Source organism: Cydia strobilella, chromosome 19, assembly GCF_947568885.1.
Source record: "Cydia strobilella chromosome 19, ilCydStro3.1, whole genome shotgun sequence".
In the NCBI taxonomy this organism is placed as follows: Eukaryota; Metazoa; Arthropoda; class Insecta; order Lepidoptera; family Tortricidae; genus Cydia; species Cydia strobilella.
The window spans coordinates 964,347-1,078,231 of NC_086059.1; the positions used below are offsets into that span (position 1 = coordinate 964,347).

General features: G+C 40.8%; 3 protein-coding genes across 3 annotated transcripts; 1 reads left to right on the top strand and 2 right to left on the bottom strand.

Annotated features, from left to right (window-relative positions):
• Positions 1-8,047: 8,047 nt before the first annotated feature.
• Positions 8,048-27,862, bottom strand: LOC134750024 (microprocessor complex subunit DGCR8). Its single transcript, XM_063685100.1, has 13 exons — positions 27,714-27,862; positions 23,547-23,758; positions 22,533-22,661; positions 20,768-20,910; positions 18,597-19,474; positions 18,046-18,164; positions 17,045-17,167; positions 15,438-15,613; positions 12,889-13,026; positions 11,863-11,982; positions 9,968-10,087; positions 8,162-8,317; positions 8,048-8,065 (listed from the first exon to the last, which is right to left on the bottom strand). The coding sequence occupies exons 2-13, from the start codon at positions 23,755-23,757 to the stop codon at positions 8,060-8,062; spliced, it is 2,319 nt and encodes a 772-aa protein (XP_063541170.1). The 5' UTR covers position 23,758; positions 27,714-27,862; the 3' UTR covers positions 8,048-8,059.
• A 1,126-nt stretch (positions 27,863-28,988) lies between these two features.
• LOC134750067 (BRCA1-associated protein) lies at positions 28,989-45,619 on the bottom strand. The gene is made up of 12 exons (XM_063685155.1): positions 45,357-45,619; positions 43,889-43,993; positions 42,844-42,979; positions 42,148-42,312; positions 41,503-41,678; positions 35,479-35,661; positions 35,107-35,218; positions 34,383-34,474; positions 34,124-34,298; positions 32,154-32,303; positions 30,386-30,503; positions 28,989-29,697 (listed from the first exon to the last, which is right to left on the bottom strand). The coding sequence occupies exons 1-12, from the start codon at positions 45,433-45,435 to the stop codon at positions 29,545-29,547; spliced, it is 1,644 nt and encodes a 547-aa protein (XP_063541225.1). The 5' UTR covers positions 45,436-45,619; the 3' UTR covers positions 28,989-29,544.
• Positions 45,620-45,880: 261 nt separating this feature from the next.
• LOC134750322 (ubiquitin carboxyl-terminal hydrolase 32) lies at positions 45,881-113,593 on the top strand. Its single transcript, XM_063685486.1, has 40 exons — positions 45,881-46,110; positions 46,185-46,419; positions 47,715-48,033; positions 53,046-53,274; positions 64,358-64,524; positions 65,761-65,874; positions 66,445-66,637; positions 69,898-70,074; positions 73,326-73,501; positions 74,043-74,183; positions 75,637-75,721; positions 75,802-75,943; positions 76,070-76,160; positions 76,292-77,936; positions 78,058-78,158; positions 79,017-79,210; positions 80,107-80,227; positions 82,704-82,829; positions 84,914-85,114; positions 85,982-86,164; positions 87,452-87,593; positions 88,118-88,232; positions 89,531-89,679; positions 91,650-91,750; positions 95,496-95,761; positions 96,237-96,425; positions 101,653-101,803; positions 102,130-102,215; positions 102,553-102,638; positions 102,694-102,779; positions 102,835-102,920; positions 103,222-103,343; positions 108,153-108,277; positions 109,782-109,916; positions 110,595-110,780; positions 111,321-111,478; positions 111,612-111,740; positions 112,262-112,436; positions 112,837-113,009; positions 113,334-113,593. The coding sequence occupies exons 1-40, from the start codon at positions 46,053-46,055 to the stop codon at positions 113,431-113,433; spliced, it is 7,458 nt and encodes a 2,485-aa protein (XP_063541556.1). The 5' UTR covers positions 45,881-46,052; the 3' UTR covers positions 113,434-113,593.
• The last annotated feature ends 292 nt before the right edge of the window (positions 113,594-113,885 follow it).

The following is a 113,885-nucleotide window of genomic DNA, read 5'->3' on the forward strand; positions in this document are numbered from 1 at the left end:
CAGAGACGCCATTATTATCTCCATGGAACAATCCTAATAAACTAATAAACAGATGCATGACTTGTATTTTTTAATTATTTAAAACAATAAGTGTATTTACTGCTTATTAATAACAAATTATGATTCAATAACCCCTAATAAAAATCATCAAACAGCTTTTCTTATATTACCTAAAAGAACACATTTAAGTTAACTTTCAAACTAAAACTAAATCAAAATAAGTCATAAACAAACACATACAATAGGTACACATCCATAAATCAAACAACCTTTCCGAGGACGTGTCAAACATGAAAGCTGTCATTGAGACTGAATTAGCCCCATGCATGGTTTATATTTGAACGAAATATGTTTTATTCGGATGTTTGTTACCGTTATATCATGTTACAAATGCATTTCCGTTTTTAAATTACCATTTCATTACTTAAAATTATAAATAAAAAGTACAAAAATTTGCCCGCGAAAAGCTAGTGACCGAAACGCTCGAAACGCCACATGACGTCACGCGTTCGACAGATTAGTGTCATTAGTAGCAAACGTCAGTTGGGTCGCCCAACGTGTGACGTCATCACGCTCTGTCGAATACGCGCCAAAAATTATGAGCGTTTCAACCGCTCAAAAATTTTCAACATTTTAAATATTTTTTAATTAAATAATGTTAAGGTTTACAAAAGTATTTTTATCATTTCCGGTGTTCCAACGATATAAATTATGAGTCCAAAAATAAAAATAAATTCATGCATGGAGCTAATTGTATACAAAATATACTTATTCATATCAAGCTATAGCAAGTAATGTAGAATTGTAGACAAAGAAAGACATTCAGAATGCAATTGAATTTCTTTGTTTTAAGTAGATTCCTAAATGTCCACCACCTTACAGAAAACCGCAGCCAAATAACACTAGACCCTATTCCTGCCGGTGAGTAAGGTTGCCAGAGCTCGAGGGAGAGGAGTGTTAGGGTCGGCAACGCGCATGTAACTCCTTTGGAGTTGCAGGCGTACATAGGCTACGGAGACTGCTTAACATCAGGCGGGCCGTATGCTTGTTTGCCACCGAACGAAAAAAAAATGTGTATTTGCTTAAAATATGGCAAATTTCACATAAAGTTAACCCTTAAATGCATATTGTTGAAAAATGTATACAAAGCATTGGACAGCTCACAGATTCAATAGAAAAAAGCTAAACTAAATTAAAACATTTTTTCCAACCAAAAATAAAAAATCATGCATTTAAGGGTAAAATGCTTATTTAAACTTACACGATTTTTACTCATTATTATTTACAACGACGGGACTTAATCGCGTAAAATAAGCATAAAATTCACCTTCGACGTTTCGAGGACGGCGTTGTCCCCGTGGTCTCGGAGAAGACTGGCTAAAGTTGACATCAACATCTTCTAGGCGCGCGAGTTTTACGAACTACCCGCACTTGGTCTTGTTTATTAACTTGAACGTTTTGCGCACTAGGGATGTTACCGGGTCGACACACAACACTCACAATATTCGATTTTTCAACTTTCGATATTTGGTTTCGCTTAAACTTACTAATGACTGGGTTCCATGTGGATGAGATCTTAAAACCTTCGTCTCGATTGAAATTTCTATGTTTCTTGATTTCAATGGCTTCACGGATTTTTCTACTATAAAACCCACGATCTGTAGAAAGTATTCTAGGGTTGTGAAGCTCAATCCAGTGGTTTGGCCCTGACTCTAGTAAACATGGAACCCAGTCATTAGTAAGTGTAAGCGAAACCAAATATCGAAAGTTGAAAAATCGAATATTGTGAGTGTTGTGTGTCGACCCGGTAGCATCCCTAGTGCGCAAAACGTTCAAGTTAATAAACAAGACCAAGTGCGGGTAGTTCGAAAAACTCGCGCACCTAGAAGATGTTGATGTCAACTTTAGCCAGTCTTCTCCGAGACCACGGGGACAACGCCGTCCTCGAAACGTCGGAGGTGAATTTAATACTTATTTTACGCGATTAAGTCCCGTTGTAAATAATAATAAATGCTTATTATTATCTATACTATTGCACAAATATGAGAAGAATTAAAAACCTGAATTCCTCGCTTCGCTCGACCTCGCGTACTGCCTTTCACCTATCTAACTATATTACATTTAAGAAATTTATGATGCTTATATAATAACAAATAAGCCAATTTACAAGTATTAGATACAACCATTATTCTAGTAAAAGTTTTAATATTTTGACCCAAGCGACATTTGAACCCGTGACCGTCAACTCACCGCTAACGCTGTACAAACTAAGCTATTGAGCTACCACTAAATCAATCGAATTAAAAAATATACATATCCCGCTTTATTTAAGGGGATCCCATGCCCCAATGACCTTCGATTTGAATCCCTTAGTTTTCTAATGTTTTTTGTAGCTTATCATATTAACAGCAACGGATTTTAGCAATATTTACTTCAAAGTTCATTGTTTTCGAAATATTTGGCATCAAAGTTGAACAATTTTAGGTCAAAAAACTGGTTTTCTGGCCATAACTTTTGTGTTAATTAGTTTAAAATTAAAACCTTAGACAAATTTTTAGAGACGTCTAAGACGAACCCAAATATGTAGATTTCGTATAAGTAAGATCAATAAGATCTTTCACAGCAATCAAGATACGAAAAAAGTGTTTTTTTAGACAATGTTTAAAACAATCATAAATAAATAAGTATTCATTTTTTTCACAGTCCGGTAGACAAAAGTGGAGATAAAAGATTGAAGAACCGATAGCCGCTTGTCTTATAATTCTATATGTAGTGCAAAAGTAGGAGATACGATTCAAAACTTGTCAAAAATCGGTGAAAACCTCAGGTAGCCCCTTAAGCGCGATACTTGCTGCAAGAAACCTCATACTACCTACAAGAGTCCTGCTTTTTACCATCTAATATAAATTACATGTTGTATAAGGGGGTTTTAGAAAAAAACCCATGGTACCCATTTACTGTTTTTCGTAAAACCATGAACTATTGAATGAGACAAAAAAAAGGGTCCCCAGTTTTTCATAAACATTTTGGGTGTCAGTTTTGCAACGGTCCATACAAAATGTATGTGAAAATGCGTTACAAAACTATCATTTTTTTTTTGGGCATATTTTTTTTTCTTTTTAAATCGATAGTCCTCGTGATTCCGAGTAGAAAAAACCCTGGAGTAGATGGATTATCGAAAAAAAGTGAATGGTACACTTTTAAGTGAAAATGCCCATAATATTAACCTATTGCAAATATTCCTATGTATATGCATAACACCATTTTTCCGTCTCTATGATTAGATTGATTATTCACATATTGTTTGGATTAGTTACAGGTTACAGGGTATTACCGCTATAATAAGGCTTAATAAACACCATTTTTCCGTCTCTATGATGTCACATATTCTGCATTAGTTACAAGTTTTGTTACTTAATCCCGTCATAATCTCATAAGGCATAATTATTTATGACAATTAATGTTACAAGGTGACCATGAAATACGTTGACAATTTTGCTACGGCATATCCCATACTAATATTATAAATGCGAAAGTCTGTCTGTCTGTCTGTGTGTTCCCTCTTCACGCTTAAACTGCTGAATCGATTTAGATGAAATTTGGCATAGAGATAGGTTGAGTCCCTGAGGACATAGGATAGTTTTCATCCCGAAAATCATCCCTTAAGAAAGTAAAAAGCGGGGTGGAATTGAGATAATTAATGAAGTGTCTGCTAATTTGTGTGCATAATATGCTCAAATTTAATAATTGCTATAAGACTTTCTCCAGGCGCTATTCTTACTCTATTTGGGGTTACTAAGTCCACGCAGACGAAGTCGCGGGCAAAAGCTAGTTGTTGATAATTTTAATTAACTTTTACGTTTTCGTGTAAAGATAAAGGAGAATATAGTGTTGTTGTAGTTAAATGACTACTTTAAATTTTTAATAACATTTTGTAAAATACGTGTATGTAAGAAAAATATTTCAAAAAAAAATATTTGGCAACGTACTTTTGGCCACCTGTATATAATCGTACATAACCTTAATATATAGGTACATTATAATAATATATCTCCATTTCACAAATTCGTTTAAAACATTATGATTAGCGTTGCAAAATATTTGAACTACCTATATTAAGAACTTACATAATACGCGTACAATATATCCATTTCTTCACTCATTTTTTTTTAAATTAATTTATCTTAGTTGTTAGTTACACTCATAATTAAGGCATTCACAAGTTATGGTGGAATAAAGAAACTCACATACAAACATGAACGCTGAAAACAATACACTCCTTTTTTTCACAGTCATGTAAAAATAGTTAGAAACGGGGCACTTGTTAAATTATAGGTAATTTTTTTGTGAGGAAGTAATATAATGTTTAATTGAATTTAGTATTTATAATAAGAGCAATAAGTAACTTAATGTTCTTCTTTTAAAAAAATGACTTTCATCTATAAAATTTCGCGAATGTCAAAAGTGTCTACGAGCACACTTTTGACATTGGCGAAATTTTATTGGCATTGTAGAGAATGACCTTATTCGGTATATAGTGATAGCTGGACTTTACAAATAGCCACGATGGATTGCCGGGTGTTGACTAAACTAAACCTGACATATATAATTATCTTATACCTAATATTATATTCATACTGATGTGTTTTGCTATGTAATTTCGATGTAAATAGTTGTATATATGAAATACTGTATTTGACATGTAAAACTATGTTTTATAAAGGAATAAATGAATGAATGAATGAATAAAGAATTCTGAATGAGGGTTACTGCGTTTAATTTCGCCGCTAGGGGCGCTAGTGTAGATGGAGGTCTTTCAAAATGTCAAATGCATAGAAGTTTGGGGGGTTTCAAGCTTTTTTACCGGGAATTTTCACTCGTTATTCATTGTGGTAAATCTTTGTCCATCTTTGAGTGATCATGGTAAACAATAGATATAGCTCAATAAATGTTAGTGGTTTAAAAAAAGTGCCAATTAGAATATATGCAAAATTAAACAGGTTAAAAAATGGCACATTTAGACGTTAAAATATCTTTGTGTATATTAGAACGTATTGATTTTATAAAAATAAGCATAGAAGAATTTTGAAATATGTGTTCCTGGACCTACATCTACAGTGGCGCCAACTGGTGAGCACAAAAACGGTAGTCCTCATTGTTAAACGCATTTTAAGACTAATTCTTCATTAGCTGCTCAGTTCTAATTTAGTTCACTACATTTACAAATACAAAAAGAAAACTTCGCCATTTTGAATTTTAACCGGAAATCTTAAAATAAGTTCCACTTGCTGTTGTCATATTTCAAATTTAAGAGGCCTTTTTTGATGCTGATTATTTTGTATTTATGCTAAAACTACTATAACATAAATATCGATACAATATGAACCTTATAATATAGTAATTATGATTGCTATTCGAAGTAACACTAACAACTACATTTTTATTATTTAAATTGCAGACCAATCGAATAGGTAGAAGCTTTCGTTTACATTATCACAATATTATCGGTTTCAATAAATGAGTAGCATATTTATTTAATTATAATTATTCATTGCTTAGGACATAAATACGGTAGACACGCACGCTATTATCACAAATCATAGACAATATGTGCCATTTTCAACCAAAAGAGTACTTATTCTCGCTTGTCAGTAAGGCGCTATTTCCATATAGCTTCAATTAGAAATCAACCTTATCAACAGACAACAGACTTTGACAGTTAAAAAAATAGCGCCAGTATGTGTTGTGGTAACTCAATTGTCAAACGTCAACTTTGACAGAGTTACCGCAAAATGCACGGAGCCAAATAGGTGTCAAATTCGAAGCATGAATTTGTCTCACCCTACCCGTCTTATACAATCAGTGCATCTTTGGTTTCAATAAACTTTACGATGCAATACTTAGATTTTTTTTAGGGGCATTTATACTTCCCTTAGCCCATAATATAATCTTAAAAATATAAGATTAGTGCTAAGCAAATTGTAATTTTGTTCTTTATGAAAAATAAACAGTTTAATTATTTTTTTAGGTTTATTATCACAACTCTTATCTCCAATTTAATCACCAATTTTAGATTTATTATATTTGAGCGCTCTAAATTTAACAAAAATGCACCCAAACGCGGGTACTTGCGTCCGCGCCTCCATTTTATCGGTAATATCGGTCATAATCGGCGGTCGAAATCAGCGAGCCAAATAGGGAATATTACGCGAAACTCTGCGCAGGGGGCGCCACTAGCACAATCTGAGGGTCTATCGCACAACAAGAAATCTGTCACTTTTGCATATTCGAGCGATAGAGGCAGATAGCGAAATTTCGGATTCGCGTTTCCTGATAGGTTCTCTATAAACAAACCGTCTTGGTGCATCAATGTCATATTTTACTATCTCAGAAAACTTGTCAAAAACCTGTTAAAGGTACAGTATGTATAAGTTACTCTATGGTTTACTAAACGGGCTAGTGCTGCACTCTGATGGCAGAACATTGCAGTAATACCTCCTATTGGCATTTGCGTCCGCACCACCTGATTTGATCAGACAATTTAATCAGATTGGCGAAAAATTGTTCCCGTCTGGACTGCCCTTCAAGAGTGAGAAAATTTTAAAAGTAGGTGCGTAGTAAGGAGCGCAGTTTAAAGCGTAATATCAGTTATTTTGTTACAAAATTATAAATATTTTAATACTTAATGGTATAATAGTTATACTTACCTACTAATGTTTTTTAGTTTCTTTAAATCTAATTATATTTGTCTGGTTTCAATTGCTTTTATATACTATTGCTAGGGTCTATTTTTTTAATCTAATGTATTTAGAGTTGAGATTCAAGGTCCCACACACAAGTTGTTTGCAGAAGTTGTGAAGCGTCTGGTTTATGTAACGAGTGACCGAAGAGCTGGCGGCTTCCTCGCACAACGTATTATTGCGATACAGCGAGGAAATGCAGCCAGCATCCTTGGTACAATGCCTCAAAGGCCTATTTTAGATTTAAGCTAGTTATTCATTTCGTTTACTTTATATATCTTGTATGTAAATAAATGACTTCCTATATTTTATTGAACACTATTTTAAATATAAAATATTAGATTTTTCAAAGGCATATTGATACCGATTGATGCTTGAATACTTACTACCAATATTTAAACTTCAAGGGTTGTATTTAAGTCAAAAGCAGCTAGAAGGTTCACTTTAGCCAATATTTTTCCGAGACCAAAAGATAATATCGTGCTATTTAGAATACATATTTACGTAAACAATATTATATATTATCACAAAAACGCGTCTTCAATTTACCCGTTCCAAGAGTAAATTCAGCTTTTGGCAAACGTTTTGGGGAACGCATCAGGGCGTCTACATACAATGCTATAAATAAACTATGTAACCTCAGTGATTGCACACAAATGGAAGCGAAAAAACTGCCTTTCAAACTGCTGCACTCACAAAATTATGCCGAGACAGAAGCCATATTTAACAAAATTTAGTTTCAATATTGTGTCTAGATTAAGCCTTCGTTTGTAGTTAGTAGTTTGTTACTAAATGATAGTTTTTAATTGTAACAAAGTGTGATATTTAAATTATAATTGGTTCCCTGCGATACAGGCACTGCCTAGTGCGGAATGTCTGTAACCTTTAGCTGAAAATAAATGATCTTTACAGTACATATGGTGCTACTTTCTCGCACTAGTGCGTCAAATAGCACTTTTCGTGCATACGTCGAAAGTTTAAAGGGCCATATGTACTGTAAAACGTTGTACGATACACGTGCGAATAGGTATTTCACAACTCGTGTCGATTTAAAACACTCCCTGCGGTCGTGTTTTAATTTATCGCCACTCGTTTCGAATTTCCTCTTTTCCGCACTTGTATCGTAAATAACTATTATTCTTATTCTTTATTCTACCGTAAGAATTTAAATCTTGTAATACGAGTTTATATTTTAACAATTTTAAACAACACGCCTATCGTGATATATTGACATTTTCGACTTCCAAATTGTTTATATACTAAATAGATTTTTATATTGTGGGTACCTCGAATCTGGGTTGTGTGCTTCTAGTTTCTTCTTAGAGGTCTTAGAGTGGGCAGGTCATCCTTGACAGGTGGAGTACCGATTGGGACCAGTTATATACCTACAGGTCCAGATAGTGTGTACCTCGCGTCTAGAGATCTACGTTGTTGAGATTGGACCCGGAATGTGTGGGCAGGTCGTCCTTGACGAGCAGAGTGCCGATGGGGACGACGGCCTCGTCCCTTTCCTTTAGTTTTCTCATCTCGTTGCGAAGTTTCTCCAGTACGGCGTAGTTCGGTTCGTTGTGACGAGCCTAAACAACATAGTGTTTCATTATTAAATAAATAAATAAATAAATAAATATTATAGGACATTCTTACACAGATTGACTAAGTCCCACGGTAAGCCCAAGGAGGCTTGTGTTATGGGTATTCAGACAACGATATATATAATATATAAATACTTAAATACATAGAAAACACCCATGACTCAGGAACAAATATCTGTGCTCATCACACAAATAAATGCCCTTACCGGGATTCGAACCCAGGACCATCGGCTTCACAGGCAGGGTCACTATCCACTAGGCCAGACCGGTCGTCATTATTAGAGCGGTAATAATATTAAAAACTAATTTTACAATGCATGTGCTCGAAAAGTACGTTTCCTACGGAGCCATATCATGCGGAAAGTACTACTTTTCCGGACTAGTGCTTTTTGTTTTCAATTATTTTTTTACAGTACATATGGAGCTACTTTCTCGCACTAGTGCGAAAAAGTAGCATTTTTCCGCACTAGTGCTTTTTGTTTTAATTTTTTTAATAATTAAACTTATTTGCCATGATATGTTTTTTTATTTACTCGCACAATGCATGGTAAAACATTGTATGATACACGTGCGTAAAAATGATTTCCGCACTTGTTGCACAAATAGCTATTTTACTTGAGAATGAGTACCTGGGTCATTCTACTTTTTTATGACCATTAATTTTGCCTGAAATAAACATTTTAATTGATCGATTGATTAATAAAAAAAAATGACGAGGCCTGTTGCGGATATCAATCATTGGTATTTTTGGGACGTAGCATATTGCTGATTTGCATTTGTAGCCACCAGACGAAGTCTGCGTTGCGGATTTTTTACATGTAACTAGATTATTTTTTAAGACTTTCTCAATTTCTGTATTTTTTTTTAATGTAGTGTGCACATTTTGGATATAATTCTCTAGAGGTAAGGCGCAACAACATCTTGCTGACTACGGCTTGTCGCATATTGCGCGGTGACTCGGACTGCCCGGAACTGGTGGCTGGAGTGTTGAGGTTGTACGTCCCGGATATTCCTCGAGTCTGCTTGAGGCCGCGAACGCGTCCACTATTGTCTGTGCCGGCGGCGCGCACAGTATCGCACAGAAACTCGCCACTCCTCCGCGCCTCAATGCACTCCTGACATCAGCACCAGAGTGCGACTTGTTTGCGTGGAGATGGGCGAATGTGTGCCAGGAGTGTCTGAGGTTTTGTGAGATGAAAGATGATAGGCTTTCCAGCACTTGCATTTGACTTGACTATTTGTATTTTACTTTATATATATTTTGTATTTGTAATTTGTATACCTGTAACTAGTTTAATTATTCGGTGTATTGGCCTATGCTGTGATGCCGTGTAAATAATTTAAATAAATAATAATAATAATAATTTTTATTGTATTGATTGATTAATCTATTGCCAGAAAAAATTAATGATGAATTACCAAATTGTACCGGAAATTAATGACCAAAATTCTTATATTTTTTACTCATTAACAATATTGCAATTGTGTCTAAATATTGACTATATCTTATACTTAACCCAACATGCGTCAATTCTACTAGAGTAAAAATTTAGCCCACATTACAGCGGACTTCCGATAGATGGCACTGGAAGAAAATTAAACTGATAAATGTAGTTTAGTTAGTTAGTTAGTTACCTTGTCTTGCAGTAAGGTGATTTGCTGCTCCTCTATCTTCTTCTCCTTGCAACTCTTGACGGAGCGCGACCCGTACAGACGGAGCAGCGAGCCCCAAGAACGAACATGTGGGTGTAGCGCCTGCAAGCATGATTAAGAGGCCGGTGACGATTTTAGTCGCAAAAATGTAAAATTGATAGATTTAGTCGATGAAATTGTACACCTTTTGTTACCTAATTGAAATAACAAGTACGGGTTTCTATTAGCACGTCTTCTTATCTTACCTTTTATCAGATAAATTTTTTGAAAACAGACTCACTAAATTAGTAATGTTTGCTTTTCTGATGGACGTTTAGGTAAACGCGCGTAAAGCACTGATTTTGTCGCTCTTATTTGTAAATTTCGTAAAGTTTGGACGGTTAAACATGGTAACTTTGTATTACACATATCCTGTACTTGACGTTTATCAGACTACATTTTTATAATTATGACTTTGAACTAGTGTAAATGAAAGTTAGACGAAATCAATTTTCTCCAGAAATTACTTAAAAACAAGTGACAATTTCTCTGAAAATCGACTTAATTTCAACGTAATTTTGATACTTAAACAATCTACAACATTTGCTGAAACTATTCTTATACATCAATTTGTATAATTTACCACCATAAATTTTTGATGAATTTTTAAAAACTGCCCCTTATTTTCATATATTACCGGTGACGCACGCTCGCGACCTCATTATTAAAAGGCAAGATGAGAAGACGTGCTAATAGAAACCAATACCTGTTATTTAGATATTACGTAACAAAACGTGTATTATTTCAACGACTAAATCTATCAATTTAAAATTTTTGCTCCAAAATCAACTACGGCCTCTTAATATTCACAACGACGGGACTTAGGGTCAGTTGCACCATTCGCACTTGACAGACTGATCAACGTCAAGCGCGCCGCGGCGGTTTACTATGAAACTTTCCATACAATAAAATTTAGCTCATTCCACAGCCGAAGCGTACGCGGGAGGAAATTCCTCTTAAACCGCACAGTACGCGACCATTTAGGTGCTAGGGTGTGAGGATGAACCCTGCCGATGGCGAGCGGTGCGGTGATAGAAAGCGGTCGTTGGCATCATGTCAAACAGTTCTTCGGAGCACAGCCCATTGTACAAGCGATAGAATCAGAGTTGGGCGTTATCTAGATAATTATTTCAAATAAATCTAATCACTTCCCTGTCTAGTCTTAGAATGAAACTTAGACCTAAATTGTTTTAATATTTCAAGTATTGAATATGAATAAGTAAATATATAAATTGATCTTCTTTTTATCTCTGCTGTTTAGTGATTAGTGTGTATGTTAACATTATGCACTTAATAATGAACCTCCAGGCCTGTCTCTTAAGTATGTAAAAAAAAAAAAAAGATAATAGGAGATAAATTCAATCACAAATAGTGCGTTGATAACTTTTTTTGAAGATAACTGGCCTCGTTTGTTATTGCTGTAAGCTTATAATAATAAATCTATAGAATGTCACGTCGGGTCAAATCGTCACACTGACACTGTACTACCGACATTCATCTTTTATTTAAAATCCCAACTAATTTATCTAGATAAAAGTGAAACTGATCTAGATAAAATAAAACTATGAAAACGGATTATATCGGATTATAATCCGTTTTCATAGTTTTATTTCATGAGTAACTATCGCGGTAACCGAAGACAATATGATCTAGATAAATTCAAAATAACAAATGACGGATTATTTAGTTATTTCGAATAAAAGATGATTTAGTTATCTTCCCGGTTGTAAATAGATAAATTTTGCCCAACTCTGGGTAGAACACACACAAGGAGGCGAAGTCTCTCCTTAGACTTGAAGGTTCAATACCGCTTGTGAGTTTGTCTAGAATCTAGATACCTGCAGTATGGCCTGGCTGGCTCGCTGTTTGGCCGCCTTCTTGTTTTTACAGACGACGGTGGCGGAGTGTCGGCCGACGCGCATAGTCAACTCGATCTTCTGGTATTCCAATTTTTTCATCTGAAATAAAACAGTTGGGTTAATAATATAAAACAACTAGCTTTTGCCCGCGACTTCGTCTGCGCGGACTTAGTAACTCCAGCTAGAGTAAAAATAGCGCCTCGAGAAAGTCTTAAAATAATCATTCAATTTGAGCATAATATGCACACAAATTATTAGGCAACTCTAGGATAATTAATGATAATTATCTCAATTCCACCATGGTTCCACCCCGCTTTTCACCATCTTAAGGGATTATTTTCGGGATAAAAACAATCATATGTCCTTCCCCGGGACTCAAACTATCTCTATGCCAAATTTCAACTAAATCGGTTCGTCTAATCGGTTCAGCGATTTAAGCGTGAAGAGGTAACACACAGACAGACAGACTTTCGCATTTATCGCGGGTCCTCGATACCTAATTAAATTAAAACAAGACAAGGAAAACACTAGAACACAATATAGAAATAAACTTCAATTACCAAAGACTAACCTAGAGATGTGTAAAAACAGTCCCCAATATAAATGTATTTTAATCACAAATAAAATTCCCAATTATATTTAGCTAGAAACTCGCAACGCAGTGTTTAAAAACAAATTAGAAAATTTATTAGTAGATAAATGTTATTATTCGGTCAAGGATTTTCTTAATAATAATAACTGCATCAATAAATTGCTCTGATATTTAGATTAAGGTAATATTTAAAACTTGACAATTTAAAAGTGCTTGTTGCTAGGCCTATTTGAATAAAGATTATATTGACTTTGACTTTGACTTTGAATGACGATAGTTTATATATTTTTTTTTGTAATATATTATTAATTGTTATTTATAAATGGAAAGACTTGTATAAAATAAATGAAATGAAATAATACATAGTGGATGAACTGGGCTGGGGAGACTCGCCGCCATCTTGGAATGCATACCTCGGTGTGTATATGCCGGTCCTGTGCGCCGAAGTTGCGCAGGAGACACGTGCGAAGTATAGCGTGCGGTGACGGCTCACAAGTCGCCGCGCAGAACTCCGAGATACGCGGGTCCTCGATACCTACGTAGTCGAAAAACTGCACAAAATAACAAAACGTTATAAAACCAAGGTAACACGAATACGAAACGTAATAAACCAAGATTTAAAGATAACGAAAGTTAAGGACGAAACCAATGTAGAGCTAAATCAAGAAAAGTCTGCAGAGATTTTGACAGCACACGCAGGTGTTAAGAGGCCGGTGTCGATTTTAGTCGCAAAAATGAAAAATTGATAGATTTAGTCCGTGAAATTTTACACCTTTTGTTACCTAATTGAAATAACAAGTACTGGTTTCTATTAGCACGTCTTCTTATCTTACCTTTTATCAGATCAATTTTTTGAGAACAGACTCACTAAATTAGTAATGTTTGCTTTTCTGATGGACGTTTAGGTAAACGCGCGTAAAGCACTGATTTTGTCGCTCTTATTTGTAAATTTCTTAAAGTTTGGACGGCTAAACATGGTAATTTTGTATTACACATATCCTGTACTTGACGTTTATCAGACTACATTTTTATTATTATGACTTTGAAGTAGTGTAAATGAAAGTTAGACGAAATCAATTTTCTCCAGAAATTACTTCAAAACAAGTGACAATTTCTCTGAAAATCGACTTAATTTCAACGTAATTTTGATACTTAAACAATCTACAGCATTTGCTGAAACTATTCATATACATCAATTTGTATAATTTACCACCATGATTTTTTTAAGAATTTTTAAAAACTGGCCCTTCTCTTCATGCATTACCGGTGACGCACGCTCGCGACCTCATTATTAAAAGGCAAGATGAGGAGACGTGCTAATAGAAATCAATACTTGTTATTTAGATATTACGTAACAAAACGTGTATAATTTCAACGACTAAATCTATCAATTTTAAATTTTTGCTCCAAAATCGACTACGGCCTCTTAAGGGGCCCACTGAATATCAGTCCGCCGGACGATATCGGCCTGTCAGTTGTTCGGAACTGTCAAATTTTTGTTCTAACTGACAGGCCGATATCGTCCGGCAGACTGATAGTCAGTGGGCCCCTTTAGAATCTAAGTTTGAATTATAGGTACACTAGCTTTTGCCCGCGACTTCGTCTGCGTGGACTTAGTAACCCCAGCAAGAATAAGAATAGCGCCTGGAGAAAGTCTTATAGCAATTATTCAATTTGAGCATATTATGCACACAAATTAGCAGACACTTCATTAATTATCTAGATCAATTCCACCCCGCTTTTTACTTTCTTAAGGGATGATTTTCGGGATAAAAACTATCCTATGTCCTCAGGGACTCGACCTATCTCTATGCCAAATTTCATCTAAATCGATTCAGCGGTTTAAGCGTGAAGAGGGAACACACAGACAGACAGACTTTCGCATTTATAATATTAGTATGGATTAGAATGTATTTATTACTTACATTTATTATTAAGATTTTTTATAAATCATTTAATGTACTAACGAAAAAGTGGATCAATTTTGTAGTTATCTGATAATAACGAAATTTCTATTTGTTATTTTAAACGTCAAACTTTTATGAAATTATGACGTATAAATAACATTGGCATTGCGTGTGCTGTCAAAATCCCTGCAGACTTTTCTTGGTCTAACTCTAAATAACCGCAATTTTACACGTGAACGAAATTGTGTGAAATTTCTCCCTGGTGATATTAACAGCAAGCTGACTGACATTCGAATTTAATTTATGAACTGTCAGCCCGGATATGGGTTGCATTCAAAGCTTGGTAAATTCTTGAAATTTCAGAATTGAAATGGAACTAATAAAAGTAGCGAAAAATGGGGTTAGTAGGGACAAATCACAAAACTGACATTCAAACCTCGATAACATTTTATTTTTACATATGCAAACTGAATGGTGTATATAATAAGTGTTCCGAACGTTTGTATTTTAGTTTTTATTTTATTTTGTGTAGCTCCGTTTCATAACTTTGACGAAAAACAGGAAATCCCACCTCGCCCGTATACCCTCATAATTGGGGTGAGATGGGATTTCATACAAAGGTGATTTTGGAAGATTGTTGGATCGATTTTTTTTTATTATGAGTATTAATCTGATTATTGACATGTTTTTATGATTGTGATAATAGTCAAATTTTAAATTTTAATGTAATAGTAAATGTTTTATGTAATGTAAATGTGTACGGCTCACCCGGTATTGTATTGTCCTAGTCCTAGCTCTAAGTATATTGATTTGCATGGTAGGTTTCAATTAATTGTACTGTTTAACATTAGTATTAAAGTTTTTTGTTACTAACACTTCTACGGGCCATGCCTGAAAATAAATGATAATTTAATTTAATTTAATTACATTATTTTTGTAGCAGGAGCCTTAAAATTCCATCTCACCCCCCTTTCATCCCTTCTCTCCCCATTAATAACCCAACTCTCCCCGCGAACCCTACTCACCCCGTTTTACGGTATTGCAAAAGTTCTCACAGTGAAATCCGGGTCAGCTTGCGGCGCGTCGAGCTCGGCCCTCATCTCCGGGATGAGGATGTGTATGGAGGCGCGCGCGGCCGCGGACTTGGCCTGCCGCTTGCTGGAGCCGCGCCCCGACCCGTACTGCATGCCGCCGATGTGCACCGTGGCTTGGTAAGGGGAGGAAGCATTTTCTACGACAAAATCAGGTCAAATATTCATTGCTGACCAAAATATAACCAAAGATAGATATAACTCACAATGGACTCCCGGAGGACATAAAGGTGCTCGAGGGCAATTTTTTTAAGCGTCGCCTGACGAACTGGCTTCTAGACCAGTGCTACTATAGCGTAAAGGAGTACCTCGACCGCGGTTCAGTTCTAGGATAAGAATTGATTTTCGTGCCTCTAGGTTAGAATTAGTTTTGAATGTATTATTATTTGTACAAAATGGACATTTTAATTATTAATTTGTATTAAGCTTCATTGATGTTATTTATTTTTATTATTTTTAAGATTGATTTGATTTGCACGCTTGCATGCAGGCAAGATACACAGTACATTTATAAATATGTAACATCCCATTACTGTATCTAAGCAAATAAATATTTCTGATTTCTGATTTCTGAACTCCGTAATAGATAGATACAGTCTAAGGAAAAAACGTGCCTCGAAAATCAAGAAAATTTGATTCTCGTCGAGAGGGCGCTACTAGTTTTGGCCTACAGTCGAATAGATGGCGTTGACGGTTTCGTTTGTTATTTAACAATTTTAACGCATATCGGTGAAAGAACATGGGTCAAAATCATAAAAATAATTAATGCAAATAAATAAAATCATTTATCTATATTTAAATACATTCTATCGTATTTTTATAAATCTTCATTTTTAGTTTTAAAGTGTGTCGACAGATGGCAGTGAATTTACTGGGGTTACAAAATTTACTATGACAGTACCGCTCTAGTATAAGTTACTCTATGATATAACATACCTATACTCACCCTAGCTTACCTTTAGTTCGTTTTTTTAGCATTAGAGAAAAGGTAACAATTTTGACATATCTTTTTATTGAAAAATATTAAAAAACGTTTTTAAAAAATTAGTCCGAGACGAGAATGTTCCTTCCCATACAAACGTAGTTCCGCTCTCATTTTAAAACGACTAGCTAGATTGCTCTGAAACTTTTTACTTACAATAGGATAAGGTATATCTATGTCTGTAATTAGTTTATGTAGCTTAAGATGTAGCTTGTAGTTAAAAAAATACAGCAAATTCAATATTTCATACAAAACTTTTTTTTTCCCTTTTTTTATTTGTTTTATAAACTAGAGCTATATAGACTAATTTTAGACCTAGATATACCTCATGTCATTGTATGTGCAAAGTTTCATTACAATCCATCACGTAGTTTTAAAATGACAGTGGAACTACGTTTGTATGGGAAGGTGCAATTCGGCCGAGCTTGCCGGGAACTCTTAAACAACCGAACATTCTCGTCTCACAAGTCAAAACCTCGACATTGGCAGAATCCGCCTTGCTGAACTTAGCGAGGAGTAAAAACCATGAATGAAAAAAAAAAAACAACCCATCCAAAACCCATAATGTTTAAAATTGCCAAAAACTTACCTAGCTGTTTGAACTCGTAAACGGGCTGTTTCTGTAGAGCGCGACGCACGTATTCATGGAACACGGAGAGGTAACTGCGGCCATTCATGTTCATCACCCAGTCGCGCTTGCTCGCCTTACCGCCTACAACATAAAGTTTTAACAGAACCTCCGAGTGATTTACCTTAATCTTATAAAAAAAACCGGCCAAGTGCGAGTCGGACTCGCGCACGAAGGGTTCCGTACCATTACGCAAAAAACAGCAAAAAAAATCACCCTAAAAAACGAAAGAATCTTCTCTATGTAAAGCCTGACCAGTAATATATGATCATTGTCAAGAGGGCGCTGTTATTCTCATGTATAGGGTGACAGTTCAGTATAGTATGAAAAAATTAGTTCCAGTGAAATTCCGCAACATGGCGCGTGACGCGTGATCATATATTCTTGGTCAGGCTTTAGTATAAAAATGCAAAAAATTAAATATAAGTGAAAAATGTTTAAGAACGAATTTCTTATACAGACTGAGATTTCTTTAAACAATCGGTGGTACACTGATTTATTATTAAACAAAAAATATTACAATAAATAGAACAAGACTTAAATCAGTAGTTTTCCGGAACCACGAACCAGGCGCAAATTTCGTCAGTCATCGCCTCCCGGGCGAAAACTCGTATAGGGGTTAACGGCTATGTATGATGTACCCTAGTGAACGTCAGCTGCCGTTCCGTTGGTGGGTTGAGGAATGGCAGCCACCGAAACGCGTAACACGGTCTTTCCACCGCGATACAACAGGCTGACGATTTGTTTTATTAACAATAGCATCTAAACTATCATCTGACAAAGTATCAAACAGAAGGCGATGACGCCGATGACTGAAATGATTTTTCATTTCGTTCATGAGATACAGCCTGGTGACAAACAGACGGACAGACAAGTCTTAGTAATAGGGTCCCGTTTTTACCCTTTGGGTACGGAACCCTAACAACTTAGTTTGATAGTTATGTTTGCTTGTGATTCCTTACCATTATCTTGCCCGTTGGCAGGCTGAGCTGGTATGGTGATAAGTTTGGTGCCTTCCGGTAACGTTGGATACTGAAGCGTCTTCCGAGCCTTAGCGTATTTGCGTCTGTCTGCCCACCGCCTAAACATACATTTGTGGAGTTATTAATACAATATATTTGGAGGTTTGATGTTTCTACTTACTAAAATAAGCAGAGTAATAATATTTTCATCACACTTGCTCGATAAAGATCTTATTTCATGCAGGTGTACTGAAGAACAAATGCCTATACTAATCCCGCGTGAGATGGATTTTGAAAAAAAAAGCTATAACTCACTCGTGAGTTTTTTTTTATTATGCGACTAATTCATACGAACCAAGTAGGTATAAATGAGTTTTACTTTGAAAATACTGACGTTTACAAATTATAATTTTTTTTGTTTATGCTTTAAAATATTTAATTTGATTAATTTAATAGCCGTTTCAAATATTTTTACACATTTTTTAATTGTGGCTGAATGCCGATGGGTCTATGCCTCCGATGCCTAAACTATTCATAACCACGCAACTTACCTGAAATGCATAATATTAACAGTTTTAAACTTAAACAGCTTCTTGCAATAATCATTAATTTGCTCATGTGTCAACTGTTGCGTCTTCCAACTAGTATTCACAGTCTCCACCCTCGGCGGGGGCATAACGATACCCCCGGGCAATATCACGGGCTGCTGATTAAGCGGTGTTTCATCTCTTTCATTCTCATTTTCTATCTCATTATTTTCTTCATCAGGTATTTTATTTACTTCATCAGGTATTTTATTTACTTCATCAGGTATTTTATTAACTTCATCAGGTATTTTATTTACTTCATCAGGTATTTTATTTACTTCATCAGGTATTTTATTAACTTCGTCAGGTATTTTATTTACTTCACGGGGTATTATAATTTCTTCATCAGGCATTTCAATCTCTACATTTTTATCATCATTCTCATTTATTTTGTTATTATGTTTATAAGGACACTCCCTTTTTATTTCTTTGCTTATATCTTCGAGCTCAATAATTATTTCTTCATTGATTACAATTTCCTGTTTTATTTCTTGTATTTCTTTTGATAGGTGTTCTGTAGAATTTAATATGTTTTCGCGTATTTCTTTTGGTTGTGTATTTTCTAAATTTTCGCTAGGTTTTAGATTAACATTTAATTGAATATCCTGGCTAGTGGTGTCTCTACTACTATCATCATTTCCACTAATACTTTTATTTTCCTGCGTACTATTACTAGTATTGTTGGTTACATTTTTATTATGATCGTTCTGTCCCATTCTAGCCCAGGCGCCGCTTTCGATCTGTTCTTTGATCTTTTCGTCTATCTCTTTCTGTTTTTCCTCCTCTTCTAAAGCGCGCCGGTACGCGAGGCACGGTATAGCGCTGATTGGGATGTCGTGCCGCTAAAAATAGGAAAAATAAGATTTTTTTAGTTGTTAAAAAGCATGTTAAACTTAAATATAACAGAAAATTTACATATAAAGAAAAATAATTATTGAATATACAACAGGGATGTTGCGGATGCCGAATTTGCGGATATTTAAAGGCTCACATCCGCGGATGCGTATGTCAAGATTACGTACATAAAAAACGTCAATATTACATTTTAGTAATTTTTTATTAAAAAAAACGAATTAGTATTTGAACAAGAATATAGGTGCGTTAGTTTTAATAAACAGTAACTTGGGCGACTTTTCTGGATCTAAACGATTTCGTTATAGGTAGAATTACTATTTACTGAACTATTCTAGTTCTACACTATTCAATTAAAAAATAAATATAGGTATCAAAATAAAAATAAAATGACTGTGATCTCTTTTTCTATGTACTGCCACTTCACCGCCGGACAAGTTGAACTGATCCGGGTGGATAGATTAATGGTGTTTTTTTTTTTTGATAAAGTGGTTGTAAGTTCCTTCCGATATTATGATAATACATTGAACTTTTTCAAGATCATATTATCATATTTATTACATTAACAACACTACTCATAATAACACCCTTCGCCCTACAATCGCATTACTACTAAAGTCCAAATAAAACAAACTCGTCACTTCTTATCGCTGTCCGTCAATGGCCGCCCTTGCCGAGAGCATGGTTTCTGCAGACGCGAGTCCAGCGGTGCATGTAAACGGGCATGCCGGGTGTTGCCCTTGCCGAGCGAGCCTATGAAGCAGAAGGTCCCGGGTTCGGATCTCGATAAGGGCTCCTATATCATAAATCATAAGTACTCACCAAGGATGTTGCGAATATTCGCATCCGCATCCGCAACCGCGGAACTTCCGCATTATTTTCAACATCCGCATCCGCATAAAATCGATGCGGAGCTTAATGCGGATGTGGAACATTTAGGTACAGGAACGTCTTAGCGGCGGCGTAAGTAATTAGGTAATTTCGTCATTAGCCAATAGGAATCTTGTTTCGTTTTTATGATTCGTCTATGACGGACAGCGACAAGAAGTGAAAAGTGTGTTTTATTTGGACTTTAGTATAGTAATGCGTGGGGCACCTATATTCTTGTTAAAATACTAAAAGTCGTTTTTTTTAAATAAAAATTACTAAAGAGTAATATTTGACGATTTAATGTGCCTAATCTCGACATCCGCATCCGCAGATGTGAGCCTTTAAAAATCCGCATCTGCATCCGCATCCGCAGATGTCAAAAAATCGGCATCCGCAACATCCCTGGTACTCACTCTCGTGTTACCCTTGCCGAGCGAGTATGGTTTCGCCAGCGTGCAGACGCGAGTCCCGCGGTGCATGTAAACGGGCATGCCGCTATAGTGCCGCACCATCATCCAATCCAGGGGAAGCACCTCGAATTGGTTTACACCCTTTTCTGGAATGATAAATGAATCTTGAATTTCTTGGCAGCAATAGCGCCATTCCGGTTATACACGTGGCGTGCGGGGCCTGGCCGCGGGCTCAGTATATACGCCACGAAAACAGGCATAAAGTGATATTGATTGAACGTGACGGCGCCGACTGCCATAGGGCTTGGATATCGCTTGGGAACGTTTTTTGTTGCCTAACGGGTTAGAATGGTCAGGAGGATCAGACTTAGCATGGTTGTTGCATTTTTGGAAAGAAGGCAAATCTTCGCTAAGAGCTGGAAGCGCCTGCAGTTTAAGAATGGCTTTACTATACTGTTTTTTAAATAAATAAAAAAATATTATAGGACATTCTTACACAGATTGACAAAATCCCACGGTTAGCCCAAGAAGGCTTGTGGTACTCAGACAACAATATATATATATATATTTTTTTATTATTTATTAAGAAACAAACAGTCTTATAAAACAGATGAGTATTTAAAGTAGCATTTTTCTGGCAATAGACCTATAGTTTCCTATATGTAAACGACTATTAATAAAAACTTATTACTAAGTACAAATGACAAACAATACATGCATATTGTACATATAGTCCGACAAGAAATTGCAGAAAATTAATAAGAAGATGGGAATAATTTAGTACGGAGATTTTTTTTTTTTTTTTTTTTTTTGTTTAATTTTATTTAATTTCTACCACTTCATGCCGCACCACATGTGTGACGAGATATATGATGAAATCTTAAATTTACAATCGGGTATTTTTATCTCAAAAGAAGAATAAGCTAATTTCTTAAACAATCTCAATGAGCTGCTAAATTTGTCCACGTTTTGGCACTTTTCATTGTACAACCTACATGTGCGTTTAATGTATGAGTGCTGCGCATGTTTAGTTCTGCTGCTTTTGATGCTAAATAACATTTTATTGCGACAACTACGTTCTGTTCTGCGGGGTACGCGTAAATCTATATTTTGCAAAAGTTCAGGGGCATCTACTAAATTATTGAAAATTTTGAATAAGAAAATTAAATCGGTACAGGAGCGTCTTAAGGAAAGAGATTCAAGATTGTATCTGGCTAAGGAGGTGGCGTAACTTTTGTAATTTCTACCTGTTCGGAATTCAAGAGCCTTTATGAATACCTGTTCGGAATTCAAGAGCCTTTATGAATATTTTTTGTAATCTTTCTATTCTGTTTCTGTGTACATCATGAGAGGGGTTCCATACTACAGAAGCAAATTCTAAGCGACTTCTGACATAGCTATTATATATATATATATATAATATCTAAATACTTAAATAAATAGAAAACACTCATGACTCAGGAACAAATATCTGTGCTCATCACACAACTAAATGCCCTTACCGGGATTCGAACCCAGGACCATCGGCTTCACAGGCAGGGTCACTACCCACTAGGCCAGACCGGTCGACAAATACTGTTACTGGGGTCGAGATAGTTTAAAGCTAACTCAATGTATAAATAATGTATGAGAGACAACTCACACTTGAGCGTCGGCGTCTAGTCAGCGCAATGGAAAATGGCGTCGCTGCGCAGTTGCGCCAACGTTGCGTCAAGCAGCAGCCATAGAGTGTGGAGTATCTCTAAAAATAAATAATTAAGCGATTTACCTTCTAAAACAGTCTTTTGTCTAGTTATGTACGCTTTCTCCTTAGGCTTGGGAGCAGCCTTGAAGTCCTCCGGCAGGTCTTCTTCCAGCATCTTCTCGATTTCTTCTTCGGGGACGCCCTCGGACTTGCCTGTAAGAACAATGGAACTTCTGCAAGAAGCTTATTCCTACTCGTGGGATTTGTTCGGACAGTTAAGCGTGACATTATAAATTATAGTTTAATGTACCTGTATATTCAATGTCAAATATTTTTTATTTTTACCCTCAATTCTTGACCTTCAACAAGTGTTCTGTAAGAATCTATTTTGAATATAAATATTATGATTATGATACAGCTAAAGTTTGAGGTATATTAGCAAACATTACGTTGCCATGGGTATGGTCTTTTGGGTCACTCTGAGAACCCTGGTTTAATGGTATTTAAATTATGAAACTCATTTCTATGGCAGTTTAAAACATTTATTCTAACAAAAAAAAATTTCGCTGGGCTAGTATTGTCGCCTAGTTTATGGAACAGAATAACAATAAAAAAAGTTGATCCACCCCTATTAGACCGCGAGCCAGGCGCAAATTTCGTCAGCCATCGCCTCCCGGGCGTAAACTCATATAGCGGTTAACGGCTATGTGTGAAGACGATTTTGTTTATTCACTAACATATAAGCATCTAAACTATCATCTGACAAATCAAGCGGGAAGCAATGACTAAATTTTTTTATAGACTATTTGCTGCCATTCCTCAACCCATCAACGAAGCGGCAGCTCACGTTCACGAGGGTGCATCATACATAGCCGTTATCCACTATACGAGTTTTCGGCCGGGAGGCGATTGGTCATGGAAATCTGTTCCTGGCCCGCAGTCTATATTCTTCAGGGTAACTCTTTCAAAACGAAGAAAGGAACAGATCATAGCATAGATGACTAACTTTCTCTTCAATTCATTTTCTACATTCAATCTCTTGCCAGAAAACATCAACATTTTTCAACAATAGATAATGTGCAAATTTCAAGTAATTACCATCATCATCCTCCTCATCCGTCTCCTCTTCACTATCCTCATCGTTAGACTTGACTTCATCGAGCACCTTGAACTCCCGCAGCCTCTCCAACTCCTCGGGCCGGACAAAGTTGTCAAACTTATCTTCATCGATCTGTCTATCGGTGTCCAGGTCTTCGGTGACATCCTCTATTCTTTGCTTCTTAGATGGTGGTGCTTCGAGTTCACTCATCCTAGAAATAGGGATTAACTTAGGGTGCCTGCATATTATTGATCTAAGCGGGACTTGTAACTTAATAAGATTGTGTGTCAAATGGACAGACAAAGAACTGATTCTATGAGGGTTGTTTCCTTTTGAGGCACAGGACCCTAAATCCTCCTAAGGCACAGCCACAAGACTAAATTTCAAATTTTGCAAAAATAATACAACTGTTCCAATAGGGAATATTACGCGAAACTCCGCGCGAAAATCGTATAAAACAGGGTTGGAGATATTGTCAATTTTTTCGCATCATTAATTTTCTATTCGGTATGTCAAGTATTGGCAATATCTCTATAATTTAGAAAATTTACATGTTTTCCTATTATGAAACAGGACAAAGTGTAAATCATGCTTTCAGAAAATATTAAATTATAATATTAATTTACTCAATTTATTATTGTTTCATATAATATGTCACTCAGAAGACTGACTAATGGTCACTATAAATTTAGGGGTGAATAAACATATAAAATGTCCCTTTGAATGGCCGGCAACCTGTAAATGGTTCATGAAAAACAATTTTGGTACCTTTAAAGATAGTTTGTCACAAAACCACAATAGTTATTGTTAGTATAAATAAACACAATTTCTTAGGAAGTAAAAAAACAACACAGAATTTTGTATAATTGTGTGAAAAGTTACAAATATGCTTATTAACAAAAATTTGACAGAATTTTAGAATAATGTGATAAATTATCGAACTTAAGTTAATGTGATAAATTCTCTTTTTTTTTATTACAAAAAGGCAAGCATTTGACTGCAATCTCACCTGATGGTGTGCCGATGCAGATGTATAGTGGGTCAACCAAATCTTGTCAGTAGAAAAAGGCGGCAAATTTGAAAAATCGCGGGTTAGCAACACTGTGTTCGAAAATTCCGAAATCGCGTGTCATCTGTGTCTTATCTGTGGAATGTGGATCGCCATCTTGCTTGTTTACATTCTGAATCGTCTCTATTTTATAAGAGAATTTCTGTTGTTATCATTAAATACCAATATATTAAATAAGATTGTGCAAATGTGCATGAACTTAAGGTGCCTACAATGTATAATCATGCTCATTGATGGTAAACATTTCTAAAATTTGAGGTTATGATAATTACTGGAGGAAGTTCAGTTCTTCCAGTGATTTTAAGATTATGTGCTGTTTTTTGTTTTAGGGTTAAAAGGCATAAATAAAATTAAAAAGTATGCCTAAATCTATCCAATAAGACCACAAAACTCGCCCGATATAAGGCGTTCGTGGTATTTTCTCTTCACTTCAGACAACTTACCTACGGTGGTTTAATGTACGTGTACAACGCAACCAAGGCGAAAAATAAACTTATTATTTGAAATATAACAAAAATATTGACAGCAATGGATTAGATTATTCTTGTAATATTGGTAATTGTTCTTCATTATATTCTTTCAATGAATGACCTGAATATAGTGTATGCTAAAGTGAGCCATATCTATTTTATTTTTAAAATAAATAAACACCAAAATATCAGTTGTTTGTTTTACTATACAACCGTATAAAAAATTTACACAAGTATGTGACATTCTTCAGGAAAAGTACAATTATTTACATTAACAAGTGGCATATTTATTATCTTCGAGCTCTTTCAATTTCTAAACTGGCGTCAAAAACAGCTCCCTATCGCAGTGCTGATATTTTGTTTGCTCCCTATCTATGTCTTCTAATTTACTTATCATATTAATTAACAATATTAACATCGTTTTTACTCCATAATAATAACAATTTCAAAATGTTTCAATAAAGCCGCGAGCAGCAATTTGAGTTGACCGAAGAGCGCGCTCTGCGCGCTCAGCGGAAAAAAAAAAAACATTTTGGTGTTCGATGTACATTGCTGCTTTTCTTAGCGCAATACTGCATGAATACTGCTCTTTGAGTGTTGCCCTACTTTAGTTTGCTTTACTGACAAGATTTGCTTGACCAACTATATTTAAATGTCAAAAAAAAAATATGTAATCTATTTTCATATTAAATTCAAGTATAAGACTATCCAGTTATATAAACAAACAATATTATTATATACTAGTAAGGAAAATTATAACCTGTAGTCTAGTAGGCTTGAGTCGGTCATGAACTATTTAAACCAAATTTGAACTAAGCACTATTAAGAATGAAATCTTTACATGCTTTAGTTCAGTGAGATTGGAGAGCACTTGACTGAGTGAAACGGTAAATGGATGGAATGAAACGGTCGACAATGTCGCTGGCACAAGTGTGAACGAGATGAAAGAACGACGTGACACTCCTAGGCCCGTAAAATATGAAGTAAAATCAAATATTTTTTTCACATTAGATTTTTTTTCATTGTGTTATGGTGTTTTAATGTTTAATATTGACACATATCGTAGAAGTTAAATTGGAAAAAATCCAATAAAAAACCAATTCCCATTCATTCTCGGCTCTCAATAACCGAGCTGAACTAAAGGAACTAAGAGACCAAACTAGTTCATTTGACCGATTGCCTGGGAGCGCTCTCTGTAGTGATCGAGCAGGCACAAACCTATAGTCTAGGAGAGCCCCATAAAGTGTAGACCACAGCTCTATTAACATGTGTTAACTTAAAAAATCTTTATAAAGCCATAAACCCACTTTGTGGTTTGTCAGTGTTGCGTTCCTGCGTCACATATGGACATATTGAGGAAAGACATCCAAATAGCTAAACCCGATAATCAGAGCCCGGAATTTTCGTAGCATTTTTGAGCTGTCATAGGGACTTCTTGTTTATCGACTTCCGTTTGTACATATGTATATCGATCACATATCGATAAATACAGAATACAATATGTAAGTACAAGTAAACAACATGCAGTCTTATAGCGAAGGAGCGATCTCTTTCAGATAACCTTTGGATAACAACTTTATTAATTTCCTAAAAGATGGTATACAAAGGTTATCTCGAAGAGACCACAATGAATTTTCAAGGTAAAGTTTAATACACTATTGTATACAATTTAGCAGAATTTTCAAATCAGATGTCAGTACCTACCCTAAATCAAAATAATACATCAATTTGAAGTTCGTACTATTTTTTTTATTTTTATTTGGAGATCCAACAGCTGTGACATTAACATAAAAATTATAGTTGATACAGGAAGCCAATTATAGGAACTCACAGGTAGTGACATGATACAAACTAATAGGTACTATACTAAGGTTGCGCACTATCGCAGCCACATATGTAAACAGAGCAACATGAACAAATGATAACTAATAAGGGAGTAACTAAAATACAAATTAACTTAGCAATGAAGACAAAAGACTAGTCAAATGTACTTCATTCTAATGAATCTATATGTCCTAAACACTGAATATTTTTCCTTATTATATGCAGGTAAACGGTATTTTTACTAAAGTGACATTTTAAAATAATAGTGAGTGAAACCATAGTGACCTAAATATTTTGCAATATGTCTCACGAAAGTTTAATTTCGATCTGTAATTTTCTGAACACCTTGTAGATGGCTGGTTGTCTTGAGAACCTTGAGCTTCACAGCAACCTTACAAATAACAAAATCTACACGAAAAGCAGTTCAGACAGTCCACAAATAGCGATGGCGATAAAACTCCAATGCGCTACAACAGTTGGATTTTACCCATCGCTATGTGTACACCTTCGCGGCCGCTGCGCCGAGCCGCTGCCGACGCTGAGCTAGCGGCAGAGTTACGAGAGACGGTCTCTAGCTGTCTCGGACAACAGAGGCCGATCTATTATAACTCTGCGAACAACCGTTGACGATTCAGAGCTTCAGTCTGTAAGAATACATTTCAGACACCTCCCGGCGTCAAATTTCAAGCTTACGATATAACCTGAATTAACGTTAACGTTATAACCGTCCTGTGATTAAATCGCGGACTGAGTTATTTCAGTGAAACGTGAAATTTGACCCGTTTGGTAATATAACTACTTACGCGTGCTCGAATTGACTAAGAAGTATGGCGACGTTGCTTTGTTGCAAATAAACGTTAACTTAATGCACAATTTAATTACCCTGAATTGAATTTAACACAAAGAAATTACGTTAAATATAATGATGCAAGCGTGGCCAGCTGCCTTTTTTCATGGCGTGGAATTTCGATAGTTCTTGCCCTAGCGTCAGTGATGCCAGAGCACTGAAAACTAAAATACGACCCCGATCTAAAAAAGGTACGATTTTACCAAAAAAAGTACAATTTCATTTTTTGTTCCAAAAAACAATATAAACAGTAAAAGCGTTTTAGAAACGGGTGATTTTTTTAAACTGATAATTCACGAAAACTACATTAGTACGAAAAAAAGTAAGGTAGAAAAAAAAAACAAAACAAAAAAGACAAATTTTTACGCAAATAAATCGTACTATTTTGGTCTGTCACTATTATTTCTAAGCCATTTTGGCATATTTTTGAACCGCTCATACGAAAAGTACGTAAAATCGTACTAAAATGTACGGTTTAGCCAAAAAGTACGATTTTAGTACGGTTTTGGGCGGGGTACGTTTTAAGTACGCATGCTGTTCAAAAAATACGTAAAATCGTACTAAAAGGTACGATCTGGCAACACTGCCTAGCGTTGAGTTTGACATGTGGTTTTTTTTTAAATCATTTATGGCCTGGATGCGAGTCCTTTAAGCCATGACATAAGTGTTTTTTTTTTTTTTTTAAACATTTATGGCCTGGATGACATAAGTGAACTGTGAAGCGTTTTTTGACAGCTATAAACTTGTAGCTTACTTCACTGCAGGCGGTTGATAGCGCTTAACGGGACTAATTCGTACGAAATACCGTCGCGTTTGATATACGTTAGACAACGTTACCTTATCGTCTCTCGAGACTTTTGTTTGATCAATATTCTTAATATATATATATATATATATTTTTTTTTTAACAGTGACTGACACTAGGCTGAGCGTGTCCTGCCGAGCCCTTACAGGAATTTAACAGAAAGCAACACCATATAGAGGGTTATAGTAATAAATTGTGTTACAACATACATTTCTAAAACAGTACACGAGTTCCTGCTACAGTCTGGGAAAAAAAATGTGGCAACACTGTAGTGTCGTCTCTTTCAAATCAATCTAAGAAAAACGGGACGACACTACAGTGTTGCCACTTTTTAATTTCTACTCTTTTGTGCCAGACGTGCAGGCTGTACAACACGTCATCAAGACACATTTCTAAGGTAGTTCCACAGGTAGTACGCAACGCAATAAAGACAATTTTATTATTTCTTTGATTCTTTTATTTATTTTCAATTGACCATGCTACAACTTCGAGACTATAGTTTTATATAACTTATTAACTAATTTAAGTCTGAAAGAGATTGCATATTTTCTCGATTTACAATTGCCAATAGTCAGTTGCTTTGTTATTTTGTTTTATTAGTCCATGTTTTTTCATTTATAACCTGATAATGCATATTTTATAGAAATATATGATGAAACATTCCAAAACACGGATTTATCAACACTATTGAATACATAAAATAAATTACAGCTGCACAATGAAACAGAATTCCAATAAATAGACTTTGACGCTTAAGAATAATTTGACTGACCACAATTACTACCATTTCATAATTAATATAATAAAGTATATACATAAAGTTTAGTACAATTTTAAAGTTGTAATCGTAAACCATCAACAATATATTCGACTCATTTATTTTATTTACATCTGAGTTAACGGTTGAAAAACGCCTCAGCAATAAAAAATAACCGTCATAATTAAAAAGATACTATCGCCGCGGATGCTAAGTATTTGGCCGCTATCGGCGCTTCCGTCTAGGCTTGGCCGCGGGCGCCACGCTGACGCTGGCTTCGGCGATCTCGTCCCGGCTGGCGGTCTCTGTGCGCTCTAGTTGGCCTCGGGCTTCGACGAAGAACATCACGTCGCGGAGCTGCTCTTTTAGTTCAGTCACCTGTCGGATATAATGAGGTTAAAAACTGGAACGTTTTTGATTAGTATTCGATAAATTCTTAAAACATGATAAAATTTTGCAACATAGATAAAAAAATAAGGTTGAGGCTGTGAGTTACGTGCTCTTAACTTCATTAACAATATTTTTTTAATTCTACACCTGGAACTCGAACACAGAAATAAGATTGTTGCGCCATCTGTTCCAAGTTTAGCGCGGCGTGTTTGTCCCTAATTTCTACTGTTTATTGATTACCTTGAAATCTTATTAGATAGCCGGGTCCACACAGAGCGAACAGACGCGCGAGGAATATGCCTCGAATGCATAGACAAAGTATATACAAGTAGTTATAGACGCGCCACCGAGCGACCGGGGTTAAGAGAAAGAATATTCATATAAAATTTGGGCAGCATAGGATTTTTTCTCTTTCACTCTTATAAATTTCGGTATTTCGCCATCGCCTCCTACCTATGATGCCACTCGGTCGGTGATAAGGACAAAGCAAGCATGGCACTATTTTTTCTTTCCTCTTATAAGACTATCTTTCTCCATCAAAGAGTGTCAGGTCCTTGTTTTTCCTACTTTATTTGACTGCCAATTTTCTTGTATGGTTACAAAGTACGAGTACACGTTGATTACTATGAATGAATGAATGAATGATAGGTTGGAATGATACGCTGTCGTTATTTACCTGTGTTTTGAACTCTTCCTCCCTAGCTTGCGCTCTAGATTGCCACTCAGCCTGGTTGGCGGCCATAGCTGCTGCCAAACCTCGCTCTTCGGCCAGAGAGCTCTGTAGTGACGTTACTCTGCAACAAAACGGTCAAAATTCATTCATTCAAAAAGGGTCATTTTTGTTTTATTTTTCCATTTTTGCTTTATTTTTGTTAAAATGAAAGAGTATTTTTGTAACATTGATTTGACAACTTAGAATTTATATTTCCAGTTTAATTTAGTATTTATATTGATATAAGTCATATGGTTTCCATACTCTTTTTTTAGGAAACTGTAAGTCTATAAGTTTATTACCCTTTATTGTAACAACTTATTAATATAAGAGACTGTTTGTATCTAAAGAAAAAAAAAAGAGCATATTAAGCGATCGTAACCTTAGAGCCACCACACACTAGCGTCACTAGCGTAGCGTAAGGAAAATGGCGTTGCTGCGTCGAGCACATAGACTTACCATTACATATAGATCTATACGCGTGCGCCCGTGAGGGACAAAACATACGCAATGCGACAATATGATTGGTCGAAAACATTTGTAGCCCGCCATAAACCATACTAAATTTACGGTGAGGAATAAAAAAATGTGAGACTGTGACAAGGATAAACAATAACAGCGCTTTCTCTGTTACTCCTACTGAAAGATACATAAGACTATCCCGTTCGGTCATTTCCCCCCACCCCTCATGACTGATTTAGTTATACTAGATTCATGGTAGAGCAGCAGCCATAGAGTTGACTAGACGCCGACGCTGAGACGCTAGTGTGGAGTGCCCCTTACCTTAACCACCTTCACCTTATGAGTCACTTTGAAGCGTTAGTATCCTAGTAGTTTCAAACAAAAGGTCGCGGGTTCGAACCTCGACATGTATCAATGCACGAGTTTCTTAAAATGTATGTAAAGTCAGAACAAGCTATCTCTGCAGCTATTTTGATAGCACGGACTGTGCAAGTGTTATTATAAACGTCCAACTTTTATGAAATTATTACGTTCAAAATAACATTTGCATAGTCTGTGCTAACAAAATCGCTGCAGAGTTAGCTTGGTCTGACTCTACCCACGAAAGATCGTTTTTCTTAAAAAACCAGTGCATGTGCCAACTAACAACTAATGTGGGATTAGGATGCCAAGCGGACCCCATGTTCCCAAAGTGTGGCATCACATTTGTGGCGCCAGTGCGGCGTCGAGCGTGCACGCTCCTGAACGCTCTGAGCGTGTTTCGTGGTCCTCAGGCACTCACTCACTCACTCACTCAGGCACTCACTCTTGGCAGTGACCTGCTGCAGTTTCCTTTCTAGCGCCTTCTTATCCTTGTCTAAGGTGGCTAGCTGCTTGCGCACCGCACCCGCATCCGCCGTGGCGAGAGCTCGCAACGCTGCGGTTTCAGAAAAATGTGCAGCTTCTTACCTAAACATGGGATTCTATCTTAATACTCTCCAATGCCTTGTTATCCTTGTCTAAGGTGGCTAGCTGCTTGCGCAGCGTGGCGCGAGCTCGCAACGCTGCAGTTTCGAAAGAATGTGCTGCTTCTGACCCAGGGATTCCGAAACTGTGCCCTGGTGCGCCGTAGACAGTAAAGAGGGTTGTCTAAATCCTCACCATGTTACCAATCTATTTCGAATAGTCTAACTAGGTTAGGGCGTTTTTAAACTTGCAAGTGACCCGCGGACTGAAAAAAATTGCAAACCCCTGTTCTAACCTGAACATGGAATTCTATCTTAATACCCACTTGGCGGTGACCTGTTGCAGTTTCCTCTCCAACGCCTTGTTGTCCTTGTCTAACGAGGCGAGCTGCTTGCGCAGCGCGGTGGCGTCCGCTTCGGCCGCCGCGGCGCGAGCTCGCAACGCCGCCGTTTCAGAACAATGTGCTGCTTCTAACCTGGAAGAACACTCATTTTTGAAAATGTGTAAACTTGATGCCGCTGCATTTTTTTTTTTTTTTTTTTTATTTAGGAAACAAACAGTCACATACAGATAAGTTTAAACTTGCAGGTATACAATAAGACCTATAGTTCCATTAATTATAACATACTGATATTGATAACAAGTAGAAACAGGGCTTGTTCGGCAGGGTTTGTGATGCATTGTGGAAAATCTAAAACCAGACAACAATAATGACTAAATTGAAAAGCTAAACGTAAATTTATGGCGAGGGTAGTTGAAACATTTTTATACAACATAGTAATTTACTTTATCTGTGATGCACTGAGCAACGGCACCGAGCTGTTGTGCCGAATTAGAATTAAATTTTAGAGTATACCTTATTATGTAGGAATAAGGCTTATAATAAGTATCTCATTCAGAAAGGCCTCTCTCCACCTGTTGAGGATTGTAGAAGGACCAGGCAGAATAAAAAAATTGTTTAAAAATAGAAATGTACTGTATTCTGCCACACAAGTACATATATAAAAATTGAAAAATCGGTTGCTTGTTTCAAGTTCAAAATTGCAATGTCACAACGTTAGCTAGAGAGAATATCATCGACTGAGGTCGCCCCCGTCTCGCCGCAGTCTCCGGTGAAGCCTTAATTGCGTTTCGTTCCAACACTACCCGCCCCGAATACAATTATCAGATTTTTTATTTTTATTTTTTTTATTTAGGCAACAAACAGTCATATTATTATACGAAAATAATGTAATAATAAGCAATAAAAAGACCTAACCAAAGTACAGAGATTAGGGTGCCTCATGATGACAGGGGCTATGAGAACGACCCCGACACATGCAATGGAGGTAATGCTAGGTTTGAAGCCACTCTGGATTGAGGTGGAGAAAAGAGCCACTGAGCAGTGGTATAGAATGAAAGCATGCAAGGAATGGAGGGGAAGCTGCGTGGACAAGAGACACGCGCTGATACAAAGAGAGGCATTATCAAAATTTGAGATGATGATGGCCAATAACGACCTTATAAAGAGGCAGGAGATATTTAATAAGAAATATAGAGTGATATAAGAAATATATATAGACCTCGAATGCCCTACCTTAATAAAATAATTTCTATTCCTAATTCCTATTGTATTCCTATTGTAGCTAGTGTAAGAGCAGTAAGCGGAAAACAAAGTTATCATTAATTAACAAAGTTATCAGTAACTTGAGTGCATCTATATTGATTGACAGAATCTGTTTGATTAGCAACGCGATGTTTTCCAAATGCCGACACATCTTACTCCTGTATCCGTCCCTGGCTGTCCAGTTGTTGTGTGAGTATGTGTGTGAACTCCAGCTGTGCGGAGTCCAACTTGTCTCCGCCGCAGGCCTCGCCGGTGTCGGACGCGACGAGTTTGCCGTAGGCCTTGTTTTGGTTATTATTAGACCTTGTTATATAACCATTGGTGTATTGTGGTACTCACGTCTGTATCCGTCCCTCGTAATACTTCCGTTGGAGTCAAACTCGTCTCCGCCGCAGGCCTCGCCGGTGTCGGACGCGACGAGTTTGCCGTAGGCCTTGTTTTGGCTATTTTTAGACCTTGTTAAATAGCCATTGGTGTGTTGTGGTACTCACTCCTGTATCCGTCCCTCGTAATACTGCCGCTGGCTGTCCAGTTGTTGTGTGAGTATGTGTGTGAACTCCAGCTGTGCGGAGTCCAACTTGTCTCCGCCGTAGGCCTCGCCGGTGTCGGACGCGACGAGTTTGCCGTAGGCCTTGTTTTGGCTATTTTTAGACCTTGTTAAATAGCCATTGGTGTGTTGTGGTACTCACTCCTGTATCCGTCCCTCGTAATACTGCCGCTGGCTGTCCAGTTGTTGTGTGAGTATGTGTGTGAACTCCAGCTGTGCGGAGTCGAACTTGTCTCCGCCGCAGGCCTCGCCGGTGTCGGACGCGACGAGTTTGCCGTCGGCCTTGTTTTGAACTAGGCGGTGGACGAAGTTATCGCCTGCATAGAAAGTTACAAATTTTTACATCGTCTAACGGTTTACATATGTATAAGAAAATAAGCAAAACATTTGAAGATTTTTACCAGCATAGTCCCACACCCTGTTGGATCCCAGTTGCAGGGCATACGTGTGGTTCGACGTCAAGAAGTGTTTAGCTGCGTGGCCTTTTTCGTACCTAGGAAATTAAAATTGTCATTAAAAGCGAAAACCTATATTTTATGTATGTTAAAATAAAAATTCAAACGCGGTTTTGAGCAAAGGCCCAAATATCTACCAAGGCCACGTGCGAGTCGGACTCGCGCACGAAGGGTTCCGTACCATTACGTAAAAAACGACAAAAAAAATAACGTTTGTTGTATTTTAATATTTATATATTAATTTTAATTTGTTTTTATTATTTGTTGTTTTAGCGGCAACAGAAATACATCATCTGAAAATTTCAACTGTCTAGCTGTCACGGTTCACGAGATACAGCCTGGTGACAGACGGACAGAGGAGTCTTAGTAATAGGGTCCCATTTTTAGATTAGATTAGATTAGATATATTTATTTCATAACATATGATACGGAACCCTTAAAACCAAATGGTCCTCGCGCCGTGTGAACGCTCGTCTCGTATACGATGAAACCGTATATTACGAAAATATATCGAATCGAAAAAGTCACCGTGTGAACCTAGTCTTACAGGTAACTTTATATCCACGCGATATTCGTGTATTCGGGACTCAAGGGGTTAAGGTACAGTAGACTGTAAGCGAAATTACAATTTTGAAATTAATAGACAATTTTTTTTCTATTTTTTTTGTACCTTCCACAGCCAACGTTTCCACAGATAAGACAGATCCAGAGTGAGCCGCCCTCTCCGTCCGGTTGCCCTTCGAAAATACCGCTGTGCTCGCGGCCCTCCTCTAGGCCCTCTTCTGCAAATCATATCACTATATCATACACATACCAATGGCTTAAGGCTTTAAGTCCGCTATTCGCACTTATTTTGTTGTGCAATAGTTTAAAAAAATAAATACTTACCATTAAAAAGGCCGATCAGCAGTGAATTATGAAATATACATACAATTACAATACAATTTAGCGAACATTTTAACGGTGACAAATGGTTTGGTGCAACCGATCCTAAGGCTGTGGACTGGACGCCAGCGGATAGCGGGCGGTCCAATGAACTCACCTAAAGCAGAAGAATCCTGTTCCTCCTCGCACATGGCACAAGTGGCGTGACCTCGGGGTTCAGGGGTCTGCGCGCAGCGGCAGACAGGGCAGGAAGCATCTCGCCATCTCACTAGACAGTCCGCGTGGAAGGCGTGCGCGCACTGCACGCTCAGCACGCCGGCTACGCTTTCGTCCATACGCTCTGTAAAAACAGAACGTTAGAATATTTCACGTATCACTACCAATTAATAACTACTTATGCAACAAGTGCGAAAAGTGTATGATTTCCGACGAGTGGAATTTTATTCACGAGCGAGCAAAGCGAGAGTGTGTATAAAGGAATACGAGTCGGAAATCATCTTTACGCACGTGTATCATACAATGTTTTACTATGCATTGTGCGAGTAAATAAAAAAACATATCATGGCAAATAAGTTTAATTATTGAAAGGAGTGTTTTAAATCGACACGAGTTGTAAATTACCTATTCGCACGTGTATCGTACAACGTTTTACAGTACATATGGCTCTTTAAACTTTCGACATATGCACGAAAAGTGCTCTTTTCCGCACTAGTGCGAGAGTGTAGCACCATATGTACTGTAAAAAAAAAATTGAGAACAAAAAATACTAGTGCGGAAAAGTAGTACATTCCGCATGATATGGCGCCGTAGGAAACGCACTTTTCGAGCAAATGCATTGTAAAAGAAATTGAAGGGTTTGGATGTAAGCGCTCGTGAAGTCGTGATAATAGATGGTGGTGGGAGGGTACGGCACGTCGAAATACGCGCTGGCGACGCGCGCCACCCAGGCTGCGCGGCACAGGTCACAGGACTCTGTAGGGGACGTCGTGTGGGATACTAACCGAGGCACACGGGGCAGGTCGGCAGCTCCGTGTGCGCGGGGGGCGGCGCCCCGCTGCGCGCGCTGGCGACGCGCGCCACCCAGGCCGCGCGGCACAGCACTGCCGGCTCCAGGCTGCTGTAGGGGACGCCGTGTGGGATACTAACCGAGGCACACGGGGCAGGTCGGCAGCTCCGTGTGCGCGGGGGGCGGCGCCCCGCTGCGCGCGCTGGCGACGCGCGCCACCCAGGCCGCGCGGCACAGCACTGCCGGCTCCAGGCTGCTGTAGGGGACGCCGTGTGGGATACTAACCGAGGCACACGGGGCAGGTCGGCAGCTCCGTGTGCGCGGGGGGCGGCGCCCCGCTGCGCGCGCTGGCGACGCGCGCCACCCAGGCCGCGCGGCACAGCACTGCCGGCTCCAGGCTGCTGTAGGGGACGCCGTGTGGGATACTAACCGAGGCACACGGGGCAGGTCGGCAGCTCCGTGTGCGCGGGGGGCGGCGCCCCGCTGCGCGCGCTGGCGACGCGCGCCACCCAGGCCGCGCGGCACAGCACTGCCGGCTCCAGGCTGCTGTAGGGGACGCCGTGTGGGATACTAACCGAGGCACACGGGGCAGGTCGGCAGCTCCGTGTGCGCGGGGGGCGGCGCCCCGCTGCGCGCGCTGGCGACGCGCGCCACCCAGGCCGCGCGGCACAGCACTGCCGGCTCCAGGCTGCTGTAGGGGACGCCGTGTGGGATACTAACCGAGGCACACGGGGCAGGTCGGCAGCTCCGTGTGCGCGGGGGGCGGCGCCCCGCTGCGCGCGCTGGCGACGCGCGCCACCCAGGCTGCGCGGCACAGGTTACAGGACTCTGTAGGGGACGCCGTGTGGGATACTAACCGAGGCACACGGGGCAGGTCGGCAGCTCCGTGTGCGCGGGGGGCGGCGCCCCGCTGCGCGCGCTGGCGACGCGCGCCACCCAGGCCGCGCGGCACAGCACTGCCGGCTCCAGGCTGCTGTAGGGGACGCCGTGTGGGATACTAACCGAGGCACACGGGGCAGGTCGGCAGCTCCGTGTGCGCGGGGGGCGGCGCCCCGCTGCGCGCGCTGGCGACGCGCGCCACCCAGGCCGCGCGGCACAGCACTGCCGGCTCCAGGCTGCTGTAGGGGACGCCGTGTGGGATACTAACCGAGGCACACGGGGCAGGTCGGCAGCTCCATGTGCGCGGGGGGCGGCGCCCCGCTGCGCGCGCTGGCGACGCGCGCCACCCAGGCTGCGCGGCACAGGTTACAGGACTCTGTAGGGGACGCCGTGTGGGATACTAACCGAGGCACACGGGGCAGGTCGGCAGCTCCGTGTGCGCGGGGGGCGGCGCCCCGCTGCGCGCGCTGGCGACGCGCGCCACCCAGGCCGCGCGGCACAGCGCTGCCGGCTCCAGGCTGCTGTAGGGGACGCCGTGTGGGATACTAACCGAGGCACACGGGGCAGGTCGGCAGCTCCGTGTGCGCGGGGGGCGGCGCCCCGCTGCGCGCGCTGGCGACGCGCGCCACCCAGGCCGCGCGGCACAGCACTGCCGGCTCCAGGCTGCTGTAGGGGACGCCGTGTGGGATACTAACCGAGGCACACGGGGCAGGTCGGCAGCTCCGTGTGCGCGGGGGGCGGCGCCCCGCTGCGCGCGCTGGCGACGCGCGCCACCCAGGCCGCGCGGCACAGCACTGCCGGCTCCAGGCTGCTGTAGGGGACGCCGTGTGGGATACTAACCGAGGCACACGGGGCAGGTCGGCAGCTCCGTGTGCGCGGGGGGCGGCGCCCCGCTGCGCGCGCTGGCGACGCGCGCCACCCAGGCCGCGCGGCACAGCACTGCCGGCTCCAGGCTGCTGTAGGGGACGCCGTGTGGGATACTAACCGAGGCACACGGGGCAGGTCGGCAGCTCCGTGTGCGCGGGGGGCGGCGCCCCGCTGCGCGCGCTGGCGACGCGCGCCACCCAGGCCGCGCGGCACAGCACTGCCGGCTCCAGGCTGCTGTAGGGGACGCCGTGTGGGATACTAACCGAGGCACACGGGGCAGGTCGGCAGCTCCGTGTGCGCGGGGGGCGGCGCCCCGCTGCGCGCGCTGGCGACGCGCGCCACCCAGGCCGCGCGGCACAGCACTGCCGGCTCCAGGCTGCTGTAGGGGACGCCGTGTGGGATACTAACCGAGGCACACGGGGCAGGTCGGCAGCTCCGTGTGCGCGGGGGGCGGCGCCCCGCTGCGCGCGCTGGCGACGCGCGCCACCCAGGCTGCGCGGCACAGGTTACAGGACTCTGTAGGGGACGCCGTGTGGGATACTAACCGAGGCACACGGGGCAGGTCGGCAGCTCCGTGTGCGCGGGGGGCGGCGCCCCGCTGCGCGCGCTGGCGACGCGCGCCACCCAGGCCGCGCGGCACAGCACTGCCGGCTCCAGGCTGCTGTAGGGGACGCCGTGTGGGATACTAACCGAGGCACACGGGGCAGGTCGGCAGCTCCGTGTGCGCGGGGGGCGGCGCCCCGCTGCGCGCGCTGGCGACGCGCGCCACCCAGGCCGCGCGGCACAGCACTGCCGGCTCCAGGCTGCTGTAGGGGACGCCGTGTGGGATACTAACCGAGGCACACGGGGCAGGTCGGCAGCTCCATGTGCGCGGGGGGCGGCGCCCCGCTGCGCGCGCTGGCGACGCGCGCCACCCAGGCTGCGCGGCACAGGTTACAGGACTCTGTAGGGGACGCCGTGTGGGATACTAACCGAGGCACACGGGGCAGGTCGGCAGCTCCGTGTGCGCGGGGGGCGGCGCCCCGCTGCGCGCGCTGGCGACGCGCGCCACCCAGGCCGCGCGGCACAGCGCTGCCGGCTCCAGGCTGCTGTAGGGGACGCCGTGTGGGATACTAACCGAGGCACACGGGGCAGGTCGGCAGCTCCGTGTGCGCGGGGGGCGGCGCCCCGCTGCGCGCGCTGGCGACGCGCGCCACCCAGGCCGCGCGGCACAGCACTGCCGGCTCCAGGCTGCTGTAGGGGACGCCGTGTGGGATACTAACCGAGGCACACGGGGCAGGTCGGCAGCTCCGTGTGCGCGGGGGGCGGCGCCCCGCTGCGCGCGCTGGCGACGCGCGCCACCCAGGCCGCGCGGCACAGCACTGCCGGCTCCAGGCTGCTGTAGGGGACGCCGTGTGGGATACTAACCGAGGCACACGGGGCAGGTCGGCAGCTCCATGTGCGCGGGGGGCGGCGCCCCGCTGCGCGCGCTGGCGACGCGCGCCACCCAGGCTGCGCGGCACAGGTTACAGGACTCTGTAGGGGACGCCGTGTGGGATACTAACCGAGGCACACGGGGCAGGTCGGCAGCTCCGTGTGCGCGGGGGGCGGCGCCCCGCTGCGCGCGCTGGCGACGCGCGCCACCCAGGCCGCGCGGCACAGCGCTGCCGGCTCCAGGCTGCTGTAGGGGACGCCGTGTGGGATACTAACCGAGGCACACGGGGCAGGTCGGCAGCTCCGTGTGCGCGGGGGGCGGCGCCCCGCTGCGCGCGCTGGCGACGCGCGCCACCCAGGCCGCGCGGCACAGCACTGCCGGCTCCAGGCTGCTGTAGGGGACGCCGTGTGGGATACTAACCGAGGCACACGGGGCAGGTCGGCAGCTCCGTGTGCGCGGGGGGCGGCGCCCCGCTGCGCGCGCTGGCGACGCGCGCCACCCAGGCCGCGCGGCACAGCACTGCCGGCTCCAGGCTGCTGTAGGGGACGCCGTGTGGGATACTAACCGAGGCACACGGGGCAGGTCGGCAGCTCCGTGTGCGCGGGGGGCGGCGCCCCGCTGCGCGCGCTGGCGACGCGCGCCACCCAGGCCGCGCGGCACAGCACTGCCGGCTCCAGGCTGCTGTAGGGGACGCCGTGTGGGATACTAACCGAGGCACACGGGGCAGGTCGGCAGCTCCGTGTGCGCGGGGGGCGGCGCCCCGCTGCGCGCGCTGGCGACGCGCGCCACCCAGGCCGCGCGGCACAGCACTGCCGGCTCCAGGCTGCTGTAGGGGACGCCGTGTGGGATACTAACCGAGGCACACGGGGCAGGTCGGCAGCTCCGTGTGCGCGGGGGGCGGCGCCCCGCTGCGCGCGCTGGCGACGCGCGCCACCCAGGCCGCGCGGCACAGCACTGCCGGCTCCAGGCTGCTGTAGGGGACGCCGTGTGGGATACTAACCGAGGCACACGGGGCAGGTCGGCAGCTCCGTGTGCGCGGGGGGCGGCGCCCCGCTGCGCGCGCTGGCGACGCGCGCCACCCAGGCCGCGCGGCACAGCACTGCCGGCTCCAGGCTGCTGTAGGGGACGCCGTGTGGGATACTAACCGAGGCACACGGGGCAGGTCGGCAGCTCCGTGTGCGCGGGGGGCGGCGCCCCGCTGCGCGCGCTGGCGACGCGCGCCACCCAGGCCGCGCGGCACAGCACTGCCGGCTCCAGGCTGCTGTAGGGGACGCCGTGTGGGATACTAACCGAGGCACACGGGGCAGGTCGGCAGCTCCGTGTGCGCGGGGGGCGGCGCCCCGCTGCGCGCGCTGGCGACGCGCGCCACCCAGGCCGCGCGGCACAGCACTGCCGGCTCCAGGCTGCTGTAGGGGACGTCGTGTGGGATACTAACCGAGGCACACGGGGCAGGTCGGCAGCTCCGTGTGCGCGGGGGGCGGCGCCCCGCTGCGCGCGCTGGCGACGCGCGCCACCCAGGCCGCGCGGCACAGCACTGCCGGCTCCAGGCTGCTGTAGGGGACGTCGTGTGGGATACTAACCGAGGCACACGGGGCAGGTCGGCAGCTCCGTGTGCGCGGGGGGCGGCGCCCCGCTGCGCGCGCTGGCGACGCGCGCCACCCAGGCCGCGCGGCACAGCACTGCCGGCTCCAGGCTGCTGTAGGGGACGTCGTGTGGGATACTAACCGAGGCACACGGGGCAGGTCGGCAGCTCCGTGTGCGCGGGGGGCGGCGCCCCGCTGCGCGCGCTGGCGACGCGCGCCACCCAGGCCGCGCGGCACAGCACTGCCGGCTCCAGGCTGCTGTAGGGGACGTCGTGTGGGATACTAACCGAGGCACACGGGGCAGGTCGGCAGCTCCGTGTGCGCGGGGGGCGGCGCCCCGCTGCGCGCGCTGGCGACGCGCGCCACCCAGGCCGCGCGGCACAGCACTGCCGGCTCCAGGCTGCTGTAGGGGACGTCGTGTGGGATACTAACCGAGGCACACGGGGCAGGTCGGCAGCTCCGTGTGCGCGGGGGGCGGCGCCCCGCTGCGCGCGCTGGCGACGCGCGCCACCCAGGCCGCGCGGCACAGCACTGCCGGCTCCAGGCTGCTGTAGGGGACGCCGTCAAATGCGCTGTGGAATTCGCGGGCCGCTTCGTTGCTGCGGAACCTGAGGGAACAAAATGTGTCTTTTATACCTAAGTTTATAATCCCTCAGTCAATACGTCATTTCTGGGTCACTGGAATGAGAGCTTTTAACAAATGTCGAAGAATATAGTAGGAAACCAGATTTCGTTCGTCGGTAAATTAAAGACAGGCTTCGTACACGTAGTTGATTTGTTCCTCGAGTACCATAACCATCATTAGACCGACCAATTGTACCTTAATACACAAAGATAAGTCGCACCATCATACAGAACGGCCACGCACCGCCCCGCCCCGACTCGAATGACCTCGCCCCGCGACAGCAGATTGACGGCCGTTTGCCGGCCGCTCGGTACTATTTTTAAGCAACTAACACAATGACGCATGCCGCGTGTACAGACGTACCGTTCACACATAGAAACGCAAGTGATTTTTGATGCATAGCGTGTCCGCCCTGTGCCGATGGTCAATGAAGTATGTTGCTCTGTACTCACGTGAGTAGAGCCATGTAGTGGTCGGGCGAGCCGTCGCGCAGCACGCGCACGTGCGCGATGTCCTGCTGGCACGCCGCCGCGAACGCCAGCAGGTCGCTGGCGCCGAGCGACCCCGGCACGGAGAGGAGGCAGAGCATCTTGGCCTCTGGTGCTTCCTTCAGCTCGCTACAAATGAAACATAATGTCTACAGGGACAAACTTCACACCTTTGCGCAGCAATGAATTAAATTAACATTGCAATATTAAGCATGATTAGAGGACAAATCAACCCAACACCAAAGAGAAGATGTTAAATAAGTCAAATTGTATGTATTATGAATAAACTTCTATAAATTTAAATTATGGTGTTTTATACCTTTTCTTAGCAAAATTAAAATCGCGAGTTCAAGCCTCACTTTCGTCCTGATAAAGCAAAAAAATCTACAAAAAGAGGGTAATTTTTTTTAAATGTGTTTTGCAAGATATGTTGTTGAGAAAGGGTTAAATTTGAAACTTAAGGAACCCACTGACTATCAGTCCGCCGGACGATATCGGTCTGTCAGTTAGAACAAAAATTTGACAATTACGAACACGTAAAATAGTAGTGACTACGTTAAAAAAACACAAATCAAAATATTTAATAAAATAATTGTATTTGTTCTCAAACTTGTTCAATTACGAACAACTTCATTCCTTAGTTACCATTACCATACTCACTTTTCCTTGTACAAATGCAGCACCCCCTTAGTGACCTCAACCAGAGGGTTGCCACAGAAGAAGCTGATGGTGTCATCATCGTCAGGGATGATGCTGTCTTTGGGAGGTGACCGCCGGGAGCTGGTTGGTAGTATACCTTAAGAAAATGTTCATATTACAATACAAATCCGGAATTTTAGAAATCTTGCTTGAGGTAATGATATTTTCTTTAATTTCAGATCTTAGAAAAAAGTTGTGACCAGAACAAACAGCATAGTTTTGCAAAGGAACAAATGGATGTGGAATGTGGATGAAAACAAAATGAGCACATATGCAGTATGCAAGTGATTTAATCATAATCATTTATCTAACTTCAGACAACAATGGTCCACAATGATACAAATTAAACATTACAAATTATAAAAGGGGGCATCACTGAAACATTCACAAAATGAATGCACCTTTAGTTTAGTTTTTTTTTTTTTTTTTTTTTTTATTATTTATTAAGAATTTAGTTTTAACAAAGCCACGGAATAAATAAGTATAGAAGATTCACTCTTTAACAAAGCGCGTCTATTACGACAGATATGACCGCTAGGTGGCGCAAGCAGGCGTCCGTTCCGTAGCAATGCGCGGCAACTACTATGGCTAGACACCAAAATTGGTGTGGGCCGCATGTACCTGCAGCGACGAGACGAAATCGCGGAGTGAGCCACGTCTGACAAAGCTCTAAAATGATCTAATGAGAATTCAACTGTAAATGGTATACAAGTATCTTTATGTTGAGTACTGAGCTGAATTGTGATTGATAGTCCGTGCGAAAATGTATTGGTTCCCGTATATTCCACAACTCTTCTTGAAGGTTGTCTGGAAGATATCGCTTCTTAGCAATAAGACCGCCTGTTGTAACCTAGTCTTAAGCTTGTATCTCTCTTTGTGTATTTTTTTTACTTATGGTGCACAATAAAGAATATTTACTTACTTACTTCTTATTCCGCACAGACGAATTGAATGTAATTATGATTTTTGTTATGAAATTCATAAAAAGAAAACTATAGAAGATTACCAATATCTGGATTGGGACCGAGCAAGACACTGGCATATGTCTCAACTGTGATGGTTTTGGATTCCCGCGCACCACGGTCCTTCTTCTTCTGCTCTTTGGCAGCCTCTGTAGGGTAGAAGAAAAGATTTTATTTCATCTCTCCTATTCAGAAAATTCACCTTTTTTTATGATATAGGAGGCAAACGAGTAGACGGATCACCTGATGGTAAGCGATTACCACCGCCCATGAACACCCACAACACCAGAGGGATTGTAAGTGCGTTGCCGGCATTTAAGATGGGAGTACACTCTTTTCTTAAAGGTCGACAGTTCATTCCACAGTTTAGCTGTGCGAGGCAGGAAGTTCATACCTTCATAGGCTGATACAATAAATAAATAAATAAATAAATAAATAAAGCCTTTATTACTGACTTATTTTTAACAATAAAAAAACATCTTTATATATATATTTCACTTATTCTAATTTGTGTTTCTGACATCCGGGACGTTTTCATTGTCAGTCTGCCCTTTGGCAAAGGCCTCCCCTAGAATTTGCCATAACTCCCTGTTCATGGCTTTCCTTCTCCATAATGGTCCAGCTATTCCTCTAATTTCGTCCTCCCATCTTTTCTTTTGTCTTCCTTTTCTCCTTTTCCCATCACGGGGGTACCAGACAGTGATATCTTTGGACCATTTGTCTTTCCGGCTACGAATCGTGTGCCCAATCCATTTCCATTTTAATTTCTTTACTGTATATGTGACATCAACTACTCCTGTTAATTTTCTGATATGTGTTAGTTTAACTTTGTCTTTCAGTTTGATGTTCAGCATACTTCTCTCCATTCTATTTTGGCACACTTTCAGAGCTTTCCTTTGTTTTTCCGTTAGGCTGATACAATACAATACCTTTAATCACTGAATATACTCCAGTTTTTTTTGGGTAACATAAGACAGACAGTCTAATAAATAAATAAATAAATAAAAAGTTGTTTATTAAAAGAAAGAATTTAAAATTACACAACAGGCTCAGTGGTCCCACACTAGGCTAGGCCTGTATCGTGGTGACCGCTCTACAGAATTAAGGGGTACAAATTTAGGGGTATCCTCTAAAAGTAAACTAAAGTAAAGTTCTTACAATTCTTACATTGAATGAAATGAAATGAGATACATGCAAAACTAATATTAGTATTTTGAATGATTCACGGTTAGTTTCACTAGACTTATCGGGAATATCGGGAGCTCACAAATAATACAAAAGGTAATCACGGTCTATATCCCGGTCAATATAAGTCTAGTAATACTAGTATGATTCTCTACCTGTACTTGAAATGAGACAGTAGTAGTATATGTGCATATTATGTTATTTAAAAAATTACTATAAGTAACTTATGAATTATGATTCATTTCTCTTAAGTTAATGGAGAACAAAGAAGTTGTTGATCTTTCAGTTACTCATGTTTAGACTTGTAATTTGTAATAATATGCTTACCGATTTCAGCAGGACAATCGCCCATGTCGGCAAGGTCCTCGTCTATTTCTATACTCAAAACGCACAAAGACACGGACATTTAAGGTTTAAATAATTTACAAAATAAAAACGAAACTTAAGCTGCATTAACTTTTGTTATGTTTATTAAATTCATGGCGATAGAATGCAGCCGGAATGGAGAAAGATTGAGATAAGTATTTAGATTCCTGCGAATAAAATGAAAACAATAACAAGTACACTGTACAACAATACTGGGAAAACATCAATCAATAGCGAGATGAGTTGTCATTGTCAAATTTGTCAATTTATCAGCTGGTTGCCACAGACTAAAACGCACGGTTTTATTGAATTTTCTCCTGCGGAATAAATCGATTTAATTACTTAAGTGCTTGATTTGGTAGCTCAAAGCAAGTTTAAAGTATTTTATTACAAAATAAGATTATTTTATTTTAATTTTCATTGATAACAATCACTGAAAACTACTCTTTTATTGATTTACACAGTTCGATAACGTAAAACGGAACGTGTAAGAAATCGGCCAATCGCAAAACCAATCGGAATGTGATCGAGGAAAAAAAATAAAAATATTCAATATGGCTACGGATCATACGACGTGAGCTGTCAGCTGTAATATTTTCTCTTTCTTTGTGTTTATTACTGTTTTTAAAATGTTATGATCGCTGAAAACCCGCGAATATGGGTGCGAAAGACTCAAAACCTTGTTTTATATCTTACGAGGATGCAGTGAAACGAGGTATGCGCGGTGTTCAATGTTTAGTGCGTCGAAGATGAATTGAATATATTTGAATCGCGTATCATTGTTTGCAGTGTCTGATAGCGAGTTGAGGCGTATTCGCGAAGCGTTCAAGAGATGTGCCGGCGCGAACGGGACGTCCTTGAGCTTGGAGGCGTTTGTTCGCGAAGTTTTGAGCGACGGAGTGCCTTATGAGGTCGCGGACTGGCTGTATCAGGCCTGCGGCGGCACCAAGAGAGGAATTGCCTTTAAGGAGCTGCTCTGTGGGATCGTGGTCCTGACTAAAGGGAACATAGAGGAGAAAATCAAGTAAAAATCCCTTTATCTCTTTTTTTCTTACTGTAGTTTCCCATGATCAGTACCTTACCTCTTATTGAAGTTGGTTTTCCTGTTAGAGGTGCAATGCAACTCTTATAATAATTAAAAATTATAAAAAAACAAACGTAGGGGCATAGCTGTGGTTGATATTCAACAAATTGTGTCAAAATATTTTCAATAATGTTAAAATCCAGGGAGGAAAATGACTACTATGTTTGTATGAAAAGGCGATTTTGCGCGGGTCCTCCACTTTCGTCTTAATCTGTAAACATAAGTGGTATAAACATAAGCTTATTATTGCATATTGTTATTTTTATAGTTAATGTTTGTTTTATTAGCTTTAACCATTATTTGTGATGTTTTCAATCAAAAGGTACCACATTGTCGCTTACCATAAGGATGAAAATTGCTTGTATCTTTATACGTAAACCTGTCAGTGTCCTTATGACAAGCGACAATGTGGTACCTTTTGCTTGAAAACGACACATTTTATTATCTTTCTCATCCCTTATCAACATCCTGGCTCTCGAAAACCAGTTTGTTCCAGTGTTTGGTTGTATTAATATCATATTGTTGTGATTAATTACTATGTAAGTTATTAACTTGCTTATGCTGCATTCCATAATGCTTTTCACCTATGAAATAAAACTCTGTAAATGGATTGTATTGCGTATATCGAATTTATAATATGTCTGGACGTTTCACCTAATTTACATTTATTCTATTGTGCTAACAAGACTAATACTTTAATATTTAAGTTTTGATTGCAAAGAATACTACACACATCTGTGGCTGAATCAACTATTTGATGTATCTCTTACCAGGCTTTGAAAGGATAATTATCAATGATAGATATCTTGATAATTATCGCGATAATTATCTTGATTTTTATGTCTGATAAATTTCATAAACCTAATAATAATTTGATTGACATAAAATTTACGAAATATAATTAGAATATTATATGATGATTATTGTATATTTCAATAGTTAATAAAAAACGAATCAATGTAAGGTCAGTTTTTATTCGTAAATGGTAAAAAACGCCCCAATCATTATTTCTTACTATCAAAGAATTTAAAGAAAATAAATATAGCACCAACCCTGGGATAATTATCCGATATTTATCGGATAATTATCGCGATAATTATCTGAATAATTTCGAACCCTGTCTCTTACATTATTCAAAATGTTGAGTTTCCAAGAAATCAAATCTTGTGGACAGATTGGTGTCAGTCAAAAAGTTGATTCACACATCTTTTAACTCATACAGTCCCTTCTTTCAGATTTTTGTGGACATTATATGTCAATAATCAGGGAGACAATGGCACCTACATATACAAATGGGACTTCGCCAGTGCCCTGCACATGGAAAACATATCTTTACCCTTTACTGGAGCTCACCGCAGTGCTGAAATACTTACCAGCCTGTTCGGACCAAATGATAAAGTGACGTTTGAGCAGTTCCGTTCCTGGCTATTGATTCACAAGGACGCAACGGTGCTGTCAAAATGGTTGCTGTCCGGGAAGGCCAATGCGGTGCAGGAGCTGGACACACCAACGTTTTATCAAAGCTTGGCTGGTGTCACACATTTGGAGGAGAGGGTATGTGTTGTTATTTTAATACTAGCTTTTGCCCGTGACTTCGTCTGCGCGGACTTAGTAACATCAGTTAAAGTAAGTATAGCGCCTGGAAAAATTCTCATGGCAATCATTCAATTTGAGAATATTATGCACACAAATTAGCAAGCACTTCATAAATTATCTGAATTCCATCCCGCTTTTCACTTTCTTAAGGGATGATTTTCGGGATAAAAACTACCTTATGTCCTTTTTCCGGGACTCAAACTATCTCTATGCCAAATTTCATCTAAATCGGTTCAGCGTTTTAAGCGTGAAGAGGTAACACACAGACAGACAGACTTTTGCATTTATAATATTAAGTATGGATGTGCCATTTTCAACCAAAAGGGTACTTATTGTCGCAATTGATATTACTCAAGAGTTTCTCAGGAAAGTAGTTTCCTTATCAACACTTCACAAGTTGTGTTTAACATATAAATAAACCGGTACTTACATAAGTTGGTACTTATGTTGTTATTCATGAAAGTCTGTCAAACTTAAAATGCCATTAATAATAAAAAGATAATCATTCTTTGCTAGTTCACTATTTGTCCTTGGAAGAGTTGGAAGTACAGTCAGCGCCAAAAGTTAGTCAGTCTACGAAATAGTATCTACCTATTTATTCTTTCATAACTTAGTAAAAACATAGAGTAACTTATACTAGAGTGGTACTGTCATAGTAAATTTTGTAACCCCAGTAAATTCACTGCCATCTGTCGACACACTTTAAAACTAAAAATAAATATTTATAAAAATACGATAAAATGTATTTAAATATGGATAAATGATTTTTTTTATTTGCATTAATTATTTTTATGATTTTGACCCATGTTCTTTCACTGATATGCGTTAAAATTGTTAAATAACAAACGAAACCGTCAACGCCATCTATACGACAGTAAGCCAAAGCTAGCAGCGCCCTCTGAACGAGAATCAAATTTTCTTGATTTTCGAGGCACGTTTTTTCCTTAGACTGTATACATCTATTACGGAGTTATATCTATCTTTGGTAAAAATAATATATAGCTTGTAGAATAATAAATAGACTGTGATAGATACTTTAGAACGCGAACTGGAGAGATAAATGTCTATTTGGAAAATATATAATATTATAGAGATAATTCTATTGCAGACAGACAGTTAATCCTCTTGTTTTAGAAGTCATAGGTGTTTCTTAGTGTCATATCTGTTAAGCAATTGACCGAGCACCGATGAGTCGTTCTCTAATTGGCCTTAACTGTGTTTTAAGGACAGATTACACAGTGCAAGTCACTGTCCTGAGTAGAGTTGTGCCGTTCCCGGTAACATTACCCATTTTGTATGGAGAATGTTACCGAGCGAGAAATTTCCCCATACCAAAGATAGATATAACTCCGTAATAGATGGATACAGTCTAAGGAAAAAACGTGCCTCGAAAATCAAGAAAATTTGATTCTCGTTCAGAGGGCGCTACTAGTTTTGGCCTACAGTCGTATAGATGGCGTTGACGGTTTCGTTTGTTATTTAACAATTTTAACGCATATTAGTGAAAGAACATGGGTCAAAATCATAAAAATAATTAATGCAAATAAAAAAAATCCTTTATCTATATTTAAATACATTCTATCGTATTTTTATAAATCTTCATTTTTAGTTTTAAAGTGTGTCGACAGATGGCAGTGAATTTACTGGGGTTACAAAATTTACTATGACAGTACCGCTCTAGTATCAGTTACTCTATGCCCATACAAAATGGGGAATGTTACCGGGAATGGCACAACTCTAGTCCTGAGACAGGCCTGGCCTGATCTGACCCACACAAAGTCATTGTATCTTTGAAAGCACTAGAAATTTCAAAATATCTCTCTAGTCTCTTAACCTTTGGGTGCCAGGAACGCCTTTCGCGTCCAAAAAGAGTTTACTCATCGTGAGCCCACAGCGCCAAAAACGCATATAAATGCACCCCTTTCCGGAAAAAAGCCTTAAAATGGCTGTCGTTTATCGAATAGCCCCAACGATTGGGTTTCCCTTTGAATTGCTTACCCGTTCATTTGACTTAGCTCTAGGAAGGGGTTTCCCTTTCAGAGATACCGCTAAAATTAAAGGGTATCCCCTTCCTAGACACCGCCGTACGCGCCGTAGCACGCGCCAACTCACAATAGCACACAAAAGAGACAATGGCTTTTGTTTAACAATTTACCGTCTTATGCGTAAAAATCATTTGAAAAGATGCAGACTATACACATCTTGTATTAGTTATATTATTTATTGTAGTATTTAATGTGCACCTGTAACGAAATACGCGGCTACTTATCCAGAACGCAATAGAATAGCGTTTTTACTATCATATTATCTTCGTATCGATGCAACACATTGAAATAAATCTAAATACAGTTATTTTCTTTTTTTTTAGTTTCTTCATTTCATATAAAATATCACAATAACATTTACTTATCTAAAGTACATTATAATCCTAGACATTAAGAACCTGAAAAACAAGATAGTTTTCTGAGCTAGTTCGCTCACTGATAAGAAATACATTATCGATTGATTCCAAATCGTTTGAAGTCGTTGTGCTATAATTATTTTATCGAGTGATCCTTTAATAACGTAAATATGCTTGACCTTGTTTATATTAGACAATCGCAGATAGTGTGTTAATGTGTGTTTAAGTGTGGCCTAAATTTCTAGTCTTAGCAAATTGAAATAGCGTACTATGCAATTATCGATGCGTATCAAATACAATCTATAAGGTACAGTACTGTATGATGCTTGTTAGGGTTCCGTACCTCAAAAGGAAAAAACGGAGCCCTTATAGGATCACTCGTGCGTCTGTCTGTCTGTCTGTCTGTCCGTCTGTCACAGCCTATTTTCTCCGAAACTACTGGACCAATTAAGTTGAAATTTGGTATACATATGTAAGTTTGTGACCCGAAGATGGACATGTAACGTAAACAAATAAAATTTAAACATGGGGACCACTTTTGGGGGGTAAATGAGAAAACTAAAAAACAAAGTTTTTCAAACTATATCGTGTTACATATCAAATGAAAGAGCTCATTGTGAGAAACTCAAATATATTTTTTTTTATAATTTTAAGATAAACAGTTTAGAAGTTATTTAGGAAAATACACAAAAAAATGGCCATCCCCCCCTTTATCTCCGAAACTACTGGGTCTAAAATTTTGGAAAAAATACACAAAATATTTCTTTATCTATAGATCACAGGAAAACCTATTAGAAATGTGTAGTCAAGCGTGAGTCGGACTTAATTACTTAGTTTTTGATCCGACCCCTACGGGTTTTTTTAAGACATTTCACTTACGTTTCACATAAAAAATACATTGTTTAAATTGTGTAATGTACGGAACCCTTGGAACGCGAGTCCAACTAGCACTTCGTAGCCGGTGGTCCTGGTTTCGATCACTTCGATCCCGGTAAGGGCATTTATTTCTGTGACGAGCACTGATATTTGTTCCTAATCCTAAGTCATGGTGGTTTTCTATCTATTTACGTATTTTATAAATACGAGTATTACATCTGTCGTTGCCTTCGTACCCACAGTAGGCCTAGCACAAGTATCTCGCCGCGAGATAGACTACCCGTCTTTTGCTAACTGTATAAATTAAGGCCGTTCCATCGGTTTGCCGCTGTCTTTGTCACATTTCTTTTTTTTTTGTTTATTCACATAATAAATAACCGAGTAAAGTAGGATTAAAAGTCCGAGTTAGAGGTTACTTTGGGAATTAATTGTATCGAGCGAAGTGTCATAATTCGTGTATCGGAAGCTATGTTATTAAAGATAATATAGTCAAGAACTACATATATTTTTTCCACGTCTACGAATATCAACGCCTCTTAGAAAAACATGATCATATAAGGACATTTTTCGCCTTCTGGCTCAGGGAACCGCCTTAAAGGGGGACGGGTAGTCTATGTCACGGCGAGATACTCTCGCGCCAACCATGTGCTAGCCAGGCTGGACAATCCTTAAAGAGTTGATGTTCAGGCATTTTAAGCACGTGGTGTTTTGAAAAAAAAAATTGGCAATCTGTGATTCAGGCATTATGACACTATCCCGTTTTGAAATCTAGGAATTTTGGTAAATGGGTATAACGAAATTAAGGTACCTAACAACGAAACCAAAGCGGGAAGAGCTCAAACCTGTGCCCAGCATTGGGACGCACATAAGGTACTTAATGATAATGATGATGTATCATGTCATGACGCATTAGGATTTCACTGAGAACATTACCACTCATTGAACCTTTGGCCTTTAAATACGTCATATTATAATCATACCGATGCCGACGGAAAGCCGTGCCTCTAGACGCCTCGACGTCATACAAACGTCAATAATTACTGATTATTTTGCGTCATTACATTTGTAATTTATTTAGGTATAAGTATTGGAATATATCGTAGCAAATGTAAATATTGTAGTGACAGCCGAAATGCACGATTCTGTACGACCAAGATACGGCTGCGTTTCCACCAGAGATGTGCGAGGATATTAGCGAGGGATGAGTATGTAATCAGTTGAATCACTTTACGCTGAGTGAGGATAGGTAAATAAATTAATAAAATAGAATAGAAATAATTTATTCGTTAGCACAAACACAAAAATAGAAAATTATACAAAAGAGAGAAACATAAAAATGAAAACGTGCTACGAAATGGTCTCACCTCAGCATGTTGCTGGCGACTTCCAACACTGATCTTCCGATGACGACCATCCTGTGAAACAATCACGATAGGTAACAAGAAAAACAAGTTATTTGTGCAACAAGAGAGGAAAGTTGTTTGATCTTGCGAGTGTTTATTTTGAGTCCCGAGAAAGAGAAGCGAGTGATTCTAAGTTAGAATCTTGAGCGTAACTAATACGGTAGTACTATTAGTTATTCTGTGCCAAAACTTCTATGCATTTGACATTTTGAAAGACTTCTATTTACACTAGCGCCCCTAGCGGCGAAATTAAACGCGGTAGCCCTCATTAACCCAACACCATCTTTCAGGACATAGTGGAGTTAGAAAAATGCTTCTGGTCCCTCCGAAACTCCGCGCCCACGGGCCAACTGGACATCGAGAGTCTCGCCCCCCTCCTATCCCACCCCCTACCGAAGGCGGCCGTGGCTGGTGTGTTCCTGGCCTTTGACGAGAACAGAGACGGGCACGTCGACTTCAAGGAGCTGTGCTGCGGGCTGAGCGCCGCCTGCAGGGGCCCGAGGACCGAGAGGCTCAAATGTAAGTACATATACTGTGTAAATGTAAGCACACCCACTTGTTGTCAGTAGAAAAAACCGGACAAGTGCGAGTCCGACTCGCCCACTGAGGGTTCCGTCCTATTTAATATTTGTTGTTATAGCGGCAACAGAAATACATCATCTGTGAAAATTTCAACTGTCTAGCTGTCACGGTTCATGAGATACAGCCCGGTGACAGACAGACGGACAGACGGACTGTGGAGTCTTAGTAATAGGGTCCCGTTTTTACCCTTTGGGTGCGGAACCCTAAAAAGCGGCAAAATTAAAAAACGTAGCAGCGAAAAGTTGACCTCTTATTGAATATTTGAATTTTGCGTCTTTATCTACTGCCATAGTTGGTGTGTCAAAGCAAATATAGATATAACTCCGTAATAGATGGATACAGTCTTTATGGATACAGGTTTTTTAGGGTTCCGTACCTCAAAATGAAAAAACGGAACCCTTATAGGATCACTCGTGCGTCTGTCTGTCTGTCTGTCTGTCCGTTCGTCTGTCACAGCCTATTTTCTACAAAACTACTGGACCAATTAAGTTGAAATTTGGTACACATATGTAAGTTTGTGACCCAAAGATGGACATTTAACGTAAACAAATTAATTTTAAACACGGGGGGGGTAAAATGAGAAAATTAAAAAATTAAGTTTGTCAAACTATATCTTGTTACATATCAAATGAAAGAGCTCATTGTGAGAATCTCAAATATATTTTACATATAATTTTAAGACAAACAGTTTAGATTGAAGGAAATAGGCAAAAAATGACCATTCCCCCCCTTTTTCTCCGAAACTACTGGGCCAAAAATTTTGAAAAAAATACACAAAATAGATCTTTACCTATAGATCACCGGAAAACCTATTAGAAATGTGCAGTCAAGCGTGAGTCGGACTTAATTACTTAGTTTTTGATCCGACCCCTACGGGTTTTTTAAAGACATTTCGCATAAAAAAAACATTGTTTGAATTGTGTAATGTACGGAACCCTTGGAATGCGAATCCGACTCGCACTTGGCCGGTTTTTAAAAGTATATTTCTTCTTCTTCATCTTCTTTTCCTGTTACCCCCTGCTGGGGTGTAGGGCTCGAATCTTGTTTTTCCATTGACTACGGTCTTGGGCATCTTGGGTAACCTCCTCCCACCCCATCCCCAATACACCCAGCTCTTGCTCCACAGAACGACGCCAATTGGTATATTAATATTATTATTAATATAAAAGTATATTTATATTTAGTAAAACAAGCAATGACAACTGTTTAAAAATCTGAATTTTTTTTCTCCCTAATATTCAACGTAATCTTACAATCGCGACAACAGTTAAAAACAACTATTATTCTCTTTTTTTACATCACGCTTTGTCAATTGCTATGACGTAATTTATACACAAAATTTGCTTACAAACACATAAATCGTACGTCTGTTGTTCAAAATTTTACACCAACTCTTTCAGTTTTCGTGCTGTCCGGCTCTGGAATAATCTGCCCATTAATATTAGACGTGCTAAATCACTCCCCATTTTTAAAAACCTATTAAAAGATCATTACTTGTCTATCTCATTATGATCCTGTTGTCCTTTAATTTATTTGTCGTTATTATGGCTTCCTTTGTCATTTATATATATATGTATACTATGTGTTTATATATATATATATATTTGTATACAATAATACATGTAGTCTAATTTAACTATATATGTGTAGTATATGTATTATATTATATTTTTATTGTTTTCTTTATTTTGCACCACCCGATAACTACCGTTTCGTTCGCCATCTCTCTATCTGAAGGTTGGCTGGAAGAGATCGCTGTTTAGCGATAAGTCCGCCTGTTGTTACCTACCAATTTATATCTTTTCTCAATGTCTGTATCTTTTTTTCATGTAGTGTGCACAATAAAGCATTTTATTATTATTATTATTATTAAATCGTCTAAAGTATCAAAGGAGTATAATATATTATCACAAAAACGCGTCTTCAATTTACCCGTTCCAAGAGTAAATTCAGCTTTTGGCAAACGTTTGGGGGAACGCATCAGGGCGTCTACATACAATGCTATAAATAAACTATGTAACCTCAGTGATTGCACACAAATGGAAGCGAAAAAACTGCTTTTCAAACTGCTGCACTCACAAAATTATACCGAGACAGAAGCCATATTTAACAAAATTTAGTTTCAATATTGTGTCTAGATTAAGCCTTAGTTTGTAGTTAGTAGTTTCTTACTAAATGATAGTTTTTAATTATAACAAAGTCTGATATTTAAATTATAATTGGTTCCCCGCGATACAGGCACTGCCTAGTGCGGAGACCCCTGGAATGTCTGTAACCTTTAGCTGAAAATAAATGATCTTTATTCTTATTCTATTCTTCTTTATTCTCTTTATTCTTTATTCTTAAATAATTATTTCAACCGAGCAAAAAATCTAGGGTCAGTTAAAACACTCCTGATTATAATCTTTATTGCCATTATATTTGAGTTCACAATCGTGCAACAGCCTAACCAAAGATAGATATAACTCCGTAATAGATGGATACAGTCTAAGGAAAAAACGTGCCTCGAAAATCAAGAAAATTTGATTCTCGTTCAGAGGGCGTTCAGCTTTGGCCAACTGTCGTATAGATGGCGTTGACGGTTTCGTTTGTTATTTAACAATTTTAACGCATCATAAATCATAAAAATAATTAATGCAAATAAAAAAAATCATTTGTCTATATTTAAATACAGTTTATCGTATTTTTATAAATATTTATTTTTAGTTTTAAAGTGTGTCGACAGATGGCAGTGAATTTACTGGGGTTACAAAATTTACTATGACAGTACCGCTCTAGTATAAGTTACTCTATGGCCTAACTAAAGAATTACAGATTGTTTACTTGTCACAAAATTACTGCCCACGTCACTGCTTGCTTAGTGACGTTACGACAAATATGTGCCATTTTCAACCAAAAGGGTACTTATTGTCGCTTGTCAGTAAGGCGTTATTTCCATATAGCTTCAATTACAAATCAACCTTATCGACAAGCGACAATGTGGTACCTTTTGGTTGAAAACGTCACATATGTCTGTGTGACAATTTTGTCGTGCTGGCGAATTTTAGACTGTATTGCAATGAGATACGGTGCAACGTTGGTATTTAACATTTAAACTAATAGTTCCAGTAGGTAACGATTATGTAATGTTCCAAAAAAAAGGTTGAAGATTAAATAAGACAACTATGAAATAAAAACCGGCCAAGTGCGAGTCGGACTCGCGCACGAAGGGTTCCGTACCATTACGAAAAAAAAACAGCAAAAAAAATCACGTTTGTTGTATGGGAGCCCCATTTAAATATTTATATTATTCTGTTTTTAGTATTTGTTGTTATAGCGGCAACAGAAATACATCATCTGTGAAAATTTCAACTGTCTAGCTATCACGGTTCATGAGATACAGCCTGGTTACAGACGGACAGCGGAGTTTTAGTAATAGGGTCCCGTTTTTACCCTTTGGGTACGGAACCCTAAAAAGAAACGTTTAGAACTACAAATTCTGTGTCTTGGGATCGTGAGTAACTATCGAATCGAAATTAAACTATAGTGAGATATCTCAAAATATTTAGATCACTACGGTGTCACTCACTATTATTTTTAGTCGCTTTCGGCGACATGTTTCGGACTCTTCGGGAGTCCTTCCTCAGGCACGAGTATGCTGCGTTTTTATTTTCTTAAAATAATTCATGCCAACATACTGTACTTAACCTATTTTCCACAAATGACAAAATGCTGTAAAACAATAGGCACACCAAAACGCTTCTAAGGTTAGCTGGAAGAGATCCCTTATAGGGATAAGCTCGCCTTTGTACCTAAATTTATATGAATTTCATGTTAACAATTTTTGTTTTGTACAATAAATTGATTCACTAGACTTATATTGACCGGGATATAGACCGTGATTAACTTTTGTATTATTTGTGAGCTCCCGATATATCACGGTCTATATCCCGGTCAATATAAGTCTAGTGAAACTATCCGTGAATCATTCAAAACTCTAGTCAAGTGATTTACTACTACTACTTCCCTCGTTTGTTGTCGTTACGTAAGCGACAACGTCGTAACATAAGATTACCGGTTATACAATAGGCGGGTGACCCCCGGCCCTGACCGCCAAAACACACCGTGTGTGTGTGTATGGATGGCCTTGCAGCTGGGTTAAGAACATGGTCATGATATTTAAAACCTATGAAACGATTTTTTTTTTAATTTTTGCGTATTACGCTTTTTTAGGGTTCCGTACCTGAAAAGGAAAAAAACGGAACCCTTATAGTATCACTCGTGCGTATGTCTGTCTGTCCGTCTGTCATAACCTATTTTCTCCGAAACTACTGGACCAATTAAGTTGAAATTTGGTACACATGTGTAATTTTGTGAAGATGAACATGTAACGTAAAACAAAGATAGATATAACTCCGTAATAGATGGATACAGTCTAAGGAAAAAACGTGCCTCGAAAATCAAGAAAATTTGATTCTCGTTCAGAGGGCGCTACTAGCTTTGGCCAACTGTCGTATAGATGGCGTTGACGGTTTCGTTTGTTATTTAACAATTTTAACGCATATCAGTGAAAGAACATGGGTCAAAATCATAAAAATAATTAATGCAAATTAAAAAAATCATTTATCCATATCTAAATACATTTTATCGTATTTTTAAAATTATTTATTTTTAGTTTTAAAGTGTGTCGACAGATGGCAGTGAATTTACTGGGGTTACAAAATTTACTATGACAGTACCGCTCTAGTATAAGTTACTCTATGCGTAAAATAATGAATTTGAAACACGAGGGCCACTTTTGGGGGGTAAATGAGATAATTCAAAAATAAAGATTTTCAAACTTACCAAAAAATTACCATCCCCCCCTTATATCTCCGAAACCATTGGGTACTTGAAAAAAATACACAAAATAGTTCTTTACCTATAGATGACAGGGAAACCTATTAGAAATGTGCAGTCAAGCGTGAGTCGGACTTAATTACTTTGTTTTTGATCCGAACCCTACGGGCATAGGTTTTTTTTTTTATGAAATAGGAGGCAAACGAGCAGACGGATCACCTGATGGTAAGCGATTACCGCCGCCCATGGTCACCCGCAACACCAGAGGGGTTACATTTCCGTACGCAAAAGACGGCAAAAAAATTACGTTAATTTGTTGTATTGGAGCGGAGCCCCACTTAAATATTTATTTTATTCTGTTTTTAGTATTTGTTGTAACAGCGGCAACAGAAATACATCATCTGTGAAAATTTCAGCTGTCTAGCTATCACGGTTCATGAAATACAGCCTGGTGACAGACGGACAGACAGACAGCGGAGTCTTAGTAATAGGGTCACGTTGTACCCTTTGGATACCGAACCCAAAAAAAGAGCCAATTTCTCGGGCCTGAGAAATCGAAACGGAAGTCTGACCGTGGTCCGTCGGTCAAAAAGTTTGGAAACAATGTCCCCTGGCAGCTAATGGTGGCTTATGAATAATGGATAGTATAGAAAGGATGCCAATCTCTTATGGCAGAATTGTTGCAAAAGTGACCCCTTTCAGCTTTAAATAATAGTTCATAATCTCTCCGGTGGCGCTAGTTAGGCTCTGGGACATGAGTATAACATGAACCATATAAGGCAACAAATAACCCGACCAAATTACGTAGGTTGTTTTTGGTAGTATTTAGGTGTATGGTGGCGCCGCCTAATTACTGTTTTTTGATGGACACTTTTCATACATAGAGATTTTGCTCCTTTATATAGTCTCCATGTTATGAATCTTATGATGTTATGATAAATTTGATTTGCTATTGACACTTAAATATTCTAGGTTCAATTGTATAGGTTTAAATTAAGCATCATCTCATTAAGCAATAAATCAAGATAATGTTTCACATCTTTTTACACATTAGTTTTTGTACAACGGCCTTGCCTTACCGATGCACGTGATTGAGATGAATACTCCATTATTTTGATGAGAAGTCGACCTTATGCCCTGGTATTAAGGTTTAGGAATGGGCAGATAACAGTGAAGGTAGTACTCGGTAAAGGTAGCACGCATCACCCCACAATAATAAGGAAACTGTGGTTGGCTCTTATTTCCAATGAGTATTAGATGTATTGACGTAATATATTGTAGCAAATAGTTACTGATTGTAGTTCAGATATAAAATTTGTTACCACTTAACGTACGTATTGTACGAGGCCAAATAATGCAATCTACTGCAGCTTTCACTATTTATGACTATTTGTGACGTTTTTAAGAAAAGGTACCACTTTTTCGCTTACCATAAGGACGAAATTTGTTTGTATCTTTATACGAATAACCTGTTAGAATGTGGTACATTTTGCTTGAAAACGACACATTTGTTCGAGCCTTATTTACAAGCAACGAAGTAGTAACTTTTGACTGGGTACCACACATTTTTTATCTATATTCACAATTTTTTGTTTGTTTACCAAGACGATCACGATGGATAACTTATGCGAACAAAATAAGTATTATTTCGTCGGTTCGGTGTTTATTTATGTTTTTGTCCCATAGTCTAATTGTCACTGACATTATTTTGACAGAAATTGATAAAAAATCCGGCCGGTCGGACTCGCGCACCGAGGGTTCATCATCATCATCCTATCAGCCCTTTATCGCCCACTGCTGAGCATAGGCCTCTCTTCCAGTACGCCACTTCTCCCGGTCCTGACCTAATCTCATCCAGAAGTGACCCGCAATCTTCCGGATGTCGTCCACCCAACGAGCCAACGGACGCCATGGGGCTTCTTTCATTCGAAGGGCTTCGAGGGGCTTTTTCTTCGATTCGATTCGAGGGTTCCGTACTTTTTAGTATTTGTTGTTATGGCGGCAACAGAAATACATCATCTGTAAAAATTTCAACTGTCTAGCTATCACGGTTCGTGAGATACTTCCTGGGGACAGACAGACAGACGGACAGCGGAGTCATAGTCAGAGTCATACATTTATTTAAAAAAAAACAATACAGGTTATGTGTTTGAAACATGCCTTAAATCTAAAAATATAATTATTAAAAACTTAGTAAGATCATAATATGGCTAGACAGTTGAAATTTTCACAAATGAATTGTTTCTGTTGCCGCTATAACAACAAATACTAAAAAGTACGGAACCCTCGATGCGCGAGTCCGACTCGCACTTGGCCGGTTTTTTTTTAACTTACATCTACCCAGGGTCAGAACCAGTGGGTATAGAAAATAATGAAAAATAATGTTAGTCACATCATCACGTACTGTTAGTACTTTAGTACTGCAATAGATTGGTAAAGTGCAAATGACAGACATAGAAAACTAAATTACTGTGTCTGCACAATGCACGTGACGTCATAGCAGTTTGCATTTGTGCTAAATGCTTATTGTTGCTTATAAGTAGAGATGCAACGGATAATTGTCTGGCCGGATACTGGAAATTCGGCCTGACCATCGGCCGAATATTCGGTATAAATGGTATAAATGGAATTTAATAATGTTGTGTAATTTAATAATGAAATTTAATAATGTGTTTAATTTTATAATGGAATTTAAATAATGTGTTAATTGAATAATTTAATGTTATACGGGTGTTTCTTGTAACAGGAGCAATAAATTAAGCTATAGGCTGTACTCCTCAAACTGACCAACATTTGTTCAGCAACTTTTTAAAATTATGAAATTTTTAGATTATACCTTTTTCATACTAATTAAATATTATTTTCAATGTACGCTGCCATATGTGTGTTTACAGCGTTCGTGGTCACCCGTTGACCACGAACGCTGTAAAGAGTTCGAAACGTCGGGATGTATTATAAATTCAATATACGCGATATAATCCGTTTTCATAGTTTTATTTCATGAGTAACTATCGCGGTAACCGAAGACAATAATATTTCTAGTGTCAAAAATGTTATGATAAAATATTAATAATACTTAATTCGATTTGCCGATTTCATTGAAAACATGTGACGTCACACCAGAGGGGAGGAGTTTGCCAAATGTGACCAAGTGTGACAAGGAGGGGGTGAGGGGTCAAAAAACCTCGAAATTAATGTAACGTAATTAATGGATGACCCCAATTCTACATATAAAACATAGACAATGTCTAAAATAAGATACGATCGCGAATAGATAAGGAAGCATAGCGTTTCACGTAAAAAAAAAGAAAAAAAAATTAAAACTGCACAATGCTCAACTGTGTTAAATCATAAAATCACATTCATACAATCTAAAATCAGGGAGAGCTCGGAAACATATAAAAACTCAAAAATTCGCGTTTTCCCAGATATAAGACCTAGCTATAGATCGATTCTTCGCCCCCGAAAACTCCCCATATAGCAAAATTCATCGAAATCGTTACAGTTGTTTCCGATATCCCCGAAATGTACAATATTATATATGTACCTATAAAATAAAATAATAATAATAAATAAATAAATATTATAGGACATTCTTACACAGATTGACTAAAGTCCCACGGTAAGCACAAGGAGGCTTGTGTTATGGGTACTCAGACAACGATATATATAATATATAAATACTTAAATACATAGAAAACACCCATGACTCAGGAACAAATATCTGTGTTCATCACACAAATAAATGCCCTTACCGGGATTCGAACCCAGGACCATCGGCTTCACCTATACATTCATATATAAGAATTGCTCGTTAAAAGTTATAAGATCTCATATTATCTTGTTCCACTTTGTCAAGTAAAATTATCAATAATCATTAGATAAAGTTAGAATTTGCATAGATAGCTGTTATCTTTGTAGTATTTTTATAATCGGTCTTCCAACCAGGGACCGGACAACCCTTTCCGCGATAAAACCCTTTCAATGGGCGACACTTAAACACGGCTAACACATTGAAAGACTTTCCCTTTTGAACTGCAAGCCCATTCTTACTCTTACCTTTGACTAACCCTTACCGAAAAGCTAACCAAAAATAAGGCTAGCTCTTAATAAGGGTTACCCTTATCTTTAAGCGCTTTTTATAAAGGTTTCCCTTTGCGTGAAAGAGACAGGATTAGTATATATCTACGGTAGTGTATGAAAAGGAAAGAAAATACGTGCCTAGTCAAAGAACGCCGCCGTCGCCGCCGACGATCGCTCGGATTCGAAGTAATGTGTGCTTTATGAACAAGGTAGACGACTTAAATTAGCACGCTTATATGCTAAAAGGGAAGCCCTTTAGAAGGCTAACCTGTTGGTGAGCGGATGATAAGGGTTTTGTAAGGGTATTTGGGCTACCGATTACTCAAATGTGGTAGCTTTATATAAGGGTTTTTAAAAGCAAGACAAAGGGTTTCGTCTGGCAAAGGGTATGGTGAGTTAAGCCTTATGCAATACCCTTATAAAACCCCGATAAGGAATAGCGGGCCGGTCCCTGCTTCCAACTGATATTTACATACAAAAGACTTTTTAGTCTGTGCGTGTGTGAGTATCTTTATCTTATTGTAGGACGTTTTCCATCTTTTTAGGGTTCCGTACCCAAAGGGTAAAAACGGGACCCTATTACTAAGACTCCGCTGTCCGTCTGTCTGTCTGTCACCAGGCTGTTTCTCATGAACCGTGATAGCTAGACAGTTGAAATTTTCACAGATGATGTATTTCTGTTGCCGCTATAACAACAAATACTAAAAAAGTACGAAACCCTTGGTGGGCGAGTCCGACTCGCACTTGGCCGGTTTTTAATATTGTATTGTGGCAAAAACGTATAAATAGTTTATCTATGTATCTTATACAATCATACTTATTCAAAACTGAATCTTGTATTGCAATGATAAGGAAGATTCTATCAGTTGACGACCGGTCTGGCCTAGTGGACCCTGCTACTGGCCTACTGGCACTAGACCCTGCCTGTGAAGCCGATAGTCCTGGGTTCGAATCCCGGTAAGGGCATTTATTTGTGTGATGAACACAGATATTTGTTCCTGAGTCATGGATGTTTTCTATGTATTTAAGTATTTGTATAGGTATTATATTTATCGTTGTCTGAGTACCCACAACACAAGCCTTCTTGAGCTTACCGTGGGACTTAGCCAATTTGTGTAAGAATGTTTCTATAATATTATTTATTATTTTATTTATTTATCAGTAAGATATAAAACAATTATAATATAATAACGTTTAAGAAAATCGATAAATAAGTAGCATTTAAATCAATTGATAATATCCTTTTGATGTCGCCAGAATTATGTTGAAAGATTTTTGTTTTATTAAAACTAGCTGAATTATACTTAACTAGCTTTTGCCCGCGACTTCGTCTGCGTGGACTTAGTAACAGCAGCTAAAGTAAGTATAGCGCCTGGAAAAATTCTCATAGCAATCATTCAATTTGAGCACATTATGCACACAAATTAGCAGGCACTTCATTAATTATCTCAACTCCACCCCGCTTTTTACTTAAGGGATGATTTTCGGGATAAAAACTATCCTATGTCCTTCTCAATCTATCTCTATGCCAAATTTCATCTAAATCGATTTAGTGGTTTAAGCGTGAAGAGGGAACCACAGACAGAAAGACAGACAGACAGACAGACTTTCGCATTTATAATATTAGTATGGATGTATTAACCACATAAGGTTTTGCCTTTAGTCTGCCTCCAGGGGCCCGTTTATCAAAATCTTGTAGCTTGTAATACAAGTGGAAGTCCCTTTCTAACAAAAGCTGACAAAAAGGGACTTCCACTTGTATTACAAGTTACAAGCTTTTGATAAACGGGCCCCAGTTATTTCCTTTTGTACGCTCATAGAAATGATAGATATAACTCCGTAATAAATGGATACAGTCTAAGGAAATAACGTGCCTCGAAAATCAAGAAAATTTAATTCTCGATCAGACGGCGCCACTACCTTTGACCTACTCTCGTATAGATGGCGTTGACGGTTTCGTTTGTTATTTAACAATTTTAACGCATATCAGTGAAAGAACATGGGTCAAAATCATATAAAAATAATTAATGCAAATAAAAAAAACATTTATCCATATATAAATACATTTTATATTTTGGCTGTCAAAGTTTGACATTTCAAACATCTCTTTCTCTTTCAGTCTGCTTCAAGATCTTCGACCTAGACAGAGACGGCGTGCTGAACAAGAGAGAGCTAGTCGATATGGCGGACATACTCTGCACGGTCGCCAACGAGCACTTGAGGAACCAGAGCTCTAGGGCCTCGACGCCTTCTGATGATGATGGGGATAAGGGGTTTGACCCTGAGGTAACTTTTATATCTATCCCTTTCCGTCCCTATACTGTTAGAAGTATTAGAACAAATTAAATTATTAACAGAAAATACTTAGAAAAAGTGACCAGGCTTCCAGTGCCCCAGGCTGGAATCGAACCAGCGTCCTCTGCTACCGCGGCAGGTGCCTGTGCTATTCGGCCACTGGGCCACAGCGGCATAGGTCGAAATTTTCCAAGTATATGCACTTGTTACTGAAGGCTAAGGCGCCCCCTGGCCATCACTAAGGTAGAACAGTATAGTTCAACTACTAACTGAATCATCCATGTGATTCCGAGCTAGCGAGAGAGATGGCGCTGCCAATCAATACTGTTAGAAGTATTAGAACATTAATTTGTTTTTTCTTAGTATATAATAAAACAATAATTACAGATTATTAAATCTTTAAATTAAATCTTGCACAATACTTAAAAAAATACCTAAGAACTAAAAATAATCTTTAAAAAAAAACCTTAACTATAAATAAAACTAAAGTAACCTATAAAAAACTACTCGAATAACCCACCCCGCATCGTTTCCGACGCAAAGGTGCCCATCACGCTCGCTGCGTTTCCGCATTGAACCGCAATTGACAACCTCTGCGCCAGGAACGACCCGGAGCGGGGGTCGTGGCCCCTCTCCTGCAGGCGGCGCCCCTTATAATAAAATAAAATATCTTTATTTCAGAACATTCAAGATTCCATACAATATTTTTAGTACCATCGTCATGTGTTAGTAAATACATTAAAAATAAAAACAAAACTTTCAACAATAAAATCAAAATCCAATAAATTTAAATAATGAATACAATAATAATAATTAATATGTCAGATTCAGAATAATCCATACTAATATTATAAATGCGAAAGTATGTCTGTCTGTCTGTGTGTTCCCTCTTCACGCTTAAACCGCTGAATCGATTTAGATGAAATTTGGCATAGAGATAGGTTGAGTCCCTGAGAAGGACATAGGATAGTTTTTATCCCGAAAATCATCCCTTAAGAAGGTAAAAAGCGGGGTGGAATTGTGATAATTAATGAAGTGTCTGCTAATTTGTGTGCAAAATATGCTCAAATTGAATAATTGCTATGAAATTTTTTCCAGGCGCTATGCTTGCTTTAGCTGCTGTTAGTAAGTCCGCGCAGACGAAGTCGCGGGCAACAGCTAGTATAGAATAATATAGAGATAATATGACATTTATTTCAGTTTACAACTAATTATGTTCTATTTCAGGTAGTCTTACTGAATTTGAGAGACAAGCTTGTGACCAACGTGCCTAAGAATGGGAAGAAGCCAGTGTTTCAACTCGGACCGGGGAATGGAGTTGATGCTTCGAAGCAGATACAGGTATTTCCAAACTAAATTTTTTACTTGATTGATGTAGGCAGGCAAGTGGGTCGAGTTTATGGGGCTGTTACAAGTTATTGTAGGGTCTTAAAATGTGGAATATTGTATAAAAGAAACTAGGACACTGTAGTTACAATAACAACGCTTTTATTTAAACTAAAAAAATTTAACCGAAGCCTTAAGGGTTCCTTTCCACAACTCAACAGGTATTTTATACTCACAGAAAATATTCGACGTTTTCACGTCTTATTAATAGTAAAAAAAAATGGCCAAGTGCGAATCGGACTCTCGCACCGAGGTTTCCGTACTTTTTAGTATTTGTTGTTATAGCGGCAACAGAAATACATCATCTGTGAAAATTTCAACTACCTAGCTGTCACGGTTCATGAGATACAGCCTGGTGACAGACAGACAGACGGACAGCGGAGTCTTAGTAATAGTTTCCCGTTTTTACTCTTTGGGTAAGGAACCCTAAAAATGCGCTTCGGTTGTGGCTACCTTTTTGACTTCAAAGATATCAGTTGGGGTGTTTTATTGTATCCTTTTTGAACTTGTTGTAATTTTTTTCAGGACAAAACTGAAAATAAAATAGACAGTATGGATCTAATCGCGGTAGACACCGCATTAACGCAAGAAGATTTCCTGATCTGGGCCGTAGAGAGTGCAGACAATTTAGTAGCACCGTTCCTACAATTACTGTTCGAAGTCTGCCATATTGTTCTTGGGTTGAGGCCGCAGTGTAAACATCAAGAGAGGGATATAGGTGAGTAACAGAGAGAGATGTAGCAGTATTAACAATGATCTGGGCCGTAGAGAGTGCAGACAATTTAGTAGCACCGTTCCTACAACTACTGTTCGAAGTCTGCCATATTGTTCTTGGGTTAAGGCCGCAGTGTAAACATCAAGAGAGGGATATAGGTGAGTGTCAGAGAGAGATGTAGCAGTATTAACAATGATCTGGGCCGTAGAGAGTGCAGACAATTTAGTAGCACCGCTCCTACAACTACTGTTCGAAGTCTGCCATATTGTTCTTGGGTTGAGGCCGCAGTGTAAACATCAAGAGAGGGATATAGGTGAGTGACAGAGAGAGATGTAGCAGTATTAACAATGATCTGGGCCGTAGAGAGTGCAGACAATTTAGTAGCACCGTTCCTACAACTACTGTTCGAAGTCTGCCATATTGTTCTTGGGTTAAGGCCGCAGTGTAAACATCAAGAGAGGGATATAGGTGAGTGACAGACAGAGATGTAGCAGTATTAACAATGATCTGGGCCGTAGAGAGTGCAGACAATTTAGTAGCACCGTTCCTACAACTACTGTTCGAAGTCTGCCATATTGTTCTTGGGTTGAGGCCACAGTGTAAACATCAAGAGAGGGATATAGGTGAGTGACAGAGAGCGATGTAGCAGTATTAACAATGATCTGGGTCGTAGAGAGTGCAGACAATTTAGTAGCACCGTTCCTACAACTACTGTTCGAAGTCTGCCATATTGTTCTTGGTTTGAGGCCGCAATGTAAACATCAAGAGAGGGATATAGGTGAGTGGCAGACAGAGATGTAGCAGTATTAACAATGATCTGGGCCGTAGAGAGTGCAGACAATTTAGTAGCACCGTTCCTACAACTACTGTTCGAAGTCTGCCATATTGTTCTTGGTTTGAGGCCGCAATGTAAACATCAAGAGAGGGATATAGGTGAGTGACAGACAGAGATGTAGCAGTATTAACAATGATCTGGGCCGTAGAGAGTGCAGACAATTTAGTAGCACCGTTCCTACAACTACTGTTCGAAGTCTGCCATATTGTTCTTGGGTTGAGGCCACAGTGTAAACATCAAGAGAGGGATATAGGTGAGTGACAGAGAGCGATGTAGCAGTATTAACAATGATCTGGGTCGTAGAGAGTGCAGACAATTTAGTAGCACCGTTCCTACAACTACTGTTCGAAGTCTGCCATATTGTTCTTGGGTCGAGGCCGCAGTGTAAACATCAAGAGAGGGATATAGGTGAGTAACAGAGAGAGATGTAGCAGTATTAACAATGATCTGGGCCGTAGAGAGTGCAGACAATTTAGTAGCACCGTTCCTACAACTACTGTTCGAAGTCTGCCATATTGTTCTTGGGTTAAGGCCGCAGTGTAAACATCAAGAGAGGGATATAGGTGAGTGACAGAGAGAGATGTAGCAGTATTAACAATGATCTGGGCCGTAGAGAGTGCAGACAATTTAGTAGCACCGCTCCTACAACTACTGTTCGAAGTCTGCCATATTGTTCTTGGGTTGAGGCCGCAGTGTAAACATCAGGAGAGGGATATAGGTGAGTGACAAAGAGAGATGTAGCAGTATTAACAATGATCTGGGCCGTAGAGAGTGCAGACAATTTAGTAGCACCGTTCCTACAACTACTGTTCGAAGTCTGCCATATTGTTCTTGGGTTAAGGCCGCAGTGTAAACATCAAGAGAGGGATATAGGTGAGTGACAGAGAGAGATGTAGCAGTATTAACAATGATCTGGGCCGTAGAGAGTGCAGACAATTTAGTAGCACCGCTCCTACAACTACTGTTCGAAGTCTGCCATATTGTTCTTGGGTTGAGGCCGCAGTGTAAACATCAGGAGAGGGATATAGGTGAGTGACAAAGAGAGATGTAGCAGTATTAACAATGATCTGGGCCGTAGAGAGTGCAGACAATTTAGTAGCACCGTTCCTACAACTACTGTTCGAAGTCTGCCATATTGTTCTTGGGTTGAGGCCGCAGTGTAAACATCAGGAGAGGGATATAGGTGAGTGACAAAGAGAGATGTAGCAGTATTAACAATGATCTGGGCCGTAGAGAGTGCAGACAATTTAGTAGCACCGTTCCTACAACTACTGTTCGAAGTCTGCCATATTGTTCTTGGTCTAAGGCCGCAGTGTAAACATCAGGAGAGGGATATAGGTGAGTTTTCGTTAATAAGTAAGTAACTGAAAGCCTCAAATGCTGAACAAACAGTTGTAGAGGTACAATGACTGTTCTTTTGGTATTCCCACAGTACAATCGCCCTTGAGTAGGGAAATTATAGATATAATAGTAAGTACTTTCATTTAATGTAAATTGCTCTTTTGATGCTCTTGTAATTCACGATATATTGTATTTTATGTAATTTTTTCTCATTAAGCGAAATGTAAATTTTTTTGAGAAAATAAAGATCTTTAAACCTTAATTGTATTTGAATAGAAATTTAACAATCTAATGACATAATATTGTCTTCGGTTACCGCGATAGTTATTCATGAAATAAAGCTATGAAAACGGATTATATCGCGTATATTGAGTTTATAATACATCCCGACGTTTCGACGTCCCTTTACACGATACGTCGGGATGTATTATAAATTCAATATACGCGATATAATCAGTTTTTATAGTTTTATTTCATAATATAATGACAGTGAAAGCGAATCAATCGAAATCCGACTCGCCCCGTCTGCACGGCGAACAGCTGGTCGGTACCGACACTCCAATGGCGAGTCGATGCTGTAGGGGCTGCGGCGAGGGTTTTGAGCATACAAATCGACAGTTAAAACGTATTTCTGATTTATCACGACGAACGAGCTTGCGCATACGGTCATGAGCAGTCATCGATTCGATCTACCTTCAACTGGCTTATAAAATAAACATCAAACAGATTCGAATAACTACCCAATCAAAATACATGACATTACTATATATCGTAAAATGGAACGCATTAATTAGCGCTAAGTAGCAAATACCATAACCATTACCCACTGTCATCATGAAAATTTGGTCAATTAAAAAAAAAAAAATTAATAAAGGAGTTTTATTTATTTATTGATTACTTTTTTTGCAAAATTGCACAATTTAGATATTATAGCAAATTTGTAAGGGTATAGTTATAAGAATAAGAAAACATTTATTGCCACACAAAAGAAGAGAGATTACAGGAATATATTTAAAAATCGTTTCAGGATCTGAGGATAGGTCCCTGCTCGCTTTGTGGACTTAAAAATGATAAATTTTGTTCACAGTACTCGGCTGGCTACGTCGCTCCGTCCAACGGGGGTATTCCGTGGGCCAGTTCTGGTACCTCGTCGCGTCGGAGTGGTGGGGCGCGTGGGCCGCGCACGCGGCGGGGGACGGGCCGTGCTGCCGCGCCAGGCCGGACGACGTCGTCTGCGACGAGTCCTTCACCACCACTAGCACAGGTATAGTCTGCGACGAGTCCTTCACCACCACTAGCACAGGTATAGTCTGCGACGAGTCCTTCACCACCACTAGCACAGGTATAGTCTGCGACGAGTCCTTCACCACCACTAGCACAGGTATAGTCTGCGACGAGTCCTTCACCACCACTAGCACAGGTATAGTCTGCGACGAGTCCTTCACCACCACTAGCACAGGTATAGTCTGCGACGAGTCCTTCACCACCACTAGCACAGGTATAGTCTGCGACGAGTCCTTCACCACCACTAGCACAGGTATAGTCTGCGACGAGTCCTTCACCACCACTAGCACAGGTATAGTCTGCGACGAGTCCTTCACCACCACTAGCACAGGTATAGTCTGCGACGAGTCCTTCACCACCACTAGCACAGGTATAGTCTGCGACGAGTCCTTCACCACCACTAGCACAGGTATAGTCTGCGACGAGTCCTTCACCACCACTAGCACAGGTATAGTCTGCGACGAGTCCCTCACCACCACTAGCACAGGTATAGTCTGCGACGAGTCCCTCACCACCACTAGCACAGGTAAAACCTGAGACAAATGTCCTGAACTGATTTTCTATCAATTTATTAATTGTTACTAATTTTATTTCCTGTTAACAATTTCATTTAATTAATATTTATTATATTTTATTTGTAAGCTATGTATGACTTATCAAAAGTGTTTATTTAAGCCTACTTGAAATAAATGCTTTTTGAGTTTGAGTTTGAACGGGCCACAAAACGGATTGTCTGTCGTGATCGGCGTTGCCCGTGGTACGCTTATAGGTTTTCGCGGGCTTGGTTTCCGCAATTCGACGTCATATATTGCGCCTATTTTGCGTGGTACGCTTATGACCCATTACTCTGTGTATATGAAGGTAGTCCGCTGAAAGGATGTCTCGTTAAACTTACACAGATGGGGTCGTATTACAATTTATCAGGGTTCAAAAGGATAATTTTCAATGATAGTTATCTTGATTATTATGCCTGATAATTATCGATTTGATAAAAGTCTAAAATGTATTAAATATAATTAGTTTATTAGATGATAATTATTTTATATTTCAATGGTTAATAAGAATTTTATTGCTGTCTGTTTTTGTTTTGTCGCTTTCTGTTTTTTGTGTTCCACTAACACTTAGTTTTTAATCTTAATTGTTACTAAACGTTATGGGCCAGTGTTGTCTTAAATAAATAAATTTAATTGAATTAATAAAAAAAACTAATCAATATTAGGTCAGTTTTTATTTGTACATAGCAAAAAACGCCCCAATTATTAGTTTTACTATCAAAGAATTTAAAGAAAATAAATGTAGCACTATCCATACCTGGGATAATTATCCGATATTTATTTATTTATTTTATTATTTATTTTAAACTTTATTGCACATAAAAGTGTACAACAGGCGGACTGAATGCCATTATAAGCATTCTCTACCAGTCAACCATAGTCATAGTCATAGTAATAGATAGTCATTTATCGGATAGTTATCGCGATAATGATCAAAGATTATAATTATCTGTATAATTTCGAACCCTGAAAACTTATAATTATAATATTTATAATACCTGGGATAATTATCCGATATTTATCGGATAATTATCACGATAATTATCAAAGATTATAATTATCTGTATAATTTCGAACCCTGAAAACTTATATTATAATATTTATAATACCTGGGATAATTATCCGATATTTATCGGATAATTATCGCGATAATTATCAAAGATTATTATTATCTGGATAATTTCAAACCCTGAAAACTTATATTATAATATTTATAATCGAGTTAGAATGCAAACTAAACTCGATTGCTGTTTTCAAATAGATTTTGCTTGGTAAGAACTGCACAAAATTCGCAAATTTCTTTAGTAAATTCGTGATTCGGTTCGACGTTTTATTAGGCTTTAATATACGATTAGTAAAACATTAATAAAGATCATAAGGACTACGATATAACAAATATACTTCTTTAACAATAGACGTGTAAAGTCGTCGTCAATAGAACTTGCAAATAATGTAAACAAATATAACAGATTTTGTTAATGTTTGACACATAACCTAACATTTTACCATAGAGGAACTTATACTAGAGCGGTACTGTCATAGTAAATTTTGGAACCCCAGTAAATTCACTGCAATCTGTCGACACACTTTAAAACTAAAAATGAAGATTTATAAAAATACGATAAAATGTATTTAAATTTGGATAAATGATTTTTTTTATTTGCATTCATTATTTTTATGATTTTGACCCATGTTCTTTCACTGATAGGCGTTAAAATTGTTAAATAATAAACGAAACCGTCAACGCCATCTATACGACAGTAGGCCAAAGCTAGTAGCGCCCTCTTAACGAGAATCAAATTTTCTTGATTTTCGAGGCACGTTATTTCCTTAGACTGTATCCATCTATTACGGAGTTATATATCTATCTTTGATTTTACGAAGGTTATTTTCTCTGAAATATTTATGATTAACATTTAATCAAACTAAAAAATTATATAAATAAAATATTTAAGTATACAGACTGTCGATAAGGTCACGGGGTGTCCTTTTAAAGATCGAGATTACGAAGTAATGAAGGTAAAATGGTTTATACTAATTTACGCTCATACGAACGAGCCTACAACGAACCTCGGGCGAACTTCATACGCGAGAAACGGTTTCATTAGAAGAGCTTGCAGGATGTATGATAATAAATTTCAAAATTTAGATATTTTCAATAACAAGTTTTGTACCTTCAAACGCCTGACCTTGAAGTGTATTAATAGGCTTTACCAGGCTTTAATTAGAAAATTTACTTTAATTTCACTTTTGTTTTGTTTACAATTTATCCATTTTAGTTTTATCCATTTTTTATCCATTTTTGTTTTATTTTTCCATTTTTGTTTTATTTTTCCATTCTTGTTTTATTTTTGTTAAAATAAAAGAGTATTGTTGTAACATTGTTTTGACAACTTGGAATTTCTATTTCTAGTTTAATTTAGTATTTATATAAGTCACATGGTTTTCATACTATTTTTTAGGAAACTGTAGGTCTAGTATAAGGCTATTATCCTATATTGTAACAACTTATTAATATAAGAGACTGTTTGTTTCTAAATAAATTAAATAAATAAATAAATAAATTTAAACTAACACGATTTTCACGCGATTAAGTCACGTGTTAGTTTTAAAATTGTAAAATGGTTTGTTTACATTATCTGCAAGTTCTATTGACGACGACTTTATATTTGAACAGAATCGATGGGATCATTATTATGGCGCGCGGAGACCGCGTCCCTCGGCTCGGCCAGCAGCGGCGTGGGCAGCGCGGGGGCGGGGGCGGGGGCGGGCGCGGGCGCGGGGGCGGGGGCGAGACCCCGGCCACCGGGACCCATCGATAACAGGAGATTGCTGGCTCCTAATACACTCAAGGTAAGCCCGTACATTCATATCATCTAGCTCAAAACTAATGCACCGCGATCCAACAACTGATTTTTATGACCCAAAATAACTTCAAACAATAGGAGTTTTGAATGATTCACGGTTAGTTTCACTAGACTTATATTGACCGGGATATAGACCGTGATTACCTTTTGTATTATTTGTGAGCTCCCGATATTTCGACGTAGTTACATGCATCATGTTCACGGGTGAACGTCACCCGTCACCGTCAGCGTCACGAGTCACCCGTGAACATGATGCATGTAACTGCGTCGAAATATCGGGAGCTCACAAATAATACAAAAGGTAATCACGGTCTATATCCCGGTCAATATAAGTCTAGTTCAAACGATAACTCTTAAATTTAACAGTCGTAACACGAAGCCTCGTGAATATCAACTACCACTCCGTAGATGGATTCAGGAGATGTGGTCTCATAAACACATGGCTCGGGGTCTATGTCTACTCATCGCCTGACACTGATATGCTGTACACGAATGGTCCAATTAACTAATAAATGATATATTTTGAGGTCCGAACGCTCACAGGCGAGGGCGGGCACCTCCGCAAGGACGTGACGCTGGCGCAGCACCGGGACTTCGAGCTGGTCCCCGACGCGCTGTGGCGGGCGCTGGCGCTGTGGTACGGCGGCGCGGAGCCCTTACCGAGACAGGTGACGTGTACTTACTTATATCAAAACCGGACAAGTGCGAGCCGGACTCGCGCACGAAGGGTTCCGTACCGTTACGCAAAAACGACGGCAAAACAATCACGTTTGTTGTATGTAACTCACTTAAATATTTATTTTTATCTGTTTTTAGTATTTGTTGTTATAGCGGCAACAGAAATACATCATCTGTGAAAATTTCAACTGTCTAGCTATCACGGTTCGTGAGATACAGCCTGGTGACAGACAATATAGTTATTCGTGTCGCAATTTGTAAAAGCTCTGAGCTATTGTCTCATTTTTAAATGGTGCATTCTTGCAGCTCGGTCTCAATACGAGACTGTTGCGAACGCAACTTTTTATTTATAAAAAATATTCCTAGCAGTAGCTAAACGCAGCCGTCGGGCTCGTTTAGTATGCGGAGGCCTTTTTAAAACACCAATAGGAGCGCTCCACATCATTTGTATCGCGGCCAATTAGAGGCATCTAAATTTAAACCACCTTTTTACTGTTCAATTTAGCTAAATCACTCTCTCATCAGCCTCCATACTATAACCACCACTTCTACACCTTTTAACCGTTTTGGGCAACTGCACCTCTGTAACCAGTACCTATTAAAGATTATATCAGTTTACTTCAAATCGAAGTCTTCAAAACCATTCACGAATTCATCACACATCTGGCTGCGTAGCCAAGATACCAATAGTTCGTTCCGTGTGGCGAATGATACGGTAGTCTCTCTCTATTAATCTCGGAGCGTAAGCAATTGTCACCTTAGCTAGGCCCTCGGGTTCCAGTTAATCTATCATTTATCATGAGGTATCCTACGTCTTGCTTTTGGAGAGAGTACAAAAAGTATTTCTCCGGTTCTTATATAAAAAAATATTCGGGTATTACCCGTTTTTATACCCAACCAAATACTTGCTGGGTTCTTTAGGCTTGAACTCTTCGGAGGTAAGACGAAATTTTAAGCTCCTTACGACAGCCTGTTGCGTCTTGCGAGGTGAATCGGATTGTGCCGAACTGGTGGCGCAATTACTGCGTCTTTTTGTCCCTACGCCGACCAGAGTCAACTTCCGGCCTCGGGACCGTGGTCTACTTGTAGGCCCGATATCGCGAACCGTGTCTCGCAGAAAATCCCCACTTGTTCGCCCTTTACCCCTCCTGAATGCGCTCTTATCATCAGCGCCCGAGTGTGATTTATTTGCTGGCAGGTGGAGCGAAGTGCGAGAGGAATTGTTGAGGTTCTGTGAGAAGATGGATGAGCGTCCTTCAACAGTTTGAATGTGCTTATTGTATAATAATATTATTAGTTTACCTGTTTTTGTTTTTAATTTGTTTGTAGTTTTGCAGTGACTGTATATTTCATACTGTTATGCTGTACACCAATTTTTTTTTTAATAAAATAAAATAAATTTATATCTACGATAACAGTAACATTTTTATTTTTTATTTTTAGGTGATTCGACCACCCAATTCAGACGTGGAATTAGAACTCTATCCTCTAAATTTAAAGATACTACGGCATGTCGCAGTACCGCAAAGTAAGTAAACAAATTTTTATTAATTATTATATTGTTAACCCTAAAATTTTATAAAAAAAGACCATTTTAATATATAACAGGAATGAACTCGGTGTCTGCCGTGGGCGGAGTGTCCATGTACTCCAGCGTGCCCGTGGCGCCACCAGCGCCGCCTTCACCGCCGGAGCGGCAGCTGGCCTACACGGCTGCCTTCTCGAGACTGGCTACTGTCAAACAGGTATAATAAATGTACTCCAGCGTGCCCGTGGCGCCACCAGCGCCGCCTTCACCGCCGGAGCGGCAGCTGGCCTACACGGCTGCCTTCTCGAGACTGGCTACTGTCAAACAGGTATAATAAATGTACTCCAGCGTGCCCGTGGCGCCACCAGCGCCGCCTTCACCGCCGGAGCGGCAGCTGGCCTACACGGCTGCCTTCTCGAGACTGGCTACTGTCAAACAGGTATAATAAATGTACTCCAGCGTGCCCGTGGCGCCACCAGCGCCGCCTTCACCGCCGGAGCGGCAGCTGGCCTACACGGCTGCCTTCTCGAGACTGGCTACTGTCAAACAGGTATAATAAATGTACTCCAGCGTGCCCGTGGCGCCACCAGCGCCGCCTTCACCGCCGGAGCGGCAGCTGGCCTACACGGCTGCCTTCTCGAGACTGGCTACTGTCAAACAGGTATAATAAATGTACTCCAGCGTGCCCGTGGCGCCACCAGCGCCGCCTTCACCGCCGGAGCGGCAGCTGGCCTACACGGCTGCCTTCTCGAGACTGGCTACTGTCAAACAGGTATAATAAATGTACTCCAGCGTGCCCGTGGCGCCACCAGCGCCGCCTTCACCGCCGGAGCGGCAGCTGGCCTACACGGCTGCCTTCTCGAGACTGGCTACTGTCAAACAGGTATAATAAATGTACTCCAGCGTGCCCGTGGCGCCACCAGCGCCGCCTTCACCGCCGGAGCGGCAGCTGGCCTACACGGCTGCCTTCTCGAGACTGGCTACTGTCAAACAGGTATAATAAATGTACTCCAGCGTGCCCGTGGCGCCACCAGCGCCGCCTTCACCGCCGGAGCGGCAGCTGGCCTACACGGCTGCCTTCTCGAGACTGGCTACTGTCAAACAGGTATAATAAATGTACTCCAGCGTGCCCGTGGCGCCACCAGCGCCGCCTTCACCGCCGGAGCGGCAGCTGGCCTACACGGCTGCCTTCTCGAGACTGGCTACTGTCAAACAGGTATAATAAATGTACTCCAGCGTGCCCGTGGCGCCACCAGCGCCGCCTTCACCGCCGGAGCGGCAGCTGGCCTACACGGCTGCCTTCTCGAGACTGGCTACTGTCAAACAGGTATAATAAATGTACTCCAGCGTGCCCGTGGCGCCACCAGCGCCGCCTTCACCGCCGGAGCGGCAGCTGGCCTACACGGCTGCCTTCTCGAGACTGGCTACTGTCAAACAGGTATAATAAATGTACTCCAGCGTGCCCGTGGCGCCACCAGCGCCGCCTTCACCGCCGGAGCGGCAGCTGGCCTACACGGCTGCCTTCTCGAGACTGGCTACTGTCAAACAGGTATAATAAATGTACTCCAGCGTGCCCGTGGCGCCACCAGCGCCGCCTTCACCGCCGGAGCGGCAGCTGGCCTACACGGCTGCCTTCTCGAGACTGGCTACTGTCAAACAGGTATAATAAATGTACTCCAGCGTGCCCGTGGCGCCACCAGCGCCGCCTTCACCGCCGGAGCGGCAGCTGGCCTACACGGCTGCCTTCTCGAGACTGGCTACTGTCAAACAGGTATAATAAATGTACTCCAGCGTGCCCGTGGCGCCACCAGCGCCGCCTTCACCGCCGGAGCGGCAGCTGGCCTACACGGCTGCCTTCTCGAGACTGGCTACTGTCAAACAGGTATAATAAATGTACTCCAGCGTGCCCGTGGCGCCACCAGCGCCGCCTTCACCGCCGGAGCGGCAGCTGGCCTACACGGCTGCCTTCTCGAGACTGGCTACTGTCAAACAGGTATAATAAATGTACTCCAGCGTGCCCGTGGCGCCACCAGCGCCGCCTTCACCGCCGGAGCGGCAGCTGGCCTACACGGCTGCCTTCTCGAGACTGGCTACTGTCAAACAGGTATAATAAATGTACTCCAGCGTGCCCGTGGCGCCACCAGCGCCGCCTTCACCGCCGGAGCGGCAGCTGGCCTACACGGCTGCCTTCTCGAGACTGGCTACTGTCAAACAGGTATAATAAATGTACTCCAGCGTGCCCGTGGCGCCACCAGCGCCGCCTTCACCGCCGGAGCGGCAGCTGGCCTACACGGCTGCCTTCTCGAGACTGGCTACTGTCAAACAGGTATAATAAATGTACTCCAGCGTGCCCGTGGCGCCACCAGCGCCGCCTTCACCGCCGGAGCGGCAGCTGGCCTACACGGCTGCCTTCTCGAGACTGGCTACTGTCAAACAGGTATAATAACAAAACAGACTTCATTCATAGAACACATCGCTTTAGAGGTTTGTTAACAAGCTATACGCCATAGTGACCTTTTTTTTTTCTTTTTTCCTTGGAAAAATGCTTTATGCATACCCACACCCTCGGGGGAGAAAATGCGGGTTATGTGGGACTCGGCAAAAGGCGCCACTACCCACTAAAAAACCAACTGTATGCCTGCGCGCCGCCAATGGGGCGTGGCCACGGGTTCTCTCAACCGTGACCACGCCGGCGCCGCCCGCCACTAAGGTGTTATCAATTAGCTCCATGCATGAATTTATTTTTATTTTTGAATTCATAATTTATATCGTTGGAACACCGGAAATGATAAAAATACTTTTGTAAAATATTTAAAATGTTGAAAATTTTTGAGCGGTTGAAACACTCATAATTTTTGGCGCGAATTTGACAGAGTGTGATGACGTCACACGCTGGGCGGCCCAACTGACGTTTGCTACTAATGACACTAATCTGTCGAACGCGTGACGTCACGTGGCGTTTCGAGCGTTTCGCTCACTAGCTTTTCGCGGGCAAATTTTTGTACTTTTTATTTATAATTTTAAGTAATTAAATGGTAATTTAAAAACGGAAATGCATTTGTAACATGATATAACGGTAACAAACATCCGAATAAAACATGTTTCGTTCAAATATAAACTTCATGCATGAGGCTAATTGGACCGTTTTTTTTTTGTATTTATTACGTCTTAACTTATGAGTCATTACTGTAATTTCGACTTTAAACTTATCATTTGCTAGCGCATATACAAGTGATAATATTTTATTTAACCCTTTTTGCAGTCGGTTATTTTAAGGTTTTTATTATTCTTGCAGGTGTCAGAATTCCTCTGCCAAGCCCTAGGGCTCCAGCGCGAGGACGTCCGCCTGTGGTCGCTAGGCACCAACGCGGTGCTCCTGGACGACGAAAACTGGACGCTGGCTGAACTACGCTGTGATGAGAGAACAAGATTATTACTGGAAGTTAGAAATGCAGATCTTACGTGGCCTGAAGAGATTGGGGCGCTCAGGTGAGTACAATTTTGAAGTTTATTTGCACTGTCTAAAACTACAAATTTGAGTCTTATTTCGCGGGCTTAAGGTTCTTTACCCTTAGCTAAGTGATGTTCTCTGGTCGCTCGGCACCAACGCTGTACTCCTAGTTGCGCAAACTGGACGTTAGCTGAACTCCGCTGTGACGGGAGAACAAGATAATTAGCCTCATGCACGAAGTTTATATTTGAACGAAATATGTTTTATTCGGATGTTTGTTACCGTTATATCATGTTACAAATGCATTTCCGTTTTTAAATTACCATTTAATTACTTAAAATTATAAATAAAAAGTACAAAAATTTGCCCGCGAAAAGCTAGTGAGCGAAACGCTCGAAACGCCACGTGACGTCACGCGTTCGACAGATTAGTGTCATTAGTAGCAAACGTCAGTTGGGCCGCCCAACGTGTGACGTCATCACGCTCTGTCGAATTCGCGCCAAATATTATGAGCGTTTCAACCGCTCAAAAATTTTCAACATTTTAAATGTTTTTTTAATAAAATAATGTTAAGGTTTACAAAAGTATTTTTATCATTTCCGGTGTTCCAACGATATAAATTATGAATCCAAAAATAAAAATAAATTCATGCATGGAGCTAATTTTGAATCTTCCCGAAACGGATCTTCTGACATTTCGAGGTCATGTTGCATTCATGCTGTTTAAAATTGTAATATTATAATTTGTGACGTTTTCAACCAAAAGGTACCACATAGTCGCTTGTCGATAAGGTTGATTTCTAATTGAAGCTATATGGAAATAGCGCCTTACTGACAAGCGACAATAAGTGCCCTTTTGGTTGAAAATGGCACATTTGTGCTTGCTTCTTTATTTTGGTTTTATTTGAGGTTTAAATTTATTAAATTTTTGGCAGTATGAGCGGCGGAAATCGCGCAATGGAGCGACGTGAGACCCTCATACCGCCCAACCTGCCCGGCGCTACGGGGCTACATAACCTTGGAAACACTTGCTACATGAATGCAGCTTTACAATCGGTAAGTATGTACTGACGGTCTTCGGCCACTTGGTACTCCAAAGTACGCCCTCCAGACTGCGCGATCTTCCCCCATCCGGACTACGTGCCCGAGCCATCGGATGGCGGCTTTCGTTTCTCCGATGATGTTCGGCTCGGACACCAGATCTTCAATCTCCTGGTTCTTGCGGAGTCTCCAGGTCTGCAGAAACGGCTTTGGACAGAGTAGCATGGCGGTCTTTGCTGTCGGATGCCAAGATCCACTTCGGGTCGTCGCGCCACAGCAGTAAGTAAAAGTAAGTATGTACTGACGTCTGATATCTGTAGAGTTTTGAATGATTCACGGTTATTTTCACTAGACTTATATTGACCGGGATATAGACCGTGAATACCTTTTGTATTATTTATGAGCTGCCGATATTTGGACGCAGTTACATGCATCATGTTCACGGGTGACTGAAGATAGCGGGTGGGTGTCAAAGTTGTGTAGACAGCGCTCGGTCTATCCTCATTCGTGCGCGTCGGCTGCGTTCGCTTTCAACGTTACCATCCGTCGCATTCACACATTGGTCTGGTCGCGTTCACACTCGTTGGTCTGTCAAAACATACTACACTCACAGTGTCACTACGCGTGTTTGATTCGGATATCACTAGTTTTTATTAATACAATACACGTTTGTATTGGTCAATATCGTGTCTGCACTAAAAAATAAAACACATGCATTTTACTTTCTTCGTACTCGTAATGAAAAATAGACTGTTTAACTCGGGTGAAAGGCATCATTTCAGCCTCGGACTATTGGCGCTCTCACTGCGTTCGAGCGTCAAAATACCTCGGAAAAAAATGGGTGCCTTCCATCCCTTGGTTAAATTAATTAAATTTAAATTAAATTAAATTCTTTATTCAACGACCAACTAGGATCAATCAGTGTTAGTAATAACTATGGGTAATCTTATACTACGGTTAGTAACAGCAAAATTAATTATATTATTATTATTATCAATGCCTTATTACATATTTATTTAAATATTTATAAGTTCCTGCGCACATGAATGAGGCAGCAGTTGTTCAAATAAACACCGTCGACCCTGTCTGCAATGATGGTCAGGATGCTGTTGGAGCTAGCCCGGACGCGTATTTACAAAAGCTAAACTATTTCAGTCACGACTCAGATTATAATAGGGGAGCTTTTGTTTTTGCATATTATTTAACAATATCTATACCGTTTCGGTAAAAAGTAGTCACTCAAATGGATTAGCTTTTTGCTTACATATTTTCAAATATTATTCACGACAAAACCTAGTCGAGTTTAGTAACCTCAGTATCGTTTGAATATGATATCTACATTTTAATAATACTTATTTACTCAGATGGATTAGCTTTTGTCGCTATAATATGCAAACATTTTGCTTTCACAAAACCTAATAAGAAGTACGAGTACCCTTTAGTACCGTTTGGTAACTAAGAGTTGGTAACCGGCTTCGAAACGGGAAAAATTAATACCGGGTTGTAACTGGTTACGAAATGGGGCTTTTGAATTACCGGTTCCTATCCACGGTTGGCAAATTGTATTAAATAAATAACTAGATACAAAATAGGAATCTAAAATTCCTTGTATGTAGCCAGTTACGAATTGGGCCAGAGTGGTACCGTTTGGTAAATAAGTTTTGTAACTGTCTACAAAATGGGAATCCAAAATTACACTAAATCAGTAGGTAGGTTAGGTTCGTTAGGTAGCTTCAAATGCCCGAAGGGCAAACCACCCAGAAATAGGAGCCCCGCGGGAGTTCGTCGGACTGTTTCTTTAAAAAAAAATTTACTTCACAACAACTAGACGGAGCCCCGCTTCGCGGGGCTCCTATTTCTGGGCGGTTTGCCCTTCGGGCATTTGAAGCTAGCTAACGAACCTAAACCTACCTACCTATTAATTTAATGTAATTTTGAATTCCCATTTTGTAGCCAGTTACAAAACTTATTTACCAAACGGTACCACTCTGGCCCAATTCGTAACTGGCTACATACAAGGAATTTTAGATTCCTGTTTTGTATCTAGTTATTTATTTAATACAATCGGAGTCGTTACTAAAATATTATTAAAATTTTAGATCGCAACAGACTAGCATTTGTAGTAACGATATCCGTATGAATTTAGTTAATAAAGTCTATACGATTTCAGTAAATTTCTTTACTATAATAGATTAGGGTTTTGTCAAGTTTTGTCCAAACAAAAGCTAATCTAGTTCAGTTCGCATCTGAACCATATCAGTATAGCCTTTGTAAATACGCAGCCCGGACTGCGCACCAGGGAGGCAGGGAGGCAGGGAGGCAGGGAGGCAGGGAGGCAGGGAGGCGGGGAGGCAGGGAGGTTGCTCTTGCGCATCGTGGTGTACTCGTAACTGTACGAGTAGAAGCAGTCTACCCGCGCCTCCGCGAACATCCCTGACGCGCTACAGAACCTACTTTAAATATTTAAGAATCTACTTTAAATATTTTGTAGGTATGGAACACGGGCCCACTAACTCGGTACTTCAACTCCGGGATGCATTTGTACGAAGTGAACACAGCAAATCCTCTAGGAACGAAAGGTGCCTTGGCGGTGCGATATGGAGAACTGTGTAAAGAGGTAAGTGAAGTGTTAATGTACTTAACATATAATGAGTTTTTTTTACATGTACTAGATATTGTTATAAATTTATCAGAGACAAGTAAACGTCAGTAATTAGAATAGAATAGAATAGAAGAAATGTATTCAAAAACGCTTAAATTTAACTTAAATATTACTTGAGACACACAGAACCAACTTAATAATGCGTCACTGAAAAGGTCTCCACTCAGCTTAATGTCAAGAATCCACCTAAGGATCTCGACGCTGGTCTTCCGTGGACACCCTTCCGAGAGAGCGCAACTACACGCTAAAGTACAAAATTTAGCTATATACAAATTAAATTTAATAAGCCTATATTATCCTATTTATTCAAAACTAAAATAACAATACAATAATTTAAATTAGGGCAAATAAACAGTCATTAATGTATAACACAAGGAAATAATAATTAATAATAATAAGTAGAAGGTCGCGGGAATTCGGTGGTTGCGAGCGGCACAGGATCGGTCGGAGTGGCGAGCCTTGGGGGAGGCCTATGTCCAGCAGTGGACGTCTATCGGCTGACATGATGATGATGATGATGAATAAGTAGAAATGGCACAAGAGTATAATTTTTGTAAATTTAAAATATGTTTTTTAAAATGAACTTAAATGAACTAATTGATTTTGAGTTCCTTATAGGAGGAGGTATATTGTTCCAGCACTTCGTGGCAGAGTATATAAAACTGCCACGAAATGCAGCGGTGCTGTGCCTAGGGCAAAGTAGACGAATAGCTCCCCTGATATGGCGTTGTGAAAAAGTTAACTTCTCATAAAGGTAAAGGGGCGTCATAGTTTTTACAATGCCAAAAAGCATGCAAGCAAAATGCAGTGAACGTCGCGATTCCGTATTCATAAACCCGCTATTATTTAAATAAGGAGTTACATGGGTTCGAGGTGGGATATTAAAACAAAAATGTGCACATGCGTTCTGACGATTAGTTAAACAAACATCGAATACGTTAAATAAAGTGCGAGTCGGACTTGCCCACCGAGGGTTCCGTACTTTTTAGTATGTGTTGTTATAACGGCAACAGAAATTACATCAGCTGTGAAAATTTCAACTGTCTAGCTATCACGGTTCATGAGATACAACCTGCTGACAAACAGACGGACAGCGGAGTGTTAGTAATAGGGTCCCGTTTTTACCCTTTGGATACGGAACCCTAAAAAAGATTATATACGGGATATCGCCTCATCACGGGTCAAGGACGATAGACTCGAATTTTAAAGGTCAATGGGGATGTTCAAGTTTCGGAGAAATCATCGATTTTATATGTACCGCATTCGTTCTTCTACGAGTGTCAAGAGCCTGACACTCTTTGATAGAGAAAGATAGTTTTATTGCGATTCCTATAAGAGGAAAGAGAAAATAGTGCCATGTTTTGTCCTTATCACCGACCGGGTGGCATCATAGGTAGGAGGCGATGGCGAAATACCTAAATTTATAAGAGTGAAAGAGAAAAAATCCTATGCTGCCCAAATTTTATATGAATATTCTTTCTCTTACCCCCGGTCGTTCGGTGGCGCGTCTATAACTACTGGTATAGTTAACGCTATCTCTACTGAGCTCGTTCACTTACCTGTACTAACAATGGCATTCTGTTAAACAAAAGCCATTATTTCTTTTGTGCGAGCGCGTGGCCTTTGTGCCTGAGCGTGTGGCCATCGTGTGTGAGCCTCAGGCACAAAGGCCACGCGCTCGCACAAAGGAAATAATGGCTTTTGTTTAACAGAATGCCATTGTTAGTACAGGTAAGTGAACGAGCTCAGTAGAGATAGTGTTAACTATATATCATCCCCCCATCATCCTGTCCAGGCCGGTTTCGGCCTCGGCGACTGGGTTTTTCTGGTTAGTGAGAGCGACGATCGTGAGCTTTCAGGTGGCTGACGTAGCCTATTTTCGCAGTAAATGTACGACCACACTCATCGCAGGTCAGCACCCCTCCGACAAAATTATAGTTTATGACCGCAGGTGGTCGGGCCTTTAACCGGTCACGCTTCGCGTCGAGTTCGAACCCCCTCTGTTCTTCAACTAACTATATATAGTACGTGTATGGCAGGTGTGGTCGTGCAGCGCGCGCTCGGTGGCGCCCCTGCGCGTGCGCTGGTGCGTGTCGCGCCACGCGCGCGCGCTCGCCGGCGGCGGCCAGCACGACGCGCAGGAGTTGCTGGCGTGGCTGTTGGACACGCTGCACGAGGACTTGAACAGGGCCGCGGCTAAACCGCTGCCGATTAGAGACAGCGACGGCAGACCAGATCAGGTAAGATATAGAAGTCGAAGGTCGCAGGAGTTACCCGCGTGGTTATTTGATACTCTATAGCCTTATTAAGAGGCCGGTGTCGATTTTAGTCGCAAAAATGTAAAATTGATAAATTTAGTCCGTGAAATTTTACAACTTTTGTTACCTAATTGAAATAACAAGTACTGGTTTCTATTAGCACGTCTTCTTATCTTACCTTTTATCAGATCATTTTTTTCAAAACAGACTCACTAAATTAGTAATGTTTGCTTTTCTGATGGACGTTTAGGTAAATGCGCGTAAAGCACTGATTTTGTCGCTCTTATTTGTGAATTTCGTAAAGTTTGGACTGCTAAACATGGTAATTTTGTTTTACACATATCCTGTACTTGACGTTTATCAGACTACATTTTTATTATTATGACTTTGAAGTAGTGTAAATGAAAGTTAGACGAAATCAATTTTCTCCAGAAATTACTTCAAAACAAGTGACAATTTCTCTGAAAATCGACTTAATTTCAACGTAATTTTGATACTTAAACAATCTACAGCATTTGCTGAAACTATTCTTATACATTAATTTGTATAATTTACCACCATGATTTTTTGATGAATTTTTAAAAACTGCCCCTTCTCTTCATGCATTACCGGTGACACACGCTCGCGACCTCATTATTAAAAGGCAAGATGAGAAGACGTGCTAATAGAAATCAATACTTGTTATTTAGATATTACGTAACAAAACGTGTATAATTTCAACGACTAAATACAGGCATTATCAGTTGTTTAAACTGCCTGCCTGCATTATAAATAATAATAATAATAAATTTATCAATTTTAAATTTTTGCTCCAAAATCGACTACGGCCTGTTAAATTCCCTCCTGCAGGAAGTAGCAGCGGAAGCCTGGGCAGCGCACGCGGCGCGCAACGCGTCCATCGTCACCGACCTCTTCTACGGACAACTCAAGTCCCGAGTGCGCTGCGACGTCTGCTCTGCTGAATCCACGCGCTTCGACGCCTTCAACATGCTGAGCCTGCCCTTACCTGTGGACCAGTCATTGAGGGCACAAGTCATAGGTAAACACCGGCCAAGTGCGAGTCGGACTCGCGCACCGACGCTTCCGTACCCCGTGTGCGCTGCGACGTCTGCTCTGCTGAATCTACGCGCTTCGACGCCTTCAACATGCTGAGCCTGCCCTTACCTGTGGACCAGTCATTGAGGGCACAAGTCATAGGTAAACACCGGCCAAGTGCGAGTCGGACTCGCGCACCGACGCTTCCGTACCCCGTGTGCGCTGCGACGTCTGCTCTGCTGAATCTACGCGCTTCGACGCCTTCAACATGCTGAGCCTGCCCTTACCTGTGGACCAGTCATTGAGGGCACAAGTCATAGGTAAACACCGGCCAAGTGCGAGTCGGACTCGCGCACCGACGCTTCCGTACCCCGTGTGCGCTGCGACGTCTGCTCTGCTGAATCTACGCGCTTCGACGCCTTCAACATGCTGAGCCTGCCCTTACCTGTGGACCAGTCATTGAGGGCACAAGTCATAGGTAAACACCGGCCAAGTGCGAGTCGGACTCGCGCACCGACGCTTCCGTACCCCGTGTGCGCTGCGACGTCTGCTCTGCTGAATCTACGCGCTTCGACGCCTTCAACATGCTGAGCCTGCCCTTACCTGTGGACCAGTCATTGAGGGCACAAGTCATAGGTAAACACCGGCCAAGTGCGAGTCGGACTCGCGCACCGACGCTTCCGTACCCCGTGTGCGCTGCGACGTCTGCGCCGCCGAGTCCACGCGCTTCGACGCCTTCAACATGCTGAGCCTGCCCTTACCTGTGGACCAGTCATTGAGGGCACAAGTCATAGGTAAACACCGGCCAAGTGCGAGTCGGACTCGCGCACCGACGCTTCCGTACCCCGTGTGCGCTGCGACGTCTGCTCTGCTGAATCTACGCGCTTCGACGCCTTCAACATGCTGAGCCTGCCCTTACCTGTGGACCAGTCATTGAGGGCACAAGTCATAGGTAAACACCGGCCAAGTGCGAGTCGGACTCGCGCACCGACGCTTCCGTACCCCGTGTGCGCTGCGACGTCTGCTCTGCTGAATCTACGCGCTTCGACGCCTTCAACATGCTGAGCCTGCCCTTACCTGTGGACCAGTCATTGAGGGCACAAGTCATAGGTAAACACCGGCCAAGTGCGAGTCGGACTCGCGCACCGACGCTTCCGTACCCCGTGTGCGCTGCGACGTCTGCTCTGCTGAATCTACGCGCTTCGACGCCTTCAACATGCTGAGCCTGCCCTTACCTGTGGACCAGTCATTGAGGGCACAAGTCATAGGTAAACACCGGCCAAGTGCGAGTCGGACTCGCGCACCGACGCTTCCGTACCCCGTGTGCGCTGCGACGTCTGCTCTGCTGAATCTACGCGCTTCGACGCCTTCAACATGCTGAGCCTGCCCTTACCTGTGGACCAGTCATTGAGGGCACAAGTCATAGGTAAACACCGGCCAAGTGCGAGTCGGACTCGCGCACCGACGGTTCCAGTATTTGTTGTTATAGCGGCAACAGAAATACATCAGCTGTTAAAATTTCAACTGTCTAGCTATCACGGTTCATGAGATACAGCCTGGTGACAGACGGATGGACTGCGGAGTCTTAGTCTCGCGCACGAAGGGTTCCGTACCATAACGCAAAAAACGACAACAAAATCACGTTTGTCGTACGGGATACCCCCACTACCCCACTTAAATTCATTCATTTATTTTATTTTGTTTTTAGTATTTGTTGTTACAGCTGCAACAGAAATACATCATCTGTGAAAATTTCCTGTTCATTTGAAAATTCACGGTTCATGAGACGGACAGCGGAGTCTTAGTAATAGGGTCCCGTTTTTACCCTTTGGGTACGGAACCCTAAAAATAATAAAAAATTGGTTGCAAATCTCGCTAAGTAGGTACTCGTTTAGACCCAACTCAAAATTGTACCTCATATTCGCTAAAACAATTGTTTTTTCTTTACAGTAATGTTGTTAGACGGCTCTGTGCCCATAAAATACGGTGTACTAGTAAATTCGGAGGGCACCTATTTGGACCTCAAGAAGAAACTCTCGGAACTCTGCGGACTTGCTCCTGAATCGTAAGTCCACCAATAAATGTTTCTAAGGTATCACAAACTTTTTCTTATCTCACATTCACAAACCAACATTAAAGATTGAATAATTTAATAGTACATTATTGTCGAGGCTCGGAAGTAGCTACTTGCTGGCTGAGGATTCGTTTTAAACGGACGACCTTGAGAGTCCGTTTAATTGAATCCGAAGCCAGCAAGTAGCCTTCATGCCGAGTCATATATAGTGCTTTTCTCAAAAATGGCGCAATAAATGCAAATATAATAGAAATATTTTACAGAAGCAACATTCTTATGTATATATTTTCACAGAAAAAAGTAAAAAGATTTGCTTTGCCGCCGTTTTATTTTTTTAATTAAAAATGGAAGTGTATTTTTCTGCTGAAAATACGCCAACCTATTTGAGACACCTAAATAGTCGCGGTACCAACATTATAATAATAAGTACTGCTCATCTGTTTGGCTGTTTAATGGACCTATGCTTTCATTTGATATGGCCACTTCAACTTTTGAAAAGTTTGGAACTCGACAAATAATGGAATTTGTATGCAACATTGCAGTCCCGAAATCGAGACTGTAATGTTTTTAACTTTTTAATTTTTTGACGGACCATAAACTACGCACTTCGCGACCTACTTTTTAACCGGCAACGTCGACTTTGCCGTCCATTTTTGAGAAAATGACCTTTATTCTTTATTCTATTCTTAATGTATGCCCGCCTATATGTATAAGACTTATTTCCCACGGCTGAAATTTGGGCACATATTTGGGCCTTGGGAGACAACGACAAAAATAGTTTTCGGGTCATGGGATCGGACAGGTTAATAAGTATATTATTTTTCATTTCTCATGCTCTGAAAGAGGGTCATTGTTGTTCTAAAAGGTGTGCAGAAAATGATACGCTACACTAGAGCATTTTACGTTCGAAGTACGATTTATTTTTTATTTATTTTTTACCACAAGCAATTGAAATTTGAGTTTAAATGGATTTGTTATACAATTTCCATTCTGATATTTGACTCTCCATTCCATAGATAACGACACTTGCCTGAATTGGTAACTGAAAGTACTCTTTAAAAAAATGCTATAAAAATGTATACTTGGTTATGTTTAAAAAAACACGTGCATTTTACTTTCCCCGTATTCGAAACGAAAAGTAGAGTGTTTAACTCGGGTGAAAGGCATCATTTCAGTCTCGGACTATTGGCGCTCTCACTGCGTTCGAGCGCCAAAATACCTCGGCGGGAATGAGTGCCTTTCATCCCTTGGTTAACAATCTACTATAATGCAAACATTGCATTCAACAGGATGTTAATAGTGGAACTAAACGGTGCGACTATCGGACGAGTATTAGATGACAACGCTAAGATCTCCGCAGCCTCCGCGCTGGAGCTGTACGCGTACGAGACTCCGCGCGAGAGCGGGGAGGAGGAGTGTGGCTGCGAGCACCGACAAGGTAATCTAGGGTTATTAGATTAGATTAGATTAGATGATTTATTTCATGAAAGACAATTTACATAATAAGTTTGCATTAATGTCAAAAATATAAGAATTTCTATCATGATCGTCAAAATAAAAACAAAAATGAAAATAATAACAATACTGATGAGAATAAAATTATAGCTCCAATAAGGATTGTCAACACAATTACAATAAGAGTAAGATTACTCTATAGCAGGGATGTTAAATATATTGATAACGGGTCACTCACGTATTTTAAGTCGAAAACGCTCGACATGTTTCACTCCGTACCGAGGAGCGTCATCAGGACCTGACGATCAGCACCTGATGACGCTCCTCGGTACGGAGTGAAACATGTCGAGCGTTTTCGTCTTAAAATACGCGAGTGACCCGTTATTAATATATTTAATATGTCTGTGTCTCACGGAAGCAGGGATGTTGCGAATATTCGCATCCGCATCCGCAACCGCGGAACTTCCGCATTGTTTTCAACATCGGCATCCGCATAAAATCGATGCGGAGCTTAATGCGGATGTGGATGTGGAACAGTTAGGTACAGGAACGTCTTAGCTGCGGCATAAGTGCTAGGTAATTTCGTCATTAGCCAATAGGAATCTCGTTTCGTTTTTGTGATTCGTCGATCGAGCACTTTAGCCTATGACGGACAGCGACAAGAAGTGAAAAGTTTGGACTTTAGTATAGTAATGTGATTGTGGGGCACCTATATTCTTGTTCAAATACTAAAAGTTTATTTTTTTTTAAATAAAAATTAATAAAGTGTAATATTTGACGTTTTTCATGTGTGTATCTCGACATCCGCATCCGCGGATGTGAGCCTTTAAAAATCCGCATCCGCATCCGCGGATGTCAAAAAATCTGCATCCGCAACATCCCTGCTCAATAGTAGAACTAAATGACGCCACAATAGGACGAGTATTAGATGACAACGCTAAGATATTCGCAGCCACAGCGCTCGAGCAGTACGAAGTCGCGGGTAAAAGTTAGTGATAAAATAAATTGAAAGAGGCTGACAATGTCATTATCACACTGTGAGGTAGACAAACCGTACAGTTGATATTTTTATAGAGAAATTGTTTTTTACGGCCTTGTTTCCTCAGCGGAAGCTTCGCTTTCAGTTTCAACCGTACTGATTAAAGAAAGCAGTTCTTTTGTTTAACAGTTGAATAGGGTATATTACTGCAATGTTTTGCCACCAGAGTGCAGCACTAGCCTTTTTAGTAAACCATAGAGTAACTACCATACTACCATACCTTTAATAGGTTTTTGACAAGTTTAGAGATAATAAAATATAACATTGATGCATCATGGCGGTTTGTTTACAGAGGACCTACCGGGAAACGCGAATCCGAAATTTCGCTATCTGCCTCTTTATCGCTCTAATTTTGCCGCCAAAATATGCTATTTTTCCTGTACTACTCGAATATGCAAGAGTGACAGAGATGTTAGATAACGAAATTTCGATTTTCTTGTTTCGCGATAGACCCTCAGATTGTGATAGTGGCGCCCCCTACGCAGAGTTTCGCGTAATATTCCGTATTGTCATAGATATAACTCCGTAATAGATGGATACAGTCTAAGGAAAAAACGTGCCTCGAAAATCAAGAAAATTTGATTCTCGTTCAGAGGGCGCTACTAGTTTTGGCCTACAGTCGTATAGATGGCGTTGACGGTTTCGTTTGTTATTTAACAATTTTAACGCATATCAGTGAAAGAACATGGGTCAAAATGATAAAAATAATTAATGCAAATAAAAAAAAACATTTATCTATATTTAAATACATTTTATCGTATTTTTATAAATCTTAATTTTTAGTTTTAAAGTGTGTCTACAGATGGCAGTGAATTTACTGGGGTTACAAAATTTACTATGACAGTACCGCTCTAGTATAAGTTACTCTATGGTATTGTTTAGTAACGCAGGCAAACGTTTCCACCGTGTTGCAGAGTACAGGGCGACGGAGGCGGGGCGGGCGGCGCGGGAGGAGGTGAGTGCGCGCGCACCTAACACTTCCTCACTCTGCATGCCCGCACTCTTCTGCTTCAAGGTTAGCACGCACACACTCACGCACACACACTTGCAGTCAGCATAGCTATTAGCTTTGCATCCCTTATAAACTTGTATGCGGGGTGTGAGGTTAATAGTTTTGCTTACTCTACATACAGATACACATGGGGACGGGGTGACGATGCAAGCCAATCGTCATCAGTAATATCAGTTGAGCCTACGCGTCAAACCATCCTCTTTAATTTTCCAGTTAGTGGATCTGAGTGAAAGGAACCGAATCGATTAAAACACTTTAGACGCCAAACTCAATATAAAAAAAGCCACGATTTTTTTTAAACTCTGTTGGCTGAACCCACTACACCTTAATCCATACTAATATTATAAATGCGAAAAGTCTGGCCGTCTGTCTGTCTATGTGTTACCTCTTCACGCTTAAACCACTGAACCGACTTAGTTGAAATTTCGCATAGAGATAGTTTGTCCCGGAGAAGGACATAGGATAGTTTTTATCCCGATAATCATCCCTTAATAGGGTGAAAAGCGGGGTAATTGAGATAATTAATGAACTGCCTGATAAATTATGTGCGTATGCTCAAATTGAATTATTGCCATGAGACTTTATCCAGGCGCTATACTTACTTTAGCTGCTGTACTAAGTCCACGCAGACGAAGTTGCGGGCAAAAATTGGTGTGTTAAGAGGCCGGTGTCGATTTTAGTCGCAAAAATGTAATATTGATAGATTTAGTCCGTGAAATTGTACACCTTTTGTTACCTAATTGAAATAATAAGTACTGGTTTCTATTAGCACGTCTTCTTATCTTACCTTTTATCAGATAATTTTTTTGAAAACAGACTCACTAACTGTAATAGATGTCATATATTAAAGAAAAAGTGACGAAGCCCTCCAGTGGTGAATAATTTGATTTGTTCCCAAACTTGTTCAGACTCACTAAATTAGTAATGTTTGCTTTTCTGATGGACGTTTAGGTAAACGCGCGTAAAGTACTGATTTTGTTGCTCTTATTTGTAAATTTCGTAAAGTTTGGACGGCTAAACATGGTAATTTTATATTACACATATCCTGTACTTGACGTTTATCAGACTACATTTTTATTATTATGACTTTGAAGTAGTGTAAATGAAAGTTAGACGAAATCAATTTTCTCCAGAAATTACTTCAAAACAAGTGACAATTTCTCTGAAAATCGACTTAATTTCAACGTAATTTTGATACTTAAACAATCTACAACATTTGCTGAAACTATTCTTATACATCAATTTGTATAATTTACCACCATAAATTTTTGATGAATTTTTAAAAACTGCCCCTTCTCTTCATGTATTACCGGTGACGCACGCTCGCGACCTCATTATTAAAAGGCAAGATGAGAAGCCGTGCTAATAGAAACCAATACTTATTATTTAGATATTACGTAACAAAACCTGTATAATTTCAACGACTAAATCTATCAGTTTTACATTTTTGCTCCAAAATCGACAACGGCCTCTTAATGTTCTCGATATATTCTTATTTGAAAAAGTACCCGTGCATAATTTTATCTTATTGTATTGTCACCTCGGACCCAATTTTCTAATTTATGTAAATATTCTGACTGATAATAGAAAAGCTTAATATTCCCAAATATGAATGAAAGGGTCAAGGGTCTAACACATAACTAAAAAAAAAAAACAATAACACATACAATTTGTACATATTAACGTTTCTGTATATTTGTGTTTGTTTATTATTGTCGTGACAGATTTAAACAGGAGAAGGTAAATAGAACAATGGAATTATGTCAAATACTCAATGAGGGTTACCGTTTTTGTGCTCACCAGTTGGCGCCACTGTTGATGTAGGTCCAGAAAAACAGATCTCAAAATTCTTCTATGCTTATTTTTATAAAATCAATACCTTCTAATATACACAAAGGTATTTTAACGTCTAAATGTGCCATTTTTTTAACCTGTTTAATTTTGCATATATTTTAGTTGGCACTTTTTTTAAACCAATAACATTTATTGAGCTATATCTATTGTTTACCATGATTAATCAAAGATGAACAAAGATTTACCACAATTATGAATAAGGGTTGAAAATTCCCGATAAAAAAGCTTGAAACCCCCAAAACTTCTATGCATTTGACATTTTGAAAGACCTCCATCTACACTAGCGCCCCTAGCGGCGAAATTAAACGCGGTAGCCCTTATTATAGTAAAAATCATATACATTCTAGTGACAGTCATTTGGCATGCATCTTTAAACAATCTATTTTTTATTTAATATTTTTCTCCAAGCACTTAGAGATTCGTCTAAGTTTAACATAAAACTTGATGTGTGGTTTGATATTATCTCATATCAAGATTCACATTATAAGTATTAAATCATTTTTTAGAAAAGAAAATAGTTAAAACTAGAAATCTATAATGACGAAAAATTTTGAAATATGTGTGAGCGTGACTCGCACACATTCTCACATATTTAACTAAAAATTTAGTACATTTCGGTAGCATATTAGTAGTTTTTCAAAATCATCACATCATCAGTAGAACTAATCACACGTAGGCTAGTGTGTGTAAAGCAGGTTTTCATCAAGGTATATGGGGCATTTTCTATGAAAAGGGACCTTATTGTCGATGGCGCTTACGCCGCACAGCGCCGCGCGGCATTGTATTCATATCGGAGATTCGTTAATAATGGACGTAAGCGCCATCGACAATAAGGTCCCTTTTTATAGAAAATACCACATATAGTCATCATTCGTGTGTATTGTGTTTGTGTGTGTAGTACTTATAGCTTTGACTTTTATATGTTTTATTGGTGATATGGTCCCTTATAGTCCAAATTTTGTATTTATCTTTCTAATTATAGTCCGAATTTTTTGGAACAGTCTTTTTTAAATCCTGAACTTGTGCACTACTTTTTTGATAAAGCTTTGCAAAAGACAGCTTGTGGAAGTGCCACCATTAAGTTAAAATCCTTAAACAAATTTAATATGATGTTTATTGTGACTTATTCTCACTTTTTCACTGTAAAGTTGGTGCTTAAGGTGCATTGTGTTCAGGTCCTACTCCAAACGCAGCTAGCTGAGCACTGCGCGGACGGCCGTGCATGCCTGGGATCGCGAATATCATTGTTGTTGAATTTTAGTTATTAAAAAAAAAGTAATTTGATGAATTTGATCAAAAATTACGCATTTTTAGAAACAATTTTAATAGCTTTTATGCAAAAATATATTAAAAAAAACACCTGATATGTTCTATGTTTTTTTTAACCTGATATGTTCTATTTTAGACCTATGTTCTTGATTTTTTTTTCTACCGAGCGAAAGTTGTTTAATCGAGTTTCGAATTGATTGAAGTTACTAGAGAAAGGCCCCTGGATTGCTAATTATATTTTTTGGCAATGTATATGGGACATTTTCTATGAAAAGGGACCTTATTGTCGATGGCGCTTACGCCGTACAGCGTCGCGCGGCGTTGTATTTATATCGGAGCATCGTTAATAATGGCGTAAGCGCCATCGACAATAAGGTCCCTTTTTATAGAAAATACGATTACGAGCGTTACGATTTTTCAACAACTGCTGGCTGAACCCACTGCACCTAAAGATTTTTTGCTGAAGATTCAATTCAGCCAAACCACAATTTCATTGTACCTATGTTTTCACAAACAAAAATATTCTGATTCTGATTCAGTCTCTTATAGCAATAAGATTCTAATACCTAACTTACAAAATGTATATATACTAACAAAGCAACCAACCTAACCTATTCATTTCCAGCGCTCCAAGTCCGAAATCCTCATGTCTCAAAGCCCACCGACCACCTTCTACAAGTACATAGATAACGAAGATTACCGAACTCTACCGAAGAGAGACAAGAACGGCAACAGCTCTCCCACTCTTTCCGTCAAGAGCTTAAACTTGAAGGCCAGTCCGAGACTGGGCAAGGTCAAGTTCGGCTCGTCTCCCTCTAATATGAACAAGATGAATGAGACGCAAGTGAGCCCGGCGCCGAGGAGGATACAGTATTTGGTGGCGGTACATCGGTGAGTTATTCCTATAGTCTGGCAAAAAAGTTTTGTCAGAAAGAGAAGAGTAAAAAAACGGGTGTCACCCGTTGTAGACCGCGCGAGCCAGGAACATATTTCTATTCCTCCATTGTTCATGTGACCGGCTGACGATCTTTCCACCGCAATACAACCTGTTGTTTTAATTCATAATATAATTTAAACTATCATCTGACAAATTATCAAACGGGAGGCGATGACTTTTTTTACGTGTTTCGGTGACTGCCATTGGTCAACCCACCAACGGAGCAGCAGCTGACGTCCACGAAGATTAATTATACATCGCCCTTACTTACTTTACGAGTTTTCGCCCGGGAGGCGATGATATTTGTTCCTGAGTTATGGATGTTTTCTATTTATACATAACTATGTATTACATATCAAGGGACTACTGCGGGACTAGGTCGATGTATTAAAAATTGTCCTATAATATTTATTATATATTTTTGTACAGGAAACAAACACGTATGGACGCCTACTTCCTCCCAGCTCAGCGCAGCAAACCCGCGCTATTCGGCGTACCTTTATTAGTCGGCGTAGCGCACGGGATGTCCGGCCGCAGTGTGTACGCGCAGGTGTGGACGCAGGTCGCGCGGCTACTGAGCGCGCGCCCGCTCGACGCGACCAACCATGCCACAGACTGGTAAGAACCTTGTACAGGAAAACCCGTGTGGACGCTTACTACCAGGTCAGAGCAGCAATTGCAGCAAAACCGCGCTGTTCGGCGTCCCTCTACTAGTGTGGGCTCACGGGGTGTCCGGCCGGAGCGTCTACGCGCATGTGTGGACGCAAGTCTTGCGTCCGCTGGACGCCAGCAACCATGCCACAGACTGGTAAGCTACATACCCTTGACACAGTTAACCCTCTTTGAGCCATAGGATTTGATAAATTGCAAGCCAAAAGCGACCTTGAAGTGTAAGACCCGGTTCCCACGGGGTTCCGTACGCTCAATTCTCTTTAGCAGCCAACGCTTAACGTCGAAAATCCAGCAGCGCCGCGCTTCAAAACTGCCTTCGTGTAAATCAGGGTTTCATAAAGTGGAGTTTATCAGGTCAGGAAGTCTTGTAGTAAACATGACGATACCTAAGTGTAATGAAACTTCCAATAAAAGTAAGTTTACATCAGTACGGTTTCACTTACTATTATTTTTAGTCACTTTTGGCGACATGTTTCGGATTCATCGGGAATCCTTCCTCAGGCACGAGGAGGAGGAGGATTTTGAAATATGTCTTACGATAGTTTAATTTAGAAAAGTAAGTTTTAAAATATAAATAAGGGTTTTTATTATTTTTCCTAAAACAATTTTTGACCGGGGTCCGTGGAATTGGGTAGGTAAAGTTTTTTGAAGATAGGCAAATTATATTTTTGACCGATAGTATTCGTCATAACGATCACGGAAATGCAGCTCTTTTATTTTTATTTCGTATTATTTATTAAATATATTTTTTTAAGTGACCGAGATGACGTTTGTGAAATTTAATAGCAGATCAGGCACTAATGCCTTTGCACGTGATTTAATTGATGAGATAGAAAAAAAAACGATGTCAACTGTCAGTGTCACTTAGCTGTCATTGCCGAAAAATAACAGACAACGGCCCAACCCTTTCTGTTACCTTGCGATTTAGAGTTATCATATGGTTATCATTGAGATTTTTGACGACCTCAGCACGACCCAAGGACTTCTGATTCCCCACGACATCTGCGAGTATTTGGACAAAGATTGAATCTACTTTCGACAACTTGGCACTGCTTATTGGACAACGTTTTCTTCCCTTACGACGACCCGACCCCTGCGCTGACCCTTGGACTGAGTTTTGCAAGAAGGATGAGCGAGTTTATGCAAGCAGATTCTACAAACTTGCCCCACATGGACCTAGTTATGATTTTAAATTATTATCATAACAGCGATAAGCACAATGCCGCCGAAATTAGAGGAGCGAAGGCCCTCCTGTACGTATCCGTGAAATACATACATTAAACATTTTGTTATTAAAATTTTTCGGCAATGACAGCTAAGTGACACTGACAGTTGACATCGTTTTTTTTTCTATCTCATCAATTAAATCACGTGCACAGGCATTAGTGCCTGATCTGCTATTTCGGCGGCATTGTGCTTATCGCTGTTATGATAATAATTTAAAATCATAACTAGGTCCATGTGGGGCAAGTTTGTAGAATCTGCTTGCATAAACTCGCTCATCCTTCTTGCAAAACTCAGTCCAAGGGTCAGCGCAGGGGTCGGGTCGTCGTAAGGGAAGAAAACGTTGTCCAATAAGCAGTGCCAAGTTGTCGAAAGTAGATTCAATCTTTGTCCAAATACTCGCAGATGTCGTGGGGAATCAGAAGTCCTTGGGTCGTGCTGAGGTCGTCAAAAATCTCAATGATAACCATATGATAACTCTAAATCGCAAGGTAACAGAAAGGGTTGGGCCGTTGTCTGTTATTTTTCGGCAATGACAGCTAAGTGACACTGACAGTTGACATCGTTTTTTTTTCTATCTCATCAATTAAATCACGTGCAAAGGCATTAGTGCCTGATCTGCTATTAAATTTCACAAACGTCATCTCGGTCACTTAAAAAAATATATTTAATAATTAATACGAAATAAAAATAAAAGAGCTGCATTTCCGTGATCGTTATGACGAATACTATCGGATAAAAATATAATTTGCCTATCTTCAAAAAACTTTACCTACCCAATTGTATAAATTGTGAAAATGGTCCGTGACTGCAAAAAGTTTAAGAAACGCTGGTGTAAATGCATGGGTATCCAAATGTGTCATTTAAACGTTTTCTCAAAAATGGACGGCAAAGTCGACGTTGCCGGTTAAAAAGTAGGTCGCGAAGTGCGTAGTTTATGGTCAGTGAAAAATTGAAAAGTTAAAGACATTGCAGTCTCGATTTGTCGAGTTACAAACTTTTTAAAAGTTGAAGTGGCCATATCAAATGAAGGCATAGGTCCACGAAACAGCCAAAGAGATGATCATCAGTACTTATTATTATAATGTTGGTACCGCGACTATTTAGGTGTCTCAAATAGGTTGGCGTATTTTCAGCAGAAAAATACACTTCTATTTTTAATTTAAAAAATAAAAAGGCGGCAAAGAATAGTACATTATTGTCGAGGCTCGGAAGTAGCTACTTGCTGGCTGAGGATTCGTTTTAAACGGACGACCTTGGGAGTCCGTTTAATTGAATCCGAAGCCAGCAAGTAGCCTTCCAGCCGAGTCATATATAGTGCTTTTCTCAAAAACGGCGCAAAAAATACAAATATAATAGAAATATTTTACAGAAGCAACGTTCTTATGTATATTTTTTCACAAAAAAAAGTTATAAGATTTGCTTTGCCGCCGATTTATTTTTTTAATTAAAAATAGAAGTGTATTTTGCTGCTGAAAATACGCAAACCTATTTGAGACACCTAAATAGTCGCGGTACCAACATTATAATAATAAGTACTGATCATCTGTTTGGCTGTTTAACGGACCTATGCCTTCATTTGATATGGCCACTTCAACTTTTAAAAAGTTTGGAACTCGACAAATAATGGAATTTGTATGCAACATTGCAGTCCCGAAATCGAGACTGCAATGTTTTTAACTTTTTTATTTTTTGACTGATCATAAACAACGCACTTCGCGACCTACTTTTTAACCGGCAACGTCGACTTTGCCGTCTATTTTTGAGAAAAATCTTTTAATTGTTATACCTATATATATATTTTAATCTTCGGATTCAATTAAACGAATCCTCAGCCAGCAAGTAGCTACTTCCGAGCCTCGACAATAATGTACTATTATACAATTGTGATATAATGGAGAGCTTTTCAGTCGAGTACCTTGTTTAGGCTACGAAGCTTGCTGAGTTGCCTAAGTCAGGTACGAGATTGAAAAGCTTGATTATATCATTATTGTATACAATACTTTTTCTACGAGTTAACAAAAATAATACTTTAAAACTAGTAGAATTATTAGTTTTGAACGATTTCACGGTTAGTTTCACTAGACTTATATTGACCGGAATATAGACCGTGATTACCTTTTGTATTATTTATGAGCTTCCGATATTTCCCGCCGTGAACATGAACCATGTAACTGCGTCGAAATATCGGGCGCTCATAAATAATACAAAAGGTAATCACGGTCCATATCCCGGTCAATATAAGTCTAGTAGAATCATATTAAACAAACCAAAAGTATTCAGCTAAGATACGCCAGCAACCGCGCTCTCATACTCGTACGCGCCCAGCCGCCCGGCGGGCTGGTCAACGACACCTTCTCGTAGCTCATGAAGCCCTGGTACTTGCTCAAGCTAAATTAAATTTTTAGACAGTCTTTTTCTCGATTTTGGCGAGCTGTGATTGGTCAATTTCATTATAGTTGATTAAACTGTATTGACATTAAATCATTTTTCTCAAACATGCTATGTAATATTGATATTACGTTCTTTATATTAGGCTGGGAAGTATCACGACTCCGGCGCGGCTAGACGAGGGGCCTGTAATGAAATTTCATACAAAGTTGCAGGCCTAGGCCGGGAAGTGGCTCTTTTTTAATTTCCATTTCACATATATTTGTGAAGCATCATGGCATTCAGCCAAAAAAAAAAACTATAACCAATATTTGCTTATGGTTCGGAATGACATTCTGCCAATACCCCTTAAAAAAAAACAATAAACGATAATTAATATATTTTGCAGTTTTATTTGTATCGAATTTACAAAAAATATATAAATAAAATATTATTAACAAATTCCAATAATATTGAATTGCAAATTTACCTACAAATACAGATTTAAAATATAGTTGGTCAAACCAGTTTGTCAGTAAATAAGAACAAAAAAAACTATACTCATCCTTTTCTTTTGGGTGCTAGTACCAGTGTAAGACAAAGATAGTATGATTATCTCTGTCTATGTTTGAAATGAGACAGTCCTTTGACAAACTATATTTCATTTAAATATTAGCGGTAAAAATGTCTACTCAAACACGCGTTGGTGTTTTTTTAATCGTTTTGGAGGTAAAGTTGAACATTTTTCATTGTGTATCTGTAATTCTATTTTATTGGATTTATTGTGCGTTGTTTATTGTGTTATTTAATATGAGTTCCGACGAAAATATTAAATGAATACCTGTTAATTATACTCCATGTTTAAGGCAACGATGTATGTGAAGCATAATATCAACATAAAAAACGATGTAATCTTAGTTATGTGGCTACTAACACTACAGTCAGAAGGATGCAAGGCGAAAAATCAAAGATACATAAATATACCTTTGAACATTTGTGTAATAAATTGATTAACTACATGTGTAAAATATACGACACGTGTGATAAAGATAGGTACAGGTGGTAGTTATATTTTGTGCCTAGTTTACTTTTAGTTTCTTTAGAATTAAAACTTTGATTTCGTGGAGATTTCTTTATTTTTTTCATTGCATGTTTGAGAAAAGCACTATACATACATCGGCGTGAAAAGGGGTTGTCGGCCTCATAACTATCCGGCCTCACTACGTTCGGCCGTATATATGCATTCGGCCGGCAACCCCTTACTTCCCGGCCTCTGTAGTAATGTACTATTACGGTTTAGACTCACTTGTTTTAGTCACTCGCGCGACATGTTATAACAAAACAAAGACGACGACGGCGAGTGACTAAAACAAGTGAGTCTAAACCGTAAAATGATTTAATATTAGTTTGTCTCACAACAGTTTAAATTCGAAAACTGTATTGAAATGAATATTATGGTTGAGTTGCCCATACATGAAAAGTACTCAATTGCAGTTTAGTATACGAAATCTTAATTGAACTATTTCGGTCGACGAGTAGAAAAAAGGTAGTATTGTAATATAGCTCACTATGTCCACAGTGACGACAGCCTCGGTTACGAGTTCCCGTTCACGTTGCGTCTCGTGTCCGGCAGCGGCGCGTGGTGCGCGCTCTGTCCGTGGCCCGCGCTGTGCCGAGGCTGCGCCTTGCCCAGCGACGACGCGCCTCTATGTACCTACGGTGAGTACACACAATAAAGAACACCAACTATCTCTCTCACTCTCGTGTCCGGCAGCGGCGCGTGGTGCGCGCTCTGTCCGTGGCCCGCGCTGTGCCGAGGCTGCGCCTTGCCCAGCGACGACGCGCCTCTATGTACCTACGGTGAGTACACACAATAAAGAACACCAACTATCTCTCTCACTCTCGTGTCCGGCAGCGGCGCGTGGTGCGCGCTCTGTCCGTGGCCCGCGCTGTGCCGAGGCTGCGCCTTGCCCAGCGACGACGCGCCTCTATGTACCTACGGTGAGTACACACAATAAAGAACACCAACTATCTCTCTCACTCTCGTGTCCGGCAGCGGCGCGTGGTGCGCGCTCTGTCCGTGGCCCGCGCTGTGCCGAGGCTGCGCCTTGCCCAGCGACGACGCGCCTCTATGTACCTACGGTGAGTACACACAATAAAGAACACCAACTATCTCTCTCACTCTCGTGTCCGGTAGCGGCGCGTGGTGCGCGCTCTGTCCGTGGCCCGCGCTGTGCCGAGGCTGCGCCTTGCCCAGCGACGACGCGCCTCTATGTACCTACGGTGAGTACACACAATAAAGAACACCAACTATCTCTCTCACTCTCGTGTCCGGCAGCGGCGCGTGGTGCGCGCTCTGTCCGTGGCCCGCGCTGTGCCGAGGCTGCGCCTTGCCCAGCGACGACGCGCCTCTATGTACCTACGGTGAGTACACACAATAAAGAACACCAACTATCTCTCTCACTCTCGTGTCCGGCAGCGGCGCGTGGTGCGCGCTCTGTCCGTGGCCCGCGCTGTGCCGAGGCTGCGCCTTGCCCAGCGACGACGCGCCTCTATGTACCTACGGTGAGTACACACAATAAAGAACACCAACTATCTCTCTCACTCTCGTGTCCGGCAGCGGCGCGTGGTGCGCGCTCTGTCCGTGGCCCGCGCTGTGCCGAGGCTGCGCCTTGCCCGGCGACGACGCGCCTCTATGTACCTACGGTGAGTACACACAATAAAGAACACCAACTATCTCTCTCACTCTCGTGTCCGGCAGCGGCGCGTGGTGCGCGCTCTGTCCGTGGCCCGCGCTGTGCCGAGGCTGCGCCTTGCCCAGCGACGACGCGCCTCTATGTACCTACGGTGAGTACACACAATAAAGAACACCAACTATCTCTCTCACTCTCGTGTCCGGTAGCGGCGCGTGGTGCGCGCTCTGTCCGTGGCCCGCGCTGTGCCGAGGCTGCGCCTTGCCCAGCGACGACGCGCCTCTATGTACCTACGGTGAGTACACACAATAAAGAACACCAACTATCTCTCTCACTCTCGTGTCCGGCAGCGGCGCGTGGTGCGCGCTCTGTCCGTGGCCCGCGCTGTGCCGAGGCTGCGCCTTGCCCAGCGACGACGCGCCTCTATGTACCTACGGTGAGTACACACAATAAAGAACACCAACTATCTCTCTCACTCTCGTGTCCGGCAGCGGCGCGTGGTGCGCGCTCTGTCCGTGGCCCGCGCTGTGCCGAGGCTGCGCCTTGCCCAGCGACGACGCGCCTCTATGTACCTACGGTGAGTACACACAATAAAGAACACCAACTATCTCTCTCACTCTCGTGTCCGGCAGCGGCGCGTGGTGCGCGCTCTGTCCGACACGAGAGTGAGAAAAACTAAAATTTCAAAACGTCCTAAAAAATTGATTTTTTCGAAAAATTTGGCTGAAAACCCCTACCATCCCTGGGTTTCTATAAGTGAAAACCTATAATTGGTTTTCTAATTCTATTATAGTTTTTGGATATGTATAGCGCTGTTGGTTTTCCATGTACCAAAATAAAATAAAAAACCCGGAAGACGTCCCGTTTTTCTCTAAAAGCCATGTTTTTTTCAGTTCTATTTGGAAAAAACAATGTCACTTAGTGTCTATATTTTTCCGATAAAAACCTTGAAAAAACGAAGATTTCAAAACGTCCTAAACAAAAAATAATTTTTTGAAATTTTTTCTACCGTTAGGGTTGAAAAAACTCTGTAGACGTCCCGTTTTTTTTTTAAAAGCCGTGTTTTTTTTTCAGTTTTATTCGGAAAAAAACAATGTCACTTATTGTCTATATTTTTCCGATAAAAACTGAAAAAAAAGGGAAAAAACGAAAGTTTCAAAACGTCCTGAAAGAAAAGATGATTTTTTCGAGAATTTTCAACCCTAGTACGAACCTGCCCGCGCAGCATGGTTTCCCCTATCACTAAGTCCGTCACTTTCGCACTCACATACTTGTTAGAACGTGACAGGCATGGTGATAAGCGTACCGTGCTACGACTCCTGGTCATCAGTTTAATTTCGGATAGCATTTAGCAATCGGCCGTAGTCGGGCCTTTACGTCCTCCGTCGGCGACGCGCATAATCTAACTCCGACCGGCCCTCTCTCATACTCATGTGCGAACCTTACACAAAACGACCGTCCATAATTAAGAAAATAAAATCCACAAGGCCAATGTCAATAATAAATTTTTTAATCATAATAAATGTTTGTTTCGACCGATTCTAATTTTGACCGTGACATACACGTGTCAAAACTGAACATGTAAGTAGAATTTATCTGCGTTCCGCTTTATCCGTAATTGATTATACTTATTACATTACACACGTAAACGTAGTGTGTACAGCCAAGTTTGAGGAAAAAGACGAGTAGTAACGAAGTTTTTTTTTTTTTTTTTTTAATATAAAAACGAGCAGGCTGCAGCTACTCATGGGGCTGCAGTGGTTTATATGCACGAGAGCCTCGTTTTAAAAGCTTAAAGTGTAATTATCAAGTTATTAATGCTTTTTTTAAACTACCAGATGGCACACCCAGGAGGGCGCTCACCCATGCTCAATATCAATCATCCATTAAAGATCAGATTCTTGTTTCTTCACTGAGATTTAGGTCCCAAATTATACAATCTTGATTAACAGTTACAAATAAGTTATTTAATACTTACTTACTTACTGCTGTGGCGCGACGACCCGAAGTGGATCTTGGCCTCCGACACCAAAGACCGCCATGCTACTCTGTCCAAAGCCGTTTCTGTCCAGTCGACGGCGCCGAGTTCGCTGAGGTCTTTCTGCACTTCGTCTCTCCAGCGGTACCTAGGGCGTCCAGACGGTCTTCGGCCACTTGGTACTCCAGAGTACGCCCTCCAGACTGCGCGATCTTCCCCCATCCGGACTACGTGCCCGAGCCATCGGAGCCTGGCGGCTTTCGTTTCTCCGATGATGTTCGGCTCGGACACCAGATCTTCAATCTGGTTCTTGCGGAGTCTCCAGGTTCCATCCTCTCGACGTGTGGGTCCCAATATCTTGCAGTAGATCTTCCGCTCGGCTACCAGCAGCGCGCGCTCCTCTTTTTGTGTTAGTGTCCAGGCTTCGCATCCGTACATAAGAATTGGCCTTATGACCGTTTTGTATATTCGAAGCTTCGTGTTCCTGGTCATTAGCTTGGACACTAACACTTTGTGCAGGGCAGCAGCACAGCGTAGAGCATTCTGGATCCGGACTTGTATCTCGCCCTCTCTCTGGTTGGTATCTGCGACGATGCATCCAAGATACTTGAACCTCTCCACGCCATTGTATAAGGTATCTCCCACTGTTATTTAATAATAATATATATAATAATAATTATAATATGTACTTATTTAATAATAATTTTAATTTATATTTCAATTTATAGTACCTATACCCTATTAAATACCACTTTTTAGACAAAAAAAATAAACTTACTTGTTATTTAAAATAAACTTGGACCTATCTTTGCCTTCTAGTTTTTAACGGTACATGAACCTTTGATTAAACATTTTCAATACACCATTTCTAATCCTTAAATCACAATGAGATTATACCAAATAAAATTACTGTATAAAAGAATTCACCTCACACCACCCTGACTTTTCACCATGAAAACATTTTACTTCTTACTACTCGCGACTATTGTCGCCGCTAAAAAGAACCCTAACGGTACTGAAGATATCGATTTAAACAACTCTCCACAACTGTTTGAAGAGTTCATCAAGAAATACCACAGGAATTACCAATGTCCGTACGACAAGTGGGTACACTACAAGGCATTTTATGAAACCCTGATAGAAATAAATAGGAGGAACGCGGGGCAGCCGGCTGGCGGCGCAATTTTTGCCATCGACCCTTTCGCTGACTATACGAAAGCGCAGATCGACAAAATGTTAAACGGTTTTCGGTTTAATAAAAATCATAAAAGTGGTTGATATAAATTGAAAGTGTGATTTAAGGGCCGATACAGGAGGAATGCAACCCGACTGGGCGACTGCAACCCGACTGGGCGACTGCAACCCGACTGGGCGACTGCAACCCGACTGGGCGACTGCAATTTGTATGGGAACTGCGCGCCAAATGCAACGTCGGCGTGCAGTTCCCATATAAGCTGCAGTCGGGTTGCAGTCCGTCAGTATAGTCCGTCAGGCTTTTTTTTACTTTGTGTGTAATTTCTTCAATTTATTATGTTTTTTGTTTCATTCATTATAATTAAGACTAAATGCAGCATATAAAAGGTAAAATTTTTATGTAACAAATAACTTCCTTTAAGGCCGTTCCATCGGTTTGCCGCTGTCACTGTCACATTTCGCAAGAAAGAACGGGAAAGATCATGCGCGCCAAGTGTCCATTTTGATCGAATTTTGTCGTTTTTTATTTATTTTAAAAACGTTACCTTATAATATCGAAATTACTCAAAATATTTATCAGTACGGTTTTTACTCACTATTATTTTTAGTCGCTTTTGGCGACATGTTTCGGATTCTTTGGGAATCCAGTGCACGACGAACAACCGCCGCGGACACTCGTGCCTGAGGATGGATTCCCAAAGAATCCGAAACATGTCGCCAAAAGCGACTAAAAATAATAGTGAGTAAAAACCGTACTGATAAATATTTTGAAATATGTCTCACGATAGTTTAAGTGCGACTATGAAATTACTATTTAAGTTAAGATTGTTTTTTCCTCTTTTTTTTGTTTATAGTATCACATAATAAATAACCGAGTAAAGTTTGATTAAAAGTCCGAGTTAGAGTGCGAAGTGTCATAATTCGCTATGTTATTAAAGATAATATAGTCAAGAACTACATATATTTTTTCCACGTCTACAAATTTAAACGCCTCTTAGAAAAACATGATCATAATAGGAGATTTTTCGCCTTCTGCTCAGGGAACGGCCTTAATATTTTACGATTGTGTCGTATTTTAAGTATGAAATAAAGTTTTTTGCGTGTTCCCTTTTGTTATTATTTAAAACCTTTTTTACTTAGGGCGGTTTGTTGCCTCAAACCAGAGTAAATTGACAGGAATAAGAAAAACCGGACAAGTGCAAGTCGGACACGCCCACCGAGATTTCCGTACTTTTTAGAATTTGTTGTTTTTGCGGCAACAGAAATACATCGTCTGTGAAAATTTCAACTCTAGCTATCACGGTCCATGAGATACAGCCTGGTGACAGACGGACAGAGAAGTCTTAGTAATAGGGTCCCGTTTTTACCCTTTGGGTATGGAACCCTAAAAAGTATATGCAACTGCAGCCGACCAGGTAATAATTAGATACTGAACCAGACTGCTGTATTGGTATTTAACCAGTGCCTATATGTAAAATATTTCATCTTCTACGGCGTGTATTTTAATACAACCGCAAATTGAAACGAGGCGTAAGTTTTAGTGCTATAAAACGAATTTCAAAGTTTTTTTAATTTAGTCATGTAATAGTGCAATTAATTTTTGAAATAGAATTGCTGTAGGCCGAGCACATGATTGACGCGACAGTATCTCGCCGCGAGATAGACTACCCGTCTTTTACTAACTGTAAGATACTCTCGCGCCAATCATGTGCTAGCCCGGCAGGTCCAGTCGATTATATTTTCAATGTTACATACTAATTATAGGTAAGTATACGGCAAGGTAGGCAGGAGAGTTGAGGTTAGTGATCATGCATAAAGCTACATACAATTGTACCAATTGCAACAAAACGGTAAATAAACTAATGAGTGAATATGAATTGCACGATTTTATAAGCGAAATGTCTCCCATAAAGCTCTTTGGTCAATAATGCAGTTGATGCAATTAACTCTTGAACTCACTATCAGTATGAAAACAAACAGAAAACAATACACTTCAAAATTTGGCTTGGTAAAACACAAAATGTAATTTTGATAAAAGCACTAAGTGTAGTTATGTCTTTTTGTTGATTGCAACTTTATGAGATACAGAACATTACGGCTCAAACAATATGAAATTTCCCAGATTCAATGGGCATCACAATAGATTACTGCTGGTCGATGTGACACTCAAAAAGGCCTACATACAACAATAATATTAAAAAAATATTTTTGTAGGAAACAATGCATGTCCACAACGGTGCGCGCAACAACCTCACATCGACGCGGACACGCCTGACTCCAGCTCCCCCATCGCCAGAGCCAAGCTACGGCAGAACACTGCAAGAGCTGGAGAAGATCAGGTAATACCACCCTTCGTAAACCTTACTGCAACATTATAGTTGAGTTGGGAGCCCATACATGAAAAGTACCCAATTACAGTTTGGTATACGAAATCTTAACTCAGCCATTATGGTCGACGAGTTGAAAAAAAGTTTTATAGCATTTTATCTACACACATATCATAAACCCTCTATGATGCCTTCAAAATCCGTAAATAATGGCCAACATTAAGATAAACTGTTTTGTTACAGCAAATTTTTTATCTGTGAAAATTAATTTGATTTGACCTCTATTCTAATGTCAGTCGAGATGACGTTTTATTCGAAATGAAATATCAATTGCATACAAATTTGACAAATCTCGCATGTTAGTTGGTATCGAACTATATGGCAATCGACCCCCACTCTAGTTTGTCTGAATTAAAAAACTACGGATGCGTGACATGTGTGAAAAAAGTTTTCTTTGCCGCCATTTGACGTGCAGTTTATCTTTTAATTAATTTGTAAGTAAAAAATAATTTGTTTTGTTGTTTTTAAAGTAACTCGAGCAAGTTTCGTGTAAAATGTGTGATAAAGATATTTCGGAGACGCCACCTCATATCCGCGAATTCCGCCAGAAAGCAACTATGCCCCAATGTCGGCTGTAATATGAGGTTAGTGAATATATCATAGAAAGTTTATAATATGTGTGTAGATAAAGCAGTGTATGTAACTGTACATAATTAGGCATTAAAACACTCGTGGGATTCTTTTATGAAACTCACTACGTTCGTTTCATAAAACCACACTCGAGTTTTAATGCCTTTCATTATGTAGCAGTCACATAAACTACTATAAATATTCTGTTTCAAATTTCAATGGTTTAGACTATGGGTTTTATTTGTCAGTATCTTTGAAACGCGACTGTTTTCTGTATTATGAAGAGAAATTTAACAATTCCAAGATAAAATAAAGATTATCATTTACACTTTAGCCGTATTGCACTTTCAACTCTTAGGCCCTTCGCTCACGGAGCTACTCAAAAATGACGGAACTAATTAGTAATTACAATTACAAACCATTTAGAAACCGTACCTCGCACACGACGCTAGTCAAGTTCCAAGGTTTCAGTCAGTTCTGTTTATTTCTGCTCACAAAAGCACACGAGACGGACAGACGGACAGACAGACAGACGGACGGAGAGACAGACAAACGGACGGAGAGACAGACAAACGGACATACAGACGGACAGACAGACAGACAGACAGACGGACATACAGACAGACAGACACGGTTTGCTTGCTCATTTTTTCCAAAATCACAGAAAACTCTGGTGACCAGTAGCGCGGAGACCGGCACGACGCGTCACGCACGATCAGTTGCTGACGCGTTACTAACCGGTTTGTGACTAGTCGCGTCGTGTGCGAACCTCAATGAGAATGTATGGGCGGTGACGCTCAAGCAACTCGTTAGTAATTTACGTTTGTAACTAGTTATTTTTGAGTAGCTCCGTGAGCGAAGGGCCTTAAGATGTGCCTGTGTGCAGGAATCGTGTGAAGGCTCGCTCACGCGGCTGGACTTCAGCCTCCTGCGCCAGCTGCGCGGGCGCCGCGGCGCACAGCTCGCCATCGATTGGGACCCCACCGCACTGCATCTGCGGTACCAGTCTACAAGAGAAAAGGTATATCTTCTATTTAAGATGCAGACGTTGTCATTAAAATCGAAAAAGTACGTATATTTCGGAAAAGTGATATTTTATTTTATTTAAAAGGCACACTAAACAGACAACATTCAACATAGTTACAAAGAGTACATGAGTGGTAGGTATTGCATAAGAATGCCATCCAAAGCAAGCATGCACAGCAAGAAAGAAATATAAGGAGCAAAAACTATCCTAAAACTATAAAAAAGTATCCTAAAACTACTCAAAATTATACTAAATTACAAATTACAACATTTCGCAAATACTTAATATATATACTTTATAAAAAAAAAAATCGACCCTAACATTCCTTTTCCGAGAGTTGCGACGGTATTTTTATTATTCTTCTCAATTTGGATCAAGTCTATTTATTTATTTAATCTTTATTGCACAAAAGAAAAACTTATCGTACAAAAGGTGGACTTAATGCCAAAAGCATTCTCTACCAGTCAACCTTAAGGCAAAGCAGAGAGATTGTGCGCGGTCCTCCAGTAGTTACAGCGACAAAACCCGTTTTCTAGATATTTGAACGTAGCTAAAATTAAATATTAAGGCTTTAAATTATACCACTGGGATTGGAACTTGCACATGTAAAAATTGCAAAAAAAAATCCAAGTGAACCGAAAGTCAATGAACTATATTTTTTTTATATTGCAGGCATGGGTGATCCACCCATCGGTGTCCGAAAGCAGCGCCCTCGCAGCCCGGCCCGTGGACTTAGCCTCCTGTCTCCGAGCCTTTACCTCGCACGAGCGCCTCGAACAGCGCTACCACTGTGCGAGATGTAGGGCGGCTCAACCTGCCACTAAAGTGCTGCAGATATGGCGGCTGCCCCCTATACTGGTGAGTCCCGTCTCCCTTTACCTCGCACGAACAGCGCTACCTTCTTCTGACTATGAACTAACACTATAAAAATAACTATGATAAACAAAAGTGCGCTTTTGAACGGGAAACTCTGATCCGAGAAGATTTAAATCCCTCCTACATTGTAACTAGGTAGGTATCCCAATATGGGACCGGCAAGAAACTAGGCTAGCTGCCTCAGTATTAGTAAATTGTCTAATTTTCCTAATGACGTAAGGATCATATATCGGCATATGATATGCGCTAATTAGTGTATGTCATCGAGTACGGATGCCATGCATTTGGATGTTGATAAATTCAGTAGTAGATACAACAATCAGCGTCTCATCGATATATCAAAAATTGCACTTCACTGGCCATTGCTTGCAGGCAGTGTCCTGTCACGGTCGCCAACTCGTGCAGGATTGGGGCTTATGGCAGCAAACAAACAACCCTGTACATAGTAAATGTTATGTCGCGGCCCGCTTCCCGTGCCGTGAACAATAATCGTAGACCGTAATACCAGCGTACATTTTTCAGATTATACACTTGAAGCGGTTCCAGTACGTAAACAACAAATGGATCAAGTCACAGAAGGTGGTCAACTTCCCCTTCCAAGACTTCGATCCGTCGCCATACCTCGCATCAGTACCACAAGAAACTATAGCAAGGCACATGGAAATTAATAACATCTACAGGTATCCACTTTCACGCTGTCTTGATCGTCCCTCAAAATCTGCGTTCTCATTTGAGCATATCCTGTCTCCCTTTGTTTCTGGTTCTGTACTGATTCTAGTCATTTGTACTAATTATTCTATAATATGTGTTCAGGCGGAGATCGTCAATGTTTGTGGACGTGGAAGACACCATCTCGGAAAGCGAGAGCGAGACTGAGAGCGAAGTCGAAGAAGCTGAACCTGCCACGCCCACGGTCAAGAGCAAAGACCCACCTAAACTCAGGCACGATTGAACAAAACTTTGTTTACCAATGACTTTTAATAAGAATATAACCGACTTTAATCATAATCATAATCATTTTATTCATAAAACCAATTTACATGTCAAAAACCATTTACAAAACCGTTTATAATTATAATGCCATTATTTTATGGACTTCGATTGAAAATTCCACTTCATCAAATGATTTCATCATAGAGGTTACCATAAATAAGTACCGAAATCATTTATATATTCATTTATAATATATGAGCAGGTCCCCCGGCTTCTTCAGGATCCCATCATCAGATTCTGAGTTAATGTTAATGGGAACAACTCCTACTGTACCCTTTCTTACAAAAAATAATGTTTTCAAAATAGATTCTCCAGTCGTTTTCGGGAAATTGGAGAATGTAGAAAACTTAAAAAATAATACGATTGGCAGTCATTAATTTAAGTAACGCAATAAATGGAGTAAATTACACAATAAGGGATACAAATTACAAATTAAATTACAATCATTTAAGTAATCGTTTCTTTTTTAGAGTGAAAATTAACAAGCGTCGAGAGTCCTGCGAAGTCCGACGGCGAGAGCGGCTGGAGTCCACAAGCCTCCTAGCCACCCCCGTCACCGACGACAACCTGGTGGACTACCACCAGCACCACCTCTCCGAGAACCAGGACCCCTTCCAGCTCAAGTACCGGCTCTATGCCGTCGTGGTAAGGATTACTGTTCATCATTGTTGGAGAAGGCAGTATAGGCGGTTCGTTCCCCTCATGGGCCACCAAAAAAAAATTTTTTTTTTACAATCAAATGCTGAGAGACGTGACCTCCCCCCCCTGCATAGACTTATTGTATGCAGGGGGGTCACCTCTCTCTGCATCTGACTGTACATTACGGAGCCTTGTTAAAAAAAATACTATTTAATTAATATCAAACGTCTTACATGGTTTATATAAAAAAAAGTGCAAGGGACGGGTAGATATAGAAAATTATTAAGAGCCGTGCTGTCAGCGCCTGTCTAATATTGAAAGAAAAATCGCGAGATTCCCGTGAAAGGGTACATATAATATACCCCAAGTTTTATAAAACTTAACTAATTATTTGTTTCGTTGCCAGTCCCACTCAGGGCAGATGAGTGGCGGGCACTACGTGGCGTACGCGCGCAACCCTAGCGGCACGTGGCTGTGCTACAACGACTCCATGTGCCGCGAGCTGGGCCCCCGGCCGCCCATCGACCCCGCCAGCGGCTACCTGCTGTTCTACGAGCGGCAGGGGCTGGACTATGAGAGGTATGCACACAGATGAGGCCTACACTCAACCCTAGCGGCACGTGGCTGTGCTACACCGACCGTTTTTTCTTCAGTATTACTTCCAAAATTTCAACGCAACATTACACGATAATTTTATAATGACGTTAAAAAAATTGTGGCTAATTAATGTCTATTTCAGATTATAATTTATGTATAATAGTGTGACTACTTAAAAAACACAAATCAAATCTTTCATAAAATAATTTGATTTGTTCGCTAGTTTAATACCAAAGAATAAACTAGACTTTATTTTAAAAGTGTAATCATTTATAACACTGCTTTAACACAGTGCTTCGGTTCCAGGTACCTACCCGACATCAAAGGCAAAGAGCCCGTCATCAAAGACTCTGAAACTCTAGACCCAGACGAGAGCGACATGCGGAAGATGTGCGTTATAGCGTAAATTATGTACGGTGTGCGGTGGCGGTGAGTTCATCAATAGTTCATGTATACTCCGCTGTAGGGATGAAAATTCCGGAAAAAATCAAATGTTTTTTTTTTTCGGAAATTTTACAAAATTTCGTTTTTTTTGTTTGTTTTTTTTTCAGTTCTATTCAGAAAAATTAAATACGTCACACACAATGCCACTGATGAGTGATGACAGTGTCAATGCCATAAACAAACACATTATACATGCAACCTTAACCTATCTGTTTAAATTCCTAATTAAATATATTGAAAAGTTTTGAAAAAAACTTGGTTTTTTTCAGCTTTATTCTTTTTTTTGGAAGTATTGTAACTGAAATTTGCATTGTTTTTTTTCGAAAGAAACTTGAAAAAAAACGAGCCGTTTTGAAATTTTCCCGTAATTTTCCCGGGTTTTTTCAACGCTACTCCGCTGCAAAGGCGCCTTAA

Excerpts from the sequence above, each read along its gene's own strand:
- LOC134750024 (XM_063685100.1), bottom strand. The coding sequence starts at position 23,757 with ATGAGTGAACTCGAAGCACCACCATCTAAGAAGCAAAGAATAGAGGAT. Across the intron at positions 18,165-18,596 it reads GTTAATATTATGCATTTCAG|GCGGTGGGCAGACAGACGCA; the intron begins GTAAGTTGCGTG and ends ATGTATGTTTAG. Across the intron at positions 10,088-11,862 it reads CCAGCCAGGCCATACTGCAG|GCGCTACACCCACATGTTCG; the intron begins GTATCTAGATTC and ends TCATGCTTGCAG.
- LOC134750067 (XM_063685155.1), bottom strand. The coding sequence starts at position 45,435 with ATGTCCGTGTCTTTGTGCGTTTTGAGTATAGAAATAGACGAGGACCTT. Across the intron at positions 34,475-35,106 it reads GGAAACGTTGGCTGTGGAAG|GTACGAAAAAGGCCACGCAG; the intron begins GTACAAAAAAAA and ends TTAATTTCCTAG. Across the intron at positions 29,698-30,385 it reads AGGAAGAGTTCAAAACACAG|GTGACTGAACTAAAAGAGCA; the intron begins GTAAATAACGAC and ends TATATCCGACAG.
- LOC134750322 (XM_063685486.1), top strand. The coding sequence starts at position 46,053 with ATGGGTGCGAAAGACTCAAAACCTTGTTTTATATCTTACGAGGATGCA. Across the intron at positions 78,159-79,016 it reads GACTGGCTACTGTCAAACAG|GTGTCAGAATTCCTCTGCCA; the intron begins GTATAATAACAA and ends TTATTCTTGCAG. Across the intron at positions 113,010-113,333 it reads CAGGGGCTGGACTATGAGAG|GTACCTACCCGACATCAAAG; the intron begins GTATGCACACAG and ends CTTCGGTTCCAG.